We start from the raw sequence: 121297 nt of genomic DNA on the forward strand, positions 1-121297 counted from the left end.
GGTGTTTCACTCTAATTTCAACTCTATGGCCAGAGGGGTTGCCGTTTTAATTGGTACGTCAATTCACTTTTCATCGTCTAAAGTAATATCAGATGAAAATGGCAGATACTTAATAATTTCAGGTACATTGTTGCATGTCCTTGTATTATTAGTTAATATTTAGGCCCCAAATTTTGATGACCCACACTTCATGAATAAGATCTTTGAGCACCTCCCTTCATTACATAATACTCTCCTTATATTTGGAGGAGACATGAATTGCGTTGTTGACCCTAGGTTGGACCGGTCTACTTCCAAGACCATGACACCCTCACTAATGTCAAGTACGCTTTCTGATTTCATGGCCAAGAATGGTTGCATTGATCCTTGGAGATTCTATAATCTCAGGATCAAGGAATATTCGTTCTTTTCGCTGATGCATAAGTCCTTCTCTAGAATTGATTATTTTTTCATCGATGCCAAACTTATTTCCAAAGTGTCGATGGTTAAATATCATCCGATTGTGATTTCTGATCATGCTCCGCTTTCTTTGGATATTCAGCTCTCCCCCCAACCCCGATATTCAACACCGTGGAGGTTTATACTCTGCTTTTGTCATATTTAACAAATGTATTGCAGCTTCGATTGATGATTTTATTGAAATCAATCAGAATGAGGTTGAACCTATTTCTTATTCTCTGCTGTGGAAATCACTAAACGCGTACTTACGCGGCCATTTAAACAAAACGCGTACTGCCAAACTTAAGAGCTATCGACTAAAATTAATGAAATAGATCGACAATTGGTCATTTGCCCCTCTTCTGCCTTACTTATAGAGCGTGTTGACTTACAGACCTCATTACAACTGCTGATGGAGAGCGCCTTCTTCTACGTTCACACTCCGCATATTATGAACATGGCGATAAGGCGAGCCGACTCTTGGCCCACCAACTGTGTCGCCAGACAACCTCGCGCATGATCCCTCAAATAAAAGATTAATCTGGCATACTCCATACTAATACCATTAACTCACTGTTTTGCTCATTCTATTCCTCTCTGTATATGGCTGAATTTCCATCTGGGACTTCTGAAATGAATGCTTTTTTAAGCAGTCTCAATTTCCCTACCATTAACCCGGATGTTGCTAAAGATCTTGATTCACCATTAACTTTAGAGGAAATCAACCTAGCCATAAATAGCATGCAGAACAATAAAGCCCCTGGCCCTGATGGATTCCCAGTAGACATTTTCAAAAGATTTAAATCTAAACTGTTCCCTTTATTGCATTCTGTATATAAGGAATCTCTGCAGGATGGCTCTCTTCCTCCTACTTTACGACAAGCTTCTATAAATCTGCTTTTAAAGACAGACAAAGATCTGAATCTCTGCAGCTCTTATAGACAGGGGTGCACATAACTTTATCAGTGAGTTACTCAGGTGAGTACCAGGAGATGGTGTTTGGTACTCACGCCATATGTAGCGTAGTCTTATTAAGTGCAGTCTTCCTCACTGTCCTCCTCAGTGTCGCCACCACTGTCCTCTTCAGTGTCCTCTGCTTCAGCTTCCTGCATGGTAGATGATGAAGATGCTGCAGATGCACCTCCCTGTCCTTGGTTGAGCCTCCGATTAGCTCTCTCCATCCACAGGTCAACAGCTTGCTTTGGGTCAAATGTCTCTGTGGTCTGCTTTGATAGGTGTATCTGCATCAGGGTTGAGAGACGAGCATGTGACAGACGAGATCTGTACTTGGGTTTTATTATGTTGAGATGTGAGAATCCCCTCTCACAAGCTGCACTGCTTAAAGGCAGCATAAGAGACAGCTTAACCACCTTGTTGATGTTGGAGTAAGCATCTGGGTTACTTGTATTTACTATTTGGACCAAGTCATACACAGAAGAGGCTCCCAGGCATTTTCCTGCCTGCTTTAAGCGCATCCATTGTCACAGTGGTGTCTCTGTCAAGTTGCAATGTGGCCTCATATTTCTTGAGAATGCTGCAAACTGTTGTGTTTCCAAAACTGTGGAGGTCTTGCATTTCCTGAGGCCATGTTGAAGGATCAAATACTAAGAAATTATCACATGACTTGAGGGAGTCATATCTGATTTCAAACTCTTCAATTAACCCCCTGAGTAAGTTTGTCTTATCTCTGTCAGCATCAGCATTAGAAACATTGTGTGCCCTGTGGCCTTCACCATCAAGCAGAAGTGTGAACTGTCCAATGGCCACCATGAGTTCATCCTTACATTCTCCAATGGTCAGCTTTTTCTTCTGAAACCTAATGGATGTGGTCTTCAAAATGTTACCAATGTCAAGCATATTGACAGAAAGCACTGAAAACGCTCTGTGCAGATATGCTGCAAGTCACTGTTATCACTCTTAGCCAATTGCATTTTAATGGCTGGCAATAGTCTTTGTGTTGCCCTAAAGGAATTTGTTAACTTTTTTAAATGGCTTCTTTAAACATTTGCTAGTACTTATTTTTAGTTTAAAATAAGAGGATAATTACTTTACAGTTTTAAGAAACTTGTTTGTAAAAGTATATTATTTGTGTCGCGCAATGACGTCACTCCCTGTTAGGCGCTTCCTGGTTCTGTGGAAAAGAGAAGAGACATTCATGTTGTGCTCGCTCTAATATTACATTTGCATTCGCTATGAAGCATCATAGAGGCAATGTCGTAAGTTCATTTACTTGACATTAGACATGTTGAAGATCGTATGCCATTAATGTTTTTTGTTAAGGAAAAATAATGTTCGATAAGTTATTAAAAGAACGGTTTGTTTACTATTGTGTACTAGCTAACAGTAATAGTACACAATAGTCTCTTGACCACAGAGCGATTAAATGTCTCACAGTAAGGAACGTTGCGATCAGCTGATTTTGCGCAATTCTCCAGTGTGTGTGCAGTGCACAGAATGTGCACAAGGGAGTCTCCAACCGCAGCAAGTCGCCGGAGTTTTGGCACAACGCCGTTGTACATACTGGCGTTGACAGCAGACCCATCTGTGCACACAGCGACCAACTTTGTTGTCCAGTCATCCAAGCCTGTCCTGGAAAAGTCTCACAAGTCTGTCTGTTATGGCCTGTGCAGTTCGGTCAGCACCCAATTCAATCAGTCCAATAAAATCTGAGGTAAACTCTCCGTTGCTGGACACAGAAACAATGTAAACGATTTCCTGCTCAGTTTTTGTTATGTCCTCAGATCCATCAAAAAGCAGTCCCCAAAATTCAGCAGACTGCAACTTGGCTCGTAACTCCCTGCTGATGGCGCGGGCGATGCTTTGCATGATCCGTGTGCCCCCTTCACGTGAATGATATGCACCTCCGACATTTACTCCTAGCCGCTTCAGTAAAGGAATATCCTCAGAATAGGAAGACATGGGACGTGCGTGTTTAGCTTTATGGAAGCCGAGGAGAAAAATATTAAACAGAGCTTGCCGCTGTTCTTCATTCAGCTTGTCTCGCTATCTGGCAAGTGGGCGACTGGACATTTCTTCTCGGCTAGCTTGTTTATTAACAGTAGCTTGCGCCACATTCGTGTGCTCCTTGCTCTTTTCATGTTTGTCAAATAAAGGATGGTTGAAATTCTTTGAGCCTTTATAAAACGCACCTGTTTTGTCTGCTAGATGTGGATTTGAGCGGCAAATCTTGCACCACATTTCAGTGCGCTCATCGTTAGCTTCAAGCCACTGCACATCTTTGAGCCACTTTTCCGAAAAAAGTCTTTTTTTCGGCTCTGGCTCCAGTTGGCCTTTCTTTGTAGGTGGCGAAACGCCAAAGAAGCTGCTTAATGTCTGTTGCTTTCTGGACATCTCTGACAGTATAACAAGCAGCATGTCATGTGTAAGTTTAGATGAGAAGATCGGTTAAGTACGCAAAGGCGCGGAGTAACACAAGTCGCATTACGCATTCCTGATTTTTGTCGCGCATGCGTACCTGCGTACCAGTTATGTGCACCCGTGCTTATAGACCTCTCTCCTTGATAAATGTGGATGCTAAGATTCTTGCTAAGACTTTGGCTGGTCACTTGGAAATAATTTTTCCTATCATAGTTTCAGAAGAGCAAACTGGATTTATAAAGGGGCGTCAGCTATTTTACAATGTCCACACCCTTTTAAACATTATCTACTCCAAACACTCCTCTACAACCCCTGAAGTAGTGATCGCAGTCGACGTTGAAAAAGCATTCGACAGGGTTGAATGGGACTACCTGTTTAATGTATTACATAAATTTGGATTGGGTGATACATTTATTGCTTGGATACGCCTTCTGTACACATCCCCGCAAGCTGTATACAGTCAACTTTTTTTACTTTATCCCGTGGCACTCGACAGGGTTGTCCCTTGTCTCCTTTACTTTTTGGATTAGTTATAGAGCCCTTGTCAATCTACCTGAGGTCCTTCCCCTCTTCCACCGGGATATCACATTTGGGAATGGAATTTAAACTATCTCTTTATGTGGATGATTTATTAGGCAAGGCAAGTTTATTTATATAGCACATTTCATACACAATGGTAATTCAAATTGCTTTACATAGAAGAGATTAAAATAAGAATAATTGAAACAGTTTAGAATAAAATAAAATAAAATAAAATACAGTACAAACAGTTGGACACACAGTGGCACAGTGCTCATTCAGTAAATGCACAGCTAAACAGATGTGTTTTGAGTCTAGATTTGAATGTGACTACTGTAGGAGCACATCTGATCTCTTCTGGAAGCTGGTTCCAGCTGCGGCTGGCATAATAGCTAAAAGCAGACTCTCCTTGCTTAGAGTTAACCCTTGGTATTTCTAGCTGATGTGATCCTAATGATCTGAGTGATCTGTTGGGTTTATATTCTGTGAGCATATCTGCAATATATTGAGGTCCTAGCCCGTTGAGTGATTTATATGTTTCCAGCCCAAGTCGTTCTTTACCAGGAATTCTCTCCTTTCTCCAGAGATTTGGTTCATTTTCAGGTTATAAAGTTAACATTTCCAAGAGTAAGTGCTATCCGGTTAATACTTTAGCGTCACAACTAAATCAATCTGATATCCCCTTCAGATTGAGCCCCTCTGGCTTTAAGTATTCAACTCTAACTTCACTTTTCTCTGCTGACTTCTCCCCGTTAATGTCTAAAATCAAAACTGACCTTCAGCGTTGGTGGTCTTTACCTCTATCGCTTATAGGAAGAATTAACATGGTAAAAATTAATATCCTGCCTGTTATGATGTATGCAGGAGGAGACAGACAAGGGGCTGGATCTAAGTGCGGTTTTATTTTATAAATGAAAGTGAATACAAAATAAACAGGAACAAAAAGAAAACATCCACGGGGGGACAAAACTGAAACAAAAACACGAGCACAACGGAAGAACACGGAACTAGGGAAACACCCGTCTGGAACGAACACGGGAAGACAGACAAGGTAGGCAAAACATAGGAGCGTAAACATACAAACATCTACCAACAAGCATCAACGAACGACAAGGGATAGAGGAACAAACAGGGTTTAAATACACAGACACACTAATGACTAAGCGATATACAGGTGAGAAAAATGAAGTGCATGACAATAGACAAGTGAAACACGGGGCAGATAACAGGGGATCGTGACACTGCCTAAGTTCCTCTTTTTATTCCAATGTCTCCCTCTATTCTTATCAAAGCGTTTTTTTAGGACTATTGATCGGGACATTTCTAGCTTTTTATGGTGTGGTAAGGCACCCAGAATAAGTAAGCCAATACTTCAGAGATCTAAACTCAATGCTGTGCTTTCTCTCCCAAATTTCCAGCTGTATTGGCTAGTTGATTTTACGAACGTTCCATGATTGTCAGACGTCACTGGTGGGCGATGGTATTTCCGGTCTAACGCTACGTTAGGTTCATCGACGACGCCGGTAACTGTCAAGTAAGACTAGGACCAGATAAACATGGCTTTCTACACCAGATCCCTTCAACATCTGCCAAGGATAACGATAAATGACGTACACCGAATAATTCAAGAGTCATCATCGGCTCCCAAGAGCAAGAGGGAAAAAGGTTTCAAGATATACGTCTCTTCATTCACTGACAATTATGAAGGTAAGTTATGCTATGTCTTTAGCTAGCTGTAGCCCTAACGTTAGCGATGATGCTAGGTGACGTTAGGCTAGAAAGTAACCTTTACAAAATACTTATTAAACGATTAATTTTAGTTGTTGGTCACATGTGGTTTATTATATGTTCATTTTACTATCTGACATTGAATAAATGTATGGGCGTTTCTTCAACAAGGGGCACTTTTTAACTTGTTCAAAAGTCACGTAACACAGTCTCATAAGTTTAAATAATTTGTCTAGTTTTAAGGTCTGTAAGAGGACAAACTTAGATTACAAGAGAAGTTATGAGACTGTGTTAGTCTCATAACTAAGAAGTTATGAGTTATTCTGTTTTTAGATAACAGCAGTGAAATGTCATTTCCACCACATCTCAATGCTGTTATTTAAAAACAGAAGAACTTATGTCAGTCAAGAATTGTCTAGGATCATTTTTGTAACTAGTTTTATCAGTTTTTCCACAATGTACAATAATTATACATTTGTCAATGAGATAAATTAACTGCCCTAAGGACCAAACGGTGAACAGTACACCTGTCACACTCTGAAATGTAATATTGGTTTGGGCAAGAGCTTATTAGAAAATAAATGACTTGCATTTTTATATTAAGTAGAGCATGATCTCAGTAAATTGTGGATACATTTTTAATGTCTGATGAGAACTTTTTAAATATTTTTTAAAAATGTGGGTGGTGATGGAAATTACAATGAATTAACGTGAATGTAGAGAAACAGTGGAGATGTTTATTAGAAAAACAATTAAACTCATCACACTCAGTAAACTCAATTCACAAAGCCATTAAACATAACCACAACTGTTTTTAGTGTAGTGCTGAGTTTGATGTATACAACTGAAGCTGGTTGTTGAGACAGTTGCTTTGCTGTTTATATTGTGTTGTGTTTAACTTACTTACTTTCTTACTAACCCTAAAGTAACCTCATTCTCTAACTCATAGTAGCTAACTTGAAAAATAATGCAAAATGCACTTCTGACTTTGAGATATCTGATCAGTTTGTGATCTCTGCTGATTATAACACACTTTTTTGTTTTTTAAAAGATTGTCCTTGAAGACTCCACCCCTGTTCAGCTCTATGAGGTCAAGTGCTCCTGTGTGGCTGGCAGAGCCTTAATCATAATGTTGCATTACTGTATCAGACTGTACAAAACATGTGTTTGTGTGAAAATCAATGTTTCAAAATCAAAGTTCTCTTTAAAAATGCACATGTATGTACATAAACAACAAACCTATACAAGGTACCTTTTGTTATTATGAATTCAGTGTTAGTAGTTATTAGATTACATTAAATGTTATTGTCATTTAGCAGAGTACAGGTACAGAGCCAATGAAATGCAGTTGACATCCAACCAGAAGTGCAAAGAAGCATTAAAGTACTGTTGAGTACTGTTATGTGCAGTTATGTGGACTAGTTATCTACAAACTCATACAAAATGTCAAACGTTGCACCACAATGTTTATTTACATCATTACGAATCTATACAATGTTACAATTATAGGAGCCATGTTATTGTTGAGTGTAGTATGACAGCTTGTGTCTTTGTATAATAAATGTCTGAATTAACTCATGTGTTTGTGTTCCTCCTGGCAGTGTAAAAGACAATAAATGACAAATGTAAACATTGTCAATATTTCAGACAATTTTCTGAAAGGTATATCACAAGATACAAAAAAACAAACAGCATAGTAAATTACAAAATATATAAGCATTATATGGAAGCTCATAGAGAAAAATACAGTCCTTGGCGCTGGTAAACAAAAATTGTTCCACTCAAAAGACATGGCACAGCTCCTTGAACAAGTTTTCAAGCGTCCTGTGGTTGTTATGATGAAATCTTCTAGCTTAAAATGTCGACTGCAGACCCGGTGTTATCGGTAGGAGTGAAGTTCTCGCGTCTTATCTTGACTAGCCACTGAGCTCGTACCTCAGGCTGATGCGGAAAGCGATGAAAACTTAAGAATTATACCTCGATGAAACGGCACATCGAGGAACACTACAATGTAATTTAGAGTTGCCAATTTGATACTGATATGTAAGACGTTTCTTATTTACTGTTAACATTTTACATACGGTACTCACTGATAGCTTGCCACTCACTCTTCCACAACATCTACATCGGAAATACCGGTAGTAACCTAAACCGGAAGTCCCCCCGCCCACCACGCAGATTTCGAACGTTCGTCGCGTCACCTGTGGACATAGCGAATTACTGGGCATCACACATTCATAAAATCTTATTTTGGTTGATACCAGCGCATTCCCCATGGTGTACATTAGAGGTACATTCATTTAGCTTGTCCGCTTCAATGGCTCTGCTTACCTCATCTATTCCCACCAACTTCTCCGGCTTTACAGATAACCCAGTGGTTAGTTCAACTCTAAAAATCTGGTACCAGTTCAGGAAGAATTTTAAATTTGTTTCCGCGTCTACCTTAGCTCCATTACTGAAAAATCACTCATTCCAACCTGCACTATCTGACTTTACATTTGCAGTCTGGTATGACAAAGGTCTCAAAACCTTCAAAGATCTCTATAGGGACAGTGACTTTCGTAGCTTTGCAGATCTGTCGAGTGAATTTCAGCTTCCGCCGTCCCATCTTTCAAGTTAGCCACTGCGCAAAATCATTGTTTCCTACTTTTCCCTCCTCACCCCCAAATCAACTATGGGATGATTTTCTCTCTTCTGACCCTCTTCAGAAATCTCTTATTTCAAGAATTTATAATAAACGTTTATCTTATGATAGCTCACCTATCACTAAAGTCAAGGTTGCTTGGGAGGGCGAATTGGGGTTGACCCTACATGAAGCCTGGTGGGACGTTGCCCTTAACATGATCCACACAAGCTCATTTTGTGCTCGTCTCTCTTTGATACAGTTGAAGGTAGCACCTGATGGGGTGCCTCTACAGTGTTACAAATATGACATCAGGCCATTATAATGTATTACCCAATCTGGAAAGTTGTCTGCAGCAGTTGTCCTGTAATGAGATGGAAATATGCGGCAGCACATATGCTTTGTAATTGCTATAATGAAAATTCTTCATACTATAAATTATTTTAAGAAGCAAAGAAATCAAATTAATAGGCCAAACACAATATCATAATAACATCATAATAACAAGTCTTACTGTACCTGATTCAAATTTTTTAAACACCATAGTGTATTTGCTTTGAAATACATGAATAAGGGATCTTCTCTATGACATGTTCATATAATTGAAATAGTTCCATAATAAATGAAGAAAAATACTGAATCCAAAAATTATTCAGTCATATAAATCATGTGCTTGTAGTTAAAATTATTTCCAGCTGTCATTTGTATGATTTTATAATACTTAAATTTAATTTTACTTTTATAATTTTATTATAAAATTATAGCAGTGCTCTGGAATACTTGTGTTTTCCCACTCATACCCAGTTTTTGTTTTAATATACTGTAATTGTAACGAACCCCGCTCATCTAGTTCGCTCCGCTTCCTCGAGCTCACACGCTCGCTCCCAATCACCCCCCTCTGGCTCTCACGCTCGCTCCCAATCACCAGAGTATTAGTTTCACCCGCACTCGTCCCAATCACTCAATTATTAGTTTCACCTGCACTGTTCGTTTTCCCCTATTTATACGCTGCCCTTTCGTCTCACTCGTGTTGGTTATTGTTTAGTTTACCCCTTCGCTTTGCCAGCTCTAGTGATCCCCTAGCTCCCCTGTCTATTCAACTCGATTGTCTTGTTATACTGATTCTGATTTCCCCGGCTTCGACCTTACGCTTTCCTCGACCACTCTTTTGTAGATTTGCCCCATTGCCATATCCTGATTCCCCGGCTTCGACCTTACGCTCCCCTCGACCACTCTCTTCTGGATTCGCCCTATTTGTACTTTTGCTTTGCCTGCAATAAACGCAGTTTGACTATACATTGTGACTGTCTCTTCTTGTGCGGGTTACAGAATAACCAACCTTACAGAAGACAGTCACAATGGAATCCATTGAGGATCTCCGCAGCTCGCTAGAGCGGATTTGCACGGCGCTTTCTGCCCAAGGATCTACGGTTGGGAAACACGACCAAGCGCTCACGGCCCAGGGACAGCAAATACAGGAAATACTGCATACGGTACGTACCATTTCCGATCAGTTTCAACCTGTTCCACCTGTGTCTGTCCCTGTACCCGTTGATGTTCCCACCGCATTTCCCAGCGCTGCGAGCTTTTAACCCCCAGAGCGGTTTGACGGTTCGTCGGAAGCTTGTCAGGGTTTTTTAATGCAATGTACTGTTTATATGACGTATCACCCCCTTTTAAGCACTGACAGTGAGAGAGTACATTTTTTAATCTCACTGCTCTCGGGGAAGGCACGGCAATGGGCCACTGCATTGTGGACTGCCTAGAGCCCCCTTTTGATGTCATATGATCAGTTTTGTCACCAGATTGCCGTGGTTTTTAATCACCCGGCAGCTGGTAGGGATGTAGGCAGCCGCCTCGTGTTTTTGAAACAGGCGTCACACACAGCCGCTGCCTACGCACTTGATTTCCGCACCCTTGCCGTGGGTAGCAGGTGGAGCGACCCCGCTTTGTTAACTGTATACCGCTTGGGTTTGAATGACCAGCTCCAAATGGAATTGGCATGTCGAGGAGAATCGCTGTCGCTGGAGAACTATATTCAGCTCTCCATCACAGTGGATAACCTGCTTCGCGAACGTTCTTGTCCCCCTCTGTCGTCCAAGAGCTTTCAACGGGCCTTAACTCGTCTAAACTCATCACTCCCGAATGCTCTCCCAAAACCGAACCCATGCAACTTGGTCGCGCTCCGTTAACACAGGCAGAACGAACTAGACGGTTGACGCAGAACCTCTGCCTGTACTGTGTCGCTTCGGACCACCGTTACCTCGTGCCCGACCTGTCCCCGACGTTCCCTCTCCAAAAGTCAGGTGAGAACGTCAGTCATTCTCAGCATTACCCAGAAACAAGTCTGCCTCCCTGTAGTGTTGCGTTTTAACGATGTCTCCTTTTCTACCCCAGCCCTAGTTGATTCCGGGGCAGCGGGGAATTTTTTAGACGATGGCTTGGTCCAAAAACTGTCCATCCCACTCAGTCCGGTCGTGCCACCTCTCTGAGTTAATTCTCTGGATGGGGCACCCCTCGGATCGGGTCTTATTTCCTTTCGGACCATGCCATTGTCCCTCCAAGTGGGCTTATTTCACACAGAGCTCATCCAGTTTTTTATTGTGCAGTCACCTAGAGACCCAGTGGTCTTGGGCCACCCCTGGTTAGCGCTTCATGACCCCCACATTTCCTGGCGCACGGGGGAGCTGTTGTGCTGGACCGACCACTGTTTGACCCATTGTATTTCCCTTCCGGTGTTCTCCACCTCCGTAGAGAGCCCCGAAGTGAAGTCTCCGGTCTCCATCCCTCCTGAGTACGCCTCCTACGCTGATGTGTTCGAGAAGACCCAGGTTAGTCTTCCCCCACACCGTAGTGTGGACTGCGCCATCGATCTCCTTCCGGGGTCCCCACTCCCTAAGAGCCGAGTATACCCCTTAACGCTACCCGAAACCAAGGCTATGGAGGACTACGTCGATGAGGCGCTCAGTCTGGGCATCATTCGGCCATCCACCTCCCCGGTGGCGTCCGGCTTCTTTTTCGTGGGCAAGAAGGACGACGGGCTTCGCCCCTGCATCGATTACCGAGCCTTAAATAAGGCTACGGTGAAGTTCGCCTACCCCCTGCCTCTCATCCAGCCGTCCCTCGAACAGGTCAGTAAGGCGAAGATCTTCACTAAGCTGGACCTCAGGAGCGCGTACAACCTTGTACGCATCCGCAAGGGGGACGAGTGGAAGACGGCGTTCATCACCACCAGGGGGCACTGTGAGTACTTGGTGATGCCGTACGGCCTCGCCAACTCCCTCTCGGTGTTCCAGTCGTTCATGAACGATGTCTTCCGGGACATGCTAGACCTCTTCCTCGTTGTCTACATAGACGACCTTTTAATTTACTCCTCCACACTCTCTGAACACACCGTTCACGTCTCGAGAGTGTTACAGAGACTGCGAGAACACGACCTGTTCGTGAAGGCAGAGAAGTGTGCATTTCACCGCCCCTCCGTCTCCTTCTTGGGCTACGTCTTGTCTGCTGGAACTACGGAGATGGAGACCGACAAGGTTGCTGCAGTCCTGTCCTGGCCCAAGCCCAGTACGCTCAAAGAACTCCAACGATTCCTGGGTTTCGCCAACTACTACCGGCGTTTTATTAGAAACTTCGGCAAGATCGCCGCACCTCTCACGTCCCTGACACGAGGCAACCCGAAATTCCTCACTTGGAACACACCCGCCCAGCAGGCCTTCCAGGCCCTAAAGGAGGCCTTTACCACCTCCCCAGTTCTCCAACAACCCGATCCCACTCTGCCATTCGTGGTAGAGGTGGATGCCTCAGAGGTAGGTGTGGGAGCTGTACTCTCCCAACCACACAGGACTCCCGCAAAACTATACCCTTGTGCTTTCTATTCCCATAAACTGTCCTCCCCGAACAGAACTACAACGTCGGGACTAGAGAGCTGCTGGCCATCAAGCTAGCCCTGGAGGAGTGGCGTCACTGGTTGGAGGGCTCTAGGTTCCCTTTTGTCGTTTTCACCGACCATAAGAACCTGGAGTACCTTCGCTCAGCCAAGAGGTTGAACCCTCGACAGGCCAGGTGGTCGATGTTCTTTACCTGCTTTAACTTTTCTGTTACTTTTCACCCGGGCTCCCAGAACATCAAGGCTGACGCCCTCTCTCATCTCTTCAACCATGGCTCGGAACCCCCGGGGTCGGAGACAATCCTCCCCACGTCGTGTGTCGTCACACCCGTTAGGTGGGAACTGACGGAGGCCATCCTGCAGGCTCAAGGCGACGAGCCCGCGCCTCCTCAAACGCCCCCAAACAGGATGTATGTACCCACCATTATTCGCCCTCAGCTGATGCAATGGGTTCACACTTCCCTCTGTTCTGGCCACCCGGGGATTACCCGTACTACCGAACTCCTCGCTAGGAGATTTTGGTGGCCCTCGCTCAAGGACGTCGTCCACGACTATGTCCTCTCGTGTCCAGTCTGTGCCCAGTCCAAAACCCCTCATCACCTTCCCGCAGGACTCCTCCAACCGCTACCTATCCCTGACCGACCGTGGTCCCACATCACCATGGACGTTATTACCGACTTGCCCCCCTCCGACGGCCGGACCGAGATCCTTGTGGTAATAGACCGTTTCTCCAAAATGTGCCGCCTGATTCCCCTACCCGGGTTACCCAACGCGACACAACTGGCTGACCACATGATCACCCACATCTTCAGAAACTTCGGTATTCCCGAGGAGATCACTTCGGATTGGGGTACCCAGTTCACGTCTCGCTTCTGGTGAGCCTTCAGTGACAGACTGGGTATCCAACTCAACTTCTCCTCGGGATACCACCCCCAGACCAATGGCCAGACCGAGCGTCTCAACCAGGAGATTGGCAGGTACCTGCGAGCCTACTGCGCCCAGAACCAAGGCAGCTGGCACACCTATCTCCCCTGGGCCGAATATGCCCAGAACAGCCTGGTCAGCTCTTCTACTCGTCTCACCCCTTTTCAATGCGCCCTGGGCTACCAACCACCCCTTTTGCCGTGGGAAGCTGATCCCAGTGACGTTCCGGCGGTGGATGCCTGGGCCCGAAGGTGTGCCCAGGTCTGGAGAGCCACCCATGACCAGATACAACGCTCCACCCAGACCCAGAAGTCCAAGGCAGACCGCCGACGCCATCCTGTGCCCCTGTTCCATCCGGGCCAAAGGGTTTGGCTCTCGACCCGAGACATCGCCTCCGTCTCCCGTGTAAGAAGCTAAGCCCCAATTATGTCGGCCCTTTTAAAATTATTAAAAGAATAAACCCTGTCACTTATCAATTACTTTTGCCACCCCGCTACAAAATTTGTCCTGTGTTTCATGTTTCCCTTTTGAAGCCAATGTTCTATAGCCCCATGTTCCCGCCCACGGCAGCCCAAACACCCCCTCCACCACTCGATGTCGGAGATCAACCCGCCTATACGGTCCGGGCCTTGCTAGACTCCCGACGTCGGGGAGGCGAGCTGCAGTATCTGGTCGACTGGGAGGGCTACGGACCCGAGGAACAGTCGTGGGTACGGTCGAGGGATGTCCTGGATCAAGCTCTCAAGCTAGACTACCATCGCCAGCATCCCGATCATCCCGCACCGCTTCCCAGAGGTCGCGCTCCTCGCAACCGAGCGCGGCCGTCCGGAGCCGTCCGTAGCAGAGGGGGGAGTACTGTAATGAACCCCGCTCCTCTAGTTCGCTCCGCTTCCTCGAGCTCACACGCTCGCTCCCAATCAGCCCCCTCTGGCTCTCACGCTCGCTCCCAATCACCAGAGTATTAGTTTCACCCGCACTCGTCCCAATCACTCAATTATTAGTTTCACCTGCACTGTTCGTTTTCCCCTATTTATACGCTGCCCTTTCGTCTCACTCGTGTTGGTTATTGTTTAGTTTACCCCTTCGCTTTGCCAGCTCTAGTGATCCCCTAGCTCCCCTGTCTATTCAACTCAATTGTCTTACTTGTTATACTGATTCTGATTTCCCCGGCTTCGACCTTACGCTTTCCTCGACCACTCTTTTGTAGATTTGCCCCGTTGCCATATCCTGATTCCCCAGCTTCGACCTTACGCTCCCCTCGACCACTCTCTTCTGGATTCGCCCTATTTGTACTTTTGCTTTGCCTGCAATAAACGCAGTTTGACTATACATTGTGACTGTCTCTTCTTGTGCGGGTTACAGTAATCCAGATGAATAAAATATAATACAATTTTGTACTCTTAAACAAATGCTTCCCTGCTTGTTATATGATGGCCTCAGAGTGGACTTTTCAGTGAAAGAAGAACTGTATTAATTGTTGCTTAGGTATTTAAAGGACAGCAAGTGGCAGTAAGTGCACACAATGGATGGTAAGATTTTGCTTTATTTAATGTAATTTAACAATATTAAATTTTTAACATGTTTTCAAGTCTGACAAAATGCATACCTTGCTTGCTAACATGTTGCAGTGTTATCAAGTCAGATGGTCATTTTTATTTTCATTGTTAATGAGAACCTAATGTGCTTGCAAAAATGTATCTATGAATTATTCATCTTTGTAGATGTTAAGGCATTAATGTGTCTCAGAGGAGGCCAACATTCACAGTGAAAAGTTTGACAACTTTAATGGAGGACGACAAGGTTTCTGATGAGGTAAATTAATATTCTTTTAGTATGTGGCTATGTAAATTCTTTGAACACTTATAATATTCCACTCCCATCCTGTCCACATGCCCTACCACCAAGGCAAACTACCATGGCCTCTGTCTAGTATTTAGCCTTCGCATTGTTAAGCTCTGCATATGATTTACAAAGGGGTAGAGATCAAATCTACGTTGAGGCTATTTTCTTGGCTTGCCAGATGCCGAATTACACCGTAATAAGTATTACATATAAACAAACTGGGAAATTGGGGTTAAAGCACTTGCTTGCATGATCATGTTTAATTATTTATTTATATTATGTTTTCATTTGCAGAATCACAAAGGTCCAGCCTTGCACAGGACTGGTGATAAATGATTCACATTATTTCTCTGTGACACAGTATTTAGCACTCAAAATCTTTTACCTCATAATATTCCTTGAAATTTTCAGGTCATGGATTCCATATGTAATGTCCTTAGCAAGGTAAGTGTAATTTTAACTAGGATACATAAATAATGTACACATACTGTAAATGTTAACAATATGCAAAGGAATGCCATTTTTAAAACTGTAGAATTAAGCTTGATTTGAAATAAATTTGTATTGCTTCACCTCTTTTTTTTTTTTTTTTTTTTTTAAGTAAAAACTAAATATATTGTTTGTCCTCTACCTGAATTTGAATCGCCCGGGTGTTGTGCATATCAATTGTCAGGCACTCACAAAAATATTGGACGGGTCCAAAAGAGCAAAGAGCCACTATTTTATCAAGGTATGAAGCAATGGTTCTGTCACTGACCTAAATTTTTTTTGCTGGGCATTATTTGAATGAATAGCTGCTAGGTTTCAGTGAGCTTAATTAAACAGCATTGTCACTGTATAGATGATTGTCATATGCACTTGGTTATATTTAATTTCTTTTAATGTATTTTCTTTTCTGTTTCTCTTAATTCCAGAATACAATTTATGAAGGGGCAACAGAGGTGTTTGGCACTTATCTCGAGGGCGGCAATAACTGGAGCTTTTTTTGTGAGTCGCACCTTTTTTAAGGAAAAACAGTCTTCTTCACATGTGGGTTCCAGTTTATTTTTGCCTTGATACAAATATCAAGTTCACCACTGCCATAGGCTTCTATTGAATGTAAAAATAACAAATAAATAACCCATGAAAGTTAACAAATCTGACTAAAATGCCATGCTAACATCTTATTTATGTTAGCCTGGCATTTTAGTCAAACGTGTTGAATTTATTCAGTTTATGTGTTGTTTAAGACTCATTATCCAATACACTAGAGGGCAATGGCTACCAATTATTTCTGTATAGGTAAATGTTCATGAAAAGCCAAGAATAATTGGAAACGTCTCGGGTTACATGTGTAACTCTTGTTCCCTGAAAAAAACGGAACGAGATGCTGCGCTTTTGGGAACAATCCTGCATTGAGACCTGCTGTGAATATGTGTGTAACATGTCAATGAACATTGACCAGAATTTATAGCCTCGGCTAATGATGATCATTAGATGCACCTGTGGCCAGGCTATAAAATAGAGGTGTCACCAGCGTGTCGTCAGATATCTTTTTCTGAAGAGCAGTCCTGGGACGTCCCAGTGCGGCAAAGAAGCACAGCATCTCGTTCCGCTTTTTTCAGGGAACAAGGGTTACACATGTGTGGCAGCGGGGACGTGGTCAAGCGCCCGTCCGGGAGAGAAAAGCGGTAAGGGCGCTTACACCTGAGCTAAATTATGTCTAACACCTGTGTCTAATTGCAGTAAGCATGGGGAGAGCGGCATAAAAGAGCAGCAGCCACAGAGCCTCGAGAGAGAGTGCCTACACCCAGACCAGCAGTTACAGAGAAAGTGTGCTGTACAGTTGTCTATGTGATAGAAAGTGTGTTAATTAAAGACCCTTACCTTGAGCAAGAAGCTGTTCCCCATGTCATCCTTTGGGAACTGTGTTACACTGGTGCCGAAACCCGGGAAAAGGAAAATTGGAGAAATCGTCCGAGTATGGAGAAGGGTCGCCCCGTAGAGTCTTCCCAGCTGGCGGAAGTCCTTCAGTCCCTCGCTACACTCCATCAGGGCCACCAACAATCCCTGCTTGAGCTCCGGCAGGACCAGGATCGTCGATTCTTCGAGATCATGCGGGCTCAAGCAGAGGACCGACTCGCAATCCGGAGCCTCCTCAGCCAGGAGGCCGCTTCAGCCACAGCCACGACCCCGGACACCCGCGCCACGCTGCCCCCGCCCACGTTACAGAAGATGGAGCTGGCAGATGATCCAGAGGCGTTCCTCGATCTGTTTGAACGCACGGCGGAAATTTGGGGTTGGCCCCAAGGCCAGTGGGCAGCCCGCCTAGTCCCTCTTTTGTCCGGGGAAGCTCAACTCGCGGCCCAACAACTGCCGGCAACAAACCTCCTGGCTTATACGGATTTGAGGAAAGCCATCCTGCAACGGGTTGGTCGGAGCCCGGAAGAAAATCGCCAACTCTTCCAGGGTATGACGCTGGAGAAGTCCGACCGCCCGTTCGCGTTTGCCCAACGGCTCCGGCTTGTCGGAGGTGGCTGCTTGCGTGGGACCGCGACGTTGAGGGACTTGTCGACCAGGTGGTACTGGAGCAGTTTGTCCAACGCTTGCCCAGGAGAACGGCTGAGTGGGTCCAGTGCCACCGCCCGGCGTCGCTGGAGGAAGCCGTACGACTCGCGGAGGACCACATGCTGGCGATTCCAAGGGCGGATGAGCCCTCTCTCTCTCTCTCTCCCCTCCCCCTGTGTCTTTCCCTGTTTTTTCCCCCTCCCCTCTTCCCTCTCGCTTTGCTCTCTCCCCAGGGCCCGTTCCTGCCCCGTGCAGGCGTGGAGGATTCGTGAGACCAACTTCCCGACCGTGGGAGAACCCGCCTACCCCTTCCCCGTCCTTCAGCCGCTCTCCTCCTCAGGTGGGGGCGCCCGCCAGCACAGGTGCAGCCGTGGCGCCTGGGCCGGCCTGCTGGAGGTGCGGAGACCCGGACCACTTCCGGGATCAGTGTCTGCTGATGGAAGTGGGGACGGTGGTGCGGGTCTCCGATGTCCCGCAGGCTGCCCCCGATCGGGCTGGAGCGTACCGTGTTCCGGTAAGGATCCAGGGGGGTACATACCAAGCATTGTTGGATACCGGCTGTAACCAGACCACCATCCACCAAGGCTTGGTTCAACCCGGGGCTTTGGGCTCAGCTAAACGGGTGAGGGTGAGGTGTGTGCATGGGGATGTTCACAAGTATCCCATGGTGACTTTGGCGATCAAATTCCGGGGAGAAAAACATAGTGTGGAGGCAGTGGTTAGTTCCCGTCTCACCCATCCGCTAATCTTGGGTACTGATTGGCCGAATTTTAGAAATGTATTGGAGGGAGTTTGTGCGGATGGGTCCTGCATGAAAGTGAAGAGATGTGTGATGTGCGATGCTTTGGCGGGGGAGGCGGAGCCGGGGCCGTCCTCGGCTGCTCCGAATGACGATGGAAGGGGCGAGGTTGTCGCCCCTCCTCTCAGGGAATTCCCGGAGGGGGACTTCCCCTTGGAGCAGTCACGGGATGAAACCCTTAAGCACGCTTTTGACCAAGTGAGAGTAATCGATGGTCAACAACTCCGGCCGGGCGTCACCATTTCATATCCCTATTTTTCGGTTATTAAAGATCGGTTGTACAGAGTGACGCAGGACACTCAAACAAAGGAGGAGGTGACACAATTGTTGATTCCACGGAGCCGCCGGGAAATGGTTTTCCAGGCGGCTCACTATAATCCTATGGCCGGTCACCTAGGGGAAAGGAAGACACTTCTCCATCTAATAGCCCGTTTCTATTGGCCGGGCATTGGCGGCGACGTCCGCAGGTGGTGTGCGGCGTGCCGCGAATGTCAGCTGGTAAACCCACCGGCCACCCCAAAAGCGCTTTTGCGCTCCTTCCATTGATCGAGGTTCCTTCGAGAGAATTGGAATGGACCTCGCCGGGCCATTAGAACGGACGGCACGCGGACATCGCTTTGTGTTAGTCCTGGTGGATTACGCAACGCGATATCCGGAAGCAGTGCCTTTGAGCAACATCTCAGCACGTAGTGTTGCCGGGCACTCTTCAAGATAATCTCCCGGTGGGGGTTCCGAAAGAAATCCTCACCGACCAAGGCACTACTTTTATGTCACGAACACTTTGCGAACTTTACGAACTCTTGGGCATTAAGTCGATTCGCACTAGCGTGTACCATCCTCAGACAGATGGACTGGTGGAACGACTTAATAAAACGCTCAAAAATATGATTCGTAAATACGTACACGAAGACGCTAGGAATTGGGATAAGTGGCTGGACCCCCTGTTATTTGCAGTACGAGAGGTCCCGCAAGCCTCCACGGGGTTTTCCCCATTTGAGCTGCTGTACGGGTGACGCCCACGCGGGGTCCTCGACGTTATCCGTGAAGCTTGGGAGGAGGGACCTTCTAATAGTAAAAATGAAATTCAATACGTTCTTGATCTTCGAGCAAAGCTCCACACACTGGGGCAATTAACACAGGAGAATTTGCTCCAGGCACAAGAACGCCAATGCCGGCTGTATGACAGGGGTGCTCAGCTACGGGAATTTGCACCGGGAGATAAAGTGCTTGTATTACTCCCAACATCGAGCTCGAAATTACTCGCCAAGTGGCAAGGACCCTTTGAGGTCACACGACGAGTAGGGGATCTCGATTATGAGGTTAAAAGTACCGATAGAGGGGGCGCGTCAAATATATCACCTCAACCTCTTGAAATTGTGGAGAGAAGAGGCGGCCTCTGTGACGTTGGCAACGGTAGTTCCGGAGAGGGCGGAGTTTGGACCGGAGGTAAACAAAGCCTGCAATCCTAACACCTCGGTTCCTTGTGGAGACCACCTCTCGCCGAGCCAACTCGCAGGTTTCCGAACTACAAAAGGAGTTTGCAGACGTGTTTTCTCCTCTACCGGGCCGCACAAACGTCATACAACACCACATCGAGACCGAGCCGGGCGTGGTGGTACGTTGTCGCCTCTATCGCTGTCCGAACATAAAAAGAAAGTAGTTCGGAACAATTGACGCCGATGCTTGAGATGGGAGTAATAGAAGAATCCCACAGCGATTGGTCCAGCCCGGTCGTCCTTGTTCCCAAGAGCGACGGGTCTGTGCGTTTCTGTGTGGATTATAGAAAGGTCAACGCGGTGTCTAAATTTGACGCGTACCCAATGCCCCGTGTTGATGAACTGCTCGATCGGTTAGGTACTGCTCGGTTTTATTCGACCTTGGATCTAACGAAGGGTTATTGGCAGATCCCCTTGACACCAATATCCCGTGAAAAAACGGCCTACACCACGCCGTTTGGATTACACCAATTCGTGATGCTTCCTTTCGGTTTGTTCGGGGCACCAGCCACGTTTCAGCGTCTCATGGATAGGATCCTCAGACCGCATACTGCTTACGCCGCTGCCTATCTAGACGATATCATCATTTATAGCAATGATTGGCAGCGGCACATGCAACATCTGAGGGCCGTACTGAGATCGCTGCGGCGGCCGGGGCTCACGGCAAACCCGAAAAAGTGCGCGGTTGGGCGTGTGAAGGTACGGTATCTGGGGTTCCACTTGGGTCATGGCCAGGTGCGTCCCCAAATTGACAAGACCGCGGCGATTGCGACTTGCCCTAGACCCAAGACCAAAAAGGGGGTGAGGCAGTTCCTGGGGCTGGCTGGCTATTACAGAAGATTTGTGCCTAATTATTCGGATGTCACCAGCCCGCTGACTGACCTCACTAAAAAGGGGGCTCCAGATCCGGTCCAATGGTCGGAGCAGTGCCAACAGGCGTTTACACAGATTAAAGCTGCACTTTGTGGGGGGCCGCTTTTGCATGCACCTGACTTCTCTCTCCCTTTTGTTTTGCAGACGGACGCTTCAGACAGAGGGCTGGGGGCCGTACTCTCGCAGGTGGTGGAGGGGGAGGAGCGCCCGGTGCTGTACATCAGCCGGAAGCTCTCCTTGAGGGAGACCAAGTACAGCACCGTAGAGAAGGAGTGTCGGGCCATCAAGTGGGTGGTCCTCACACTCCGTTACTACCTGCTGGAGCGGGCCTTCACCCTCTGCTCGGACCACGCCCCACTCCAGTGGCTTCACCGCATGAAGGATACTAAAGCCCGGATCACCCGTTGGTATCTGGCCCTCCAGCCCTTTAAATTCAAGGTGGTCCAGATGGCTGCTGCTGACTTCCTCTCCAGAAATGGGGGGGGAGTGGTAGGCAGGCCGGATGACGCCCCGGCCTGAGTCGGGCGGTGGGGGTATGTGGCAGCGGGGGCGTGGTCAAGCGCCCGTCCGGGAGAGAAAAGCGGTAAGGGCGCTTACACCTGAGCTAAATTATGTCTAACACCTGTGTCTAATTGCAGTAAGCATGGGGAGAGCAGCATAAAAGAGCAGCAGCCACAGGGCCTCGAGAGAGAGAGTGCCTACACCCAGACCAGCAGTTACAGAGAAAGTATGCTGTACAGTTGTCTATGTGATAGAAAGTGTGTTAATTAAAGACCCTTACCTTGAGCAAGAAGCTGTTCCCCGTGTCATCCTTTGGGAACTGTGTTACAACATGTAACCCGAGACGTTCCCTTTACAAAAAGCTTCACTATGTTGCTGTGCTTTTGCTAAGTGCTTTTGGGAACACAATACCCACGCTGCCGCACTGGGGCTGTCCGGACCCCTTCGGTTGTGAAGTGTGCTCACAAAAACGCGAGAGGTCTCAGACATGAGCTTGAGATGTCGACTCAAGGATATAAGAGCACGGAGTAGCATAAACATCTAAACCATAAAATTTGACGAATGTGTGCGGAGAGGACCAGCCTGCCGCATCACAAACCTGCTGCATAGGGACCCCTCTAGCCAAGGCTTTGGAGGAGGCGACCCCTCTGGTGGAGTGAGCCCTGACACCTACTGGCAAATCTGTACTCATACATAATCTTCCCTTATATATTGTTACATTTAAATGAAAATACTTGTCAGATCCTGTATTTGGTGACAAATGTCTCTCGCTCACATTTTGCCACTGAATTTATGAAGTCTGGTGGCTGCATTACCTCCTTCCTGTGCCCTGCAATACAGCAAGACAGAATGCACCTTGCCTCACTTTTGTTCCGGTCTTTAGGTATGAGCACTATTAATGGAAATATTATCCATGGATCTAAATATATATTTAAATGGTAATTTCTTACTCATCATCAATGTTGCTGTAGGGTAGATGATACTGGATTAGAAGGATTAAGTTGTTAGAACTGTGGATGTCCAATATGAAGCACAGCATGAATTGTACTGAGAGAGGACTTTTTTCCAAAACATCCCTGGAAAACTGGAAATGGGGCAAGGTGTCAAATTCTGATCTTACCCTATAATAAACAAAAAAGAACAAAAGAAAAAATTATAATGCTTTTTTTAATGTTTACAGACCGAACAAAAACATGTGGAATTTGTGACAAACATTTGTCAGGGACAAGGAAAGTAAATGCTGTTTTCACATATGAAAGTCATATTCTACATGTCTTATTCATGCATAATCGTTATATTCTACATGTGAACACACACAAAATGCATATACAATCCATACAAACGAGATACATGAGAACCAATACGCATATTAGGAATGGTAACTTTTCACATTCATTTTTAAAAATTAACTTTTTATTTTTAATAGAGTATTTTTTTGCGGCTAGTAATCTACATTTACCTTTGCTACATTTGCCATTTATACCTTCATTACAACTAATCTGTTACTATGCATTTTGCTACATTAACTGAAATTAACTGTTATCAAAGCTGTGTGCGCAAATTCATGCAAGAAAGCTTTAACCGGTCTCCCTTATGGTACAAAGAGACACTTGTGCCAGATTTTAATAAGCTGGGAAAATGCAAAATTTTAGAAAATCCAGCAAATACATTTTTAATTTAATGTTTGGTTGTTCTACTAATGGCACATGCTGACTATATATGATTTCTATGTATTTTGTTTTAACAGGCAACATGCACCTGTGGGGCAGTGCTGCATGCAGAGTGTGCAGCCACACAGATGTGCTACATATGTCAAGGTAATATATGTGCAAAGTCTCATCACCCATGCACATACATTATACAATCTTCTTTGTCCTGTTTTCAGTCCACATACGTGTATACAGGGTTCGAAATTAACACTCGTCAAGCGCAATTTATTATTTAGGCTGGTAAAAAAAATTTGCTGCTTCGTTGGATTTTTTCCATCTACCACTCCCCTTGGGGAGTTTCAGACACTGCGTTTGTGTGTTTATGTATGTGTGTGTGCGTATATATGTATATGTATGTATGTATGTATGTAGTATATATATCTACACTCACCTAAAGGATTATTAGGAACACCATAGTAATACTGTGTTTGACCCCCTTTCGCCTTCAGAACTGCCTTAATTCTATGTGGCATTGATTCAACAAGGTGCTGAAAGCATTCTTTAGAAATGTTGGCCCATATTGATAGGATAGCATCTTGCAGTTGATGGAGATTTGTGGGATGCACATCCAGGGCACGAAGCTCCCGTTCCACCACATCCCAAAGATGCTCTATTGGGTTGAGATCTGGTGACTGTGGGGGCCATTTTAGTACAGTGAACTCATTGTCATGTTCAAGAAACCAATTTGAAATGATTCGAGCTTTGTGACATGGTGCACTATCCTGCTGGAAGTAGCCATCAGAGGATGGGTACATGGTGACCATAAAGGGATGGACATGGTCAGAAACAATGCTCAGGTAGGCCGTGGCATTTAAATGATGTCCAGTTGGCACTAAGGGGCCTATAGTGTGCCAAGAAAACATCCCCCACACCATTACACCACCACCACCAGCCTGCACAGTGGTAACAAGGCATGATGGATCCATGTTCTCATTCTGTTTACACCAAATTCTGACTCTACCATCTGAATGTCTCAACAGAAATCAAGACTCATCAGACCAGGCAACATTTTTCCAGTCTTCAACTGTCCAATTTTGGTGAGCTCTTGCAAATTGCAGCCTCTTTTTCCTATTTGTAGTGGAGATGAGTGGTACCCGGTGGGGTCTTCTGCTGTTGTAGCCCATCCGCCTCAAGGTTGTGTGTGTTGTGGCTTCACAAATGCTTTGCTGCATACCTCGGTTGTAACGAGTGGTTATTTCAGGCAAAGTTGCTCTTCTATCAGCTTGAATCAGTCAGCCCATTCTCCTCTGACCTCTAGCATCAACAAGACATTTTCGCCCACAGGACTGCCGCATATTGGATGTTTTTCCCTTTTCACACCATTCTTTGTAAACCCTAGAAATGGTTGTGCGTGAAAATCCCAGTAACTGAGCAGATTGTGAAATACTCAGACCGGCCCGTCTGGCACCAACAACCATGCCACGCTCAAAATTGCTTAAATCACCTTTCTTTCCCATTCTGACATTCAGTTTGGAGTTCAGGAGATTGTCTGGACCAGGACCACACCCCTAAATGCATTGAAGCAACTGCCATGTGATTGGTTGATTAGATAATTGCATTAATGAGAAATTGAACAGGTGTTCCTAATAATCCTTTAGGTGAGTGTATATACACTCACTCACTCAGTAACACTAGGCACCTAAAACAGGCATAAAATGAGGCTCGGTATTGTTTTTGACTGTTTTTTGTCTTTATGCACTAGTCATCAGCAAGTTTGTTGTGGAGAATCTCACAGATTTTTGTGTATTTATAATTTTTTTTCTAAACAGACAACAGCAGCCCATTGGCCCAAATCTCTTTGTCTGCCCCAAGCACTGTACCGCACCTGGGTAAATGTTTTGTTATTGACTGGTTAGATCTCTTGCACCAGTCATGAACAAGTTTCTTTTAGATGATCTCACACACATATATATCTTGTGTTTCTTTTTACACAGTTGGCACTGACCTGTTATCCTTACCCTCTAAATCTGCAGAAGACTCTCCACCACAACAGGGTATCTGTTCAAATTCTTGCTTATTTACTGACTGAACTTTGACTGAATCCCATTTACAATGTTCCAGTCACTTCGCCTGGGACAGCCTTTTTGTCATGTTATTTTGCCCTGGAGCCTGTGGTTTTTGCAGGGTGTAATGATCATCATTATAAAAAAGAATTCTGTAGTCTAGGGTCTGGTGTGAGGCATGTTGTTTCCAGGAAGGCCAAGGTAAAGGTTATGTTTATGAACAATTGCCCTTGAGGCAAAATGGCTTTAAAATAGGTAATCTCCCACTTGGCCCCTGTGGGATTCCTCATGGAAATTGGATTTATTTTTCAAGTCACAAAGTGTTTGTCCAATTCATAAATGGTGATGGTCAAGTTCAGTACAGTGCATTTGGCATTGATTATAAATGAGTTTGAGGTGCTATTTGAAACAATATGTTTGATCACACACCCCGATAGTCAAAACAAAGGGCATGTCAAGTTCAATCTTGGGATATCTCGGTAAAAACATCCCGTACAAATGCGCATCTGGAAATCACATAGGTCTTTTCTATTAAATCTATCACTACTCCTGTGCAAATAGGGCTTTTGGATTCTCTTTGATTTCTTGCTTTAGAAGTGATTGGTGCATGTTCACAAATACTGACCAATTTGTCCTGGGGCATAGGAAGAACATACATGTATCTTAGTTCTAATAAAGGGGTGACATTCCCCTTTAATTTACTGAAAGGTTTAGGTAGTTAATACATTTTTGTAGACTGTCCCACATTGCAAATGAGTAACCTTGGCATGAGTTCTGACATATTTGTGAACAGAAGGGACAGTTATGGCCATGTTGGAGTATTGCAGACTGTTGCAGTGAGGAAGAGATGGAGGAGGACGACAACGAGGAAGAGAAGCATGAGAAACACAATGAAGAAAGAGATAGGGAAGATGGGGGAGAGGGAGAGGAGGAGAAAGAAAGGAAAGTGTACAAAGTGTTAGGAAGACTAACAGCGCAAGGAAAGACTTACCTGGTAGATGAAGATGAGTTGAGGAGGAGGGTCAAAGGAGAAAACATGTCCACAAACATGTTCCGAATGTTGATAAGGGTTTGTATTTATTTTATATGCATACATTTAAGTATAAAAGCAAACAAAAATAGCATATGATTTAATTGCAAATTAAAATAGTTCCAAGACTGCCAATCTGTAGGAAGCATAAATGTCTTGTAGATGTAATGTCTTATAAATGTAGATGTGCAGCAACTCATCTTGAATTATGAGTGACAACAATGTCACTCACTCACAGTTAGCCACTATGCCCCTCATAGATGTTCACAGGCATGGCACATGATTCATATTTAGAAAGCATGCTCTCATGCTTTGCATCTGTGTCACTGTACTTGTTCATAAATAGGTCGGCAAAAAAGGTGTTACACCCAATGTGCTGCAGCAGCCTAGAAAGGCAAAGACAAAGGTGACAATATTCAGCACCTTAACAGAAGGAGAGGCGGAAGACATTGCCAAGGGGTTTGGCATGGCACTGGCCAAACATGTGCCAAAACAGAAAATTCTTGCTGGGATACCCGAGAAGGACATAAAATAAACTAAAAATAAATTTCATAGAGCACAGAAAATAAACTTTTGGTATCATGTCTTAGAAGTTTTTGATGGCTTCTACCTCGGTTTCGTGACATTTTCTTTTTTACCTTACAGTATAAATGTGAGGTACATTCCCATTTGTTCTTGAAGAGTTTATTTTGTTGATTGCTTTTTGGAGATGTCTTCACCCTTTTTAAAACTTAATAGGCCTAATGTGTTTTATTCCAATATTACCAGTGCACAAACCTTTTACAGCCTTTTGCCTCATGAGGTCAGTCAATCAACTAGGGAATGAAAATATTCTGTGATGCAAGGGATTAACAATCACAGTTTCTGATGTCCAACACATATCTGATTTGATAGAAGCTCTGGTATTGACAGTATACTAAGAGGATACATACATGACCCACCATTATGGTGACTGTATAGTTACTCTGGTAACATGAACACTTTTATTTATTTGTAGGCGGAGCATTGAAAGAATGAAAATAAATCTGCAAAACATTGGTCCTGAATCGGAGCTGGATTTGGTAACTCACCGCTTTGGGCCCACAGCGGCTGATGTTTTCTTTTCCTTTTTAGAGGACTGTTTGAAATGAACTCAGTGCCCCGGAGGAACTCACGTAAACAGAAAAGTTCAGATTTCAAAACACAGAGGTTGTGTCACTTAATTTGATTTTTATTTAGATTTATTTAGTTTTACATTTAAAAAAGGAGACAAAAAAAAAGTTTTTGTATTCATAGTAAACGTAGGGGAGTACATATATAAATTTTGATGAAAATCCCTTGATTTTTGTATTTTTTTTACTACTATTTGCTCCGTTTTCTTGCCTTGATAGGAAAACTTGATGTGATATCGTTACTCATCTTGAGGCAATGTCTCTGTGAGTCTTTCTTTTTCTATTTGTAAATAGTGGCTGTATTTTACATGAGTTGTCCTCATCACAAAGTCTCTCAAATCTTTTAATGTTCAAATGTTCTTCCTTTATTTGCACTTCTATCATTGACTTTATGGGCAATATCCTCAGGTATTGTCTTCCATGTCTGTAGTCTTCAAGAAATTTTCCAGTTTCCTGATAGTTGAACTAGGCCTATCTTTGTCTTCAATTTCATTTTGTACAGGCTCCACGACATTGTTAATAGCATTTTCAGATTTTGACTCACTTATCTCATTTAAAAGTACCTTTGCAAGTAGTAGACAAGCACATTTTTTATGATATGAGAAAGTACAGCAGTCACATACATTTGTCAGAATACATGGTTTTGATACTACTCTGCCAAATAAGCTTTCAACCTCTAATTCTTTTGAGGATTTGCAGGTATACTTATTCCTTTGTATGAAGTTGTTGGCATGGGCTTGCAGTTGTGTGTTCATGTCTGTAAAAGTGTCACCATCAACACAAGTGAGAAGATTTATTAAAATGAGATGCTTACATGTACGTCCTCTTGTCCCAGCTACACAACTGCAGAACTGTTCTGAGGGGCATACACAGTAAACTAAGTGTGGATTATTATCAGATGGAACATTGTATATGTATGTTTCTGTTGAAGCTACAGAAACTTTCCTGGTCCAACCATTGTCCAACCTCTGTGCAGATTTCTTTATTTCTTCCAGTTTGCATTCCAGAGGGTTATAGACCCTTCCAACAGATTGCAAATCTTGTATAATTTTGAAGTACTTGTCAGTCTTGTTCAGCAGCACATCAATCAGGTGATCCCAATTGGGCTAGGAGCAGCAACAGATTGGAAGAAAAATTATTTACTTTTGATTTAGTCAGGCTTTACTAAGAAACAAAAGCAAATCAAAAGTCATAAATAATTACAATAATGTATCTATGTTTTCTGTTGAAAATTTGTGGTTTAGCTGAAAGCAGCTGATAATTGGGAGATGTAGAAAGATGAGTCCAAAGAGTAGGAGGAACAAATGAATAAATACTCAAGACACTATGCAAGCTTTCAGCTACCCACTAATAAACAGTGAAGAGAACATGCATAAAAATGTAATGTACCATTCTATTAGATTGTTTGTGTCAGAGTCTCCGTGCATATAGCATCTTCCGAAGTCAGACCACAGATGACCAATTGGCTCCCAGTGGTTCCTAAAGTACTTGCAGACATCTTTTAAGTTCTTGATCTGGTAGTGGAACATCTCAGCTTTTATTTGGAAATCATGTTCCTGAGAAAATGGACAAGGAACATCATGTAGTTTTGTTTTATTAGCATGAACGGCAATTGATTTATAGGTCATGAAGGTAATCCTCGACATAGACCTGAACTAAATGTGTGCAGTTACTGTACTGAGCATCTGTCATGTTCCTGATTGATCATACTGAAACCATTTAGGTCTATATGAAACAGATGATAAAATAAATATGCTGATTTTATTTACAGTTAGTAATACAATGACATACCTCAGAGTACAGACTGAAATAAAATGTTTGGCAGTTTTGATAAGTTATAATCAGGGTTGGGAGAGTTCTTTTATTAAATGTATTCCACTATAGAATACAGAACACATGCAATAAAATGTCATTTGTAACGCAATCCATTAGAAATAATAGATTATTTCTTCAGCACTGGGAGATCTTTTCACTTGTTTTGAATATAACAACTCTGCCATTACAGTAACACAAAATACACATGTTAAAAATACATTCTCTGAAAAACATAAATATCTTATATGTAATGTTGTTTGTAAACATTAAACTGCTGTTCAAATGCACTTTGGATCACATCATTTATATGCATAAATGTTTTCCATCTGAAAAGGACTAAATATTAAATTAAACAAATGACAAAAAAAATGCAAAGTAATCTCAGTAATCAAAATACTTTTTGAACGTAACTGAATTCTAATGACCAATTATTCAAATTCTAACTGTAGTGGAATACAATAGACCAACAATACTTAAGTGTTTACTATCTAAGGGGACTAAAAATACTTTTAGATAAAAGGGCAAGCGTGAGCAGTCAATTACTGTTTTAATGACCAATACTGCCGTATTTGTGACCATGAGATCTGCGTACAATGGCCAGCACGAGATTCTCTATGAGACATAAATCCGAAAGAATGAGTACAACATAAAATAGAGTTAATTGTGATGATCAAACGTTAAATCAAATTTAATAATAATAACAAAGATTAGAACATTAATATATCCTTGGAAACTTTTATAATTGGAGTCAGATAAATAATCGGGGTTAACAAAATGAATAATATAATTATTTAATTGGAACAAAATAACTTAAACTGAATGCGCATGATAAGACAGAACACGCAGGAGACCTTTAGCCATACCATTGTATACCATCCTTGGGCCAGTTGGGTGGCTTCCCTTTTCCACCTTTACCTTATTTCCCAACCCCCCTGCAACCTTTAAGATTATTTGAAGGTTTATTACATTTTTAATCTGTGTCAATACATTTCTAATGTCAAAAACTCTCAAATATAATAAAATAATTTATTATTTGGAATAATTTACTTTAATATCTGCATTATGTCTGCATAATATCCGGTGCTGAAGAAGGTAGCTGAAGAAATGCAAAAATCAAGGTTTAGTTTTCAGTATGGCACAATGTTAGATAAAAAAATACACGTTTCAGCAATTCTTATGTATTAATGGAAAAAGTACATCTTACATGTTAATCCACCTGTTAGTGTTTCCCTGGCTGCCTTCATTCTGCGCAACTTTATGTAAGTGGGTCATTTGTTTTATAATGGATTAATTCCTTTCCATCTATTCATTTATCCATAACTTATTTTGAAATTTATGTTGCATATAGCTTGAACATCCTCAAAACTAAATAAATTAATCTGAGAACCAAACTGCAGAGGACTATTTTATCTTCCATTAACAAGACTTATGACATAATACACAAAGCAAGTCTTACTATTATTAAATAGTGCATTAGCATGTTTGCTTCTCATGATAATTTATATATTTTTAGAAAATGCATATGCACAGAAAATGATTTTTTTGCTGTTGCGCCAAGACCACAAGATCAAGACTCCAACTCTGGATTGTAGTGCAAATAGTAATGTGTTTATAAAAATAATGATCAATGATAGTAATATGATGACATGCAGTATATTGGCAGTAAAATTTACCAGATTTTATAGCCTCTGCTGGTGACTTGGATGAACCTGTAGCAGGGCTATAAATAGCTGCGCCACAGGTGCATCGTCAGATCTTTTGTCTTCAGATCACTCTGTGTGTGTGTTGTGCTTCATGAGCTTGTCAGAAATGCTCTACTTTCCTCTGTTAGGAGTTAGATTTTGTTAGTGCACAGAAACCTTTCACTTTTTTAAAAAAAAAAAAATGACTGAAAGACCGAGCAAGCGGTGTCTGTTCCCTTGTTTTATGCTCTATGGCTGAGGGACACACACACCAGTTTTATTTTGTATGTTTGGGGGAAGAGCTTGCTCTTGTGTTGGGGTGGGGTGGGTGCAAACATTGCGATCTGCTCTCAGTCAAAATGCTTCACACTCGTCTTGCTTACTTCCAAGAGTCAGCGCCCACACTTCCATCATGGAGCTCTCATATCGATCTGGCTGAGGAGCGAGAGACGGGTCCATCCCTATCGCTCTCTCCCCAGATCCAGATGGTCCTTCCTGTGATCCTGAAGCGCACTCCGGCACCTCTTCGGTTCATGAAGGGGACTGTGAATCTCTTGAGTCTGCGGACTTCGAGTTACCCACCTCCAAGCATTCCGGGCATGATAATAAACCATTGGAGGAATTACTCGAGGTGATTACTCGTGCGGAGAACAGGCTACAGACTGGCCACACGAACAAGAGACCCCCAAACGCTCCAAGTTGGAGGACAGATTTCTGTCTGGTGGCCAAGGGAAGGGAACGCCTCATCAGTCTCTTCCTTTCTTTGATGACCTATATGAACGAGAGAGCTCCTCGTTCCTCGTATAAGAAACCTTATACGGGGGTATTCGGTGATGCCGCCGGTTGAAGAGATACTTGCGGGTTATCTCTCGCCTGGCTCGGCATCATCGTTAAAAAGACCCACTCTCTCCACAAAGCCGTGCAGGACCACCTCCACGCTTGTGGGGAAGGCTAATCAGGCAGCAGGTCAGGCTGGTGCTGCCCTGCACACTATGTGCAGTGTTACAGGCGTATCAGGCTGATCTGTTGAAGTGCGGGCACCATGGTCAACGAGGAGGCTTTCTCTGAGCTTCGTCGAGCCACAGATCTGTCTCTCTGCATGACCAAGCAAACGGCCCGTGCCATTGGCCGGTCTATGTCTGCTTTAGTCAGCACGGAGAGACACATATGGCTCAACCGTTTGGGCATCAGAGACAAGGACAAAGTTTTCTTTCTCGATGCCCCAGTTTCACCTTCCAGCGAAATGTTGGGTGTACCGTTGCTTCCTGCCTTATTCCAGGACACAGAACACTCAACATCCCCTCAACAGGAAGTGTCAAAATCAATACTCATTGTGGAAACTTCTGCCAGGTATTTCTATGTGGGTCATAAGAACAGTAGAAAAAGGCTACAGAATTAAATTTGTTCGCCGTCCTCCGCATTTCAACAGCGTGGTTTCCACTACCGTGAAACTGCAGCAAGCATGTCTACTGTGGAAAGAACGGCAAAATCTCTTGGTCAAAGGGGCAAGAACATGTTCCCCTTCCAGAGAAAGAGTCAGGTTATTTCAGCAGATACTTCCTGGTTCCCAAGAAGGGTGGGGGGTTGCGTCTGATCTTCGAGGCTTGAATCAGACAGGGCATTCAAGTTCAAGATGCTAACTATCAAGACGGTCGTGTCCCAAATCCAACATCACGATTGACTGGTCACGATCGATCTCATATAGAAATTTTGCCACAACACAGGAAGTTCCTGAGGTTCACTTTCAGGGGCGAAAGCCTTTCAATATCGGGTTTTTCCATTTGGCCTAGCCCTATCAATGTGATTGGCACATCAACTGCCTCGAGTTGATGGCTGTATTTCTGGCCCTGAAATACTTCCTACATTCACAAAATGCATGGATGCAGCACTGAATTACATAGACGACTGGCTGATACTAGCACAGTCTCAAGAACTGGCAGTTCAGCATTGGGATATTGTCTTAGCTCATCTGGTTTCTCTGGGTCTGAGACTCAATGTCAAAAAGAGCGTTCTCTCTCCCACTCAGGGAATTACCTATCTGGGCGTTGTATGGAATTCGATCACGATGCTGGCACAATTGTCTCCTGCTCTAATCGTGTCCATTCAGAACAACCTGAGCAAAGTAAGGCTAGGCCAAGTTTGCACTGTTCGTCAGTATCAATGAATACCCCTGACGGGCTGGGGAGTGGTCTTAAGTGGTCATCCAGCTCAAGGGGAATGGGAGGGTCATCAGCTTGATTGGCACATCAACTGCCTCGAGTTGAAGGCTGTATTTCTGGCCCTGAAATACTTCCTACAGCATTTGAGAGGCTGCCATGTCCTGGTGCTGGTGGACAACACAGCAGCAGTCGCTTACATAAATCATCAAGGAGGTCTACGTTCACGCCAGCTGAACACTCTGGCACCTCAGATTCTCCTTTGGGCCCAGGGGAAGCTCCTGTTAGTCAGGGCAGTTTATATCCCTGGATGCCTGAATGTGGGAGCAAATTTACTGTCCAGACAGAAAATACAGACGTGGGAGTGAAAACTCCACCCCGAGGTAGTGGAACAAATCTGTGTGAGATTTTACAGGGCAGAAGTGGACCTCTCAACAGACAGCGCAATGTCCCCTCTACTTCTCTCTGAGTCACCCAGCCCCCCTGGGTCTGGACGTGATGGAACATACATGGCCCAGAATGCACCTGTATGTGTGTGCGCCTGTTCTCTGCTCCCAGGAGTCTTGGCCAGAGTTCGCCAGCAAGGGTCCTGCCTCATACTGATAGCGCCGCGCTGGCCGAACAGTATGGTTCTCAGAGATAACGTCTCTCCTTGACGGCTCGCCTTGGGCGATTCCAGACAGGAGGGACCATCTGTCTCAGGCACAGGGGACAATATTTCATCCCTGGCCCAAGCTGTGGAACCTTCATGTTTGGCCTCTGAAGGGTACCAACTGAGGGACACTGGGCTTTCACCTGAAGTTATCGAGACCATTCTATGTGCTAGGGCTCCCTCATAAATGGGGTGTCTTTGAAAGATGGTGCAGTGCACATAATGCAGATCAAGTTAACTGCCAGATTGCTTCAGTTCTGGACTTTCTGCAGGAAAAATTGTCAGCAGGCACATGCCCCGCCACTCTCAGGGTTTACGTGGCCGCTCTATCGGCTTGCCACGCCTTGAATGACGAGGTGCCGTTGGGGAGACATCCTCTGCTTGCTCGCTTTGTTCGTGGAGCCATGCGACTGAGACCTCCTGCTAGGACCAGGATCCCTTCATGGGACTTAGCAATAGTCCTTGAGGGTCTGGTTGAGACCCCCTTAAAACCTCTAGAGTCAGCGTCTGATAAATTTCTGACTCTCAAGATGGTTTTTTTTTATGGCAATTACTTCCCTAAAAAGAATTTTGGATCTACAGGCTCTGTCTGTCTTGCCAGCCTGCTTAGATTTTGCCCCAGAAATGGCTAAAGCAATTTTGCACCCTCATCCTGACTACCTGCCTAAGGTTCGTTTCTCGACTGTACATTTGGTCATTCTCAAAGCCTTCTGCTCTCCGCCGTTTACAATGTTTTACTATTGTCCTGGCCTACGAGGCACGCGGTCAAGCTTCGCCAGTAGCTATCAGGGCTCACTCTACCAGAGGGGTCGCCTCCTCTAAAGCCTTGGCTAGAGGTGTCCCTCTGCAGCATATTTGTGATGCAGCAGGCTGGTCCTCTCCACACACATTCATAAGATTTTACAGTTTGGATGTTCATGCCACTTATGCCTCTTATGTCCTTGAGTCGACATCACAAGCTCATGTCTGAGACCTCTCGCGCTATTGTGAGCAGAGCTACACAACCGTAATGGGTCCGGACATCCACAGTGCGGCAGCATGGGTATTCTCATTCTCAAAGCACTAAATCAAAGTGTAGCTTTTTGATAGGGAACGTCGCTGGTTACTTAACTATAACCCCTATTCCCTGATAAAAGCAGAGCGAGATGCTGTGCTTCATTGCTGCACTGGGATGCCCCAGGACTGCTCTTCAGACAAAATACCTGACAATGCACCTGTGAAGCATCTATTTATAGCCCTGCTACAGGTGCATCCAATGATGTCACCAGCAGAGGCTATAAATTCTGGTCAATTTCATTGACGTGTTGCACACATATTCACAGCTGGTCACACCTAAAGTTGTTCCCAAAGCGCTAAATCAGCGCATCATCTATTTCCGCTTTTATCAGGGAACAGGGGTTACAGTTAAGTAACCCGACACGTTTTGCAACGTAATATAGTAGTATTTTTGTGTCGCTAAATAGCTGGAGGTGGCTTATCCCAGAAGAGGTCAGCATTCAAGGATGTTAATGCCGGCATCCTTACGCTGAAAAATAAGGTGGATACTTCGGGCTTAAGGATAATAGGACTCTTGGAAACAACATGCCAATTTTCTGTGTGATCATGTTGGCTATAAAATATTAACCATTGTAACACCCTACTAAGAGTGTAATTTGTACCAAAATCCTATTTTTTTTTAAGCAAATGTTATATCACTAACTTTGAAGTTTTAAAGTTTTTGGATGGTTTGTGGTATTTAAAAAAATTTATAATTATTTGTACCTTATTTATCTATAAATTACTAAACTTTTCATTTTTAATGCATTCATTTTTATATAAAATAAGAACATTTTATGTTAAATTCACTTTTACACTTCAACTCCATGTCAAACTATTTTATGCACTGTTGGAGAAAAAAAAAAAAAGATTATAGACATGAAATTACAACATATAACTAGCAGATTTCTGCAGAGGTCAACTCATTTGCCTGTAGCAAATTGTAGCAAACTGATTTTTGTTTTCAGATTTTATGTTATGCATTTAGATATGTGTTTGTACAAAATAAAAAACTTTAAAAAAAAAATCATTGTTTTTGTTCGTTAGGTTTTTTGTTTGTTTTAGGTGTTTTGAAGTGTTGGTTTTCTGTATTCTGGCTTATTTATTGGTTTAATTTGACAAATTCTAATAATAAATGCACAGATTGATCATCTCACCCATTCATTTCCAATAGGGGGTCAAATTTGACCCTGAACACCGTTATTGTTAATTTTTTTCTTCTTCACACCACTACAGAATCCTGTCACCACAACACCTCTCAAAAGGATGTTCCCTCTTTAGTCCATGCTACTAGAAATAGTAACCTACATTGGGTTTGTGATGAATAACGGTAAGATTTTCTTTACTCTTATGAGCTTTTCTGTTACACTGAGGGCTGTGCATATATTTCCAATATAGTTGCAATGATGATTTTGTGGAAACGGTGTGGAAAACAACTTGATTATTATTTACTATATTTTTACTGTATTTATATCTGAATCTACATAACGTATGTCAGGTCATAATGATAGATCCTCTGATTACAGAAAATACAGTTTTAAGCCATTTTCAAGTAAATAAATAATAATTGAGATACAATTTGATTATTTAAAAGTTTAAATATTTCATACGTTTTGGGTTTAGGCCAGCCTTTGTAATGATGAACCAACCTCTAAAATAAAAACTAAATTGAAAACATCCCAATAACCAAATACAACACCAAATATCACCTATCGTAAAAGAATCGATAAAAAAAAAAAATCTATAAATGTCTTACTAAAGATGCTGTTGTTTTGACCCTACAGTATTTAAAACTCTATTATGGCACAGAGTGTTGAATATTAATGTAAGAGTTCAGCATTTATATGACAAGGTAGAAGAGAATGTGTTCACATCTACAAACAGCACATCTGTAATTCATCTCCATAATGCACACCATCCATTTCAGAGGGTCACAGCCCAGTGTCAGAAGGAAACAACAACACACAACACTTTCATTTTAAAAGAACACATCAAACTAATAACATTATCACCCTCAAAGCTAAACGCTTAAAAGCTAAATAAAATAAAAACAAAATCAAGTGATGAAACCCTCTTTTTTTTCACAGCTTACTGATGTGGCCACATTATACAGCTAAATATGTCATTTCTTGTCCTCTAAAGCTGTATTTACTAAAGGATTCCATTCTTCATATATTGTTTAATACATCCAAGATATGAAGCATTCCTGATTTTCTAATTGTGATAATTCCTCTGTAGCTAATTTTGTTCTTCAAACGCAAACGCAGATTTAATTAGTATTTCCGGATCTAGTTTTCTGAGATAATTGCGTGTTCCTGTGTTTAGTGAAAAAGGCACATGTACTCAAAACCACTTTTGGTTTTACTTTTTTATTATGTTAATGTACCGAGATGAATTTCACAAATAATTGAATTGTACAATGGTGTGAGTTGTGCAATGGCATAATCTCTTTTTAGAAGCCTGCTAACTTCTCTGCATCTCTTAAAGGGGTCAGGAAATGGAAAATAAAACCTTCCTTCATATTTAGACATACTGTATAAGATGTAACTGTACTATAAAAACTAAATTTCATAACTCAAAACTTCCTCCCCTATCTAAAAAGATGTTTTCCCATCCTGCTGAAACGACTAATTTTCAAAACTGTGTTCATGACGTCACAAGACATTGCTCAGTTGTATTTACATGTCCCACAACATGTCATTACACCCTTGGCACCACCCACAGAGAGGGAGAGTGACAGGCATAGTGTTACCAACTATTCTTGAACACCAAAAGGGGACCCATCTGGACTTTTTAAGTTTTTGTTCATATAACATGCATTACACAGACATCTTTTACTGTTGTTATATCGCGTCGCTTAAATCACGCAGTGTCAGGTACATCTCGGAAAAGGAGACTTCGTTCGGCTTCATTCAGCTGCTCTGCATCTTATTCTTCTTGCGCCCATCTGCACTATATTTCATTGTTGGTGTTTGTATACAAGGACTAGCTGGAAGTCTTTGACTCTTTGGATAAGTTTCTGCCACCTCAGTGCACTATGTGTTTGCATTATGTTTTACCGTGATATGGACTGTGCTAATTATCAGCGTGGACTGCTGTGAACCAGTCATAATATGATTCAAGCTTTGCAAAGGAAATGTTATTGAAGAATGGGACTGTTAAAAACACTTGTACTTGACAGCAAAACCATGAGTGAACAGTTTAATTCATGATTATTTCATATGCAGGGGTATAAAGTAAAGAATTACAAATACTCACATTACTATAATTATGTAGTATTTCCCTGGAATTGTACTTTAAGTAGTTAAAAAAAAATTATACTTTGACTTGAGTAAATTTTAAATGCACTATTTTCCCAGCGTCTGTGTTTGCTACTTCCCTGTCCTGATTTTATTTTTATCTATGAACATGATTGGCTAGGGAGAGTCTCATGAATAAAATTATACGTAAAAAACTTGAACGGCAGCTGTAGATCATGCGCCAACTGTTTTGGATGTGGAGGATGTCTCAAACACATTTCTACACCTGAACATCCCTGGCCGCACCTGAAAGGGCTTTTCGCAATGAAAAAGCCCAATTGCTTGACTGTGCCATGCGAGTTTACTTGCTCAAGCCAAATATCAGCATTAATCTGGCCTCTAATTTTAAGAAACATATCAAGGTAAATTTCATATTTCTGCTTACTAGATTCTGTGTGTCTAAAATGTAGCCTGTAAATAAGCTATTTATCACTGAGATTATTTGGTTGATGTGAAAGATTAAGGCAATGATATCAATAGGGCTGGGTGATAAAACAATCTTGATGTTTATCTGAAAAAAAAAAAAGAGAGCGAGAGAGAGAGATGTCCTTCGTATCGATGATAGATTGAGCAATTTTCTATAGCCTATGTTCTACACCTAGACCATGGGTGTTCATTACATCAATCGCGATAACAAGGCAACCACTAGTTAAGATCTAGATAAAATATAAAAGATTGACTTTTTATTTCCTGACGTATGTAGCTGTGTGCTGTTAGATTGACAGTATGCGACTAAATGGTCAAATACACTTCATAATTCCGCCAATGCCCGTCCTGGTGAGGCATTAATGTAAACGCAGTCGATTTGGTCTAAAGTGAACATAAACAGTGGGACAAAAAGTGTATTTGCATCAAAATGTTGGACATGAAGAGTACATGTAACCGTATTGAGCACTATCTAGTACGCTATGTCATATAAAGGCTATTAATCAAACAATAATAACAAGGAAACGAGAAAGCCAATCACTAATTTTGGCTGAATAACTTGAGTAGCTTTAAAAGTATTAATGTAATAGAATAAAACAGTGACATTTTTTATAACAATATTTTTTTTAATAATATTGTTAGTTTTTTTTTTTTTAAATAATACCGACCCCTGTTGTGGAGAGTGGTTCATTTATATAATAAATTACGAGTAAATTTATTATTATGCTTATCCTTTATCAAGTTTTTTCAAATGCCTTATAGAAAAATCCACCTTTGTAGAGTAATACTTCAGGCAGAACATTTCACCGGTCACAAACTTCAGAAAATTGTGCATCATGCATTAGAATGAGAACACAACTATTTCTGGGCTTAAAAGATTCAAGAACTAAATCAATGTTGAACAATGTCGAAGAGCAAAGGAGTACAATGTGTCCCAGAATTATTTTCTATATTTACTATAGAATTGCTTGAAAATGGTTCAATATGTTCACCCGTTTACTAATTAAAAATCACTACAGCTATTGATTGGTGTCGAGATTTGTCCTGTATCAGCACTCTCCAGTAATGTGTGTCAAATTGCTCTGGGACACACACACATAAGCACACACACAGGAGCAGCAACCAAGTCCTGTTTCAGTCACACTGCAGCACTGGCGGCTGTTTGTCCTCATTCACATCAGTTCAGTTCAGTTCAGGACCCTTCACCCCTCTTTTATGCTCTATCCACTTCCTGCTCTTCCTCCTTCACCACAGCTGTCTTCCTGTGTATGTGGGGGGGGCAGATGGAACCTGGTCACAATCACAAACACAATTAGCCAATGACAATGTAACACAATCATGCAGGTGGCTGGAGTCACATATCACAGTGGAAAAGACCCATATCCAGCTTCCTGCCTATGTGATTTGTTTTGCAGCATAAACACTTGAATTGACCAGTGTACCTTTAGTTATTTTTTCCTGTTACTTTTTGGACTGTCTCTTATATATAGCACCATGTGACAAAAAATGTTGTTAACTCCAATGTCTTGACTCATTAAAAGCTCAAGCTTACATACAGTAAATGGAAAAGACTAATTCTTTCCTTAAGTAAATCTTCTCCCCATAATAGGGAGACTATCTTTACCACTGTCACATTCAGGCACTATTTTCAGTAAAACTGCTTTGGAGTGATATTTACTTTGTAACCCTTGTTTTTCTTATTTAGCTACTAATGAGGGTTTAATCGCACAGATCAAAAAATAAAAAAACTGCTTAATGAACTTAAGCCAACATTCTACCAACCTTTGATTTTTTTAGGTGTTTTATTCCCCCAATGCTGACACTTTCTAATAATTATTCAAATGAAAGACTAGAAAAACATTGTCTTTCATTTCACACAAACAAAAAAAAAACAAAACAAAATTAATCTTAAGGTTCTTATCTGAGATGACATCACACGACTGCTAGGCACTCTTTTTCTGATGTAGAGTATGCTCTCTCCGCTCCATTCAAAAGCCGAGATGCTTATGCCACCACTCTTTCTTGTCCTTCTTCTTCTTGAGTTAAAACTGCCCCCAACCCATTCTCACTGGCGTCTGTCTGAACTTTAAAAGCATGGTTTACATCAGGTGAGATTAGAACCGGAGCACTGATGAGATCTTGTTTGATAGTCTCAAAGGCTCGTTGGCAATCTTCAGACCATATCCATTTTGCCCATTTGTTCTTTAGAGCATGAAGTGGAGCAGTTTTCTTAGAAAAATTCTCAATAAACCTATGGTACCAACCTGACAGACCCAGAAATATTTGGACCTCTTTGACTGATGCAGGCACCGGAAATGATTGGAGAGCTGATACTTTCTCCAAATCCGTCTTAACTCCTTCTGCCGAGACGACATGACCTAGAAATGTCAGTGATGGATTGATGAAATTGCATTTCTTCAAGTTAAGAGACAAACCAGCCTTTTGAAGACAAGTAAACACTTTCTGGAGATGTTGAATGTGGGTAGGAATAGAAGGAGAGTAAACCACAATATCATCAATGTAAACCAGGCAGAATTTGTTTAGCACCAGTTCCATAAGCCTCTGAAAAGATGCGGCCGAGTTTTTAAGACCGAAAGGTAAACACAAAAATTAATATAATCCTGAAGACGTGCAAAAGCTGTTTTTTCAACACTGGACTGGTCCATATCCATCTGCCAATACCCACTTTTAAGGTCCAAAGTACTGAACACTTTGGCTCCATTCAGTGATTCCATTATATCAACAATTTGCGGCATAGTATAGGCATCCAGGTGAGTCTTTGCATTCAACCCTCTGTAATCTACACATTGTCTCTTGCTCCAATCCTTCTTATATACCACAACCACTGGTGATGCCCACGGAGAGGTAGAAGGCTGAATGATTTTCTTTTCAAGTAATTCTCTCACTTGACCTTCTATAAATTCATTCTTATAAGCAGAGACTTTGTATGGTTTTTTCCTTACCGGTTGCTGGTCAGTTGTGATGATCTGATGGCGAATTAATGCTGGTTCGGCCTAAACTTTGTGTACATACCGTAGGCCATTGTACCATCAGGTCTTTTAGTTGTGCTTGTATCTCAGGAGTTGTTTCAGCATGCCTTGCTGCTTCACTTATGGCAGGATCTTCCTCTGTATCCAGGATAGCCATGTAAAAATGATTGGTGGATGGTTCATCATGGAAAGAAAAAGGCAATGTACATTTCTTTTGTGCTACCTCAGGCAAATGAAAGTTCAGGGTGTTAAAATCCAAAACCATTTTAGATTTTTTCAAAAAGTCAAGACCCAGGATTACTGATACTGCTAAATCTTTATCTTCCATCACAAAAAAATCCACTTCAAACTTTTCTTCTTTAATCTCACCTTTCCGATAGCTTTTTGACATTGTCCATTTGCTAAAATAAAGTTCTGATTGCTTGTATAAAACTGATCACTTCCTTTCTTGCTCAGTTCCTTCCAGATATTTTTCTGGACAATAGAAAAAGTGCTTCCGGTATCAATTATAGCATCAATGTTAGTATGATTGATGGTCACAAGTAGTTGAAGAGCTCTGTACCCTTTGCTAGCATTATATTGATCGACCATCATCAATTGATTTTCTATTTTTGTCAGTACTGCTGGTGATTTCCTGTTTTGCTCACCACTATTAACTAAAATTTTTAGTTCCCATCCAATCCTTCTCAATCTGTGTACCCAAACGAACTAATTCATCGACTGTGTTTGCAGAGCTTCTCAGCAAACTGGCTAATCTTGGGTTGCAGTTTCTTAGAATTGCATTCACGATCCCTGTTTCAGTCATTTTTGAATTGTTTCTCATACAAAGGGCTCTATAGTGGTAAGCAAAATCCCGAATACTCTCTTTATTTTGTAGTCTTCTATTTATGAGTCTCTGTGCAGCCACTTCTTTAAAATCCTCATTTAAAAATGCAAACATAAACTTATCCTTAAAGCTTTTCCATGTACCTACATTCTTTTTTTCAGCACTCCACCAGTCTTTTGCTGTCCCTTTTAACACCACAACCAGTGCTACCAGTATTTCTTTATCTGGCAACGGTCGGAGATTAACATACTCCTCAACTCTCTCAATAAATACAACTGGATCATCAACACTTGCATTGGTGAAACTGGGAAACTCTAATTTAACCGGCGAATTGTATAGTGCTGGTATCGTAGGCAAAGACATACACTGGTGACTCGAATGAGCTTGTTTTTGCATACTTTCTATCTTTGTAGCTTTATGATGACTGACCGTAGTTGCAGGAATGGGAGTAGAGGAAAGTGGGTTTAGAGCTTGACTCCTCTGATCTAGTTGTTTATCTCTCCTTTTTAGACAATCAACCATGCTCTGACCTAAATCAACTATCTTATTGTCCATTAGTGCTTTAATTCAATCAGTTTCTTTTTGGATACGATAATTAATTCTATCTTCAAGTTTTTTTTATCCTATCTACCACTGTGTTTTGGATTACACAATCACTCACCCTATGTTCGATATCAGTAAGGTATTCTTCAATGTCAGCTAGACGTTGCTTTGTTTCCATTCCATTTGAATACACCTGCTCCTCCTCAAATACAACCGGTGGTGGAGGTGGAATTGCAGTGAAATCGTATGGATCACCAAGCTGGTCTTGTATTGCCAATCCTTCTTCTTCTGATTCTATATAAAGTTCACTAAAAGTGTCAATCATTTCATTCACTGGATCTCTCCTCTGAATGAATGCTTCATCGGAGAAATCCTTAATGGACACGATCTCATCCCTATCCATTTTTAGACTATAGTGTTTGCTGCAAGTTCTTTTATTTGATCCTTTCTTAAAATTATTTAGTGATACACCCTCTGGGTTCAAGTATCTCTTAATCAGAGTGTCCCTGTTTGGGTGCCATTTTGTAACTCTTGTTTTTCTTATTTAGCTACTAATGAGGGTTTATCGCACAGATCAAAAATAAAAAACTGCTTAATGAACTTAAGCCAACATTCTACCAACCTTTGATTTTTTTTAGGTGTTTTATTACCCCAATGCTGACACTTTCTAATAATTATTCAAATGAAAGACTAGAAAAACATTGTCTTTCATTTCACACAAACAAAAAACAAAAAACAAAATTAATCTTAAGGTTCTTATCTGAGATGTATAATTTTCATTAAAAGAGTATTTTCTCTAAAAGAGCAATACACGGCGGCGTTGAACATCCTTTTCAGTACGCGCCTTTATAAAGATGCCCTTCCGCCCCCGTGTAGTTCCTGGATGTGGTATAGTGCTCTCCACTCCTGATGGCCACAGGCGCTGTCTCGTGTTTCTGGGCAGCGATCACACCGAGGCAGCGTTTGTGGATGGCTCATGTTCTCACTGCTAGAACATGACCATGGCAACGTTGTGGTCGCGGCTTACCTTCCTCAGAAGGAATGCCACTCCAGCCGCCCCCTGCATCTCTCCTTCTTCCCACGGGATTGAGGATGACCCAGCTGGCGGTTTGGGGATGCCGGCTGACGCCCAGATGTCCGACATGCTTGCCCGGGCCACCGTTAGCGTGGGGCTGGACTGGAACCCTCCGTCCTCCCCACAGCCTTTGCAATGGATGATTGGTTCCTCAGGTCTGCGCGCCGCTCACAGCCGCGCCCTCCCCCAGATCCTTTCTTTCTGGAAGTGCATGATGAGCTGATGAGTTCGTGGAGAACACCTTTCACCACCTGTCACCATGCCTCTCGCTCATCTCCTCTCACTACCCTTGACGGCGGAGCGGTTGCGATCCACCTGTGCCCCGAGAACGCCACCACCTGGCGGGGTCACCCTGTGCTCCCCTCCAAGGCCTGTAGGATGACGTTTTCACTGACCTCCAAAGCCTACAGTGCCACCGGACAGGCCGCTTCCACCCTGCATGCCATGGCCCTCCTGCAAGTCCACCAGGCCAAGGCTTTTAAAGATCTGCACTTGGGTAGTCCTGAACCCGACGTGCTGCAGGAACTGCGCTCAGAAACCGACCTCGCCCTCAGGGCCTCTGGGGCGCCGCTTTACTGCAGTACACGGCAAAGATGCAAAATCCCTGCATGTGGAAATCACGACTCTCTTACTCAAGAACGCGGTAGAGCCTGTCCCTCCAACCGAGATGAAGAAGGGTTTCTACAGCTCTAATGTGGCAGGGCGGGGCCGGGTCGTGATTCTACACACCTGGTCCCTTATCAGGCTAATATTGCCTCCGAGAGGGATAAAGGCCGACTGCGGAGGATGGTGCAGGAGAATGATATCGTTTACGGACATGTCCGTCATGTGTGTTTGTGCTTTTTGTTTAAGTTTATCATTAAAATATTATTTATATTGCCAAGCCGGTTCTCGCCTCCTCCTTTCCATTGAACTGCTTTACACTGGTGCCGAAGTCCAGGAAGGAGGAGGGATACGCCACTAACAGCCACACCAACAGAGCAGAAGCGGAGGAACGAATGGCGACTGTGAGAGGAGAAGGGGCTCCTAACCGACTGCCTGGAGCGGTCAGGGCCACTGCCAGGGGCAGAGGAGTCCCCTACTGGCCGCTGAAATGCTGCGGGGTCTGAGACCGCCGACCGCGAGCAGGGAGGGGCTCGCTGCCGACCGTCTGGTTTGGGAGAACCTCTGCCAGGGGCGGGGGAGACCCCATCTGTTCCCCGAGAATGCGGCGGGGCATTCTGTCTGCCAAGGGCTGGAGGATTGCCTCCGATCCGCCCGTAGCGGCACGGCTGTTGTCCGTTAGAGGGCGGAGGAGTGGTCGAGGAACAAGCTACGGCGTATCGGAGAACTAGCAAGTAAGTGTTTTTTAATTTTCTTAAACAAAAGACAACCACACACACATGACGGACATGTCCGTAAATTATCTCTCTCTCCCGCACCATCCTCCGCAGTCGGCCTTTATCCCTCTCGGAAGCTTGATTAACCTGATAAGGGACCGGGTGTGTAGAATCACGGCCCCGCCCTGCCACACCTTACTTCATCGTAACCAAGAAAGGCGGTGGCTTACGACCGATCTTGGCCTGTGATTTTTCAAACTGGCTTTGCACAAACTCCTGTTCAAAATGCTCACGCAAAAGACACATTCTAACTTGCGTCCGGCATCTAGATTGGTTCACTGCGGTAGACCTGAAGGACGATTACTTCCACGTCTCAATATTACCTCGACATCAACCCTTTCTACGGGTATCCGTACAAGGTCCTTCCCTTCGGCATGTCCCTGTCCCCTCGCATGTTCACGAAGGTCGCAGAGGCAGCCCTTTGGGAAGCAGGCATCCGCATTCTCAACTACCTTGAGGACTGGCTCATTCTGGCCCACTCCCGAGAGTTACTATGAGCCCACAGGCACCAGGTGCTCAGGCACTTCAGCCGTTTAGGGCTTCAGGTCAACTGGGAAAAGAGCAAGCTCAGAATCAATGTTAGCGCGCTCAGAATCAATGTTAGCGCGCCTCACCAATGAGCGCATGCAGTCAGTGTTGAAACGCCTCACCGCATTCAGGCCAGGCACGGCTGTCACCTTAAAACATTTCCAGAGGCTCCTGGGGCATATGGCATCCTTGATGCATATGAGACCACTTCAGCACTGGCTCCAGACACAAGTCCAGAGACGAGCATGGCGCCGCGGCACACACCGTGTGTCACCCCCACCTGCTGCCAAACTTTCAAACCCTGGACAGACCTCTGCTTTCTACGGACAGGAGTCCCCTTGCAGCAGGTGTCCCGATGCGTCCTGGTTACCACAGAGGCCTCCAAATTGGGTTGGGGCGCTGTGTTCAATGGGCACGCAGACGAGGGCCATTGGAAAGGGGCCCCGCTGCGCTGGCACATCAACTGCCTAGAGTTGTTGGCTGTACTTTTTGTGGAGGTTTCTCCCGCTAATGCAGGGCAAACACGTCTTGATCCGATCAGACAGCACCACCACGGTAGCGTACATAAATTGCCAAGGTGGCGTACGCTCCCGTCACATGTCACAGCTTGCCCGTCGTCTTCTCCTTTGGAGCCAGCAGCAACTCAAGTCTTGCCCAGTGGAGAGTGGAGGCTTCACCCCCAGTTGGTCCAGCTGATTTGGGAACGGTTCGGCAAGGCCCAGGTAGACCTGTTCGCCTCCCGAGAAACCTCCCACTGCAAGTAGGCATTTCCCCTAGTGAGACTACTTGCACAGGTGCTGTGCAAGGTCAGAGAGGACGGGGAACAAATCATTCTAGTGGCTCCCTATTGGCCCACTCGGACTTGGATCTCGTACTCCTCGCGACAGCCCCTCCCCTGGCAAATCCCCCTGAGGAAGGACCTTCTATCTCAGGGATGGGGCACGCCTCTGGAACCTCCACGTCTGGCCCCTGGACGGGATGTGGAAGATCTAGCTGATCTATCACCTAATGTCGTAGACATGATCAACCAAGCCAGAGTCCCTTCTACCAGGCAACTTTACGCCCTGAAGTGGCGCTTGTTCCCGGGCTGAAGACCCACAGAGGTGCGCAGTTAGGTCAGTGCTATCATTCCTGCAGGAGAGGTTAGAGGGGAGGCTGTCCCCCTCCACCTTGAAGGTGTATGTAGCTGCTATCACAGCCCACCATGACACAGTAGACAGCAAGTCTTTGGGTAAGCACAAATTAATTATCGGGTTCCTAAGAGACACCCAGAGGTTAAATCCCTCCCGGCCGAGCATGTTCCCCTCCTGTGATCTCTCAGTGGTCCTCTCGGGCCTTCAGAGATCCCCCTTCGAGCCGCTAGAATCAGTCAGACTCAGGGCCCTCTCCTTGAAGATGGCCCTCCTGATCGCACTCGCCATCAAAGGGCTCAGGGACCTGTAAGCGTTCTCTGTCAGCAACACCTGCCTGGAGTTCGGTCCAGCAGACACTCATGTGATCCTAAGACCGTAACTGGGCTACGTGCCCAAGGTTCCTACCACTTCCTTCAGGGACCAGATAGTGAACCTGCAAGCACTGCCCCGATAGGGGGCAGGCCCAGCCCCTTCGTTGCTGTGTCCGGTATGTGCTTTGCCTATCTACTTGGACTGCACGCAGAGCTTTAGACGTTCTGAGCAGCTCTTTGTCTGCTTTGGTGGACAGTGGAAAGGGAAAGCAGTCTCCAAACAGAGGCTTTCCCACTGGGTAGTGGACGCCATTACTTTGGCTTATCGCACCTTAGCCGTGCCCTCCCCTTGCGTGTCCGAGCACACTACACAAGAAGTGTTGCATCCTCATGGGCACTGGCCAGAGGCACCTCCCTAGCAGACATATGCAGAGCAGCGGGTTGGGCAACACCCAATACCTTTGCGAGATTTTACAATCTCAGGGTTGAGTCGGTTGAGTCCCATGTTTTCTCAGGTCCGAGCCGGTAGAACTCGGTACACGCTGACAAACTGACCGGGTGGACCACTTGCACATAGCGCCCTTTCCCTCCACTGAGGTAATACCGTGTGCCTTTACTCCAGGAGATCCCACGAATCGGCTTCCTGGATGACTCCTCCCTAGCCCTCTGGGCCGCGAATTCAGCGGAGGAATTCGCCGACCAAGACCAATGCGGGTACTCAATTTACCCTGTACTGGAATAGGTGTCCCACAGGCCGGGCTCCCACATGGACTTTTCCCCCTGTGTGTATTTTCCACTGTTCGGTTGCGAGCGGACCTGCGTTTCCCTTGGGCAATCCTCACGGAACCGTGGTCACAATTTTTGTAGCAACTCCTCCCTCCCAGTGAGGTAGGATCTACCACCGTGCCATTCTCCACATGTGACCTAAAAGCCCATTTGATGTATTTCACCACCCTTTACCTCCCCCAGTCTGGGCAGGTGTGGTCTCCGCAGGGTTATTCCCCCTGAAAGAATAGGAAAACTGGGAAAGATTGCCTTCCCCGATGCATATGATGCCCCTGCCACTTTAACTCTATGCGAGAAACATAGAGAGAGAAAAGGCGCGGCCTGCTCCCATGCCGGGGATAAAGAACCAGAAGGCTTTGACGATTTTATGGGGCGTTGGGGAAAGGTATGTGCAGCCTGGGACAGCTGGTCGCTTTGGCATGTAAAATACCTGCCCGCTCCTGTGTCAGCAGTACACGCAAACGGCTCAGCGCATGGCGTGATTTAAATTGGACCCCTAGTGTCGCTTCTTTGACACAACGTCTAGACTGGGAACATCTAGTTTACGGATGTAACCTCCGTTCCCTGATGGAGGGAATGAGATGTTGTGTCCTCCCGGCCTCGTCGCTGAACCGAGCCACTGTTGTGGCCGAACCTCATTACAAATCCGTAACCTAGACGTTAAGTGCATACACTAAAGTCAAGTGCACAAACATGACTGTTTGCAGACCAGCTATATCAAACACATGACCATTTGTGCCCGAATGAAACTATGATCAAGAAATTATTTCACAAACCCACGCACATAGCAACAGGAGAGTTTATTCGTGATAAGAAGCCAACAAACAAAATGAAAGACAAGCTCGCACTCATAATTGCACTGATTTGCACACGACGGGGGGAAACACGGAAGAAAATAATGACGAGGCAGCAGTTCGGGAGATGTTGGTGATGTTTTCATTTAATTACCCCCATCCCTTCATTTCATTGGATTTTTCCATTGCCGGTCAGAGCAAACAAATAGAACAGTGCATACGGGAAACTTGATACATTTCTGAAGCAACAACTGCACTATTTTAAACACTTTACTACCACCTGTGCAGGTGAGGAGAAGAGAAGCCCTCACGGCCAGACTGCCCTCACGGCCAGAGTCTGCCCTCACGGCCAGACTGTGTAACAGCTTCTTCCCCCAAGCCATCAGACTTCTCAATACTCAGAGACTGGTTTGACACACACGTGTCCTGAGTTGCACTTTAATAACTGTCACTTTATAACTGTCTGCTACCTCAATAACTGCTATGTGCATAGAACATTATCTCATAGTATGTTATGTTTACATTTTTAGAAACTGTCATCTTTTTGCACTACTGAGTACTGGTCGGCGCTGCACTGTCTATTGTCCTGTTCATTGTCAGTAATTTGTTGTACTGTCCTGTACTTTTTGCACATGTTTGCACGTGCACTTTATATAGGTATATATAGGTAGTTTATATAGGTATTTTATTTCGTTGTGTAGTCTCATGTGGTCCTATGTTGGTCCTTTGTTGTTTTTATGTAGCACCATGGTCCTGGAGGAACGTTGTCTCGTTTTGCTGTGTACTGTACTAACTGTATATGGTTGAAACGACAATAAAAACCACTTGACTTGACACTTGACTTGAGAAGCTGACAGCTGCACTCTCATAGAAGCAGATACTGTATATCTCTCATCCTGGACCATCAACTTCCATTTGTGCTTAAAAATGAAAATTAATGGCATAGATTAATTTTAAATAATAATGAAATACTATAAAATTATTTAAAATGCTTAAACAAAAATAAAAATATAATCAGTTGAAGTAATAGTACCAATATTCTTTTTGTTTTATAAGGTTCTAAAGAAAAAAACTGAAAAACTGAGATAATCGTTTAAACTATAGAACATTTATTTAATCTTGTGGATGTTCCATGTTTTATTCATAGCTCATACTGAATGTAAAAGGCCAGTTTATGTAATGTGACTTGTTCTTATTTTTAAAACAGATGTTAAATAAAAAGCTGAAATGGAAAAAATAGAGTAAAAAAGAAATGTAAGAAACTGAAAAATGAAAGATTTTGAAGGACAAGATGCATCGTGATGCATCAATGATTGTTTTATAATCAAATCGTTACCCTTTCAATCTTAATCGAATCGTGAGACCAGTGAAGATTCATACTGATTCAAATAAAAAATATTTTTTTATTTTTATTTTTTACATCTAACTGTAAAGACCAAAGAGGGAATTATAAGAGACATCAATGACAAATGATTTATGTGGACTCATATTACAAGGCAAATCAAACTTTCTCTCAACACAGAGTGAAAGGATGCTGAACTCTGTGCTGAACTGGTGAGTGAAATCTGAAATATTACCAGGCAGTGGCTAAATACATTTTAGTCACGTCTGTGTGATATACTCTTATTCTAAAGTGCTGATACACTCTTATTCTAAAGTGCTGAGGATAGAGTAAAAGATTAGTTTTGGGATTTTAAGAATCAATATTGATATAATGAAACGAAGATCGCAGTTAGTCGGAAAATCAATAATTTTCCCCTAGTGTTAAACACGTGAGTGAGGATCATTCTCCGTTTAAGTCTATCTCATGCCTCATAGACGTGTCTCTGACTGCAATGAGAAACTCCACTCTGCACTTATTTAGACAACATGCTTCGTCTTAATTGATATTGATACAGTGATCTAAAGTATTGATACAAAATCTTTTTTCTGATTAACAATGTTTTATTGATTAGTACATTAAAAACAGAAAAACAAAACATATACACAGAATCAATATTTAACCCCCACAATTAAGTTGAAACGATGTGTGTTGTGAAAGGTGCTATACAAATAAAAATGACTTACGGGGGTGTATGCTACTCCCAAAAATAGAACAGAGCAGATGGCACAGCTGTAAATACCTAAAGAACTGAGATCTTTTGTCCATACAGAATGTAAATGCAAGATAACGGGGTGTAACTTAACTTCTAAGATTAGTTTGATAGAAAGGCTTTGCGAATTTGCTGGGAATAAAATACCCAAATACTTAATGTCCTGTTTGGGCCTTTGGAAGAAGCCTGGCTGAAAAGAAGATGCTAGGCTGTATGCTGTCAGAGCCAAAGCTTCGATTTAGACCAATTGACTGTATCCTGAGAATTTGGAAAAGGAATTAATAATTCTGCAGAGGCAAGTCATAGATCTAGTTGTGTCGATTACGAATAATAAAATATAATCTGCGTAGAGCAATAGTTTATGTGCCATACCTCCCGCCACCACCCCTTGAAAATCACCTTTCTTATCGCTGCTAATGGTTCCAGGGCAAGACGGAACAATAATGGGGAAAGAAGGTAACCCTGCCAAGTGTCCCCATCCAGAGTAAAATAATCTGAAATTCATACATTTTTTGTACCACCATTACTGGGTGTCTATAAAGTGACTTAATCCACCCAATAAAAGTATACCCACACCCATATATTTCAAAATCTTATTCTTTCCAAATCCCATTCTACAATATCAAATGGCTTTTCAGGGTGAAGTGAGATTGCAGCGACCGGAGTCTGATCATTCGCCACTGACCACATAATACTGATGAAACACCTAATGTTATCAAAAGAACTGTGGCCCGAATAAACCCCACCTGATCTATATGTATAAGAGATTTCATAACTTAAATCGGTTAAGGCAAAATTAGACAATATTTTTTACATCTAGATGGATCAGAGAAATTGGATGGTAACTATTACACTCGCTTGGATCTTTGTCCTTTTTAAGAATCAGACTGATCTGAGCTTGTGTCATGGCTGGAGGAAGCTTTCCATTATTTAATGATTCTGCATAAACTTCAAACAAAAGTGGAGCCAATTCTGTAGCACAAGATCTAAAAAATTCAGCAGCAAAGCCATCTGGCCCTGGAGTTTTGCTTGCAGGTAAGGCCTTAATTATCTCATTAAGCTCTTATAAGTTTATATCAGAATCAATAAAATTATTTTGCTCAGTCATTAGTTTGGGGAGTTCTAATGGTTCCACAAAGTTTCTAATATCTTCATCATTAGACGAATAACTATACAGATCAAGATAGAATTCTTTAAAACCATCATTAACATCAATGGATGAGGTAAATATTTTACCACCAGCAGATTTCACTGAGGGAATGGTAGAAAAAGACTTCCTCTGCTTTATCTAGCCAAATGCTTCCCTGTTTTGTCCCCCGACTCAAAGTATAACTGTCTTGCCCTGATTAGCCAAAACTCCACCTTCCACAACAAAATGGTTTTATATCTGTAATTCAATTGGGTCAATTCTCTTCAGCTCTGCCTCAGCACTTTTAATATTCCCTTCCAATTTCACAAGTTCTCGTTCTTTAGATTTTTTGGTGAATGAGTCACACTGTATGATCTAACCCCTAAGAACCGCCTTAAGTGCCTCCCAAGCTATGCACACAGAGGATACTGAGGACCAGTTGGTCTCCATATAAACATTGATTTCAGCCTTTAACATTTGATGGAATTCAGGATTTTGCAAAAGGGATACATTAAAGCACCAACTATATGATTTCTTTTCACTGTATGTGGCAACACCTCCAAACTCACCAGGGTGTGATCTGAGACTAAGATGTTTCCAATTGAGCAATCCACATCAGATTAAATGAGGGATTTAGATATAAAAAATATTTTAAAATCTATTCTAAAATAAATCTTATGGACTGATGCAAAGAATGTATAGTCCCTACCAGATGAGTTCAATAGTCTCCAAATATCTGTAAGACCAAGATATTTACACAATCTGCGAAGTGTCAATGTTGCTCTAGGGGGCTTGCACACTTTTGCTTCACTATGATCAAGGATAGAGTCCATCAAAAGATTAAAGTCTCCTCCAAATATTATATCATGAGGGGTGCCAGTGGCTTGCAACATCCCTCCAAGATCTATAAAAAAAGCCCTGATCATCAGCGTTAGATGCGTAAATATTTGCTATAATGGCTATAAAATGGCTATAAAATACAATAATGGGTCTTCCTAAATTATCTTTAATCTGTTTGAGACATTTGAATTGTAGATGTTTACTTATCAATTTAATGACTACCCCTGCTCTTACTTGAGACAGCACTAAAGTAAACATTTCCACCCCATATCTTCCAAAAGTTCCCCGATTCCTGCGCGGAAATATGCGTTTCTATATCATATTTCTTAAAAATATTTCATATTTCTTAAAAATAAATAAACTTCCTTCTTTTTATGGGGTGCCCCAACCCATTCACATTCCACATGGAGATAGACAATCCACTCATATTAACATCTGACATTTTGCCATATTAGAAAAAATTGTTTGTGTGTCAAAACTGAAATTATAAAGACCACATTCCACATTAGTTCAACAATCAATGCATTATCAATATGGGATTATACTATGTTCGTTCAGCACATTTCTCTATAGATTTTATTGAGAGCCAAGATTCAGGCTTTGCAAAGAAACTTAAATTGAAAGATGGAAGAGTGTAAACTATATTGGACATAGTGAGTTAAAATATAATTCTAATGTGTCATCTGTCTGTGTTTGTTTGATATGTAAAGATGTAAGGATATGTAAGGAACTGTGTTGTCAGCCAATTGTATAGCAAAATAAACCACGATCAGACCTCCAACGCAGAGCGGATCATGCTTGTTACATGGTTACTTACCAAAGAATTGCAAAAGTATATGCACTCAGTCAAGAAGTCCCTTTTTTGTCTGAAATTAATGCAGTATTTAAGCAGCAAAAAGGTTGATGGCAAAATTATCAAATTCAATTGTTTATTGTTTGTTCAGCTGACTTTTGTTATTTCAGTCGAAAAACTGTTGTAGTTTGATTGCATACTTCATGTAAATTGGGACATATACTGTACATGTAGCTATCAATGATTGCCTGGACTAAGTGCTTTTAGGGGATTTGGTAAATTGCTTGCATGTTTTTAAACAATTTATTCCCGGAAAAAAACAGTTCCACAAGTGTAATGGAAGGGGGTGTTTACACGTGAAATTTGAATATGTGAATTTTTTCATTACTGCTAATGTATGAGGCTACTGTTTAACATAACTTTTATACAAGATATACTGCATAACTTGTAAACATATGAGTTCATTAAAACTTCACGAAGTGGATCGTGGGATATTTCAGACCTTTGAACTTATTTCTTATTTGAAATTAAGTCAAATCATAACACACTGTGTAAACACAGTACTTCACATACTGTTTCTAATGTGATGATGTCAGCTGAATGTGCCTTCCTGGCAATAGCTGATGTAATTGTAGGTTGAGATGAAACGAGATGAAACAAGATGACAACAGTGCTTGTTGTCATGTTGTACTTCAACAAACTATCACAGTGTGAGCAGAAAAATGTTAATTTGTAGAGAAATGCTCCAACACTTTTTACATTGAGCCCTTCATCACTGATCTGTGCAGTTCCTCTGTGATTTGTATAAGACGTGACATGCAGCATGCAAGCGCCCTCTAGCAATGGGTGATTGTATAGACAGCCTTAACATCTGCAGGCATGATTTCTGAATGCATTTGTCCTGAAATTAATTAATTGATGATCGATAAACTTAATTGATCAAATAATTAGACACTTACTCGATTTTCGATTAATCATTAACATCCATAAAAAGAACAGTTCAGTAGTAGTGAAGCACCATGACACATAACTTAAAAATGATTTACTTAATTATTGTTATTGTATCAATAATTGTAAAATTATATATTAGGCTGTGTTAAATTTGCAAATATTGTCTCATAATGGCTGAGAATGTGTACATTACATAATATTCACAATGAAATTACAGAGCAGGCACAGAACAGAGTACCACCCAGTTGCACCAAGATTCACCCACTTGGTCTTTCAGATGTAGCAAAGAAGCTGGGAATAGGGTTTCTCTAGGTCATTGTATTATTTATGAAAATATACTCACTGCTCCACCATTTAGTATCATGGTCATCTCAGTTGGCTGGTAGACATTACTTCTGAAGGGTGCATTTGGTCTCGTCCCCGTGTTGCCGTTATAATGGCCACCACTCCTCAACCCTACAACAATAGAGGACGAGTAAGCTGTCTGTATTTGCAATTTTTGCTGTTTTTTTAAGCAATCTATTTTTGGTGTATGGACATTCTAGAAATATTTGTGCTACCTGCAATTTTTTCATCGAAAGCATATCCCTGGTTCTCCACAAACTGTCTGTGTGAAAGTGGGATGTCTTCATCAAGGCTGGACTCCCGCATACGTGAGGAGTTCTGGGATGTGTCAAAGTAGTCTGGAGCTGAAGGTTGAGGTGGAGCTTGCAGGCAGGCATGAGCTTCAGGAGCCGCATGGAACAGCAACAACAACCAACCCTGAGCCACCAACGCCACAGCCAGCACCGGGTCATCCCAGTCCGGAGACTTCGTGAGCACTTTGTTTCCGTAGACATAGAAGCTGATCCAAGCCACCCACAGAAAGACGGATAGCAAACAGGAGACCAGCAGCCACACGGTATTACAGCGCCACTGTTGTGTCTTCCCACACAATGCTAATGATGCAGTTACGAGAGCGGCCAACAGGAGTGCTAGCACGTAGGAACAAGCAAGCGCAAATTCCATTGGCTGGTACTGGCACGCCGGGTGACCCTCACGCACCACTGTAAGCATAAGCCACTCCGCGGTGATGATGCCTTCCACCAACATCAGCCCGAGCGCTAGCCCGGCAAGAGCGCACCCGCTGGGGCTGCGAGATTCCTGTGCAAGCTTGCGTAGCCTCACACCCTGGGCCAACATGCAGGAAAAGCAGAGGGAAAAGAACACCCCCCAGAGGGCACGTTGCACCACGCAAAGGCTCTCATTGTGCTTGAAAAGGTAAACAAAGCTCAGCCCGAACAGCCCGATAATGCCCATCAACAGCAGGAGAATCGGGCCAATCCCGCTTCGCTTCGGCGCCTCTGTCACAGAGTGCAGGCGACATAGTAACACCACAGACAGCAAGATGGCAGCTATCACACCAGCCACTGCTACGGCCTCCACCACCACACCCCACAGGGCATCCAGGTCACATAAGAGGGTGTAAGGTCTTGGAAAACCAAATTCACAGCCCCATGGGACTGTCGGCTTCTCATCTTGAGAAAAGCTCACATGTATCCCTGCGACTAGCATAAACAACACATGGAAAAGTGACATCTGAGAAAGAGAGAAAACACATCAAATGAGATTAACAGAAAATATATTTTTTCTTCAAGTTTGGATTGACACAGCTGAACACATACAGTGGCCCCATAAACTATTTCAACATGCAAGACACTTCATTGTATTGCGTTAGATAACAAAACAAAATAATGTGTCATCTGCACACAAATGATGCTGGAGCTTTTCTCAGATTTTGTTATCTAATGCCATGACATTAAGACATTTTTAAGTCTCCAAATTATTCTTGGGTCATTGTAAATTAGTATAATTATTTTAATAGAACAAATACTAAAATAGAAAAATACAAATAAAATTGTATACACTCCCTTGAAAATCTCAACACAAACATTACTTTTGTTTGATCTGTGAGATGTCAATGGGGAACCAACCATGCACATACAGCATAAGAAACAGACAGGGGCCCTAAATTATTTAGTAACTTTAAGTCACACTTAAAAATATGTAGCTAGGGGTGGGCAATATGGCACTTTTAAATGTACTCAACTAAAAATGAACATGAACATTATTCAAATAATATGTTCATTATTAGAATGTGAAGGTCCTTCTCATTACAGGAAACATAGGTGTGCAATAAAAAATGCACACAAACAACAGCACCACACAGGAAGTTGTCAACAGTGTTAACCTAACATTAATAGAAATCAAATTTATTTAAAATTACCCAGATATTAAGAAATAATAGTATAAAAGAAGACCGCTAAATACTTCTTAGCCAATGTAGGAATTAAGTTTTATCTAAACCAATTATATGTAGAAAGCTATCCAGAAATTAATATCTAGAAATAAGTAGGCATACTCATTGTATATCAAACAATTTGTATGTACAATCATAAACCCCTGCAGATAGAGTCCAGATATCAGAAACTTTTCAGTGTACACAAGTTTTTTCCAGTTTAAAATGTGAAAACTTGCATTATGGAAATGAAAAAAGGGGGAAAAAAGTTAAACCTGCTGACTTTGACCTCGAAAACATAAGTATGGTTTCCATTAAGGCTGCAAGATAGTTTAGTTTAGATTAGTTTGAATTAAGATTGAAAGCACAGAGTCACGTGGCACCATGCGAGGTTCGGACATGTGAAAGGTGAGCTCTGCGCACTTTACTAGTTTTAAATACTTGTTGTGTCATAATCCGGCGAGATTCGATACACTCAGTTTCATAATTGTTCTATGAAAACAATGTCAAAGAATTAAAAATCCTTTAGCTCTGGAGAGATTAAAAGAAACTTACATGCTCAAGCTGACAACAAACAATTCGGCAATGCTGGGGAAGGTCGTTATTGACTTGGAGGATCTTGCTGTAATATGTCGATCAATCACTGCCATGGAGACTAAATTCAATGAGTTGGTTACAAGATTGTCGGCTGTCGCGAAACTGATCTATTATCTGGAGACATCGGAGAGGGAATTGCCTGCTAATCTATTTGTGACCAAAGTAGATTTGGAATGTGTTTGGAAAAAACTGGAGGATTTGGAGAAACATAATCGACAAAACATTAATTCATCCACGCTGCTACAAAGAGCCTTTTAGAAAGTCTTTTTTCCCAACTGCAATTAGATTTTATAATCAGTGTTATATAAGATGATATACAGATAATGGTCGTATATAATCATAATGCTTTGAAGAAATTGATATTTGAGAACAAGACTTGTTGTTGTGTATGTTGTCTGTTGTTGTTGTTGTTGTTGTTGTTTATTTATTCATTGTATTTTTGTGCTGTTGTGACATATAAATTTCCCCTTGGGGATTAATAAAGTAAATCAAATAAAATAAAGTAAATCAAATCAAAACAATGTCCGAATTGTTGGAATTCGTGAGCATGAGGAAGGCAAAGATATGGTGAAATTCCTAGACGAGCTCTTCCTGAGTCTGCTCGAAAACACAGGCCATAAACTGGAAATCGAGCAAACTCACAGAGTTCTGCCTCAGAGATCCACGGAGGGAGACAGACCTCGATCAATTCTGGCCAAATTTCTAAAATTATCTGATAAAAATCCTGTGTTATACAAGGCGATGAGTAAAGGAAGGATTTCTTGAAAGAACCACAGCATTTTCTTGTTCCCAGACTTTACGAATTCGAGAAGAGAGAAACGTGATCTATTCTAAAATTATCTGATAAAAATCTTGTGTTATACAAGGCGATGAGTAAAGGAAGGATTTCTTGAAAGAACCACAGCATTTTCTAGTTCCCAGACTTTACGAATTCGAGAAGAGAGAAACGTGATCTATTCAAGGAATGCAAGAATTTCTTACATCAACGGAAGATCGCTTTTGCTCTGATGTTTCCGGCAAAACTGAGAACAGATACTAAGGATGGCCTAGTGGACCTGTCTCACTGAACATACAATTGACTGTCAAAGGAAACTGGGCGCCTTTTTCGTTTCTTTTTGTGCATATACCTCCTGTTGGCTGGAGTTGATTTTGTGCAATATTTCTTGCAGGACATTGGAGTGAGTACGGCCCCTTTTTTTTGCGGCTGGAGTTTTTTTGTTGAGGAACACACCTTTAACACAATTAAGTGGATGAATCTAAACTTTTTTCCCCCCTATTTCTCGGAGGTGGAGGATGAGTCTCAGTTGCCTCCACGTCTGAGACATCAATCCGAGCATCTTATCACATGGCTTGCTGTGCGTTACCACGGAGAGTACTTCAGACCATCCACCACAGCAGCCACACAAACTTGCCACGTGCCCCAACGAGAGCAAACCACATTACAGCGGCCATGAGGAGTTTACCCCATGTGATTCTACCCTCCCTTGCAACCGGGCCAATTTGGTTGCTTAGGATACCTGGCTGGAGTCACTCAGCACGCCCTAGAATTCGAACTCATGGACTCTAGGGGTGGTAGTCAGCGTCTTTATTCACTGAGCTACACAAACCCCACTTTTTTTTGTGTGTGTTTATTCTGCTTAAGGGCTGTAATTTGTTTTATAGATTATCTTCTGTTGTATAATTCTGTCTAAAAATATTTGGTATAGAAACACTTCGGACTTGAGCAATCCGATTGCAACATTGTCGTGGGTGCTCTTGTAGGCATGCATGGACTGTTTGAGTTAAGAGGGTTGGGGTTGTCGAGCGTGAGGTTAATGCACAAGTTTTTCTTTTTTCTGTGTTGTTTTGTTCCCGGGGAAGTTCAGGGTTGTTTGTTGCACTAATGTGGTCTTTATAATTTTATTTTTGACACAAAATTAATTTTTTCTAATTTGTCAAAATGTCAAATGTTAATATGAGTGGATTGTCTCTCCCCACGTGGAATGTGAAAGGGTTGGGGCACCCCATAAAAAGAAGGAATGTTATTTCTTTTCTTAAACTTAACAAATGTTATATAGTGTGAAGAAACACATCTTCCCCTGCAGGAAGCTGAAATATTTGGGAAGATATGGGGTGGACATGTTTTCTAAGATATCATTACATATATAAGTAAACATCTACAATTCAAATGTCTCAAAAAGATTAAAGACATCAGGAAGAGTCATTATTGTTTTAGCAGAAATTCAGGGGCAAAGGTTGATTTAGGCTAATATTTATGCACCTAACATTGATGATCAGGGCTTTTTTATAGATTTTGTAGGGATGTTGCAAGCCATTGGCACCCCTAATGTTATAATATTGGGAGCAAACTTTAAGCTTTTGATGGACTCAGTCCTTGATCATAGTGAAGCAAAAGTGTGTAAGCCCCCAGAGCAACAGTGACGCTTCACAGATTGTGTATATATCTTGGTCTTGCAGATATTTGGAGACTTTGAACCCATTTGGCAGTGACTATACAACCACCAGTCCATAAAATGTATTCAAGAAAATATTTATATATCTACGTCCCTCATTTCATCTGTTGTTGATTGCTCAATTGGAAACATAGTCTCAGATCATGCCCTGGTAATTTAGAGATGCAGCCACATATGGAGAAAAATAAATCATATAGTTGGCATTTTAATGTATCCCTTTAGCAAAATCCTGAATTCCAACAAATGTTAAAGGCCGAAATCAATGTTTATATGGAGACCAACTGGTCCTCAGTATACTCTTTGTGCTTGGCTTGGGATGCACTTAATGTGGTTCTTAGGGGTCGGATCATACAGTATGCCTCGTTCATCAAAAAATCCAAAGCACAAGAACTCATGGATTTGGAAAGGAAATATTAAAAGTGCCAAGGCAGTGCTGAAATGTGAAATGTCGTCTGATGGCCTCAGAGAAATTACTAGATTGATATACAGTTATAATCCTATTTTGTCACAGAAGGTGGAGTTTTGGTTATTCAGGGCAAGACAGTCATACTATGGGTGGGGAACAAAACAGGGAAGCTTTTGGCTAGATTTATTTATTTATGCATTTGGCTAGATATATATATAAAGCAGAGTGAGTTTTTTTACCATTCCCCAAGTGAAATCTGCTGGTGGTGAAATTCCACATCTTCGTCTTAAGATGAAGATATTAGAAACTTTGTGGAACCATTAGAACTCCCTAAACTGACGACTGAGCAAATTCTCTTGATTCTGAGGTAACCTTGGAGAAGCTTGGTGAGGTAATTAAGCCTTGCCTACAGGCAATGCTCCGGGGCCAGATGGCTTTGCCACTGAGTTTTTAGATCTTATGCTACAGAACTGGCTCCACTTTTTCTAGATGTTTATAGAATCATTAAAGAATGGAAAGCTTCCGCCAACTATGGCACAAGCCCCCAACCAGTCTGATTGTTATAAAAGACAAAGATCCAAATGAATATAAGAGTTATCGGCCAATTTCTCTGATCCAGCTAGACATTAAAATATTGTCAAATTTTGAACTGATTAAGTTATGACATCTTTTATATATATAGATCAGGTGGGGTTTATTTGGGGCCGCAGCTCTTCTTATAACATTAGGTGTTTCATCAATATTATGTGGTAAGTGGTGAATGATCCGAATCCAGTCTTGGCCATCTCACTTGATGCTGAAAAGGCATTTGATATTGTAGAATGGGATTATCTTTTTAAGATTTCAGAAATATACAGGGTCATGAATACTTTTATTGGGTGGATTAAGTCACTTTATAGACACTTGGTAGTGGCGGTACAAACAATTGATTAATTTCAGATTATTTTACCTTGGATAGGGGCACCCGGCAGGGTTGCCCTCTTTTCCCATTCTTGTTCTGTGTTGCCCTGGATCCATTAGCAGCCACGATATGAAAGGAAGGTGATTTTCCAAGGGTGGTGGTGGGAGGCATGGCGCAAAGCTTTTGCTTTACGCTGTTGTTGTTATTTTATTATTTAGTCTCTGATCCCGTTAGATCTATACCTTGCCTCCACAGAATTATTCATTCCTTTGCTAAATTCTCAGGATACAGATTCAATTGATCTCTGACGACATACTGCCCAGTATCAGCTTTTCAGCCGGTGCCTTCCAGTTGCCCAAACAGGGCATTCAATATTTAGGCATTTTATTCCCAGCAAATGTGTGTGATTTAGTTAGTTAAATTTGAACCCTTATAAAAAAGGTTTGAACAATGTGGGCAGGTGGGCTTCATTTAATTTATCTATGACTGGGAAGGTTAATGTTATTAAAATGAATTGTATTCCAAAATGTAACTACCTGCTATGGTCTCTCAATGTAGATGTCTCCCTCTCTTATTTCAAGCAATATGATTCTGTCCTTCATTTGAAATGGTAAGCATCTCAAATTAAATTTCTATAAGTTACATAGGCCAATTGACAAAGGTGGGCTAGGCCTCCCAAAATGTTGTTTTATTATTATGCGTTCAGTCTCTGACATTTGGCTCATTGTTTGCTTCCAACTGAGATAGCCCCTCCCTGGTTTTGTATTATACAGGATGTTTTTGCCCCTATTTCACCATTGCAAAGCATCTCTATCAAACTAACTGGAGAAGTTACACAACCATAATCTCGCATTTGCGAGATAATGGTTGTGTAAATTTGTATATTTATTTAAATGTTGCCTCAAGCATATGGCTGAACACAAAATTATGTACTAAGTCCCCCTTCTGCTGGTCAGAGTGGATTGGGGGTGGGGTTGCTACACTCAGTGACATACATGAGAGTGGAGTGTTGAGATCCTTTGAAAAAAATGGTTCAACAATTTGGGATTCCTAGATCTCAGTTCTTTGGGTATTTAGAGCTGAACCACCTGCTCGCTACTATTTTTGGGAGTAGCATACACCCCCATGAAGTGGCAGACACTCTGGGAGTGGTGATTACTGCTTTTGGAAAAGGTGAGTCATCAGTGCATTCCCTGCTAATGTCAGATGGAGCTTTAACTTCTATTAAGAGATTATGAGAGAAAGATTTTAACTTGGTATTGGAAGTCAATTCTATCTAGAGATATAAGGGTGCACCTTATGCAATTCAAGATTTTACATAAATTCTATTGGAACACCTCTAGATTTGATAGGCTTGGTCTTAAAAACACAACCACCTGATGCCAATCAGAGGATGGAGACATGGCTCAGGATTTTTGGTGGTGTGCTGAGATCCAAGAATTTTAGTTGAATGTTCAGAGTTTTGTGTGTGACGTGTTAGGCACTCAGGTTTCATTTTGCTGCAGACTCTGTGTTTTGGGCGATGGGTCAGACATCGACATAGGATATAAATGCATTAAAAAATGGGTCCTGACCAGTGTTATGATTGTTCAGGCAAATTGTTTTAAGGGGATGGGAGTCGGCTGGAGCACCCTCAATTCGGGAGTGGTGTGAGGAGATGGGAGGGTGGCAGCTTTTGAGGAGGTGTTGTGTAGAAGGCTGGGGATCTGTGATTCATTTGATGGGAAATGGGGCAGTTATTTGACATTCACTATTTCAGCCAGTGCTGTGTGAGCACACAGTGATTGGAGGCATTGTCAAGCCAAGTGCTTAGATTTTTTTTTCTCTTATTCAGAATTTGGTGGATTGATAACATATCTATCTATAGCGTTAGCTAATATGTGTATGCAAACCTTGACTCGACTTAAAAAATAAATAAAAAATTTAAGAAATCTACTTTGCCCAATGTGTAGCATTAGAAAAAGCATTAAACCAGGGTGACTTTTTTTAACATGAAAAATTGCTCAAACACACTGAAGTAAAACACTTAAAAAAAAAAGATTGTTTAAGATGAAAAACAATAGATATTGTGTTGAAAATGACGACAAAAATTACTATGAAACCTCATCGTTTTCAAACATTTGTGGAGCATATTCATAGACTTTATATATACACTAAAATCACTGTAACACCAGTATTGCTAGAAAGAATTCCAAGAACTCTATATCTGAAAACATTTTTCCTAAATTACATTTGCAGATGACACTTTCATATTTTAATCTGATACAATAACATCCACAGATTTTAAGTGTGACTTAAGTGTCCAAATACTTATTATTTACAAAAAGTATAAGTTTTAAAATGTTGTCAGGTTTATTGTAATACTGTTCAAGTAATATTCTCCACGTGTGCCATATAACAGCATGGGCAGTAAAAGGGTTGCATGAGTTAATAATATCTTGACTCAATTCAAAACAACATGGGCAGTAAAAGGGTTGCATGAGTTAATAATATCTTCAAAACAACAATGTAAACAGCTTACCTTAGTATGAGATACTGTTTATTCAGTGGCAGAAGCGTTGCCTTGAAAGTTGTGGTGGACCTCTGCACAGCAAAATAAAGTTCTTACATTTTTGCACATTTCACATTACATACATGAATAAATTGTGCTGTAAACACTGTGGTACAGTTCAAACTACACCGATCAGCCACAACATTAAAACCACCTGCCTAATATTGTCTAGGTCACCCTCATGCTGCCAAAACAGCACCAACATGCCAGATGGGGTGGTTTGAGTATTTCTATAACTGCTGATTTTCACACACAACAGTCTCTAGAATTTACTCCAGAATTGTGCCAAAAACAAACAAACAACAAAAAACATCCAGTGGGTTGCAGCTCTGTGGATGGAAATGCCTTGATGATGAGAGAGGTCAACAGAGAATAGCCAGTCTGGTTCAAACTGACAAAGTCTACGGTAACTAAGAGAACCGCTCTGAATAATTGTGGTGAGAAGAATATTATCTCAGAATGCTATTCTGAGATGCGGGTTGGCACAGTTTTGGTGGCACGAGGGGGACCTACACAATATTAGGCAGGTGGTTTTATGAGCATTTTATGCTCCTGGTATAAAATTTCAATAAGAAATGTAACAGATTATGTGTTCATGCTATTGGGCTATGTGACAGATCACATCTGTGATATATAGTGCACACATGGTCTGCTTTATAAATAACCTGTAACATAATATACAGTCGTGGCCAAAAATAAGAGCACCCTTGAATCAGGGGCAGAAATGAATGGGGTCTCATTGCAAAAATTTTACAAAAATGCCCTAGAAATATAAAATATGAGTGTAAAAAATGCCCCCATGATGAGTTCCTGTTTTATTTAATTATTTTATAACATCTGATATAGTTCTAGGCTTAGTTAAATGATTTTTTAACTTATTACATATCATTAATATTGAAACATGACTGTTGACATTATAACTTTCAATTGAATCCATATTAAATCAAATCAAAATTGAAAATGGAAACTATTTGAATCTAATCAAATCTGGAAACCAGGTTGTATGTTGATGTAATCCTTCCTCATGAGCTGAATGGGAGGCTAAATACAAATGTAAAATTTGATGAGACTGAAGTATACCCAACAGACTCATGCAGGCCAAGCCGGCAGTGATTCACTTTCAGTTAATCACACGAGTAAACTCGTCCACTTTGCTTCCATCAGTCGGTGAGGATGACAGCCTACATTCCATGTTTCATTTGTTTCTTTTTGCTTTCAACATGTGATGTAATAAGGAAAACGTCTAGTTTACGGATGTAACCTCCGGACCATTTCAGGGAACGAGATGTTGTGTCGAAGAAGCGACACTAGGGGTCTCTCTTGAGTGCCGAATATACCTCTGAACTATGAAAAAAGCCCAATGAGAAGTTGGCAGACAGAATTTGCATGTCCCGCCCCCGGACATACAGGTTTAAAGGTGGAGAAAAGCGTCTGTTTTATTCAGGATTTTTCTGAGGAGCTGGAAATGGTCCGGCCACAACAGTGGCTCGGCTCAGCGATGTGGCCGGGAGGACACAACGTTTCATTCCCTCCATCAGGGAATGGACGTTACATCTGTAACCTAGACGTTCCCCGTCTGTCGCTCACTTCGACGTTGTGTCGAAGAAGTGACATTAGTGGTCCAATGTAAATCGCGCCATGCGCTGAGCAGTGTACGTTTACTGCTGACACAAGGAGCGGGCAGGTACTTGACGTGCCAAAATGACCAGCTGTATCAGACTGCACGTACCCTTCCCAAATGCCCCATAAAGTCATCGGAAACCCTTATAGTTACCCTAGACAGGGGAACAAGGCGACGCTTGCCAACATGGGAACGGGCCGAGCCTAGCCGGGCCTCTTTTCTCTCTATGTTTCTCGCATAGAGCAAAACGGCTGTGGCCCTTACAGGCATCGTGGGAAGGGGGTCTTACCCGGTTTCCTATTCTTTCAGGGGGAAAAGACCCTGCGGAGACCACACCCACCCAGAGAGGGGGAGGTAAAAGTGGCGAAATACACCACATGGGCTTTTAGGTCACATGTGGGAAGTGGTGTGGTAGATCCCGCCTCTTCGGATGGAGATGCTACAGACAGGGCAACGGGAACTGCCCAAGGGAGACGCAGGTCCACTAGTAAGTAGACCATACCGCGTAAAATACACACAAGCGGAACGTCCACGTAGAAGCCCTAACCTGCGGAGCACCTATTCCAATACAGGGTAGATTTGAGTACCCGTAGTTGATTGGGTAGGCGAATACCTCTGCCGAATTGCGAACCCACAGGGCTAGGGAGTCAGGGAGCCGAGTGAGTGGGCTCTCCTGCGAGAAAAAGCGCACAGTATTACCTCAGCTGAGGGAAAAGGCGCTAGGTGCAAGCGATTCACCCGGTCAATCCGTCAGTGTTTTACTGAGTTCTACCGGCTCGGACCTGAGAAAACACGGGACGAGATTGACTCTACCCAGAGATTGTAGTATCACGCAAAGGTATTAGGTGTTGCCCAACCCGCTGCTCTGCATATGTCTGCCGGGGAGGTGCTTCTGGCCAGTGCCCATGAAGACGCAACACTCCTTGTTGAGTGTGCTCGGACCCACAAGGGGGGGAGGCACGGCCTGGGTGCAATAGGCCAATGAAATGGCATCCACCACCCAATGGGAGAGCCACTCTTTGGACCAAAGCAGACAAAGAGCTGCTCAGAACGTCTAATGCTCTGCGTGCAGTCCAAGTAGGTACACAAAGTCCGTAATGGACACAGCAACGAAAGGGCTGGGTCTGCCTCCTCCCAGGGCAGTGCTTGCAGGTTCACTACCTGGTCTCTGAAGGGCGTGGTAGGAACCTTGGGCATGTAGCCTGGCCGCAGTCTTAGGATCACATGTGTGTCTGCCGGACCGAACTCCAGGCAAGTGTCGCTGACAGAGAAAGCTTGCAGGTCCCCGACCCTCTTGATGGAGGCGAGCGCGATCAGCAAGGCCGTTTTTAAGGAGAGGGCCCTGAGTCCAACTGATTCTAGCAGCTCGAAGGGGGGTCTCTGTAGGCCCGAGAGGACCACTGAGAGATCCCAGGAGGGGAACAGGCTTGGCCGGGAGGGATTTAACCTCCGGGCGCCTCTTAGGAACCTGATAATCAAGTTGTGCTTACCCAAAGACAATACTGCGTCATGGTGGGCTGCAATAGCAGCTACATACATCTTCAAGGTGGATGGGGACAGCCTCCCCTCCAACCTCTTCTGCAGAAATGAGAGCACTGACCTGACTGCGCACCTTTGTGGGTCTTCGCCCCGAGAAGAACTGGTAGAATTGGCTCTGGCTTGGTTGATCATGTCTACGACAGTAGGTGGTAGATCAGCCAGATCTTCCGCGTCCCGTCCAGGGGCCAGACGTGGAGGTTCCAGAGGTCTGGGTGCGGATGCCAGAGCGTGCCCCGTCCCTGAGAAAGAAGGTCTTTCCTCAGGGGAATTCGCCAGGGAGGGGCTGTCGCGAGGAGTATGAGGTCCGAGAACCAAGCACGGGTGGGCCAATAGGGAGCCATTAGAGTGACTTGTTCTTCGTCCTCCCTGACCTTGCATAACGCCTGTGCAAGAAGGCTCACTGGGGGGAAAGCCTCCACTCTCCACTGGGCAAGCGTTGTCGTGACAGCATGTCCACTACCACATTGAGGTTGCCGGGGATGTGAATGGCACGCAATGACTTGAGTGAGCTGTGACGACGTGCGAGTTGTGTCATACAGCGGGAGCGTACAATGCCTTGGCGATTTATGTACACTACCGCGGTGGTGCTGTCTGATTTGATCAAGACGTGTTTGCCCTGAACTAGCGGGAGAAATTTCCGGAGGGCAAAGAAAACAGTCAGCAACTCTTGGCAGATAATATGCCAGAAAGCAAAGGTCTGTCCAGGGTTTGAATGTTTGGCAGCAGGCAGGGGTGACCCTCACACGGTGTGTGTCGCGGCGTCATGCTCATCTCAGGACTCGAGTCTGTAGCCAGGGCTGAAGCGGTCTCATATGCATCAACCCCTGTGGCGCGACCGCCGCAGAGGATGCCATATGCCCCAGGAGCTTCTGGAAAATTTTTAAAGGGACTGTCATGCCTGGCCTGAAGGTTGCACCGAGAAAAGAGATGCTCTGAACCGGGGCGAGCTTGCTCTTTTCCCAGTTGACCTTAAGCCCTAAATGGCTGAGGTGCCTGAGCACGTGGTCCCTGTGAGCACACAGTAACCCTCGGGAGTAGGCCAGGATTAGCCAGTCATCAAGGTAGTTGAGTATGCGGGGCAAGGGCTGCCTCTGCAACCTTCATAAAGACACGAGGGGACAGGGACATGCCGAAGGGCAGGACCTTGTACTGATACGCCTGGCCGTCGAATGCAAACCGCAGAAAGGGTCGATGCCGAGGCAGTATTGAGACGTGGAAGTACTCGTCCTTCAGGTTTACAGCTGCAAACCGATCTAGATGCCGGATGCAAGTTAAAATTTGTTTTTGCGTGAGCATTTTTAACAGGAGTTTGTAAGGCCCGGTTGAAAAATCGCAAGTCCAAGATCGGTTGTAAACCGCCGACTTTCATGGGTACGATGAAGTAAGAGCTGTTGAGACCCTTCTTCATGTCGGTTGGAGGGACAGGCTCTATCGTGTCTTTGAGCAAAAGGGTCACGATTTCTGTGTGCAGGGACTTGGCATGTTCACTGTGTACTGCGGAAAATCGGACGCCTGTGAAGGGGGCTAGGGGCCTGGCAAACTAAATTGCGTAACCGAGTCAGATGGTCCTGTCCAGCAGGGGCACTAAAGGGACGATTATTTTTGACATACATGATGGGGCGTCGCAGCGGGGTGGAGCAGGTAGTCGGGAGGCGAAAGTGCGTCCCGAGGCTCTGGTGCTGAGAAAAGACTCGAAGCACTTACCTTGCTCCGCACACCCGGCAGGTGGCGGGTTAGTGACTCCTAACCCTCTACCCTCGTGCAGATCTTTAAGTGCCTTGGCCTGGTGGACTTGAGGGAGGGCCATGGCATGCAGGGCTGAAGCGTAGGCTTTAACGGTCAATGATGACGTCATCCTACAGGCCTTGGAGGGGAGTACAGGGCGACCTCACCAGGTGCCAGCGTTCTCGGGGCACAGGTGGATTGCAATCACCCTATCCACCTGGGGAATCGACATGTACCCATGGGCCGCTCCGCCGTCGAGGGTAGTGAGAGCGGATGAGTGAGGGGAAGAAAGGGACTGGGGGGACGTGGCTGTAAGTAGCGCAGACACCAGGAACTAATCATCCAGCCGCGATGGCTGTGGGGAGGACGGAGGTTTCCAGTCCAACCCCACGCTGGCGGCGGCCCAGGCAAGCATGTCTGACATCTGGGCATCAGCCTTAGCCTGGGCGTGCTGGCCCGAAGGCGGCAGCCCAGATGAGTCCTCCACGTCAGATGCCGGACCACTCTCCGGTGCAGCGGCAAGCTCATCCACCTCGGGGGGCCCAAGAGGATAGGCAGGCTGGCTGTGAGGTGAGCCGCTGTTGCCTCGAGCCCGGACGGAAGTCAACGAGCATGCGGGAGGTGGGGGTTTTGCGGGAACGTACCTGGCGAAACCGTGCCTGCTACCATCCCCATACGGGTATAAAGGCGGATCGCCTCCATCGGCAGCCGCGTCGTCCTCAATCCCGTGGGAAGAAGGAGCGACGCGGGGGGCGGCTGGAGTGGCGTTCCTTCGGTTGAAGGAAAGCCGCGACCGCAACGGTGCCATGTTCATGTTCTTGCAGTGAGAACATGAACCATCCACAAACGCTGTCTCTGTGTGATCGCAGCCCAGACACACGAGACAGTGCCTGTGGCCGTCTGAAGCGGAGTGCACTCTACCGCATCCAGGAACTACACAGGGGCAGAAGGGCATCTTTATAAAGAAACGTCCTGAAAAGGACATTCAACGCCGCTGTGTATTGCTCTTTTAGAGAGAATTACTCTTTTAGAGAAAATCACTCTTTATACAACACTCTATTTAGTATTGCGCTGTCGAAGCGCTCAGGGGCAAACTACACTGCCATGCAGAGAAGGAGAAAGCTGCTGAAGTGTGGCGTAGATCCAACAGCAGTAATCGCTCAGAGGTGAGAGGGAACAGGTGTGTGACTCGCAACTCACTGCATACATGACCATCGGCGCAGAAGAAAATTTCTGAATGAAACAGATGCATTTCTCTGCCTTTATACCCGTATGTCCGGGGGCGGGACATGCAAATTCTGTCTACCAACTTCTCATTGGACTATTTTCATAGTTCAGAGGTATATTCGGTGCTCAAGAGAGACCCCTAGTGTTGCTTCTTCGACACAACGTCGAAGTGAGAGACAGACGGGGAACACCACTATTAATCCTTGAGATTTCCAACCCAGTATACAGGTACACCCTCCTAAAAATATGGTCACACTCAAAATTACATTAAACGATTAAAAGAGAAAACATAAACCCACATCGTGGGGTTCAAAAATCTTTTCAAGTCTATTCAAAATATAAATTAAACCTGGAAAAAGTTTTAGGATTTTGCAGGTGTGATTCACTGAAAAGGGCTAAGTAGTTCATCGGCTTGTGATGCACAAATGGCTTGCATAAGTTGTCACACTTTAAGTTTTTAGCCTCCCATTCCTCATAATAATAATACATTTTATTTGTAATGCACCTTTCTCAGACTCAAAGCGCTAAAGCATGTACAGAACAAAATAATCAAACATGTGAATAAAAATATATAGAAATATCAAAAAAAAAAAAGAAAAAAGATACAATTATAAATTGAAAACTTGACTAAAAAGATGTGTTTTAAGAAGTTTCTTAAAACAATCCACAGAAGCAGCATCCCTAATAGATGAGGGTAGTGTGTTCCATAACTTAGGCGCGTTATAGGAAAAGGCCCTTCCCCCCATGGTTTTTAATTTACAACGAGGCTGACACAGAGAGAGAGAGCCAGCAGAGCGGAGAGAGCAAGCGGGAATGGATGGAGTAACCAAATCACAGATGTAATCTGGAGCCAACCCATGTACTGCTTTATAGGTTAAAATCTGAATTTTATAGTCAATATGTGGCTGAACTGGAAGCCATTGCAGTTGCTGGAGCACGGGTGTAATGTGATGGTGTGAGGACGTATGAGTCAAAACACATGCGGCAGAGTTCTGTATATATTGCAACGTCCTAATAGAATTTGCTGGTAAACCCGCAAAAAGTGAGTTACAATAATCAAACCTTGATGTAATGAAGGCATGGATTAGCCTCTCTGCATCAGGCCTAGAGAGAAATGGTCTAATACGTGCAATGTTCCTCAGATGGAAAAAAGCAACCTTTTTTATGTTTTTAAAATGTGAATTAAAAGTTAGCTGGGCATCAAAAATCACGCCCAAGTTACGCACCTGGACAGAAGGGGACAATTGGGTATTGTCTACTGAAATTTTTAAATCCTTACATTTATTGACATTAATTGGAGTACCAATTAATAAGATTTCAGTTTTGGAGCAGTTTAGTTTTAGAAAGTTTAGTTTCATCCATGCTTTAATTTCCAACAAACAGTCAGAAAGTTTTGAAGAGGAAGAATTAAGATCAGGCTGAGAGCTGATATAAATCTGGGTGTCATCTGCGTAACAGTGAATGCTAAGGCCATACTTCCGAATGACCTGCCCAAGAGGCAGCATATAAAAACTAAATAAAACACACAGAGGCACAGTCAGAGATCTGTTAGAACCCAGGTAGACAAATTAGGAACGCAAAAACACGCTGCGTGATCATGAGGAAGAATTATATCAATATGTAGATTGGAATACAGGTGCGAAAAACTTCATATAAATAAAATAGACTGCTCCTCTCTTGCTTTGCTTGCGTGCTAGTGATTACGATAACATACAGGTAATATAAGAAATATTCTACAAACTTTAGTGATCAATAATCAAACAAGCAAATTTGTTACATTAACTGTGTTTACTCATTTTGTACAAAAAGACAGGTTTTCTTTCATTAAAGAAGGATCGTGATTATATCATAATCATCAGGTTTTGCACAACATTTTCACGGCACAGCAATTAACCAGGAAAATAAGAAAATGGTACTCAATGTCAAAAAGGTTGCCGAACCCTGGCATATAAATATGTATCTCATATTTAGATTATAATTAGATTGAATAAATTAAACGTATAAGGTTACAAAAATTTTGTTCATAAAGGACCAGTTTTTGTTTTCTTATGTTGCTTTTGAGCTTTAAGTTGCTCTTGCTTTTCCTGAAAGTTCTACCATAACTCCTCCATCCATTAGTGATGGTTTATTAAGACTTTCTGACAACTGACTGCGAAGTACTTTCTTATCACTTAAAGCTGCACTATGTAAGATATTTTGGTTTAAAATGAACACATTGCCATTATTGATTGAGTACATAAACAATCAGTGTTCAAAACAATGTACTTAGCTTACCCCGATTCACTAAAGTAAGCCTGCAAAAATTATTTTTGGATTTGACATGAAATCGCTGGCTTACGTCATTCCTCCTTACGTCATGTCCATAAACACAAGAAAGAGGTACCAGCTGTCTTGTCTTCTGGCTGAGGATGCTGTTAAGTTCAGTCAGTCACTGTCACAGTTCAGGAGAGTATCACTGCAATCTGGATGGATGTTTATCTGTTATCCATTTGGCAAAGTTGTTTACCAGCTATAAAGCTTGAATACAGTATGTTGTCTGTTAGGGTAGTTATGCAATCGAACATTACTCGTGCATTTACCAATCGTGATGTATCTACGTTGTGTAAGTTACTGTGTTAAGTTACTGTGCATGTTTACTAAATGTACGACTTTTGAAATGTACTTCTTTTCATTGCATATTAAAAATATATTATTTTCAAGTTTAATAAAGTATATTTTGTCCCCATCATTATTGCTAATTTTATGTTTTTAGTTTACAGTGTTATTCATTTGACAGTTTTTCATTTTAGTCATAGTTTGTCTTTTGACAAAAAATGTCCTTTATTGTAATAGTCATTAATTTTAGTCCGTTTTATTCTGACAAAACTGAAATAAGTTTTGTCAACGAAAATATTATTTTACTTGATGTGCAAAATGGACAAAAATTGTCACACTGTAACAGAGCAAACGTGTATTAAACATAATGTACATACTTTCCTTGTTGTGAAAATCTTGAGCTCCTGGAATAAGAATGTGTAGAAAGAAGTATCTACTTTTTAGAAGTGCTGTATATATACTGTATTCTGTATCCTTCATGCTTTAGAGACGTACTCATTTTCTGTGAAAGGATGAATATTGCATGTAGCGTGTTTCTTATGAAAACAAAGCAAGTTACGCAAAGCAAGTTACGCAGCACAGATTACACATATTCCCATTCATATTACACGCTACACATTCACTGTGCAGATGTAAATTGTTACATAAATGTTGTGGATATAGCCGAAAGCCCGGGACTCAATTTGGCCGGTGGTGGAAAAGATTCAGTGTCAACTGTCAAACAAGATGGCAGTGCTGACGAAGGTCTTTGCTGATTTGGAGGATCTAGCTGTAATACGTTGATCGATCACTGCCATAGAGATGAAATTCATTGAGTTGGTTACAAGAGTGTCGGATGTTGAGAAACAGATAAATTATCTGGAGTCATCGGAGAAGCATAACATGCCATAAACTGTATCGAGCGAGCTCACAGAATTCCGGCTCGGACATCCGCTGAGGGAGACAGGCCCCAATCAATTCTGGCCAAATTTCTGAAATCATCCGATAAATATCTCATCTTATGTGAAACGAGTAGTAAAGGAAGGCTTTTTTGGAAGAACCACAGCATTTTCTTGTTCCCAGACTTTGCAAATTCAACGAGAGAAACCCGATCGATTCAAGGAATGCAAGAAACTCTTACATAAACGGAAGGTCGCTTTTGCACTGATGTTTCTGGCCAAGTTGAGAATAGATTCTAAGGATGGCTGCAAAATATTTACATGCCCACAGCAAGCGGTGTCCTTTAAAAAGTAAATGAAATGAGTAAGTCTTTGTGTGATTCTCTCGATTCAGCAAAGTGGCCCCGACTCACTGAACATTCACTTAACTGTGCGCCTTGTGTATATTTTTGTGTTGGTTCCACCTAGCAGTTGGAGTTTGTTTTATGGAATATTTCTTGCGAACATTGGAGTGTTTAGGATATCTGTTCAACACATGTAACAGCCGAATGGGCCAGCTCACTGCCCGAGGAAACTGTAGTATTTGTTATTTTTTTGTGCTGGTTCCGCTACCTGCAAGAGCTTGTTTTGTGGAGAAACACACCTTCAGGACAGTTATGTGGATGAACAAATATTTTGTGCTTATTCCACCTAATAGCTGGAGTTTGTTTTATAGATTATTTTCTGTCATGTAATTATGTCTCACAAAATTTGTATAGATGTATCAAACTTGAGCACTTCAATCTGCAAAGTTGTTTCGGGGACTCTCGTTGGGGTTGATTTTGAACATTTGATGCCAAATGTTAATATGAACGGATTGTCTCTCTCCACGTGGAATGTGAATGGGTTGGGGCACCCTTGAAAGGATGTTGCTGGCACCCTCATGATAGAATATTGTGAGGAGACTTTGATCAAGGACTGAGTCCATCAAAAGATTATAGTGAAGCAAAAGTGTGCAAGCCCCCTAGAGCAACATTGACACTACACATGTAAACATGTAAGACATATAAAAATCTTGGTCTTACAGCTATTTGGAGACTTTTGAAGGTAGGGACAATTTTTTTTTTTTTGCATCGGTCCATAAGATTTATTCTAGAATAGATTTTTTTATATAATTTCTGTTGATTGCTCAATTGGAAACATTTTATTCTCAGATCACACCCTGGTGAGTTTAGAGGTGTTGCCACATACGGAGAAAATTAAATCATATAGTTTGTTCTTTAATGTATTCCTTTTGCTAAATCTTGATTTTCCAACAAATGTTAAAGGCTGAAATCAATGTTTATATGAAGACCAATTGGACCTCAATATCCTCTGTGGGTGTGGCTTGGGAGGCACTTAAGGCAGTTCTTAGGGGTCAGATCATACAGTAAGCTTTTGTTTACGCAGATTATATTTTATTCTAGATACATGCCTTGCCTCCAGAGAATTATTCATTCCTTTTCCAAATTCTCAGGATACAGAGTCAATTGGTCTAAATCCGAAACTTTGGCTCTGACAGCGTACTGCCCAGTAACAACTTTTCAGCTGGGCGACTTCCAGTGGCACAATCAAGGCATTACGTAAATATTTGGACATCTTTTTCCCAGCAAATTTGTGTGATTTAGTTCATTTTGACCCCTTAATAAAAAGAGCTATGTGGGCAGGTGGGCTTCATTACATTTATCTATGATTGGACAGGTTAATGTTATTAAAATGTATTGTATTCCAAAATTCAACTACCTGCTACCATCTCTCCCTGCAGACATCCCCCTCTCTTATTTCAAGCAATTTGATAGTATAGCAAAGTCCTTCATTTGGAATGGTAAACATCCCAGATTACATTTCAATAAGTTACATAGGCCAATTGACAAAAGTGGACTAGGCCTACACAAGATTTAGTTTTATTATTATGCATTCAGTCTCAGACATTTGGCTCATTGGTCGCTTCCTCCTGAGAGAGCCACTCCCTGGTTTTGTATCGAATAGCAAGTTCTTGCCCCTATTTTGCCATTGCAAAGCCTATCTATTAAACTAACCGGAGACGTTAGGTCACACACCCCGTAATCTTGCATTTGCACGTGGTATGGACAAAAGTGTCCAGATTGTTTAATTTGGACATTTATTTAAATGTTGCCTCAAGGATATGGCTAAACCAAAAATTACTTATAAAATAAATACATTTTCTGCTGGTCAGAGTGGATTGTGAGGGAGGTTAAGACGCTCGGTTACTTATATGAGAGTGGAGTGCTGAGATCTTTTGAAAACATGGTTCGACATTTTAGGATTCCCAGATCTCAGTTTAGGTATTTACAGCTGTGCCACTGGCTCTGTACTATTGTACTCTAAAGAGAAGTTGAAGCTCTAAGGAGATTATAGGAGAAAGATTTAAACTTGGTATTGGAGGGAGTGTGAGCAAGGATTCTTAAAATGTCAAGTCTGCATCTAGAGATGCAAAGGTGCACCTTATGCAATTTAAGATTTGAATCAATTCTACTGGATCCCCTCTAGATTGTATAGACTTGGTCTTAGAAACACACCTACCTGCTGGAGATGCCAATCAGAAGACGGGGACACAATCCATATTTTTGGGGGATGTGTTAAGATTCAAGAGTTTTGGTTGAGGGTTCAGAGCTTCGTGTGTGACGTGGAGGGCACTACATTACACCCCAGACTGTGCGTTTTGGGTGATGGGGCGGTCCTGTGACCTGTGGGTGATAGATATGGAGAGCTGGGTCCTGACTGGCATCTGGTGCACCCTCATTACGTGAGTGGTGCGTCGAGTTGGGCAGGGTGGCGGTGGTTGAGGAGATGGTATATAGAAGGCTGGACAACCTGGATATATACATCAGGAAGTGGGGCGGTTATCTGGCCTTTTTGGAGGGCTCTCGGGGAGGGGGGAGAGGGACTAATGTTTAAAAAAAAAAATGTTTTATGTCTAAATATTTTCTGCTGATTTATTGTCTTTGTGTGTCTTTGTCAGTTGGCTTTTGACCACTGGAGTGCTTGTTTGTGTCGGGTGGGGGGGTTAATGTTGGGGGGAAAGTTATAATTTAATGTGGTTTAATTTTGCACTTTCTGCTATGTCAATGTGATTTGCTACATGGAATCAATAAAAATTGCTAATAACACAAATGAAAGTGCAGAGGCAGAGCTGAAGTATCAAATGTCATCTGATGGACACAGAGAATTGACCCGATTAAAATACAGATACAATCCTATTTTGTTGCGAAAGGTGGAGTTTTGGATATTCAGAGCAAGTCTTAGATCAGGTCATACGTTGAGTCGGGGGACAAAGCAGGGAAGCTTTTGGATAGATATATAAACAAAGAGTCTTTTTCTACCATTCCAATTTGCTGGTGGTGAAATTTTTATCCACAGCCAGATGGCTTTGCCGTTTAATTTTTTAGATCTTATGCTAAAGAATTGGCCCCACTTTTGCTAAAAGTTTATACAGAATCATTAAAGACTGGAAAGCTTCCGCCAACCATGACACAAGCCCGGATCAGTCTGATACTTAAAAAGGACAAAGATCCAAGTGAGTGTAAGTGTTACTGTCCAGTTTCCCTGATCCAGCTAGTCGTTAAAATATTGTAAAAAATTCTGGCTAACCGATTGAATACATTTATGACATCTCTGTCATAAATGTATTCAATCGGTTAGCCAGAATTTTTTACATATATATATCAGGTGGGGTTTATTCAGGCAGCAGTTCTTCTGATAACATTAGCCGTTTCATCAATATCATGTGGTCAGTGGCGAATGATCAGACTCAAGTCGCAGCCATTTAATTTTGGAAATATACAAGATCAGGAACAATTTTATTGGATGAATTAAGTTACTATATAGACACCCAGTAGTGGCAGTACAAACAAATGGATTAATTTCAGGCAACCTGGTAGGGTTGCCCTCTTTCCCATTATTGTTCTGCCTTGCCCTGGAGCCATTAGCAGCCACGATGAGAAAGGAAGATGATTTTCCAGGAGTGGTGGTGGGAGGTATGGCGCATAAGCTTTTGTTTTCAGCAGATTATATTTTATTATTTGTTTCCGACCCTACTAGATCTATGCCTTGCCTCCACAGAATTATTAATTACTTTTCTAAGTTCTCGGGATACAGAGTAAATTGGTCTAAATCCAAACCTTTGGCTCTGACAGAATACTTCCCGGTAACCGCTTTTCAGCCGGGCACCTTTCAGTGGCCCAAACAGGGCATCAAGTATTTGGTATTTTATTCCCAGCAAATGTATGTGATTTAGTAAGAGTTACCTTTGACCCTTTAACAAAAAGCAATATGGAGAGGTGGGGTTCACTACATTTATCCATTACTGGAAAGGTTAATGTTGTAAAAATTAATTGTATTCCAAAATTCAACTACTTACTACAGTCTCTCCCCATAGGCTTGGCCATAAAGGCACACCAACTTTTTTGGTTCTGTACTAAGATTCAAGAGTTTTGGTCAAAGGTTCAGAATTTTAATTGTGAGGTCTTGAGCACTTGGAATTTATTTTGCCCCAGACTTTGTATTTTGGGAAACTTACAACTAAAAGCCAAAAAATGTCTTGGTTATGCATGCAACTTCGGTTCCCAGAGATGAAGGGAATGAGACATTGAGTCATGCTGACACATATGGGAAAATCCTTTTCCGATGACCTAGTTGAAACCCTTCTACAATAACGCCAATTCTGAGATTGTTTAAGGTGTTTTAGCCCTACCCGTTTAGGAACAAAGCTGTGGGTACGTAAACACCATTCTATTAGAATTTTCTGACTGAGGGACAAAGAGCACATCGCTCGCACTTCAAAAAAACGGAGTATGTAGTGCGGCCAGCACACGCAGTGTCTTGTTCCCTTCATCTCAGGGAAACAAGGTTACCTACGTAACCGAGATGTTCCCTTTTGATTCAGTTCACTCGAAATTGCATCATGCTGATGCATATGGGAAATATGCTGCAATAAATGACAAAAACCTCCCACAGAGGGATACCGAAGTATAATACTCGAAAGAACATGGCGCCGCAGTCCTACGGGACAGCAACTGACATGAGTATACCGCAAGTGAATAACCCTCATTGCCTGCCAGGGGTGGAGCTTGTACAATGTATATATGAACTATAGTCATATAATATAAAATGCAGGTGGTTGTGTAAAATGACGGGGGAGCCCATTCTTAAAAAAGGGGCACAAGATCATGTTTGGCCAACGAAATAGCAAGCGCTCTACACAGAGAGGACTTGCGAAGAGAGATACGTTACTCCTAGGTTGTAAAACCTTGCAAATGTGTTTTGAGAAGACCAACCTGCTGCAAAACTTATGTCTTGTAAGAACACACCTTTTAAGTGTGCTTTAACCCCAATTAGGCAATTCGCACCCTGCGACTCATAAGCCAGGGCAATTGCATCAACGATCCATTTTTGCTTGGTGATGGACATTTCTTTTGTGTGTCCTCCATTAGCATAAAAAGAGCTGGTCAGACAGTCTGAAATGACGGGTGTGCTCAATGTTTGCATGTAGCACTCGCACAGGGCATTACAAATGCAAGGACTGTTTCTCATCTGAATTAAATGGCAAATAATTAAGAGGGAAAAAGACTTGAAGGTGAATAAAACCTTATTTTCAGAGTTTGACGGAGGCTTTTCACTGGGTCTTTGCTGCGTGAAAAGCACAACTTGACTTTGACAATTAGTGAACACATTCCATTTCAGTGCGTAAAGGCGTCTTGTAGACTGTGTTCCAGCCTATAAATCGGTATTCATAACCATATGAGCCAATTCTGGCTGGTTTAATGTGCTCTGTTCAGGGGCCACACATGCAGGTTCTACAGATTGGGCTGAGGATGCCAGATTGTGCCCTGCGCTTGAGAGAGTTCCCTCCTCAGCTGTATTTCCCATGGAGGGTCATCCAGAATCTCTATAATTACTGGAAACCAAGACTGATTGAGCCAATATGGCTCAACAAATAGAATTGTTTCCATGTCCTCTCTGACTTTGTATAAGACAGAGTGAAGGAGGCACACTGGGGGAAACACGTATTTGCATTTTGCAGGCAATTTGTGGGCCAATGTGTCCAGTCCTAGCTGAGCTTGGGACTTGGAGTACCAGAGGGAACAGATTGATCTCCGTTTTGCCGAATGTTTCCCAAATCTTCAGGACAGTCTGAGAATGAAGTCTTCATTCGTCCATCATCACACCTTGGCATGACAACAGGTCCCCACCATAATTCAGACAACCTGGGACATATGTCACTCGCTCCACAGGAAGAGGTGTTGTACCAGGCTCATCATTAACTGCAAATTAATTAATTAATTCCTTGACCTGATGGTACAATAGTGGAAGCTGCCATCATGAGACCCTAAATTGTTTGAAAAGATTTCAGTGGAAGTGTTTTCCCCAGTTTGAACTGAGAAAGACACTGAAGAATGGTCTGAACGTACTTGCTCGTGAGGTACACAAGCATGCCCGAGTCGACACGGACCCCCAAAAAAAGAGATCTGTTGGCTGGTGAAACTTTACTCTTCCCTCAGTTGACATTAGGGCTGCAACTAATGATTATTTTTATAATCAACTAATCTAACGATTATTAGAATGATTATTCGACTATTCGGGCGATTATTGCAATGATTAATCATTAGCTCTTGACTATTCAGCTTGTGCCCGACTTGTTTTATATGTGCTTACTAACAATAAAGAGGACACAATCATATTTTAAAAATACCTCTAAATGTCATTCACTGAATTTAAGGGGGAAAACTACTTGGATTTTTAAAAATGTCACTGCAAAGAATCATAGTGCTTTTGTCTTGTTTTCCATTTAACATTATCTAAAAATCGTTAAAGCAAGATACATTTACTTGAGAAGCAACATATAAGATATTTAGACTTGCTTTAAGAGAATGTATCTTAAATATATTTTTCACTTGTTCATACTTCTGCCAGTGCAGTAAAGAAAAAATATACTCATATTCAACATAAATGCTCTAAAAGCAAGTATAAATATCTTGTATGTTGCTTCTCATGTAAATGCATCTTGTTTTAAGGATTTTTCAATATTTTAAAATATTTAAATATTAAAATTAATTAAATATTATATTCAAAATTCTCAGATAACAATTTTTTTCTTCTCCAGTATAGCTGCTTAAGTAACTATACATAAGGGTATTTTAGATATCTGTATTGAAAAACAAACCAAAAAAGACAAATAAAAAAAAAAAATTTGCATTGTATAATGACTATACCCTCTCACTTTTTTGTTCACTTGATTTCGATCCATCTTTAACTCACAAAAAGCAAACTCTTTCTTCTTTATAGAGCTGCATATCGGCAATTTTCTTCACCATAAGATAAACACTGTGACACTCGTATTATAATTCACTATGTCGTGAGCAATCACTATAAACACTGTGACACTCGTATTATAATTCACTATGTCGTGAGCAACCACTATAAACAAAATCTAGCTGCAGCAACAGTGTATCATCCAGGAGAAGTTTTAAACTCTCTCACGCTGTTTTTCACACGACTCTGACCGCACTGGCAAATGCCAGTTTCGGAGTTTGTGCTTATTTATACAGCCCGCTTCCTAATTATTTGAACTTTAATAAATTATGCATTAAATACAGTATATAACGGCGCAGTATTTCCTTTTTAGATCTCTGACAGGCAAGTTTTACTCAAGCGGAACACCAGGTACTCACTTTATTTCACAAAAACACTGATTCTGTATTTACTTATTTTGCATTTTTGTATTATAATACTCTGCAATCTACATCACCTTAACCTGTTTGGAAAGTTTGGAGTGCATCTGGACTGCAAGCTGTTCTTTCTTCCTCTCCTCAATCAAGTGCGAGCTGAAGTGCTGCTCTCCCGTGTCATCATTAGCGTTTCAAAAGATCTCATGTTAAATTAAATTAAATTCTCATTAAATTAAATCAGACGGCTAATTTTTTTTTATTGTCAACGTTGTCGATAATGTTGACTAATTATTTCAGTTCTAGTTGACATTGAGACCCAGACTGTTTAATTGCTGAAGTACTAGATCTCTGTGCTTGCACAATAGAGCCTCTGATTAGGCTAGCAATAGCAAACTGTCGAGGTAATTCAGAATGTGCATGCCATTCAGTTTCAACAGGGCAAGTGCCGCATTGATACACTTCGTGAACATGCGAGGAGCTAGGTACAGACCATAGGGTCTATTGTGTTTTCTGTGAGGAGATTGTGAATTTTCTGCACACCATCACACCCCATTTTTAATTGGACTGTGGATGACAGGACACCATTGGTGAAATATGACCCTTGTGGCATTCCATATTGGAACATGTAGCAGAATATATGTGCATCTCATGCAAAGTGTGCTTTGCTCTTTTGTGAGAACGATCTTATTGAATGCAATACACAGAAACAATCTGAGTAATGTCCTGGTCCCGGAGGAAGGAAATAAGACTAAAATAGAATCGCTCACTACTGGAATCGTGTAGCCGTATGATTCCACCACGTATCTACAAAGTGGGATAACGGGCACGTCGCCACCGGGAAGCTGTTGTGCAAAATATTCATTAATACACACCTCAAGTGTGATTAATAAAAATTATTAATTTCCCTATCTAGTTTGAATGAAGATTAATTTCAAACTGAGAGTGAGGTCTTGAAGAAAATTCTGAGGAATGGTGTTTGCACAGCCGCTTATATACAGGACAGATTTGCACCTGAAACGGCAGGGCTTAAACACCATAACCAATCTTAGAATTTGAGTTATTGTAGAAGGGTTTCAACTAGGTCGTTGGAAAAGGATTTTCCCATATGTGTCAGCATGACGCAATGTCGAATTAACTGAATCATAAGGGAACTAGAATTATGATTTCACAGAATCTTAAAAGACTCTCAAGTGATAGTTTGTACATTTCTACGATCTTCAAAGTTGAACTCTTTTGTCATGAGTCATTTTATATTTTTCCACCACTTGTCACAATTTGAAAAAGAGGGAAAAGCTGATGCCATGTTCCATTGTGCTGTGATTGCCATGGTAACGTCAGTAATGAGCCAAGAAAGAGAAAGCTTCACACAGCATCTGAACACAACATATTGTGTACATTTTTGTCATGTATTTAAAATGTCATGCCTGAAATCTCTGCATCATTTGAGGATATCCATTTAGGCATATTTTGCCCTCCTCTGCTCCAAGCTTTCCAAAGAACCCCTGTTCAATCTGCTCCCACTCTTGTGTGCTGATTTGGTCTCATATTACATAAAAAGCATCCAGCTCTCACCAGTTCTGCTGCATGGCTCACACAGAGGCTTTGTCATGTGAGCCTGTGCAGTCTTTCTAACTAAAGTTTATCATGAAAGACATACCAATGAGCTTTTTTAAAGCCCAAATGAATCATAGGTGCCTGATCATAACAAATCCACCATGTATTTCACCCCAAAATGTCAATAACTTTTTATTTTGAATTAAGAAAATTAAGCCTATATTTAGGGCCATTAATGACCAATCATGTGAGATGTTCAATTTGTTTTGGGTGACTGCATTTCTGAATCATTAGCACAATACTGTCTTTATTAGATAAAACAGAATGTTATTTTTGTTCAAAGGCAATCGTTGTGCTATTGGATGTCTCTATGAACACCTACTCTGCAAATCAATGGTAAACATTTTAAGTATTTGCTTACCAGGTCATATTAAAAGACTTCCCAGAACTCTTTCACTTTTTCTAATATGCTTAACCTAACCCTTGACCAATAAATATATCTTGACCAGTCACTGAGGAGATAGCGTTTACATAGTTCAATTAGGGCTGGGCGATAAAACGATATCAATATTAATCGTGATAAAAAAAAAAACTCCAAGATATCGACGATAAGCCTTTGAGTAATTTTCTATATTTAGCCTGTGTTCTACATCTAGACATGTGTGTTGATAAAAACACTAGCAGTTTGGCTTACTTGTCATATGTCTCCACTGGCGCGTGCCGAGAAAATGTGAGCGAGCTCTTTCAATTCCTTCCTATGGAAGCCGAGCGTCAAGCTCGCGAGGTGGATTGTAAAATTGACAGCAGCACGGGGCAAGCGGTTCCCTAGCTTTGGGAGTGGCTTTGTGCGGATTTCTTCCACTTCGCAGCCTCAGACTGTATAAAGTTGCTATTGCCCCTGCTACGCAAGTCACCGCATTCTGGATCTGGACCCCAGATTGATTCCATCTTGACTGCAAGACATCATGACGACGGTTACGCCCTCTCATTGTCTCTAGTGAGCAGCATGACAAAATAACAGTGCTGGTTACATCATATCTGATCTTTCTGCGCTGTATTCTTGAATATTTTTCTCTAGCACTGAAACACGCTTCACTGATGCCCTGTCCCGGGCCGCACCCCCATCCTCTTTTCCCCACATGTGAGTAAACATGAAGTGCGTGTTTCCAGAGCGCCTTTAGACAATTACGTTTTTTCTTTCTAAATTTTGTTTTATTAATCAGCATGTTCCAAGCCTTTAATAATAAACAAACAGATTTCTGTTCTAATTTTGTGAAATTATTCAGATTTCATCATCTCTGACAAGGATAAAAGACAAAAAAAATTACTAGTTTGTAGCCTAGTCTTTCTCATTTAATGAAAATAGAAAAATGGTCCATTCAGACTTTTACATTTTCAAAAGTTTCTCTCCGGATATACCACTGAAACCCATACAGTATCATTCCTCAGTCACAAGGGCTTCTATGCCCCCATACATGGATATCTGTATGTAAAGAAATATGAAAACATTTTAATGTAAAAAAAAATAAAATAAAATAATATATATATATATATATATATATATATATATATGGTCACTATGATTCAAAATGAACAGATCATCTTATAACATTCATATCCAACTGCACTCAATTGATAAACTCTATATAATATTGTAATATTTTCATAGAAAATCCCTCAGACACCACTGCATTGTCAATGTCTGGGCCCCAATGCAGTTTTGTAAAGACTATATAGACTTTTTAGGATTTTGTTTTCTCTTCTTTTTTTGGAAATTCAAAAAAATGTGCAATGTGCAAATGTTATTCAATATCGTGATAAATATCGATATTGAATGATATTAAAAAGAATATTGTGATAATATTTTTTGCCATATCGCCCAGCCCCAAGTTCAATATTATTTATAGCTTTTCTAATTTTTTCAGGGCAGGAATTATTTTGGCCAATATCTACAATTAAGACAAAGTGGGTTTTTTTTATGCAGGCATACACCCCACTGTTGCTTTTGTTTAGGGTTGGAGCGCAACTCTACAGATCTCCAGCTGCATAGTTTGAGCATCTACAAACATGACTGGTGAGATTAAATGCATAGGCTAAGAGAGAAACAAAACCAGTTCTATCAAATGGCTCTTAACGGTGGTGTATGAAGGCTTCCCAGCTCCTGCTTAATTACAACTCATCATCATGTGACTTCACTGAATGGCCATATGCTAATTAATGTGTTAATTAAAATTGCTAATATTTAACCCATCTTCCATTTCTTAATTCGCTCAAAGATGACTTTTTTGTTCAAAAGAAAATCACAAAATGTGCTCAATGTAATTATTAATTAGTATGATAAGGTATATGAATTACAAACATTTTTGATTAGATAATAAAAGGCATCAGATAAAAGATAATACGTAGATGTGTACCAGAGGAAATTAGTTCTGATAGAAATAAATAAAACTAAACGCTTTGTTGACATGTCCATGCCCCTCTCTTTTCATTATCGTTTCAGCTTCAATACAATTTCAAATTAAAGCAGCATGAGACCTTCAGTAGTCACTGCCCACATAAAAAAAAAAAACATCAGAATGAACAAAAGATAATAACTGCAAGAAAATGGTAATGAACACAGTAGGTGTGATTATTTATTTCACTATTCATGTGCATACCTGCTCTGTGCACGTACCTTAACCGATTAAAGAATCAGATGTGATCGATGAATGTGCGTGTCGCGGTCGTGAAAAAATGTCACATTTCCGTTCGTTCAGTGTCAGCTTCGTTCACATGCGAACAATCCTTCCTCAAGATGGGTACTAGTTTTTCTAATTATTCAGCTCAATATAGCGTTTGATGGATATTCCCTTCATCTGATTAATAAATTATGTCATCTATTCATAAACAAAATGCGTTGAGAATAATAATAAAAAAATAATAAAACGTTATAAAACCGGAATCTTCACTCGCGCTTCAGCTTCAGTTCTGCTGCTGCCCGCGCCGTTCATCAGTTTCCACGGCGATATGACATTTGACAGGCGTCCTCATTCGTTACACACGCACACGCACACGTGGCTATTGTCCGCTTTCTTCAATTTGGTACGTTCGCCGCAGAAGGTTCGTCTTCATGGGTGGATGTTTTAATGTTTTTTTGCAGTGTTCTCTGCATTTATTCTTTCAAGCATCTGCAGCACAACATTCCCCCTAGCTGTTAACACGCCTTCTTAGCTGTTTGATTCAATAAATCAGTGTAGCACAAGCCCAACCCCTGGTTGTCAGTCACACACAAGCACCGCCCTCACCGACACTTACATGCTGTCACTCACAAACGAGCCTCCACCTCTTGCTTTCACACAATAACAAACCCAGCCCCTGTTTCTCTTCACCTGGGTAGGGTTGCACCAGCTGTGCATAAAGCCTCACTTATGTTGAGATGTAAAGTTCACACTAAGGGCTTAGTATCTGCTAGTTCCCCTTCTGTCGCTCTCTCCACGTTGTGTCAGAGAAGCGACACTAGGGGTCTCTCTTGAGCGCCGATATTCACCTCTGGACTATGAAAAAAGGCCAATGAGAGTTGGCAACCAGTATTTGCATGTCCCGCCCCTGGACATACGGGTATTTAAGCGGCGCAAATACGGGCGTTCATTCAGAAAATTTCTTCGGAGCCGATGGTCGTGTCTGCAAACTGCTGCGTATACACACCGAGTTCCTGCTATCCCTCTGCTGCATGCTGTTGGATTCTACGGCGCACAACAGCGGCTTTCTCCTGTTGCACGGCTGTGCACTTCCTGCACAGCAGTTCGCCACGGTAAAGAAGCAGACGGAGGCCATCTCTCACATCATGCCTCGCCGCAAGCCTGCCGCCACGGCCCATGCCCCGTCTGCTCGCCGAGGGCGTCCTCCCGCGGCCAGAAGGCAAGCTCCTGCTCCGCCTCAACCCGGGCCCAGCTCTCAGCCCCAGCGTCGAGCAAACCGCGGGAAGCGCACGCCCCCTGTCTCACGGACCCCCTCGAGGACCCGGAAGGCTCCCAGGCGCTCCTGAGACAACGCACCCAGAGCCCAAGATGTTAGCTCCGGAGGTGGTAAGACCGCTCCGTCCCCGGTGGAGGGCCGGGAGGAGAATCCTTTGTTTTTCATTTGCCGCACCCCTAACAAGGGCTGCGGTACCCAAATTCTCAATAAAAGAGCTATTTCCTTTGTCTCTGGGGCACATGGCCCGCAAATGCCGTTCTCACGGCACTCTGCTTTCAGGCCTCAACAGTCCCGGCTCAATGGATGCGGTGTCCCCGCCTTCAGCCCCACGACTGTTCCCCCGGCCGGCCGGTTCAGACGAGTCCAGAGGACGCCAGCATCAGTCCTCCTCCTCAGTCACGAACCCGCCCCCTGCTGGATGCGTGGAGCAAGGTAAGTGCTTTGAGTTTATTCTCAGCACCAGAGCCTCGGGACGCCACGTTGCCTCCCAACGCCGCGTTACCTGTTCCGCACCGCTGCGAAGCCCCGCCGGGTACGTCCAAAAAACTCGTCCCCTTGGTGCCCCTAGCATGGAGTTTAGAGGCGTGGCTTTCACTGCCCAACCCGTCACGCTGGCTGCACCGGACCATTCAAGTCAAGTCAAGTCAAGTGGTTTTTATTGTCGTTTCAACCATATACAGTTAGTACTGTTCACAGCAAAACGAGACAACGTTCCTCCAGGACCATGCTGCTACATAAAAACAACAAAGGACCAACACAGGACCACATGAGACAACACAACGAAATAAAATGCCTATATAAAATACCTATATATACCTATATAAAGTGCACGTGCAAACATGTGCAAAGTACGGGACAGTACAACAAATTACTGACAATGAACAGGACAATAGACACAGTGCAGCGCCGACCAGTACTCAGTAGTGCAAAAAGACGACAGTTTCTAAAAACGTAAGCATAACATACTATGAGATTGTTCTATGCACATAGCAGTTATTGAGGTAGCAGACAGTTATAAAGTGACAGTAATTAAAGTGCAACTCAGGACACGTGTGTGTGTGTGTGTCAAACCAGACTCTGAGTATTGAGGAGTCTGATGGCTTGGGGGAAGAAGCTGTTACACAGTCTGGGCGTGAGGGCCCGAACGCTTCGGTACCTCTTGCAAGACGGCAGGAGTGTAAAGAGTTTGTGTGAGGGGTGTGTGGGGTTGTCCACAATGCTGGTTGCTTTGCGGATACAGTGTTTTTTGTAAATGTCTTTGATGAAGGGAAGAGAGACCCCAATGATCTTCTCAGCTGTCCTCACTATCCTCTGCAGGGCTTTGCGGTCCGAAACGTGCAAGTCCCAAACCAGGCAGTCATGCAGCTGCTCAGGATGCTCTCAATAGTCCCTCTATAGAATGTAGTGAGTATGGGGGTGGGAGATGTGCTTTCCTCAGCCTTCGAAGAAAGTAGAGACGCTGCTGGGCTTTCTTGGTGATAGAGCTGGTGTTGAGGGACCAGGTGAGGTTCTCCGCCAGGTGAACACCAAGGAATTTGGTGCTCTTGACGATCTCCACAGAGGAGCCGTCGATGTTCAGCGGAGTGTGTTCACCTTGTGCTCTCCTAAAGTCAACAACCATCTCTTTTGTTTTGTCGACATTCAGGGACAGGTTGTTGGCTCTACACCAGTTCGTCAGCCGCTGCACCTCCTCTCTGTATGCTGACTCGTCGTTCTTGCTGATGAGACCCACCACGATGTGGTTCGAGCTGTGCATTGCTGCACAGTCGTGAGTCAGCAGAGTGAACAGCAGTGGACTGAGCACACAGCCCTGGGGGGCCCCAGTGCTCAGTGTGGTGGTGGTGGAGATGCTGTTCCCGATCCGGACTGACTGAGGTCTCCCAGTCAGGAAGTCCAGGATCCAGTTGCAGAGGGAGGTGTCCAGGCCCAGCAGGTTCAGCTTTCCAATCAGGTGCTGGGGAATGATTGTGTTGAATGCTGAGCTGAAATCTATGAACAGCATTCGAACGTATGAGCCAGATGGAGGGTTGTGGCGATGGCATCGTTCGTTGAACGGTTTGGACGATACGCAAACTGTAGTGGATCTAGTGAGGGGGGCAGCTGGGTCTTAATGTGCCTCATGACGAGCCTCTCGAAGCACTTCATGATGATGGGTGTAAGTGCGATGGGACGGTAGTCATTGAGGCAGGACACTGAAGACTTCTTTGGCATGGGGATGATGGTGGTGGCCTTGAAGCACGTTGGAACGACGGCGCTGCTCAGAGAGATGTTGAAGATTTGATCCAAGATGGCGGCGCGGTAGCACGCAGCGGCCACTCCGGATCCACAATGGTGCTATTTTTGTTAAAAAAGCCAGACTTTTGCAGCACATGGACATCGGAGCAACCGGTGTTCGTGTCTACCATCGCCAGACACTACTAAAATATAAGACTCATGCAAAAACCAACCTGCATGATGACCTGCAGGAGGCGCTACGTGTACTCGGCTTGCTGCGGAGACCAGGCCTCCAGTCCTCAGCATCGCCTGATGCCGGTGGCCGGGGGAGAGGACGTCGTAAGCGGTGTGCGAGAAAGCGGAAACGCGGCAAGAGGGCGGGGGTTCATGCTAGGCTAAAAACAAACCCTAGCCGGCTGGCTCTCCCGTCTATCCTGCTCTCAAATGTTTGCTCCCTGGACAATAAACTGGACTATATCCGACTCGTGAGTTTGGAGATTGCTGCGTCTTTGTTTTCACGGAGACGTGGCTCAGCGACAGAGTTCCGGATGCCGCCATTCAGCTAGACGGGCTCACCTCGTTTTGTGCCGACAGAAATGCAGCTCTCTGCGGTAAGACTCGCGGTGGTGGCTTGTGTGTTTACATCAACACGGAATGGTGCAAGAACTCTATGCTAGTCTCTAGTTACTGTTCATCGCTGTTGGAGCTTGTGACTGTTAGATGCAGACCTTTTTATCTACCACGGGAATTCACCACTGTTTACATAACCGAGTTTACATTCCCCCCAGTGCTAACGCTAAGGAAGCACTCTGTGAACTGTATGGGGCTATGAGCGAACTGCAGAACGCTCACCCCGACGGACTGTTTATTGTCGCCGGAGATTTCAACCATGCAAATCTCAAGACAGTGCTCCCTAAATTCCATCAGTATGTGGACTTTGCAACGAGAGGGGCGAAGGCGCTTGATCTTGTTTACACAATCATCCCAGGCGCGTACTGGGCGGAGCCCTGCCCCCACCTCAGCTACTCAGACCACATCTCTGTTATGTTAATTCCAGCATACAGACCACTCGTCAGACGCTCAAAACCGCTTCAGAAGCAGGTGAAAACCTGGCCAGCAGGAGCCATCTCTGCTCTTCAGGACTGTTTTGAGTGTACTGACTGGCACATGTTCAGGGACGCTGCAACATATGGCGATTCCACCAACTTGAAGGAATACACAGCATCAGTGACCAGCTACATCAGCAAGTGCATTGATGATGTCACTTTCTCCAAGACCATCACCACACGCTCCAACCAGAAGCCGTGGATGACTGCGGAGGTGCGCACGCTGCTGAGGTCCTGAGACTCCGCCTTCAGAGCAGGCGATAAGGCAGCCCTAAGAACAGCTAGGGCCAAACTGTCACGGGCAATCAGAGAGGTAAAGCGTGCACACGCCCAGAGAATCCACAGTCACTTCCAGGACAGCGGTGACACGCGGCGCATGTGGCAGGGCATCCAGGCCATCACCAACTACAGGACAACATCAGTTGCCTGTGACAAAGATGCCTCCCTTCCAGATGCGCTGAACGACTTCTATGCTCGGTTTCGCAATTCTCGGTTACTCAATTCAGTTTGCCAGGTCTCTGCCCCCCTTCGTGGGCGTACATTTTCCGCAGTACACGGCCAACATGCCCATTCCCTGTGCGAAGAAATCACCTCCCTTCTATTAAAGGACGCGATAGAGCCTGTCCCTCCAACTGAAACGAAGAAGGGTTTCTACAGCCCTTCGTTGTACCCATGAAAGGCGGCGGCTTACGACCGATCTTGGACCTGCGAGTTTTCAATCGGACCTTGTCCAAACTCCCGTTCAAAATGCTCACCCAGAAACAAATTCTATCTGGCATCCGGCATCTAGATTGGTTCGCAGCGGTAGACCTGAAGGACACGTACTTCCACGTCTCAATTCGCCCTCGACATCGACCCTTCCTAATGTTCGCGTTCGACGGCCAGGCGTATCAGTACAAAGTCCTCCCCTTCGGCCTGTCTCTGTCCCCTCGCGTCTTCACGAAAGTCGCAGAGGCAGCTCTTGCCCCGCTTCCGAGAAGCCGGCATATGCATACTCAATTACCTCGACGACTGGCTCATACTGGCCCACTCCTGAGAGTTACTATGCGCATACAGAGACCAGGTGCTCAGCCACCTCAGCCGTTTGGGGCTTCAGGTCAACTGGGAAAAGAGCAAGCTCTCCCCGGTCCAGAGCATCTCTTTTCTCGGTCTGGAGTTAGACTCAGTCCCAATTACAGCACGTCTCTCCAACGAGCATGCTCAGTCAGTGCTGAAATGCCTGGCTTCCTTCAAGCCAGGCGCTGTGGTCCCGCTAAAACGTTTCCAACAGCTCCTGGGGCATATGGCATCCTCTGCGGCGGCGGCGCCGCTGGGGTTGATGCATATGAGACCACTTCAGCACTGGCTACGGACTCGAGTCCCGAGATGAGCATGGCGACGCGGCACGCACAACGTAAAAGTCACCTCTGCCTGCCGCCAAACCTTCAAACCCTGGACAGACCTCTGCTTTCTAAGGGCAGGAGTACCCTTGCAGCAGGTGTCCCGATGTGTTCTGGTCACAACTGACGCCTCCAAACTGGGTTGGGGCGCCGTGTGCAATGGGCGCGCAGCCGCAGGCAGGTGGAACCGAGGCCCGCTGCGTTGGCATATCAACTGCCTAGAGCTGCTGGCTGTTTTTCTGGCCCTGCAGAAGTTTCTTCCGTTGATTCGGAACAAACACGTCCTAGTCAGGACAGACAGCACCACGGTCATAGCCTACATAAACCGCAAGGCGGAGTACGCTCCCTCCACAATCACAGCTCGCCCGTCGTCTCCTCCTTCGGAGTCAGCAGCGACTCAAGTCACTGCGCGCCACTCACATCCCCGGCAACCTCAATGTGATAGCGGATGCACTGTCAAGACAAAGCTTGCCTGGCGGAGAGTGGAGGCTCCACCCCCAGTCGGTCCAGCTGATTTGGGACCGGTTCAGCAAGGCTCAGGTAGACCTGTTTGCCTCCCAAGAAACCTTCCACTGCCTGCTCTGGTATGCCCGGACAGAGGCTCCCCTTGGGGCAGATGCGTTGGCACACAGCTGGCCGGCGGGGCTGCGCAAGTACTTATTTCCCCCAGTGAGCCTTCTTGCACAGGTGCTATGCAAGGTCAGGGAGGACGAGGAGCAAGTCATTCTGGTAGCCCCTTACTGGCCCACCCGGACTTGGTTTTCGGACCTCACGCTCCTCACGACAGCCCCTCCCTGGCGAATTCCCCTGAGGAAGGACCTTCTTTCTCAGGGACGGGGCACGCTCTGGCACCCGCACCCAGACCTCTGGAACCTCCACGTCTGGCCCTTGGACGGGATGCGGAAGATCTAGCCGGCCTACCACCAACCGTCATAGATACAATCAATCAAGCCAGAGCCCCTCTACCAGGCATCTCTACACTCTAAAGTGGCGCCTGTTCATGGACTGGTTTTCTTCACGAGCCGAAGACCCGCAGAAGTGCGCAATTAGGTCAGTGCTCGTGTTTCTTCAGGAGAGACTGGAGAGGAGGCTGTCCCCTCCACCCTCAAGGTATATGTCGCCGCTATCGCGGCCCACCACGACTACGGTAGACTGCAAGTCTCTTGGTAAGCACCGACTTAATCGTCAGGTTCCTAAAAGGTGCCCGGAGGATAACTCCCTCCCAGCCTAACCTGTTCCCCTCCTGGGATCTCTCGGTCGTCCTTACGGGACTCCAGAGACCCCCCTTCGAGCTGCTTGACTCAGTTGGACTCAGGGCCCTCTCTCTCAAGACTGCCCTGCTGATTGCGCTCGCTTCCATCAAGAGGGTCGGGGACCTGCATGCGTTCTCTGTTAGCGACGCTTGCCTGGAGTTCGGTCCGGCAGATACTTCGTGATCCTAAGACCGCGACCGGGCTATGTGCCCAAGGTTCCTACCACGCCCTTCAGGGATCAGGTGGTGAACCTGCAAGTGCTGCCCCGGGAGGAGGCAGACCCAGCCCTTTCACTGTTGTGTCCAGTACGTGCTTTACGTATTTATCTGGACCGCACACAGAGCACCAGATGCTCTGAGCAGCTCTTCGTCTGCTTTGGGGGACAGCGGAAAGGGAACACTGTCTCCAAGCAGAGACTCGCCCACTGGGTTGTCGACGCCGTTTCCCTGGCTTATCACACCCAGGCCGTGCCCCCCCTTTGCGGGTCCGAGCTCACTCCACCAGGAGTGTTGCGTCCTCATGGGCACTGGCTAGGGGCACTGCCCTAGCAGACATTTGTAGAGCAGCGGGCTGGGCGACACCTAACACTTTTGCGAGATTCTACAATCTCCGAGTTGAGTCAGTATCGTCCCGTGTTTTCTCAGGTACCGAGCCCGTAGAACTCTGTAGCACGCCCACTATCTGACTGGGTGAATCGCTTGCACCTAGCGCGCCTTCCTCCTAACCAGGGGAAACAGTGTGCCTTCATTCCTAGGAGATCTCAGGTTTGGGACACTGGTTGATTCCTCCCTAGCCCTCGTGGGTCGCAGTTCAGCGGAGGAACTCGCCAACCCAAGCCACTGTGGGTACCGCAAGCTACCCTGTACTGGTATAGGTGCTCCACAGGTAAGGCCTCCTTCGGACTCCCCCTGTGTGTAATACCACGGTTCTGTTTCCTCTGGCAAGCGGACTCCCGTGTTTCCCTTAGGCAGTCAAGGCTGCCTCGGTTGCCGTGCTGTATGTTCCCCCCTCTATGAGGCTGGATCCACCACCGCACCAACTTTTCCACATAGGCCCTAAGTCAGGCCTCTGATGGTTTTGCCACTTAAACTTGCCTCCCCTCTCGGGTAGGCGTGGCCTCCACAGGGTCTTCTCCGCCCTGAATAAGGGTTAAGACCCCCTTCCCTCAATGCGTGTAAGGGCCCCGGCCTTAGTTGCTCTATGCGAGAAACATAGAGAGAAAAGAGGCCCGGCCAGGCTTGGCCCGTTCCCAGGTTGGCGGCCAGCACCTTGTTCCCCCCCAGGGTAACAAAAGGAATCCTGATGGCTTAAATGGGGCATTGGGGAAGGGTACGTGCAGCCTGATACAGTTGGTCGTCCTGCACGTAAGAATACCTGCTCGCTCCTGTATCAGCAGTTCACGTACACGGCTCAGCGCATGGCACTTTTATAAATGGACCCCTAGTGTCGCTTCTCTGACACAACGTGGAGAGAGCGACAGAAGGGGAACGTCCCCGATGGAGGAAACGGGGTGTCTCCCCTGCCACGTCGCTGAGCCGAGCCACTGTTGTGGCCGGACCATTTCCGGCTCCTCAGAAAAATCCTGAATGAACTCCCGTATTTGCGCCGCTTAAATACCCGTATGTCCGGGGGCGGGACATGCAAATACTGATTGCCAACTCTCATTGGCCTTTTTTCATAGTCCAGAGGTGAATATCGGCACTCAAGAGCTAGTGTCGCTTCTCTGACACAACGTCTCGTTCCCTCCATCGGGGAACGGGCGTTACATACGTAACCTAGACGTTAGTTTGTAACCAAGTAAGTGCTTAATTTGGTTGCACCAAAAAGCACTTCTTTAAGCACTTAGCAAGACTTAGTAGGTCATAAGCTCTCCATAAACTAATGTGTAGTTGCGTAAAATGAAGTTGCCTATCAGTCACTCACTCAAGTCACTCACTCAACGTTGTGTCGATGAGTTGACACTAGGGGTCGCTCCTGCGGAGCCCAGACATATCTGATCTTGAGAAAAGGCCAATGGAAATTGGCGTGTGGAATTTGCATGCCACTCCCCCGGACATATTGTTATAAAAGTAGTGACGCTGCAAACACACATCAGATATCTTCTTCGGAGCCGAGTGAACAAATGTCACAGATCTGAATTCCTCTGCCGCCTCCATTCATCTCTACACGTTGTTGGATCTACTGTGCTTTCCTCACTGCGAGGACATGACCATGGTTACGTTGCAGTCGCGGCTCGCCCTCGTAAGAGCGCAAGCCACCCCAGTGGCTCCCTGACTCAGTCCTTCTACCTACGGGTATGAGGCGGGGTCGGTTAGCACTGGGGGCGATATGGGGACCTCAGTGGGAGCCTCTCCGCCGTGTATTCGCCCACGGACCTCCCACTCCCCGTCCGCTCTCACTACCCTCGATGTCAGGGTGGCAAGGTGTTACTCGCCGATTCCCCAGGTGCATCAAGCAGTTGCGGTGCACTTATGCCCGCATCTAGGGCCTGTAGGCTGACGTCGTCCCTGACGGCTAAGGTCTACAGCGCTGCTGGACACTCCGCCTTGCATGCCATGGCACTCCTGCAGGTGTACCAAGCCAAGGCACTCAGAGAACTGCACGAGGGTAGTCCTGACCCGGGTCTAATGCAGGAGCTGCAAACGGCGAGCGACTTTGCCCTCCGGGCAACGAAGGTCACAGCGCGGGCTCTCAGGCAAGCGATGTCCACCCTGGTGGTCCAGGAAAGCCACCTCTGGCCACCTCTGCAGAGATTGCCTGCCATCACCTCCCTTCTACGGAAGCCTGTCCCTCCAGCCGTGGTGAAGAAGTGGTTTAACAGCCCCTACTTCATCGTACCCAAAAAAGGCAGCGGGTTGCGACCAATCCTCGACTTGTGAGTTCTGAACCAGGCTCTGCACAGACTCCCGTTCAAGATGCTCATGCAGAAACGCATTTTACCAAGCGTCCGGCATCTGGATTGGTTTGCGGCGGTAGACCTGAAGGACGCGTACTTCTATGTCTCGATCCTTTCTCGACACAGACCCTTTCTCCGTTTTGCCTTCGAGGGTCAGGCATATCAGTACAAAGTCCTCCCCATCGGCCTGTCTTTGTCCCCTCGTGCCTTCACGAAAATCGCAGAGGCAGCCCTTGCCCCACTAAGGGAAGTGGACATCCGCATCCTCAACTATCTCAACGACTGGCTAATCTTAGCTCACTCTCGGGACATGTTGTGTGATCACAGGGACCTGGTGCTCAGGCACCTCAGCCGCTTGGGGCTTCAGGTCAACTGGGAAAAGAGCAAGCTCGTCCCGGTTCAGAGCATCTCTTTTCTCGGTATGGCCTCACCAACGAGCGGGCACAGTCAGTGCTGAGCTGTCTGCATGCGTTCAGACAGAACACGTTGGTCCCACTGAAATTCTTTCAGAGGCTCCTGGGGCATATGGCATCCTCAGCGACGGTCACACTGCTTGGGTTGATGCATATGAGACCACTTCAGCACTGGCTACAGACCCGAGTTGAGACACAAGCATAGCGCCACGGCACACATGTTGTCCTTATCACGCAGGCTTGTTGCCGCTTTCTCAGCCCATGGTCAGACCTAGCATTCCTACAGGCAGGAGTTCCCCTAGGCCAGGTCCCCAGGCACGTTGTGGTTATGACAGATGCCTCCCAACAGATGCCTCCAGCCTGGGGCGCCGTATGCAACGGGCACTCAGTCGCCAGCACGTGTGGCTCCGGATGGACAACACAGCAATGGTGGCGTATATCAACCGCCAAGGCAGCCTGCGCTCTCGCCGTATGTCACAACTCGTCTGTCACCTCCTCCATTGGAGTCAGCACAGGCTGAAGTCGCTGAGAGCCACTTATATCCCGGGCCACATCAACAGCACAGCAGATGCGCTGTCGCGAGGCTCCACCCTCAGGCAGTCCAGCTGATCTGGAGTCGATTCGGCCAAGCACAGGTAGACCTGTTCGCTTCCCCAGAATCCTCCCATTGCCCACTATGGTACTCTCTGACCGAGGCTCCCCTCGGCACAGATGCCTTGGTCCACAGCTGGCCCCTGGGGCTGCGCAAGTATGCGTTTCCCCCAGTGAGCCTACTTGCATATACTTTGTGCAAAGTCAGGGAGGATGGAGAGCAGGTCCTCTTAGTGGCCCCTTATTGGCTCTCCCAGATTTGGTTGTCAGACCTCATGCTCCTTGCAACAGCCCCCCACTGGCAAATTACCCTGAGGAAGGACCTTCCCTGAGGATGTCATCTGGTACTCGTGACCGGACTTCTGGAATCTCCTTGTCTGGGCCTTGGACGGGATGCAGAAGACATAGGAGACATGATCACTCAGGCGAGGGCCCCCTGAATGAGGCGCCTTTATGGCCTGAAGTGGCATCTGTTTGCTCAGTTGTGTTATTCCCGAGGTGAAGACCCCCAGTGATGTGCAGTTGGATCAGTGCTTTCCTTTCTGCAGGAAAAGTTGGAGGGACTGCTGTCCCCTGTAGGTAGCCACCATATCGGCACATCACGATTCAGTGGACGGTAAGTATTTAGGGAAGCACGATTTGATCATAAGTTTCCTGAGAGGCGCGAGGAGGTTAACCCCACCCAGGTCGCGCCTCGTTCGCAAGAAATGTTAACCCTGGACGTTCTTCATCCCTAGCCTATGGCCGTCATGTCTTCGGAGAGGCTCGCTGCCGCCCCAGTATGGGTGTCAGACATGAAAGGTTTCACAATTCGGGCCAGGGATGAGAAGGTCCTTCATGTTCGGAATCTCCCAAGGCGAGCCGTCGAGGAGAGCTATTCACTCCGAGAAACATATCCTGTTCGGCCAGCGCAGCGCCATTAATGTCGCAAGACCCTGGCTGTTGCCAAGACTCCCGGGAGCAGAGAAACTGGGGAAAGAAATGCATACAGACACATTCTGGGTAATGTATGTGTCTTAACGTCCAGACCCAAGGGGGCTGGGTGATTTCAGGGAGAAGTAGAGGAGACATTGCGCTATTCATAGAGGCGAAGAGGTCCTCTTCTGCCCTAAGATCTCACCCAAACTTGTTCCAAGTGGAAAAAGCCCGGCATTTAAAAAGGTCTCGATAACCTCAGGAGAGAGCCCTGTGTTCCTCAGTTGGTACCCTTAGGGGCCAAACATGAAAGATTCCACAATTTGGGGCAGGGATGAAATATTGCCCTGTGCCTGAGACAGAAGATCCTTCCTGTTCGGCATCGCCAAAGGCGAGCCGTCGAGGGAAGAGATTAGCTCCGAGAACCAAGCCCTGTTCGGCCAGCGCGGTGTTATCAGTAAGAGGCAAAAACCCTTGCTGGCGAACTCTGGGCAACTACACCTTAGGGTGGAGTTCTTAACTCCCCCGTTGGTATTTTCTGTCTGGACCGTAAATCTGCTCCCATATACGGGCATCCAGGGATATAACTGACCTGAGTGACAGGAGCTTGCCCTGTGCCCTAAGGAGAACCCAACGTGTCAGAAATACAGCTGACAAGAACGTGGGACTCCTTGATGATTTATGTAAGAGGCTACCGCTGCATTGTCCACCCGCACCAAGACATGGCAGCCTCAGGAGGAGGTATTTCAGGGCCAGAAATACAGCCATCAACCCGAGACAGTGACTGTGACAACCGAGCTGACGACCCTCCTATCCCCTTAAGCTGGATCGACCACTTAAGGCCGCTACCCCGCCCATCAGGGAGGCGTCTGTCGTTAGCAGCCTGCGACAACAAGACGCACCTAGAGTGGGACCCAAGGCAGAAAACCGGGTCTGAACCACATAGAAAGGGAACGAAGCCTGAGGCGCGTAACCCTATTTAGCCTAGGGGTTTTGGCCCTTGGAAGAATCCCCTGGCTTTTGGCCACAACAAAAACGTTCTCATGAGCAGAAGGTCCAGAGGGATCACTGTGGACGCATTCAGCCCTGAGACCTGGAAATCATTGATACTGATAACAGTGCAACCTTGACCTAGCCTGACTTTGCTCAGGGTGATCTAAATGGACTCAATCCTAGCGGGAGACAGTTGTGCCCGCACTGAGATTGAACTCCATACGATGCCCCGATAGACAGTGTTCTGAGTGGGAGAGAGGATGCTTTTCTTGGCGTTGAGCCTCAACCCCAGAGAAACAGATGAGCTAAGACGATGTCCCTGTGCTGAACTGCCAGTTCCTGGAATTGCGCTAGGATCAGCCAGTCGTCTACATAATTCAGAATGCAGATGCCCCGAGTCGCAAGGAGCCAGCTACATCATGCATTGTGAATGTGCGGGTAAAAAGGGCTAGGCTGAGTGAAAGAACCTGACCCTGGAAGACTTCGCCCCCGGAAGTGAACCTCAGGAACTTTCCATGTTGTGGCAGAACTTCTAAATGAAGTATAGAAGTGCGTCATAAGATCGATGGTGACCAGCCAAACGAGTTGTAGGGCTTGCGACATGACCGTTTTGACAGGCATCATCTTGGACTTGAACACCCATGGGTAGTTCAAGCTTTAAGATCTAAGCCAGACGCCACCCCTCACCCTCCATGGGTAACGGGAAGTATTTAGTGTAATAACCTAAATCTCTCTCTGGAAGGGGAACACATACCATGGCCCCTTTAACCAGGATAATTTTGTTTTTACAAAAAAAGAAATCCGGTTTCCGGTAGTGAGAACACGCCGTTGAAACACGGAAAAGCGGCGAGTGAATTAAATCCTGACGCCCTTATAAGACCCACAGAAAACAATATATCCGGCAGGAGTTTCCACGCTGCCAGGATCTCTGAGATGGGTATTATATTTTAACACTTCCTGTTGAGGGGTTGTCGGGTGTTTCGCGTCCTGAATAAGATGCAGGAACAGCGAAAACACCCAATTTTGATGGAAGGCTCTGCAACCCGAAACACCAAGAGGTGGCGGGAATGGGGGTCTTCGAGGGGGTACCGGGAGAGGTGAAGTGAAACACGCGCCCCGTCCCGAGGGGAGCTACCCCCTAATCTAGGTGCAAGACCGTCAGGGTTTTCTCTTGGGTCTTGCTTCGGGGCTGGCGAGGGCTGGCGAGACTGTCCCCAATCCCTGGGAGGAGGAGCACGACTCGCCACGCTTTGTTTTTGAGCCTCCCTTCAGTCAGGACCGAGGCGGGTCTGCGGCTTGCTCGTCAAGTGCAGAACCCACACTCAGGTCGTCCAGGGGGTCAGCCTGGTACGCCTGTAAAACAGCATAGTGTGCAGAGCAGCACCAGCCTGACCTGCTGCTTGATAAGCCCTTCCCACTAAAGTGGAGGTTGTCCTACAAGGCTTTGAGGGGAGAGAGGACTTCTTAAGTGACGATGCCGAGCCCGTCGAGAGATAGCCCGCAAGTGTCTCTTCGACCGGCGGCATCACTGAATACCGCCATGCCTCAGCACCCACGATAGTCGAATATAATGACGTCGAGGGTATGCGAACACGGGAAGGAAATATATATATATATTATATATATTTTATTTTTTTTTTTTTGGGGTTCTCCATGAGCGAAAAAGCTCTTCATGGAGGTTATCAAAGAAGGGAAGGGACCCATGAGGCGTTCCCTTTCTTAGACTGGAAGATAAAATATATCCCCTAATTTGGAGCGTTTGGAGCATTTGGAGGTCTCTTTTTCACGTGGCGAGTCCAATCTGGCAACCGCACGAGTAACAACATCGAGCAATTTCCTCCGTAGATTTTTTAACGCGGACGGAAAGCTCGGAGGCGGGAAGAGAATCGCGATCCACCTCATTACCCGAAGAAGCGTCGAGATCATGTGTGAAGGACCAGCTGGGTTTGGGGAGAGAGTGAGAGAAAGGGATCAACCCGTCTCTTGCTCCTCAGCCACATCCATGCAAGAGCCCCATGAACGATTTTTTTATTTTATTTTTTTTTTTCGTGAGTGCTGACTCCCGGAAGCAAGCGAGGCGAGCACGACGCACTCTGCCTGTTAAAGCAAATCGCAGTGCTCACACACGCCCTGCTGCAACGCGAGAGCAGCGTGCTCTTACCCCCAAACAAACAGAGCAAAAACTGATGTGTCGTCTTCAGCTATAGAGCGGAAGAGGGGAACACGCACCGTTTGCGGCTTTCAGTCATTCTCTCTTTTTCTAAACAGAAGAGAACAACGTTCACTGCACACTGCCTAACTGATTCTAACTTCTAACAGAGGAAAGAAAGTTTTGACAGGGTTTGTGAAACACACAGAAACAGAATCGCTCTGAAAAAAGAGTTTCTGACGACACCTGGTGACATATCCATTTATAGCCTGGCCTCAGGTGCAACTAATGATTACATCAGCCGAGGCTATAAATTCCGGTCAATGTTCATTGACGTGTTCCACACATTATTCAGCTCGGCTCACAGCAAAAGCTGTTCCCCGTAGCGCTTTGCAGCGCAACATCGTAGTGAAGCTTTTTGTAAAGGGAACACAACATTTCACAATTGTCAACCATTAACAGATATTAATTGCAAGAGAAAGCATTAACTGTCATAATGCAGCATTACAACATGTGTTACAACATGCTTTATGTGTTATTTTGCATTATGAGTGATAAGCAATGAATTTAATGACAGAATATGAATGTTAAATCAGAACCTTGCAAGCTTAATGAATTAGCTCTCAAAAGCTTAGAAGCAACTTTTTCAACTCAGAAAGTTGTTTGGACATGCTTTTCATTAGTATTCACCTATTTTTCAATGAAACATGACATTTCACAATTGTCAACTATTGGCAGATATTAATTGCAAGAGAATGCATTAACTGTCATAATGCAGCATTACAACATGTTTGCATGCTTTATGTATTATTTTGCATTATGAGAGATAATCAATGATTTTAATGACATAATATGAATGTTACATCAGAACTCTGCAAACTTAATGAATTAGCTCTCAAAAGCTTAGAAGCAACTTTTTTTAACTCAGAAAGTTGTTTGGACATGCTTTTTTCAATGAAACATGACATTTCACAATTGTCAACCATTGTCAGATATTAATTACAAGAGAATGCATTAACTGTCATAATGCAGCGTTACAACATGTTTGCATGCTTTATGTATTATTTTGCATTATGAGAGATAATCAATGATTTTAATGACATAATATGAATGTTACATCAGAACTCTGCAAACTTAATGAATTAGCTCTCAAAAGCTTAGAAGAAACTTTTTTAACTCAGAAAGTTGTTTGGACATGCTTTTCTCAATGAAACGAATCGGTTACCTAACGTAACCTCGGTTCTCTCTAGATGAGGGAACGAGTATTGCGTAAGCTAGCTTACGCTACGGGAAAGATTAATCTTTTCTGAGATATTGAAGCCAAAAAATTATCCTTCATTTTGTATCATTTGTCAACGCAGTGCAGCAACTGCAGACCTTGAGCGGGCTAGCTAGCGAGCTCATTGGTTGCTCTGCGGCAACTGCTGCAGCCTATAGACGAACTTGGGCGAACTCGCATCCAATGAGAGGCGTCCGCGCACTTACTGCATCAAAGCCCGGGGGAGTCCATCAAACTGCGCCGGGGGAGCCCTTGTGAGTGGGAAATAATATTTGGCCGGCAAGAGTGCGGGCCAGTGTGTGTGTAATACATAAGCACATAGTGGGAAGGGAACGACAGAGCGGCAGCGCCGGTCTGTGTGGAATGAGTCCCATCAGTGCAGCTCACCAGGGGAGCTGTAGCGTATTAAACCGCTAGTAGTTTTGCCTGCAGGGCGGGCACTTCCAGATTGTAAAATCTGACAAAGGTGGAGGGGGAAGCCCAGCCCACTGCCACACATATGTCGTGAATGGAAATCCCACTGGACCATGCCCACGATGAGGCCATGCCTCTAGTGGAGTGAGCCCTAATGCCCAACGGGCATGGCAGGTCTTTTGACGCGTATGCAGCAGCAATAGCGTCCACTATCCATCTAGACAGTGAAAGAGACGAAAAGCTGCTCCGAGCGTCTGAAAGAGGTGGAGCTCGCAGTATACAATCTCAGTGCTCTGACTGGGCAAAGGAGATTGGCATCGCGTTCGCTATCGGATGCTGGCAGCGCCGATAGGGAAATGACCTGTGCTCTGAAAGGAGTACCGATCACCTTGGGAACATAGCCGTGTCTAGGCTTTAAAATGACCTTGGAGTCACTTGGTCCGAACTCAAGACACGCAGCGCTGACAGACGTCTCCCACACGTTTGACTGATGACAGGGCAGTCAGAAAAACGGTTTTGAGTGAAATGTATTTCAAATCCACGGATTGAAGCGGTTCGAAAGGGGGGGCTTTCATAGTTTCGAGAACTATAGAAAGATCCCAGATAGGAACCGATGGGGGGCGCGGGGGGTTCATCCTTCTAGCTCCCTTGAGGAAGCGGATGACCAGCTCGTTTTTTCCCAGTGACTGGCCTTGCAGGGGTTCAGCGAACGTCGCGACGGCCGCCACATACACTTTGAGCGTTTTGCACCATTTTGAAAACACAGACCATTTTGACGCATAGAGTCTTCTCGTGGAAGGGGCTCTAGCGTGTATTATGGTGTTTATTACCCCTTCTGGCAGAGCGACGGGTAGTCGTTGATCACCCACGCGTGCAGCGCCCAGCGCTCTGGGTGGGGATGCCAGATCGTGCCGCGAGCTTGAGAGAGGAGATCTGCTCTCACTGGGATGGGCCACGTCGCTGTCAGTGACAGCTGCGTAAGCTCCGGGAACCATGTCTGATTCTCCCAACGCGGGGCTATGAGGAGCACCGAGTGACGCGTTTCCCTGATCCTCTGCATTACCTGTGGCAATAGCGAGACGGGAGGGAAGGTGTAAAGCGGGTGGTTGGGCCAGTCCTGGGCCAGCGCGTCCTCGCATTTCGAGAAAAAATAGAGTTCTATTCTGACGCAAAGAGGTCTATCTCTGCTCTGCCGAATATGCACCATAACTTCTGGACTGTTTGAGCGTGCAGGGACCATTCCCCTGGAGGAATATTGTCTCTGGACAGTCTGTCTGGGCCGTCGTTCAGGTGGCCTGGCACGTGCGTCGCCCTCAGCGAGCGCAGGTGGCACTGGGACAAACTCAGTATGCGTTTCGTCAGATGGAAGAGGTTCCTGGATCTGACACCGCCCTGACGGTTTAGGTAGGATACCACAGATCTGTTGTCCGAACAGACCAGGACGTGGTGACCCTGAATGACCGGGAGAAAGCGCATGCGCGCACTCGACCGCTATCATTTCCAGACAATTTATGTGAAGGAGCTTTTCCTGAACTGACCATAGGCCAAAAACAGGAGAGCCCTCGCGAGACCGCGCCCCAACCCGTGTTGGACGCCGCCTGTCGAGATGACTTTTCGGCGAGATACAGCTCCCATCGTCACTCCCCGCTGATACCATTCGGCCACTGTCCAGGGCTGCAGAGCTGAAATACAGGTCTGAGTCACCTTGATCAGCTGGCGGCCTGTGGCCCAAGCCCGGCGAGGCGCGCGGGTGTTTAGCCAATGCTGAAGCGGGCGCATGCGCAGTAAACCCAGCTGAAGTACTGCTGCGGCTGAGGCCATGTAACCTAGCACTCTCTGAAATTTTTTCAGAGGCGTGAGGCTGTTCATCTGAAAGGACGCGGCTCGTCGCTGAACACGGCGCGCGTGCTGTGTAGATAAGCGAGCCGTCATAGCCACAGAGTCTAGTTCTATTTCAAGGAAGGAAATTGCCTGACTGGGCTGTAGTGAGCTCTTGGTCCAATTGGCTGCAAGACCCAAACTGTTCAGATGGCTGAGGAGAACTGTTCTGTGAGACAGAAGCTCCATATGTGACTGTGCCATAATCAGCCAGTCGTACAAATAGTTCAGAATTCGCAAGCCCTGACTCCGCAGGGGTGCGAGCGCCGCATCCATGCACTTCGTGAAAGTATGGGGTGCTAAAGACAGGCCGAACGGAAGGACGGTGTATTGATAAACCTGGCCGTCAAAGGCGAATCTCAAGAATGGCCTGTGACGGGGATTTATCTGAATCTGAAAGTAGGCATCTTTCAGATCGAGAGAGATAAACCAGTCCCCCTGGCGCGTAAGCATTTTGAACAGTATTTTTGCAAGCACCTTGTTCAAACCCCTGAGATATAATATTGGTCTGAGGCCGCCGTCTTTCTTGGGAACAAGAAAATAACGGCTGTAAAACCCTGACTCGCTCAGCGAAGGCGGCACTTTCTCTATGGCCTTTTGCACAGAAGGTTTGCTATTTCTGAACGAAGCATGCAGGCTGCTTCCGTGTTCACAATAGTTTCGAGCGTGCTCTGAAGCGGGGAGGGCAGAGATCGAACTGTAGCCTGTTTTATTGTGCTTAACACCCATTTGGATATCCCTGGGATAGCTTCAAACGCTTTGAAGTGTAACGCTAGAGGGTGAATGGCCAAATCGCCCTGATTGCTGCACACAGCGCGCTGAACAGAATGTGTGAGCGCGCTTACTGTGCTTATGCATGACTGCTCGCAGACAGCAGGGACAGGCTTTTCTGTGAGTGACTTCCCAATTGAGGTGAATGGGGAAAGAGTCACATCTGTTAAGTGATGCGCGAGCATAGTCACGGGCACGGGACTTACATACAGAGAAGTGTTTGCTGGCCATGTGACAGAGCGGGCAGAGAATGGGCGAATACGTGCGCGCGTTTATTGACTCTAACACTCAAGCGGTTTGTGTCCGCTTTATGTGAGTGGGCTCTGATCGGGACACGGGAAGTGTAATGCTTGTGTGTAGAGGTGAACACTGGATTGTGGGCACATTTTCTACACATAAGGCTGGTCGTGTGACAGAGCGGCCAGAGAAGGGTGCGCGCACGGATTCGTGGGCGCATTTATTGACTCTAACACTCGAGCGGGCTGTGTCCGCTTTATGTGAGTGGGCTCTGATAGGAACACGGGAAGTGTAATGCTTGTGTGTAGGGGTGAACACTGGATTGTGGGCACATTTTCTACACATAAGGCATGTTTGCTCTTTACAAGATTTCTTTGGGTCGCTGTGAAAACGGCGTTTGAGTGCAGGCAAGCGGGCAGTATCACCGGCTTGTTGGCTGCTGAATCCACCACTGTAGTAGCCTGAGAGAGGGGGACTGACAGGGGGCGAAGCTTTGACGGTGGTCCGGCCGCGGCGGGACTGAGCCGTCGTTTTTTCAACAAGGTTAGGAGGACTTCGGTTGCTCAGGTTTCAGCGCAACCTTAGACCGAGGCCCGTGGGGGGGCGGCGGTCTGCGGCGGCTGTCTGAGCATGATCGAGGGCAGCCGCCCTGTCGACACTGAGAAGTCTGACTTTGTTGAGCTGGGCGCTGTGAAGAGGCTCGAGGAGGTGTGCTGCTACCGAATCCTCGACCGGGGGATGGAGTAGTAGCCCTTCTCAGTGGCACTGTCCACCGAAGCGAGAGGGGTGGAGACGTGGGAACGGATCCTGGCCGAGAAAGGCGCGTTCCACGACTTTGCAAGCTCAGTGTGGAGTTCCGGCAGGAAGGGAGCGGCCCGGTCCGTGGGTGTTGCGCGGCGACGGCTCTGAAGAAAGCAGCCGTCGAGTCTGTTGGGAGCCTGCTCAGGGGGCGGTGACCACTCGAGCCCGAGGCGGTCAACGGCCTGTGTGAGGAGGCGTGTTAGTTCCCCTTTCGACTCCGGCGCGGGTCCTGCTGGATTCCTGGGCCGAGGAGGCGGCGTGGGAGCCTGACCACTCCTCGCTGTCCGAAGCCATGATGGAACAGCCCTTATCCTCCGCCTCGTCCTCCGAGATGGCAGCAGTGCGGCCGCTGGGCGGCAACTGCGCGTCCCGGGGGGGGCGGGGAGGGTGAGAGCGATGCTCGAGGGAGAGGCTCCGGCGAGGCAGTCGCTTCTATCACCGGTTCTGGCAGCCTTTGGGAGCGGCGCTTTTTCCTGCGCGGCGGAACGGAAGGCGGCGCGGCGGCTTCGGTTCTGAGCGCTTCGAGTCAAGCCCACAGGGTCAACATCGGAAGCTCCTCGCAGAGGTCGCATCCGCCTTCAGCGAGGGCGAGCTCTGCATGCCCCAGTCCCAGGCAGAGAGCGCAGATGATGTGGCAGTCTCCGGCGCTGAGAGGGGCGCGGCATGAAGCGCAAGTGTTGCGAGGCATCTTAAAAAAGACGCTCGTTACTCTTTTGTGAAGTTCGTTAAGAACTAGCTTGCTCTAAAAAAGGATACGTCGCCGGATGGCGTAGATCGCAGGATGGCTGAAGGTGGCGGAGACGGCCGGCTTCTTCGAGCGCTGTCCAAGCTTGCTAGATGCCCCTCGAACGGCGACGCGGCTTCCAGTTCAGAGATGCGAAGAGCTTCGCTGAAGAGATGAAAATCAGGGTTCCAGCCTACGAACTAAGCTTATATGCACTCTAGCCATGCCCATTTTGGCGGGCTTTGATGCAGTAAGCGTGCGGACGCCTCTCATTGGACGCGAGTTCGCCCAAGTTCGTCTATAGGCTGCAGCAGTTGCCGCAGAGCAACCAATGAGCTCACTAGCTAGCCCGCTCAAGGTCTGCAGGTGCTGCACTGCGTTGACAAATGATACAAAATTAAGGATAATTTTTTGGCTTCAATATCTCAGAAAAGATGAATCTTTCCCGTAGCGTAAGCTAGCTTACGCAATACGAGAGAACCTCTCGTAAGAGAATTTAACATTTCACAATTGTCAACCATTGTCAGATATTAATTGCAAGAGAATGCATTAACTGTCATAATGCAGCATTACAACATGTTTCCATGCTTTATGTATTATGAGAGCTAAGCAATGATTTTAATGACAGAAAATGAATGTTTAATCAGAACTTTGCAAACTTAATGAATTAGCTCTCAAAAGCTTAGAAGCAACTTTTTTAACTCAAAGTTGTTTGGAAACGATTTACATTAGAATTCACATATTGTTCAATGAAACATGACATTTCAAACTTGTCAACCATTGTCAGATATTAATTGCAAGAGAATGCGTTAACTGTCATAATGCAGCATTACAACATGTTTGCATGCTTTATGTATTATTTTGCATTATGAGAGATGAGCAATGATTTTAATGACAGAATATGAATGTTAAATCAGAACCTTTTAAACTTAATGAATTAGCTCTCAAAAGATGAGAAGAGAGTTTTTTAACTCAGAAAGTTGTTTGGACATGCTTTTCATCAGTATTCACCTATTTTTCAATGAAACATGACATTTCACAATTGTCAACTATTGGCAGTTATTAATTGCAAGAGAAAGTGTTAACAGACAAAATGCAGCATTACAACATGTTTGCATGCTTTATGTATTGTTTTGAATTATGAGAGCTAAGCAATGATTTTTATGACAGAATATGAATGTTAAATCAGAACTCTGCAAACTTAATGAATTAGCTCTCAAAAGCTTAGAAGCAAATTTTTTAACTCAGAAAGTTGTTTGGAAACGATTTACATCAGAATTAACATATTGTTCAATGAAACATGACATTTCACAATTGTCAACTATTGGCAGTTATTTATTGAAAGAGAAAGCATTAACAGACAAAACGTCTCGGGTTACATGTGTAACCCTTGTTCCCTGAAAAAAGCGGAACGAGATGTTGCGCTGCTAAGCGCTACGGGGAACAGCTTTAGCTGTGAGCCGAGCTGAATAATGTGTGGAACACGTCAATTAACATTGACCGGAATTTATAGCCTCGGCTGATGTAATCATTAGATGCACCTGAGGCCAGGCTATAAATGGATACGTCACCAGGTGTCGTCAGATACTTCTTTTTGAAGAGCAGTCCTGGGACGTCCCAGTGCAGCAAAGTTCCGCTTTTTTCAGGGAACAAGGGTTACACATGTAATCCGAGACGTTCCCTTTACAAAAAGCTTCACTATGATGTTGCGCTGCTAAGCGCTACGGGGAACGCAATACACACACCGCCGCACTTGGGGCTGTCCGGACCCCTACGGTTGTGCAGTGTACTCACAAAACGCGAGAGCTCTCAGACATGAGCTTCAGATGTCGACTCAAGGGCATAAGAGCCCGGAGTAGCATAAACATCTAAACCATTCAATTTTGATGAATGTGTGCGGAGAGGACAACCTGCCGCATCACAATCTTGTTTAGGGATGGGCTGAGATGTCGAATCAAGGGCATAAGAGCCCGGAGTAGCAAAGCATCTAACCCATAAAGTTCGATGAATGTGTGCGAAGAGAACCCTATCGCACCACAAACTTGTCATAAAAACTGATGAATGTGAGCGGAGAGGACCAGCCTGCCGCATCACAAACTTGTTCAGATATGAGCCGAGATGTCGACTCAAGGGCATAAGAGCCCGGAGTGCAGAACATCCAAACTAAAAAAGTTCAATGAATGTGTGCGGAGAGGACAACCTGCCGCATCACAAACTTGTTTAGGCATGGGCTGAGATGTCGACTCAAGGACATAAGAGTCCGGAGTAGCAAAGCATCTAGCCCATAAAGTTCGATGAATGTGTGCGAAGAGAACCCTATCGCACCACAAACTTGTCATAAAAACTGATGAATGTGAGCGGAGAGGACCAGCCTGCCGCATCACAAACTTGTTCAGGTATGAGCTGAGATGTCGACTCAAGGGCATAAGAGCCCGGAGTGCAGAACATCCAAACTATAAAAATCGAATGAATGTGTGCGGAGAGGACAACCTGCCGCATCACAAACTTGCTGCAGAGGGAGACCTCTATCCAAGGTTTTAGAGGAGGAGAGCCCTCTGGTAGAGTGCACCCTGAAACCTACTGGCAAAGCTTGACCGCGCGCCTCATAGGCCCGGGCAATAATGACGATGCCTCTTTGAGGGCACCCCGCCCACCAAGCCGTGGCAAACCGCAGTGGCCACACCGAACCTGGCAGTGGCGAGGCAAGTGCCCGCTGACAGTTCTTTCTACAGAAAATCCAGAACTGAAACAAACTGGCAGTTAGCTGGTTCTGTAATAAGAACTTTAGTAGAAGGAAACGTATGCAGGCGCATTTGCGTTACTACGTTCAGCCCCTCCCAAAGGGGGGGGAACTGGGCGACTCGGGGAGAAGTAGAGGAGACATTGCGCTATCAACAGAGGCGAAGAGGTCCTCTTCTGCCCTGTAAAATCTACCCAGATCAGTTCCAAGTGGAGGGAGCCCTAGCACTTGAAATGGTCTCGATAATCTCAAGAGAAAACCCTGTGAACCTCATTTGGTACCCTTATGGGCCAGACATGAAAGGTTTCACAATTCGGGCCAAGGATGAGAAGGTCCTCCCTGTTCGGAATCGGCCAAGGCGAGCCGTCGAGGAGAGGAATTAGCTCCGAGAAACATATCCTGTTCGGCTAGCGTGGCGCCATTAATAGGAGGCAAGACCCTTGCTGGTGAACATCGCCAAGACTCCCGGGAGCAGAGAAACCGGGGAAAGAAATACATACAGACGCATTCTGGGTCATGTATGTGTCTTAACGTCCAGACCCAAGGGGGCTGGGTGATTTCAGGGAGAAGTAGAGGAGACATTGCGCTATCCATAGAGGCGAAGAGGTCCTCTTCTGCCCTAAGATCTCACCCAAACTTGTTCCAAGTGGAAAAAGCCTGGCATTTAAAAAGGTATCGATAACCTCAGGAGAAAGCCCTGTGTCCCTCAGTTGGTACTCTTAGGGGCCAAACATGAAAGATTCCACAATTCGGGGCAGGGATGAAATATTGCCCTGTGCCTGAGATAGAAGATCCTTCCTGTTCGGAATCGCCCAAGGCGAGTCGTCGAGGGAAGAGATTAGCTCCGAGAACCAAGCCCTGTTCGGCCAGCGCGGTGCTATCAGTAAAGAGGCAAAAACCCTTGCTGGGAACTCTGGGCAACTAGTACCTTAGGGTGGAGTTCTTAACTCCCCGTTGGTATTTCCTGTCTGGACCGTAAATCTGCTCCCGTATACGGGCATCCAGGGATATAACTGACCTGAGTGACAGGAGCTTACCCTGGGCCCTAAGGAGAATCCGACATGTCAGAAATACAGCTGACAAGAACGTGGGTCTCCTTGAAGATTTATGTAAGAGGCTACCACTGTATTGTCCACCCGCACCAAGACATGGCAGCCTCAGGAGGAGGTATTTCAGGGCCAGAAATACAGCCATCAACCCGAGACAGTGACTGTGACAACCGAGCTGATGACCCTCCTATCCCCTTAAGCTGGATGACCACTTAAGGCCGCTACCCCGCCCGTCTGTCGTTAGCAGTCTGCGACAACAAGACGCACCTAGAGTGGGACCCAAGGCAGAAAACCGGGGTCTGAACCACATAGAAAGGGAACGAAGCCTGAGGCACGTAACCCTATTTAGCCCAGGGGTTTTGGCCCTTGGAAGAAATCCTCTGGCTTTTGGCCACAACAAAAACGGTCTCATGAGCAGAAGGTCCAGAGGGATCACCGTGGACGCGTTCGCCCTGAGACCTGGAAATCGTTGATACTGATAACAGTGCATCCTTGACCTAGCCTGACTTTGCTCAGGGTGATCTGAATGGACTCAATCCTAGCGGGAGACAGTTGTGCCCGCATTGTGATTGAACTCCATACGATGCCCCGATAGACAGTGTTCTGAGTGGGAGAGAGGACGCTTTTCTTGGCGTTGAGCCTCAACCCCAGAGAAACAGATGAGCTAAGACGATGTCCCTGTGCTGAACTGCCAGTTCCTGGAACTTCGCTAGGATCAGCCAGTCGTCTACATAATTCAGAATGCAGATGCCCCAGAGTCGCAAGGAGCCAGCGCTACATCATGCATTGTGAATGTGCAGGTAAAAAGGGCTAGGCTGAGTGAAAGAACCTGACCCTGGAAGACTTCGCCCCCGGAAGTGAACCTCAGGTTGTTGTGGCAGAACTTCTAAATGAAGTATAGAAGTGCGTCATAAGATTGATGGTGACCAGCCAAACGAGTTGTAGGGCTTGAGACATGACCGTCTTGACAGGCATCATCTTGGGCTTGAACACCCACGGGTAGTTCAAGCTTTAAGATCTAAGCCAGACACCACCCCTCACCCTCCATGGGAAAACGGGAAGCATTTAGTGTAATAACCTAACTCTCTCTCTGGAAGGGGAACACATACCATGGCCCCTTTAACCAGGAGATTGAGTTCTTTTTTTTTTTAAAAAAAAAAGAAATCCGGTTTCCGGTAGTGAGAACACGCCGTTGAAAGACGGAAAAGCGGCGAGAGAATTAAATCCTGACGCCCTTATAAGACCCACAGAAAAGAATATATCCGGTAGAAGTTTCCACGCTGCCAGGATCTCTGAGATGGTATTATATTTTAACACTTCCTGTTGAGGGGTTGTCGGGTGTTTCGCGTCCTGAATAAAATGCAGGAACAGTGAAAACACCCGATTTTGACGGAAGCCTCTGCAACCCGAAACACCAAGAGGTGGCGGGAATGGAGGGGCTTCGAGGGGGTACCGGGAGGGGTGAAGTGAAGCACGCGCCCGTCCCGAGGGAGCTACCCCCTAATCTAGGCGCAAGACCGTCAGGGTTTTCTCTTACTAGAATTTATAGTCCTGAGGGCTTGCTTCGGGGGCTGGCGAGGGTGGCGAGACTGTCCCCAATCCCTGGGAGAAGGAGCACGACTCGCCACGATTTGCTTTTGAGCCTCCCTTCAGTCAGGACCGAGGTGGGTCTGAGGCTTGCTCGTCAAGCGCAGAACCCACACTCAGGTCGTCCAGGAGGTCAGCCTGGTACGCCTGAAAAACAGCATAGTGTGCAGAGCAGCACCAGCCTGACCTGCTGCTTGATAAGCCCTTCCCACTAAAGTGGAGGTTGTCCTACAAGGCTTTGAGGGGGAGAGAGGGCTTCTTAAGTGACGATGCCGAGCACGGCGAGAGATAGCCCGCAAGCGTCTCTTCGACCGGCGGCATCACTGAATACCCCCGTGCCTCAGCACCCACGATAGTCGAATATAATGACGTCGAGGGTATGTGAACACGGGAAGTAAATATATATATATTTATTATATATTTATTTTTTAACATCAGTATTCACCTATTTTTCAATGAAACATGACATTTCACAATTGTCAACCTTTGGCAGAAATTAATTGCAAGAGAAAGCATTAACTGTCATAATGCAGCATTACAACATGTTTGCATGCTTTATGTATTATTTTGCATTATGAGAGATAAGCAATGATTTTAATCACAGAAAATAACATTTCACAATTGTCAACATTGTCAGATATTAATTGCTAGAGAATACATTAACTGTCATAATGCAGCATTACAACATGTTTGCATGCTTTATGTATTATTTTGCATTATGAGAGATGAGCAATGATTTTAATGACATAATATGAATGTTACATCAGAACTCTGCAAACTTAATGAATTAGCTCTCAAAAGATGAGAAGAAAGTTTTTTAACTCAGAAAGTTGTTTGGACATGCTTTTCATTAGTTTCACCTGTTTTTCAATGAAACATGACATTTCACAATTGTCAACCATTTGCAGTTATTAATTGAAAGAGAATGCATTAACTGTCATAATGCAGCATTACAACATGTTTGAATGCTTTAATATTATATTGCTTGAATGTTAAATCAGAACCTTGCAAACTTAATGAATTAGCTCTCAAAAGCTTAGAAGCAACTTTTTTAACTCAGAAAGTTGTTTGGACATGCTTTTCATTAGTTTTCACCTGTTTTTCAATGAAACATGACATTTCACAATTGTTAACTATTGGCAGTTATTAATTGCAAGAGAACGCATTAACTGTCATAATGCAGCATTACAACATGTTTGCATGCTTTATGTATTATTTTGCATTATGATAGATGAGCAATGATTTTAATGACAGAAAATGAATGTTAAATCAGAACCTTTCAAACTTATTGAATTAGCCCTCAAAAGATGAGAAGAAAGTTTTTTTAACTCAGATAGTTGTTTGGACATGCTTTTTTCAATGAAACATGACAATTGTCAACTATTGGCAGTTATTTTTTGAAAGAGAAAGCTTTAACTGTCATAATGCAGCATTATAACATGTTTGCATGCTTTATGTATTATTTTGCATTATGAGGGATAAGCAATGATTCCCCTTCTGTCGCTCTCTCCACGTTGTGTCGGAGAAGCGACACTAGGGGTCTCTCTTGAGCGCCGATATCCACCTCTGATCTATGAAAAAAGGCCAATGAGAGTTGGCAGCCAGTATTTGCATGTCCCGCCCCCGTACATACGGGTATTTAAGCGGCGCAAATACGGGAGTTCATTCAGAAAATTTCTTCGGAGCCGATGGTCTGTCTGCAGTTAGCTGCGAGTTACAAACCACTAACGTTCCTGTTTCCTCTGACGATCTGCATGCTGTTGGATCTTGACGGCGCACAACAGCGGCTTTCTCCTTCGCATTGCACGGCGTGCATTGTTGCCCCTGAGCGCTTCGACAGCGCAGACACACACACATACTGTGTATTAAAAGAGTTATTTCCCTTAAAAGAGTGAATTTCTCTAAAAGAGCAAAACACAGCGGCGTTGACCGTCCTTTTCAGGACGCGTCTTTTTCAAGATGTCCTTCCGCCCCTGTGTTGTTCCTGGATGCGGTAGAGTGCTCTCCGCTTCAGACGGCCACAGGCGCTGTCTCGTGTGTTTGGGCCACGATCACACCGAGGCGGCGTTTGTGGATGGCTCATGTTCTCACTGCGAGAACATGACCATGACCACGTTGCGGTCGTGGCTTGCTTTCAAAGGAGAGCAAGCCACCCCAGCTGCACCCCGCATTGCTCCTTCTTCCCACGGGATTGAGGACGATGCGGTTGGCGCTGGGGGCGATTTGGGGGCGGCAGCGGGTGCAGTTTCGCCGGGTAGCCCCCCGCGAACCTCCTGTTCCCCGATACGCTCGCTGGTCCCCATCTACACTCGCGGCGATAGCGGCTCGCCTCACGGCCCAGCTGTCTATCCTCCCGAGCCCGAAGCAGATGAGCTCACCGCTGCATCGGAGAGTGTGATGTCTGATGCCGAGGACTCCCCTGGACTGCCGCCTTCGGGCCAGCAGGCCCAGGCTGAGCCCGACGCTCAGATGTCTGACATGCTTTCCCGGGCCGCCGTGAGCGTGGGGTTGGATTTGAACCAAGAATCATCTATGCCCCGGTAGCCCTACCTCCTGGCGTGGCCGCCCCGTACTCCCATCCAAGCCCTGTAGGACAACATCCTCGCTCAACGCGAAGGCCTACAGTGCGGCTGGACGCGCTGCCTCCACCCTGCATGCGATGGCCCTACTGCAAGTCCACCAGGCCAAAGCACTCAGAAACATGCACGGGGGTGGACCTGATCCTGATGTGCTGCAGGAACTGCACTCAGAGACCGACCTCGCCCTGAGAGCGACAAAGGCCACAACGCAGGCACTCGGACAGGCGATGGCCACCCTAGTGGTCCAGGAACGCCATCTCTGGCTCAATCTGGTCGAGATGTGTGAGGCCGACAAGAACCACTTCCTAGACGCACCTGTCTCCCAGATTGGCCTTTTCTGCGACACCGTCGAGGACTTCGCCCAACAGTTCTCCGCGGTGAAGAAGCAGACGGAGGCCATCTCTCACATCATGCCCCGCCGCACACCTGCCGCTACGGGCCCTGCCCCGTCTGCCCGCCGAGGGCGTCCTCCTGCGAAGAAACCAGCTCCTGTTCCGCCTCAACCCGGGCCCAGCTCTCAGCCCCAGCGTCGAGCACCCCGCAGGCAGCGCACGCCCCCTGTCTCACGAACCCCCTCTAGCACCCGGAAGGCTCCCAAGCCTTCCTGAGACAGCCGACCCAGAGCCCAAGACGTTAGCTCCGGAGGTGGTAAGACCGCTCCATCCCCCGGTGGAGGGCCGGGAGGAGAATCCTTTGTTTTTTCATTTGCCACACCCCCTGACGGGGGCTGTGGTACCCAGATTCTCAATAAAAGAGCTATTTCCTTTGCCTCTGGGTCACCTGGCCCGCAAATGCCGTTCTCACGGCAATCTGCTTTCAGATTACGACAGTCCCGGTACACCGGACGCTGCGATCCCGCCTTCCGCCTGCCTACGACTGCCCCCCGGCCGGCCGGTTCAGACGAGTCCAGAGGACGCCAGCAGACCTCCTCCTCAGTCACGAACCCGCCCGCTGCCGGGTGCGCGGAGCAAGGTAAGTGCTTTGAGTCTATTCTCAGCACCTCAGCCTCAGGCCGCAACGAAGCCGCCCGACGCTGCGAGGCCCCGCCGGGTACGTCCAAAATACTCGTCCCTTTGGTGCCTCTAGCGCAGAGCTGGGAAGCATGGTTTTCGCTTCCCAACGAATCACGCTGGCTGCACCGGACCATTCGATTCGGTTACGCAATTCAGTTTGCCCGGCTCCCGCCCCCCTTCAGGGGCGTCCGCTTTTCTGCAGTACACGGCGAGCATGCCAGTTCCCTGCGCACGGAAATCGCAACCCTCTTAGCCAAGGGCGCGGTAGAGCCCGTCCCTCCAACCGAAATGAGGAAGGGTTTCTACAGCCCTTACTTCATTGTACCCAAGAAAGGCGGTGGCTTACGACCAATCCTGGACCTGCGAGTTTTCAATCTGGCCTTGTTAAAACTCCCGTTCAAAATGCTCATGCAGAGAAATATTCTGGCTGGCGTTCAGCATCTAGATTGGTTCGCAGCGGTAGACCTGAAGGACGCGTACTTCCACGTCTCAATTCTGCCACGACACCGACCCTTCTTATGGTTCGCGTTCGACGGCCAGGCGTTTCAGTACAAAGTCCTCCCCTTCGGCCTGTCTCTGTCCCCTCGCGTCTTCACGAAGGTCGCAGAGCTCGTAGCGGCTCTTGCCCCGCTACGAGTAGCCGGCATCCGCATTCTCAACTACCTCAACGACTGGCTTATCCTAGCACACTCTCGAGAGTTACTATGCACACACAGAGACCAGGTGCTCCGGCACCTCAGCCGCTTGGGGCTTCAGGTCAACTGGGAAAAGAGCAAGCTGCCCTTTCGTTGCTATGTCCAGTGCACACCCTGCGCATTTACCTGGACCGCACACAGAGCACCAGATGCTCTGAGCAGCTCTTTGTCTGCTTTGGGGGACGGCAGAAAGGGAATGCCATCTCCAAACAGAGGCTCGCCCACTGGGTTGTCGACGCCATCACACTGGCTTATCACACCCAGGCCGTGCCACTACCCTTGCGGGTCCGAGCTCACTCAACAAGGGGTGTTGCGTCCTCGTGGGCACTGGCCAAGGGCACCTCCCTAGCAGACATCTGTAGAGCCGCGGGTTGGGCAACACCCAACACCTTCGCAAGGTTTTACAACCTCCGCGTTGAGTCGGTTGCGTCTCGTGTTTTGTCAGGTCCGAGCCCGTAGAACTCGGTAACCCAAGCCACTGCGGGTACCGTGATGGCTACCCTGTAATGGTATAGGTGCTCCACTTAGAGGGTTGGTGGAAAAAGTCCCATTGAGATCAATGGCCATTGTACGTTTGACGGATGCGAGGGACGGTGACAGGTTCCTGTACCGCCCTCCTGTAAACGATCTCAATGGACAGATGGAGCTTATGGGTCTGTGGACGGTCAAATTTCCATGGAGTCTGCAGTCCGGAATACATGACCGAACGGACACACATAGGGGGTGCTGTAAGCTGCGGTGAGACCCCCGGCATCCCACGGTCCCACTGTCTGCCCTCTGCCTGCTGACCACTCACGATGACCAGTGACCACCCGGGGTTGGGGCTGTCCACGGACCCATTATCATCCCCCTGACCCACTATTTTACCCAAACTGACCAGTGAGACCCCCTGTGCCACCCTGGGGGGGCGGGGCTGTCCACGGACCCATTATCATCCCCCTGACCCACTATTTTACCCAAACTGACCAGTGAGACCCCCTGACCACCCTGGGGGGGGGGCGGGGCTGTCCAAGGACCCATTATCATCCCCCTGACCCACTATTTTTCCAAAAGTGACAAATGAGACCCCCTGACCATCCGGGGGGGCGGGGCTGTCCACGGACCCATTATCATCCCCCTGACCCACTATTTTTCCAAAAGTGACCAATGAGACCCCCAGACCACCCAGGGGGGGCGGGGCTGTCCACGGACCCATTATCATCCCCCTGACCAACTGTTTTTCCCAAATAGGTTTTTACGCTCTGGGATTTCACGGGCCACGCGTTTGGTGGCCGGGGTGCCCGTCCACACCCTCGAAATGGCATATTTTGAAGGTGAAAAAAAAATAATGGCAGGAGGTGTCTGCCCTCTTAGTATGTGATAGAGGGGCACCAGGTGTGCAACCGAGTGAAATTTCGGCTCCGTCGGAGCTCGGGGAGCAAAGTTAGAGCACATCCCACGTACGATTTGTACCTTGTATTTACACAGCGGGTCCGTGTACACGACCCTGAAAGGTCCGAACGGCTCCAAATTGACAACAGTAGCTTCTCAGGGGCCCCTGAGCCAGGTCCTAAATTTTGGAGGCCCTTGGGGCTTGCTAAGTATTAAAACCTCTGATGAATGTAGCGTTGCACACAGGCCTAAAATGCAGCCTGTCTCATTGATTCCTGTGACAGGCAGAGAGATCTGTTGAAAATAATGAAAAATGCTTGTTTACATCCTAGACCTTAGTCCTCTTAGTATGTCAATAAGGGGCTTTTGACGTGTCACCGTGTGAAATTTGGGGTCCGTTGGAGCTCAGGGTGCAAAGTTAGAAGACGTCCCACTGACCATTTGTACCATTCATTTTCACAGCGGGACCGTGTACACGACTCCGAAAGCTCCAAACGACTCCAAATTGATATCAGTAGCTTCACAGGGACCCCCCTAGTCAGTGTGCAAAGTTTCAAGTCCCAATGGCTTCGTTAAGTGCTTAATTGGATGACTAATGAGTGCAATGTGACAAACATTTTGCTCTAATATTTTTCTTGATTTTTTTTAAAGTACTTCCTTAACTCTGAGGGACACACCTTTTTAATATGTTGTTTCTGAGGGCCCAACAATGAAGCATTCGAAGCCCCCAGGTCTGAGCATCAATTTTAACCCCGTACACAAAACCGCTGTAGAATTGCATTGGTTCAATGGGCAAGTGGGATTTCTTGTAAAAAGAGGTCAAAAGGTTGCAGGACCTCGAAATTTGGGATTCTGGATCCCCAGGGGCCCCCAAATCAGTGCCTAAAATTTGGAAGCTCTAGACATTTTCCGAATGGACTCTTTCAGCTCTAGACCTTAAATGAACACCCAAATGACTTTGCACATACAAGAGGCTCTTTCTGGCTTTGAGAGCAAAAGGCCTGTGAGGTTGATTCTCGCATTCAAGCCCAAAAAAAAATGGGAAAAAAAATTCTTTCTAGAGAGTTGCGCTTTTATTACGACACTCTAGGGGCCCCGGACTACCAGCACGTGAAGTTTGGGGCCCAGAGGAGCTTTCTAGAAAAAGTCCATCTGCCATTAATTTCATTCATTTTCTACAACGGGACGATGGACGGGGCACCGAAAGGTCCAAACGACTCAAAAATGACATATGCGCGTCGTCAGGGCGTCCTTAGACAGCGTGGTGAGTTTCGTGACCTTTTGACCTTATTTTCCATTCATTTGGCCCATTTAGGGACGTTGTCCACAAACACGTTGTGAAAAATGCATTGATTCAAAGGGATAGTGGGACGTCTGGAAAAGAGGGGTCAAAAGGTTGCAGGCTCTCGAAACTCCCGAACCGCGAGCGTCCGGTCCCCACGAATCAGGAACCAAAGTTTGGGGTCTCTAGAACCTTCCTGAGCTTATATTCAAACCCTAACCCTAGTGGCCTCTCATCCTTCAAGAGGCTCTTTCAAGCTTTAAGTGCAAAAGTATTTTGAGGGAATCTTGCACAAACTCCCCCAAAAAACCTTTCCTTTTTTCTAGAGCCATGTGCTCTCTGTATGTGTTTCGGGGGGCGTCAGGCTACCACCGTGTGAAATTTGGGGGCTGGGGGAGCTTTCTAGAAAAAGCCCACGTGCCATTTGTTTCATTCGTTTTCAGCGGCGGGTTGGCGGACGGGGCTCCGAAAGGTCCGAACGACTCGAAATCGACATATGCGCATCGTCGGGGTGCCCTTAGACAGCATGGAGAGTCTCGTGACCTTTCGACCTTATTTTCCATTCATTTGGGCCATTTAGGGATGTTGTCCACAAACAAGTTGTGAAAAATGCATGGATTCAAAGGGATAGTGGGACGTCTGGAAAAGAGGGGTCAAAAGGTCGCAGGCTCTCGAAACTCCCGATCAGCGAGCGTCCGGTCCCCACGAATCAGGAACCAAAGTTTGGGGTCTCTAGAACCTTCCTGATCTTATATTCAAACCCTAAACCTAGTGGCCTCTCATCCTTCAAGAGGCTCTTTCAAGCTTTAAGTGCAAAAGGATTTTGAGGGAATCTTGCACAAACTCCCCCAAAAAACCTTTCCTTTTTTCTAGAGCCACGTGCTCTCGGTATGTCTTTCGGGGGATGTCAGGCTACCGCCGTGTGAAATTTGGGGGCTGGGGGAGCTTTCTAGAAAAAGCCCACTTGCCATTCATTTCATTCATTTTCAACGACGGGTTGGCGGACGGAGCTCTGAAAGGTCCGAACGACTCTAAATCAACATATGTGCATCGTCGGGGTGCCCTTAGACAACGTGGAGAGTCTTGTGACCTTTTGACCTTATTTTCCATTCATTTGGGCCATTTAGGGACGTTGTCCACAAACACGTTGTGAAAAATACATTGATTGAAAGGGATAGTGGGACGTCTAGAAAAGGGGGTTACCGAGGTCGCAGGACCTCGAAATTTCAGATATTTGATCGCCAGGGGCCCCCGAGTCAGGTCCTAGAGTTTGGAAGCCCTGGGGGATTGCTGAGTATTAAAGGCTCCGATGAACGGACTGTCGCACACAGGCCCAAAATGCAGCCTGTCTCACTGATTCCTGTGACAGGCAGAGAGATCTGTTGAAATTAATGAAAAATACTTTTTTGCACCCTAGGCCTTAGTCCTCTTAGTATGTCGATAAGGGGCCCTTGACGTGTCACCGTGCGAAATCTGGGGTCTTTGGGACATCGGGAAGAGCAATCCCACTTACAATTTGTACCATTCATTTTCACAGCGGGACCATGGACATGACTTGGAAAGGTCCAAATGGCTCCAAATTGAAATCAGGGGCCCCTTAGTCACTGTGAAAAGGTTAAAGTCTGAATGACTTTGTAAAGTGCTTCATTGGCTGACTAATGTGTGTAATGTGACAATCATTTTTCAGGAATATTTTTCTTGATTTTTTTTTTTTTAAGTACTTGCTTAACACCGAGGGACTTGAATTCGTTACATGTTGTATCTGAAGGCCCCAGGAAGGAGTACTCGACGGCTGAAGTTGCTGGCATATGATTCAAGGCTTTTTTCACCGAATCATACAGGAAGTGCCCACTTCCAACTGGTTTGAATGGCACCAAATGCATGGCTCGTGGGAATTAATTTTTTATGCTCATTGTGCATGTTTATGAGTTGATAGTTGCATCAGCTTGTTAAATTAGGCTGAGTTGAGTACTATTTCATAAAGGAACATAATAAAGCATACTGTTTCCCCCCACTCCAACCTCAATTGCATGTTTTGGCTTGTATTTGGATCCCCTCCCCCCATCTCCATTTTCAAGCCAGATTCAATGGTTCTCCAACTATAAGCGTATTACAATGGTAATGATTAATCATTGACCTTTGAGTCTTACTCTGAAACTAATTGTGCATGTTTATGAGTTGATAGTTGCATCAACTTGTTGTATTGTGTATTCTGAGTGCTGCCAAAGGGATTTTGTCAATAAAACTGCATGTAAATGTTAAGTGTTTCAAATGAATAGCCCATAAACCTGCTGTTG

General features: G+C 45.0%; 1 protein-coding gene and 1 long non-coding RNA gene across 3 annotated transcripts; one reads left to right on the forward strand and one right to left on the reverse strand.

Moving 5' to 3' along the window:
• The first annotated feature begins 21601 nt into the window (after positions 1–21601).
• On the forward strand, positions 21602–27440 carry LOC127647249 (uncharacterized). The gene is made up of 4 exons (XR_007971031.1): positions 21602–21783; positions 23305–23374; positions 25201–25260; positions 27297–27440. It is a non-coding gene; the product is annotated as an uncharacterized LOC127647249 (long non-coding RNA).
• LOC127647246 (G-protein coupled receptor family C group 5 member B-like) lies at positions 27312–85912 on the reverse strand. 2 transcript variants are annotated; one of them, XM_052131385.1, is made up of 6 exons: positions 85392–85912; positions 63843–63904; positions 55247–56264; positions 55030–55142; positions 28840–29006; positions 27312–28556 (listed from the first exon to the last, which is right to left on the reverse strand). In XM_052131385.1, exons 3-6 carry the CDS (start codon positions 56262–56264, stop codon positions 28538–28540), a joined length of 1317 nt encoding a protein of 438 aa, XP_051987345.1. In that variant the 5' UTR covers positions 63843–63904; positions 85392–85912; the 3' UTR covers positions 27312–28537. The 2 variants fall into 2 exon arrangements, with proteins under 2 accessions (XP_051987345.1, XP_051987346.1); XM_052131386.1 differs by lacking the exons at positions 27312–28556; positions 28840–29006 and adding an exon at positions 37174–39805.
• Between the last annotated feature and the right edge of the window lie 35385 nt (positions 85913–121297).

This window comes from Xyrauchen texanus, chromosome 8, assembly GCF_025860055.1.
Source record: "Xyrauchen texanus isolate HMW12.3.18 chromosome 8, RBS_HiC_50CHRs, whole genome shotgun sequence".
In the NCBI taxonomy this organism is placed as follows: domain Eukaryota; kingdom Metazoa; phylum Chordata; class Actinopteri; order Cypriniformes; family Catostomidae; genus Xyrauchen; species Xyrauchen texanus.

What these genes read in the sequence shown, in the direction of transcription:
- LOC127647246 (XM_052131385.1), bottom strand. Translation starts at nt 56,264, where the DNA reads ATGTCACTTTTCCATGTGTTGTTTATGCTAGTCGCAGGGATACATGTG. An exon ending in TTTCGATGAAAAAATTGCAG is followed by an intron (nt 55,143 to 55,246) that starts GTAGCACAAATA and finishes CTATTGTTGTAG; the next exon opens with GGTTGAGGAGTGGTGGCCAT. An exon ending in TGATACTAAATGGTGGAGCA is followed by an intron (nt 29,007 to 55,029) that starts GTGAGTATATTT and finishes CCATTTTCTCAG; the next exon opens with GAACATGATTTCCAAATAAA.